The sequence below is a fragment of the Onychostruthus taczanowskii genome, unplaced genomic scaffold, assembly GCF_017590055.1.
Source record: "Onychostruthus taczanowskii isolate IOZ18803 unplaced genomic scaffold, ASM1759005v1 scaffold1, whole genome shotgun sequence".
In the NCBI taxonomy this organism is placed as follows: Eukaryota; Metazoa; Chordata; class Aves; order Passeriformes; family Passeridae; genus Onychostruthus; species Onychostruthus taczanowskii.
In genome coordinates, this window is record NW_024496525.1 from 33,192,194 (window position 1) to 33,336,372 (window position 144,179).

A 144,179-nucleotide genomic window follows, 5' to 3' on the forward strand; every position below is an offset into this window, starting at 1 on the left:
ATGGAGGCAGATGAAAAATGCTACATGTTAATGCATATTCTGGGTTAGCTGTCTTTGTTAAATTAGAATGAATGCTGCTCATTTCCCATCTGGTCCTCTTTGACATTACTTCCAGAATATATTCACAGCTCTTATTTGTACAGTACAAATGGCTGGCTGTAGTACCAACTTTACCTTTTATAGGCTGCTAAAATGTTGGTGCCAGATCGCAAAATAACGTTCTACTTCTAGGAAGCATCTGTGGGCATTGCTTGCTCCAACAGCTTTCTTTTTTTCTTCCTCTTATTTTCTTTAAGTGTAACCATGTATGTGAAGTGAGTTTGTTGTCAAACCAAGTGAAAGTTGACGGCTTGACAGCCCCGGAGCCTGCAATCTTCTTGGAGCAGCGAGGATGCAGCAGGCAGATCAAGCAAAGTGCTATCAGCCCTCTCATCTCTTCTGCACAGCCTTCCCCGAGGGCTGAAAGCACAGATATTTCTCCATCTGCAGCTGCTGGTTGGTGCCTTTGCTGACTGCTGTGGCCAGGGATTTTGTGCTCTGGATCCCTGCATGCTCTGGGTTGCCCTGAAAAATACCAATGCAACGGCAACTGAGCAGCTCTGAGCCAGCGCTGAATCCGGTGCTGCTGACCTGAGCTGGTTTTCTGATTATTCCTAAATCTTCCCATCCATGAGTGTTTGTTTCTGGCAGTTTCCTTAGCAGGCTCCCCATTCCAGCAGCCTCCGCCCCTGCCCTTCTGTGCATTTCAGACCTACCTTGGTAAACAGAGTGTTGTGATCCGAAACGCCCACGTTTTTCTGCCTGGAGTGACCAAGGGCTGCAGCGTCGCGCTGGGAATTCTCACCATAGCAACTACCAGCATTGACAGAATTTGGTACTCATTAAATAGGCTGTTTGTTTACCTCTCGGGCAGCGAGAGTCGACTACAACCAGAGCTGAAACGCCGCCAGCTGAACAATGCTGGGCTGCCATCATAACTTCACGTGTGGCACACATAATTACTGTGTTCTGTAAGTGAAACAGATATGGGAAGCCCGTGTGGGATGGGAGTGTTGAAGATGCAGGGTGACATGGTATTATTATCAGAAGATCAGCAAGCGTGCTTGTCAGACACTGCTACGTGCTCTCGATGGATCCAGCAAAAAGTGAGTCCTGAGTCACATCCCCTTGACAGATGAGCTAAATGATCATTCACAGGGTCAGTACATGGACTTACCAAGCAGCAAATGTACAGGGTGGGGAAATAAATTATTGGAACCCCAGCAGAAAATCCTGAAGCTTGCAGATAGAGGCTCAGTGCTCAGCCTCTGAGGGATCAAATGTGTGGGAGTGGTTTTTTAGATGGTTGTCAATGCCCAAAATGTAGAACCACCTAGCAATGCAAAAGTGACTTTCAGAAAACACACCTCATCATCTGTGCAACCATTTCAGTTCCAGGAATGTGGTATCTGCCAGCCTCTGGGCAACCCAGTGCTTCCAGTGGGACATCACCTGCCGCAGAGCTGCTGTCAGCTCTTCAGCAAGGGACACTGGTGATAAAAACAAGAGGAAGCACCAGAGCTGAACCTCTTCTGCCCACCACAGGGCTGCCCAGCCTCCATGGCAGTGTCTCTGTTGGGTTGATGGCTTTCAACACCTTCACAGGGATGCTGCTGAGCACCCACCACTGTTCAGGCAGGAACAGGCTGATGCTCAGCCTCAGCACAAGATCTCCAAGCTGTGTGCCACATAGGTGCTGCATCCTTTCACAAAACCTTCAGGCAGCCCTGTAAAATCAACAAATGAGTTCTCAGCACAGCCAAATCCATGGAGAAGGAGCACATGCAGGCATGGCCAGAGCATGGACAGGGAGCACTGCACACTGAGCACCCAGCATCCCCTGGCACACAGCTGAAGTTTCTGTCCAGCACATGAATGCATTGACCACTCTTCTACACCCCCTGCATGCCTTCAATCTGGATAGAATTGCTGCTTGCCCCTGCCTGCTGCCAGAGCACCACTGAGGTTTGGGATGTTGCTGGCAGTAAGGACCCAATCCAGGCAGCAGCTGCAGTGTGTGGCTGTAAGATGCTGAAAGAGGAAAGAGAAGTCCTAGTGTGCCCTCCTCATTTGGCATTCCCTTTAAAAGGGGCCAGGACTGCTGCTCGGGTCCCTGCCCCAGGCAGGGAGGGGGCAGGAGGTGCACTGAAGTCACTTTCTGCTGTCACCTAATTAGAACATTTCAGAAGAGGGACAGGTCCAAACACCATCCCCTCTGCCCCTTAGGGAGCACAATAGGTGTCTGGTCACAGCTGGCACGCTCAGGACTTTGTGCAGGCAGGGGCTTGTAGGAAGGGAGGGCAAAGGGGAGAAATACCTCAGAGACAAAGGCGAGCCTGGGAGCCAGCCCCCATAGCTCCGCTGACTGCAAAAGGCTGAGGATTCTGCATGCTGTTATTAACACTTTTCCTCAGGTCATACCTTGAACTAACCTTTCTCCCTTCCTTAGGCAATAATTTTTGCCTTTTTGTGCCCCTAACCTTATCACCTTGTAAACAGTCAAACAGCCCTCCCTTCTGTGCAGGTGCTAACATTTCTTTTCACTTATCTCGAGTAATTAACAAAATTAAACTCCATAAGTTGTGCTCAGATATACCTAGACTGGAACTACTCCTTCTTTTCCAAACCCAAAGAAGGGATTTTAAAACTCTAAACTCACCTGTTTTCTCTAACCATGAGAGTTTGTCTGATGAGGGTCACTGTACACTGTACTTGCTTAATGCAGGCAGAAGAAAGCCCTGTGCTCTTGTCCCTGTCCCCCCAAATCTTTCCACATCTGTTCAATTTTAAATGCAGAGGGCTTTCCTTAGGGGTGCCTCAAGCATGGGGCTGGGGAGTTGTTTCCTCTCCCCACCTCCTGCCACAGTTATTTTTGTTTTGGCATCAGTGGGAGAAGGGATGGGGAACACCACTTTACCCCAGCCCTGTGTGGATGGCCTCCTGGGGACCCTCAGTGAGTTTGGCTCCTCATCTGAGTGTACCAGAGTGGCAGCCAGGGAGTCTGATCCCCACAGCTGTCTCCCCCCTGTCCAAAGCAGTAAGGAGAGATCCAGAAGGCAGTGGGGAATAAATTACCCTGCAACAATGGCTTCAGCTACAAGGCCATTGGGAATGTTCGTGCCACCCAGGGCACAGCTCTGAGCCCTGCTGATCTCACCCAGACCCAGACTTTGATGTTGAGGGTACCACTGCGATTCACTTGGGCATCACAGCCCCTCACAGCTTCAGTATTCCCTGCTTCTGGATGCTCAGCTTTAGCTGGCATAGATCTCATTTTCCAAGGTGCCAGACTCTCCTCACTCCTGCTGCAAGGAGACAACAGCAGAAGCATCAAACCAAAGCCTCCAGTTTGGACAGAGAATGGGGATAGCAGCAGCAGCATGCCCGGAGGGGAGAGGTTATGGCTCTGCTTTGAAAGGACAAGCATGGAGTGCAGTGAAGGCATGAGGATTAAGCAAATGCTAATGTCGAGCAGGTAAATGGGTAAGATCAGATCAGAGGGAGAGTTGCAGGCCCTTGCATGTGGGGACAGGCTGAATTGTGGGGCAGCTGCTGGCCACGGGGCTCTTCCTGGGGCTGCTGCTGTGCCTGGTCTCCAGGCTGCTCATGGCAGGTTGCTGTGCTGCTCCTGTTCCAGCCCTACCACTTATTATGAACAGGCATGTTGCACATTTCAAAGTATTTTTCTACTGACTGCGATATAAGCAAGAGTATGACAAAATGTGGTCATGAATATTTCAGGGTGATCATAGGAAGACCTTCAACAGCTAAAATTTCTTCAGTGTCAGACATTTGGTGGGGCTTGAAGATACAGAGGTGTTGAAAGATGGTTCTCTGTCATTCAGTTCTGCAAGGAGAGGGGTGATGGCATGTATCAGGCTCTGATGGAATGGTAATTTCCCAGTTTCCCAGGAGACCTTTCAGTCATCCTTGTGTGGACCTTCCTCAATACAGAGGAAAATTGCAGTCCTTTAGAAATTCATCCCATGGGCAAAGGAGACTTGGAAATTATATCTTTGGTCAACAAATAGGCAATATGCAAATTTATTAAATAAAACTCAAAAAAAAAAATGTGTCATGGTTTAACCCAGAATAATTAGATTTTGTACATTACTGAGCTAAGAGGGAAGATATTTTTCCACTGGAATATTTCTTTCTGCTTTCCAACATCCATGATTTCTCATGAGCAGCAATTCTTCAACTGCACTTCCAAACATTGAGGGGAGCAATTGAGGACATTGTGGAATTGAACACTGGAAGGAAACCAGAAGACTGTTTTTCTCAATCCATAGGGGTGTCTCAACCTGAGTCTTTGCTGAACTCAAACTGTCCCCAAACACCAGCAGTTGTTTCTGGTTATTGTCTTAGAATAACACCAGTGGCTTTCCTGGGGCCTTGTTCACAGCAGAGACTGCTTTGGATTTCTCCAGGGAGAGGGAATGACTCAACTTGGTGCACATTAACCCTGCTAGACCCTTCCTCCCTGGCCCCTGTTCTGGGCTGCCAGACATCGGGAGCTGAGCCTCTTCCCTCCTGTGCCCCGAGCTGTGGGACTGTGGGCACATCCACCTGCTCACTTGGAATATGCTCCTTCCCACTGTGAAGCTGCATGTCTGTGCTTTGGGGCTAAAATGAAGCTGGGCTTCATAGGCAGCTAAGCACAAACCAGACCTGAACCCCCAAATTTATCCTGGTTCAAATACCTGGTAGTCCACTGCTGTGAATTAGACAATAAGTTGCTTTGTTTCCCATTCCTGACTCATCCTCTTTTACTGCCTCACGTTTTCAGCAATGAATGAGCCCAACTGCCAGTTTGGAGAATTATTTTTGTGGCAGAGCCTGCCTGATGGAAGAGACAACCATTGCTATCCATTTCCATTAGCAGCCTGTCAATAGAAATTAAATTATGTGAATAAGGCACTATCAGTGCCAACATCACTGCAGGAAAACATTAATTAATCCTCATTTACATTAGTCAGTGCTACCATCAAATAGACTCTTCTGTTGCTACCAAAGACATTTCCACAAATGATTGTTGCTGTCTGATAAACAGATTCACAGAACCTCACTGACTCACTTGTTGGGTACTTGCCATCACATTCGGGGTCTGAAGGAAGCAAATGCTTTGTGGGATCCTATTCAAAGCCCAGGTTTGACATTAGGCCTTCCAGTTGCATTCAAACCAGCACAGACACCAGAGAGGTGGAGCTCTGGGCTGTAAAGAAAATAGTTCCCCAGCTAACTTCTAATATTCACAGCAAATTTATTTTTGTGAGGAGTTCAAGATGTGCCCATCACCAGTGTAAATAAACATCCATGAGGGTCTGATGATCTTTCAGAGGGCCTGCACAATAGAGAGAAAATGGAGGGGACTGATCCTTGCCTTCTGGCTCATGGAGGAAGGATGAAAAGATAAACTACTTTCTGAATGAACATTTAAGTCAGACATGCCCTATTTAAACCACAGGATCTTTACTTTTGACTTTTTGAGCTCTGCTGAAATCCAGATTTGCAAACAGGCTCTGCCTTCCCTGCAGGCTGAAGGAACAGACAGCTAAACTCCAGTGCTCTCCGAGGGGCTCCAAGCCTGGCTCTGCAGCCAATCCCCACCTGCCAGCCTTCTGTCCCAGCAAAAGAGAGCAAGGAGCAGTGCTGCACCAGGAGAGCTGTCTTTTGCACACACCTTGTGGGAGATAAAGAAAACATGGTACATGGCGAGATTCACAGCTGGAGCTCACACAGTGCTGGAGAAATAACAGGAGTGTGACCGTAAAGAGTCACCATTACCCCAAAGGCTTCTCCCTAATGCTCTCACCACTCTGTTCATCCATTGAGCTGGCACACCTGACTTCACCACCAAACACTGACATGGGTCTGTAGCATAAGCAATGCAAACCCTTGGCTTCCCTCTGGGGACCTCCTGGGAAGGCTTGGTCTGCAAGCTGGGATGGTTCAGAAAGCACTTTGGAGAGGTACTGTGCCTGATTTGGGACTCTAAACCCTGTTCAGTATTATCTGAATACTGGACACAGCAACAGTTGCACTATTTCCAAGTCCTCCCATGACTGTGGAGGAAGCACTGTGGCCTGATGGAGCAGATTGCTGCTCCAAAAAGCTGTGCAGGTGTCAGCTCAGGCTGAGCCACACACAAAATAGAGCTGGTCATTACAGGTTCCTCTGCCGGTGGTGGAAACCAGAAATTATGACAGCAGTCCTGGTGGCAAAAACCAGAGGGATGAAGAAGGATGAGTGAGGAAAAAGCAAAGAAAATACCAGAACATCTCAAACTAATGGCAATAACTTTCTAAATAAGTTGCACTGCAGGGCTTGCTTGCTGGCTACTGAGATGACTGTGTTCCAGCATCACAAATATGTTATTCTGCTTTGCTGCAGAAGACAAAATGGCTAATAGGAGGTGGGAATGGGTGGAAATGGAAATTACAATCAGCAGCAGCTTTTGCTGAGAGATAAGAAATGCCATTAGCAGCTCTTCTCTGTGGCAGACTGCTGGGTCATGGGTGCTGCTCCTCCTCCCTGAGCATTCAGGAGTGCATTTCCCCCAGCCTCCAGCACTGCCAGGGATCTGCTTGGAAGCACAGACCTGCAAATTCACATCTTCACTGGAGAACTGTACATTCGGGGTCTTTCTTTTAACCCATGTGCAAAAGTAGCACTAGTACAGGCCTATATGCTGAAAAGCACTATTTTGAGCTAATAATGTTGAATAGAGAAATAACAGAAAAAACAGCCTGAAATCTCTGGGTTATGGTAGATTTTGAAATCCTTTTCAGTGCTTTAGCTATATAGTATCTGGCACAAACTGCTGGTTACTGTAATAAGTCTTTAAATCTACTTTAAGTGCCCTTCCTCTTCTTTTCTTCCTTCCATAAGGCTTGTGTTCAGCATCCAAGTAACTATATGGGGATGTATTAAGCAATAAACAGTAGAGTCCAGATAAAAAAGCTTAGCTAGGATAAAGCTAAGGCAGTATCCACACAGCCAGTGGATGCATAGGCAAAAGCAAGAGCAGGAAATGTAGGATGCACCTCAGGAACACAGCACATGAAAGCAAAATATACCCCATAACCCTCCTGAGATTTAGAGTGAGGAAGTGGAGATGTAAACAGCATCTACTTCTTGGTCCTGTTCCAGCATGAGCAGTCGTGGGAGGACAGGGATGGGCAGCAGTTCCCACCCTGGGTAGGAGATGCTGAAATGGAGCTTTGAAGCCCTGCTGGTCCATGGAGGGGCTGCCTCCTGCAGAGCCCAGCCTGGTCCTGCTGGATGTGGGCGTGCAGGCATCGACCTCCTGCTCCATGTCGCTCTCCATCCCTCCTTCCGTTGGGAGGGAGTGTTTTCGTGCATGTTCCCCTGACCCTGATGCCTGAAAAGGTCTCTGTGGGAGATAATGGTGAGCAGCCCTCGAAGAAAGCTGAGTTAAATCTGACTCACAGTGAGTGCTTGAAACGTGCTCCCCAGTCACCTGCTGCCTTGTACTGAGTGCCAGATTAATATAATGAACCCCTGATCCTTCACTTAATAGCTACACTGTGGCTCAAAAGCTGGGGACTCCTACACCATGTAAATTTGCCTAGATTTGATACGCCTACTGGTGACCTCCAGCCCTTTTAAAATGGTTTTGTTCCTTGGAATAGAATGGATTTATTCTTCTTTTTTTTATTTCAGTGAGATAAATGGAACAGGAGTCAGGTCCCTAATGTTATGTTAAACTGCACTGAATTAGCTGAGGCAGAGAAATCTCAACTCAGGTAAAATGTCAGGTATTTAGGATTTTTAAATGCTTATCTTTAGCTTTCCTTACATTGTTTCTTTGTTTGTTTTCTCACAGTAAATAAGTTTTTCTCGCTTTTCCAGATAATTAACCTTTCTGCTTCAAAGCCAAGGGTGAGGATGTGCGTGCTGATACTCCAGGGGGACAGGTAAAATTAGAATCACAGAATAACAGAACACTTTGGGTTGGAAGGGACCTTAAAGTTCATCTTATTCCACCCTCCCTGCTATGGGTAGGGACATCTGATTAGGAGTAATCAGATAAAAATAACGTGTCACCAGGAAAGACTGATAGTGCCAAAATCAGGGAAGAAATTATGGATGTGCTTACCTTGATGTGCTTAAAGAGCAGGGAGTTAAAGAAGTCAACTGCAGTATGTGCTGAGCCATCAAAGCCAAAAATCACCTTCAAATGACTCATCACCTTAGAAAACACACTTTGAATTGAAAACAATCTCCTTAACTTAATTCAAAGACTTGTTTTCATCAAGCCCCTGTTCCATCTGGCCAAGGCTGTATTCAGCAGCTGGGATGTCTCCCACATGGCCAGTATTCCTATGGCATGGTGAACAGCTTGGTGTCCATGTACCATGCACTCCTTGGTTTCTCCCACAGCCTGGGGATGGGCAGCCAAACAGGGGGTTTGGAAGGGGCAAACCCTGCTCTGTGGCAGTGACAGAGGTGACTTCCTTCTGTTTTGCTCCTGGACACAAGGTGAATCCAGCTGTAAGAGGAGGTGAGGCACTCTTCATGTGCCACTTCCCTCCAGCTCTCAGTCTTTGCACTCCGGGAGGGGCTGGGGGCTCGTTGGGAGCACACAGGGCTCTGGGCCCTCTTTCAGTGACTGCTGAAGAAAGCAGGTGGTGGGTTAGATGAGGGAGAACAGATGGTCTGAGGAGGGTGTTCCTACACCAGGCTGCAGAAATCATCTCTTCCCTGCACCTCCCTCATGCAAGCTGCACAAAGCTGTGGCAAACTACTCACATGCACTTTTTTGGTGTATTCCTCTTTTTTTTTCCCTGTGCACAGTATGAGACACTCATTTATTTTACTGTGACACATTGCTACCAGACTTTATATCATTTGAGTGCCTTCCACATGAAGAGCCAGGGTGAAGTCCCTGGACAGGAATCATCATTTTCTTTTTGTTCTCTTGTCTCTTCTGTCCATTCATGGGTCTGCTGAACAGGCGTGTGCAGGTGCACCTCGGGTGGGAAGAGAGAGAGGTGGGAGATATCCACTGATTTGGCTGTGCTTCAGCAGGGATGTAAGGGCACAAGGTCTGCATTAATACTTCAGATATTCTGATGTCTGAATGCTCACAGGCAGGGCAAAATCTTTATGTTCAGACCTTTATGTTCAGCAAAGCCTACTTGGTGCTATGAAACATGGAACATTCAGAAATATCTCAGGCTGAGGACTCTTAGTAACTGGAAAGTACCAATTTTGACCTTAATGCCCTAGTTTCTCATTTTTTCAGCTTTCTAAAAGAGGTAATGTCACCAGGTCTCCTAGGGAGTCATGCAGGTGGGCTCCTCAATGCTGGCAACCTGCTCAGCTACTGCAAAGAGCAATTGGTCTGAACGAGTCATGAAAATTGAGGTGTTGATGTAGTTGAAGACATCCTTAAAGCTGCTGATTTACCTGTGCAGTACTTGGTTTTCCAGTCCTATTTATAGTTTCAAAGATATAAACTGTTCCTTACCAGTCCATGAGAAATAAGAGGGAAAGAAAAAGATCATCCTCAGATTGCAGTTTCATGACTTGATCCTGGCATGGCTGTTCATTGACTCAATTAAATAACTCGAAGGATTTTCTGTCCCTAATGTCAGTACATCTCAATTGATATGGCAGAATGATGGGCTGAAATTTTCTGTAGAAAGGAGATGGACAATGGCCAGGATGGTGAGATATCCAGTCCATTTGGCTACACAGACTTCTTATTTGTAGTGCTGTAATAATTGGAGGCCCAGCTGTGGTCCAGCACCTCAGTTTGGAGAGTTCTTGTTGGTTCTCCTCCTCTGTTGCACATTTGCTTTGAGATAACAGGTCATTGCATGGGAAATAGAAGTTGGGCAAGAAACCAGGACATGCTTTGGTTCTCAAAGGCTACTCAGAAAAAGTGAGACATTTCTACGGATAAGTGCATGCCAGACATCCCATTAGGAACATGTTTAATAAGTCAACAGTGATGACCCCCCTAAAAGTTGCCATTTGCCTTAGATAAGACATATCTCTGTGATAACCTCAGTATTTGCCTTATTCAAGATAATTCCCATAACAAGCAAAATGAACGTGGTGCTATTTGTTTAAGCAAAATTATTTATGAAGGGAATGGCTGGTGCTGTAACCTGCAGGTGTTCTCGGGTAGGTGATGGTCACAGCCACGGCCAGCCCGGGGCAGCCAGCACAGCACCTCAGGGCTCTTCCCATCCACTGTCCCTGGGAAGCTCACCCAGATGTCTGCCACAGCCCAGCTGGCCATGGCGAGACTGAGCAAAGCTACTGATTCAATTTTAGTCTGTGTTTTCAGTGTCCTTTTTCAGTTTTCAGCCAAGGTCCTTCCTGGTTTCCAGGTGCTTTGGTGGCTTTGGCCAGGAGAAGGTGGCAGGCTGGGAAGAGCAGCAGGTTAGGATGTGGCTGGGTCCATTGTCTGAGGGACATAGAAGTGGACTAGGTCTCACGTGGATGGGAAGGACAGCATTGTGTCTCCAGCCAGGGATGGTGTGTTCTTCTTACCTGGTAAAGCAAAATGTTGAATCTAAGAGATAATTCTATGCAAGCCAAGAAAGTGAGAAAATGCTACAGAAGAGAAATGGAAGAAAAAATTCTCCTGAAAGCAAGGCAAGCTTTCACCATCAAGAAAATTTTTTGCAAAAGAAAAGCAGCCTATATATATATGCATGGATGCGTGTGTGTGTCAATGTCAAATCCCCCAGTCCAAGCCTGGTATGCTGACCACTCAATTGAACCTGTGAGGAACATTATACAGACCTACAGACCCAGGAATGACAAGGATTTTACAATGGGCATATACACACACAGGACCCTGACGCCTAATAAGGAAACTCTTTACCATTTGTTTAAAGACTACATAATTTATGTTTTTCATCATCTCACAGGGGAGAGAAGGTTGTTTACTTTGATTTGTTGATGCAGCAATTTTAAACATATGGCGTGGTATGTGGAGTCTATCTGGAACAAAACACACCTTATTGATCATGGTGTAACCAACCTGAAAGCCATGGCAGGTAAAGAAGGAAATTGTGTGAAGCATAGAGAGTCCACCATTTTCACTCATATTATACACCAGAACTCTTTATGTGATGTTTGTGAACAAAAGCACCTTGCATGACAGAAAAATTTAAAAGTAAGGTTTAAAATGCCAGATCTGAGTTGTGCCTTGATGAGGGAGAGGTACCCACAGAGTTGCCCCATGCACAGCTCCCAGAAGCCATGGGTGGAGGTTCGAGCTCTTGGGGGCAGGTAGCTGTGGAACCAGAGGAACAGTGAGGCAACTCCATGGAAAATCTGCAGTGATAAATTGTTTGCTCTTAATATAAGCAGGTTCATAAACCAATCTGATCCCTGAAGCTTGATAGAGACCAGATACCAGAAGGCACATTTTTAGCTGCAGAGCTGGCAGAAACCATACCTGGGATCCTGACCCAGGTGTAGCATTACATGGTGTTTTGGGCAGGTTGGATCACTCGCCATGTCCTCACAAGGTTACCCAGTGCTGTGCTGTACACTGAGGCTCTCAGAGCTAAAACAAGCTTTGATTTTGTCATCACAGGCAGAGTGCTCTGTCTTGGGTCTGTCTGATGGTGCTTTGGTAGCGCAGTCTGTCTGATGGTGCTGCCAAGCAAAGCATCATCAGGCGTGGAGCTGAGCGTGGCCCATCACTGACACCAGCAGCACAGAGCTGGGCAAGCCCCTGGGATGGGGCTCTCCTTGCAGCTGCCCTGGCCACAAGGTCCCCCTTGGTGGCAGAGCAGGTGCAGCAGTGATGCTGACCCCAGTTTGGCCACAGGGACCATGCTGGAGCCCAGGTGGCCTCGTGATTTCCTTCTGTGCAGGTCCCACCAGCCCATCCTCCCCTCAGTCCCTGCAGCTGGGGGCTGACAGCCCCTCCTTTCGCTGCCGTATCCTCACATCTCCTCTTGTTTTCATTCCCAGTACACAAGCGCACTGATGGTCCTAAGTGGGGAGAGCAGACCTTCAATTCTTCAAACTTTTTACAAGAAAAGAGTGCACTTTGCCTAATATGGGCTGCTCCCTGGGCTCTTTGCTTACATCTATAATTTTAAACAGAAGGAGTGGGTTTTGCTTTTATCCCCTCCTTGTTCCCGTTTGTTTTACTGTAAGGAAAGTGTAGCCACATAGTCTTACTTCTTTGTGCAAAGGGTTTGCATTCAGGAAAGAGACGAGAAGTAACAATTTAAGTTTGATAGCACATTTTCATAGACCTGATAATCAAATGGTAGGTGTACACTGAAAAAGCCAGATTCTGCCTTCAGTTCCTGAGCCAGATTGAAGTAGCTGGACTAAACAAATTAGAGATCTAATTCAAACCTCTAGCTTTGTTTACACCAACTACTTTTTTTTTTATTCTGAATGAACTTAACATAAATTGTTACTCTTTTTTTTTTCTTTTTTTTTTTTTCTTTTTTTTTGGTAATGCTTGTCCTTTTTGTTTACATGCTAATGCAGCTGGGAATTTATTGACAGTATCTCTTATCAGGACTTCTTGCATGGTGCCAAACATCTTCTGAAGCATTTTGTAGAGACAGAAAAAAACAATTTCATCATGCAGAGACTCGTCCTGTAGCTTCACTTTTTATTAGAGGTCATGAAATCAAGATATCAAGACTCACAGTGGTTAATGGCTAGAGCAGACTAAGAAAATTCTCTCCTTATCTCCTCCTGCCCTTTTCCCACCGAGACATTTTTTGACAAAATGACGTTTTAGCTGCAGTGAAGTATTTTGGCTTTCCTCAAGAAAACCTAGTTTCTCTTATAGAATATAGAAGCACTTTTTAATAGTAAAAGTTCCAGTTTCTTATAGCAAAAATGTCTCAGCAGAAATGTTTCGACTAAATTGACTAATAGCAGTGTACCTCTGTTCCTATCTATCACTAGAATATATTCCAGATAGAACTTGAAATGAAGTAGACAGCTATTAATACAACTCCTTTCAGCTTCTGAATTCTTATGTTCACATGATTCCCTCTGAATTTTCTTTGTTCATGCAAAAATCCTTCCTTCCCTGTTCAGTACATGCACTTGGTTTACCTTCAATGTTCATTTTGCACTGAAGTTGCCAAATATAAATAGTATGAACATCAAATGCTTTTCAGCATCTCATCCCTCTGCTCCCTTGGTTTGTCAAGGTGCCGAGGTTGTAATTATAAACACAAATTTGTCCTGCTGTTACGACAAACAGCAGCAGCTAAAGGAGCATCAGGCAGTGCAAGGGAGGGGAAGCCTTTGGAGGCCTCAAGGTGATGCCCACATGGATGAGCATGGTGACCCAGGCATCAGCTTGGTACAGGGTGGTGTGACAACCTGCCTCCTGAGCTCATTAGCTCTGGCCATGCTGTGTTTCAGCCAAAAAATCCCCTCTCACTCCTCCCTCCCAGCAACTTGCTCCATCCTCTTGGCCATGCTTCTGGAAGGGTCTGGTGAGGACAATGTCAGAGATCAGAGTGGGTTGTGGGGAAAATGTGGGGCTTTTTTTCTCCTTCCCTGTGTTATTTTCCAGCTGGATCAGTTTCCTAGGCTGGCTCACAGACATGCTGTATGGGCAGGTATGTGTCAGGAGGGATTTTCCCCAGTGCTGGCGCAGGATGAGGTTTGGAGAGATGCAGGAATGTCAAGAACCAGCCATGCTCTTGAACAAGACCCCTCATCCCCACATCTTGGCCCAGGTGGCTGGAGCAGCCTCTGGTGAAATGGAACCCAAATGCTTCCAACAAGCTCTTGATTAAGCCATTATGTTTGTGACTAATTTCTTAAATATCTGCTTTCCTTCTTATGTTCTCTCAAGAGCCTCCCACCGTGCAGTTGACTCACACGTGAGCAGGTGCTGCTGGCAGAGGGAGCAGGTGCTGGTCCCTCCACCCCTGCCCCCATACCAAGCCCCAGCACTGCTCCTTTGGTATTCCCCATCCCCAGCACTGGGGAGGGATTCTGCCCAGACCTGTCCTGATGCTGGTGGGGTTAGGGAAATTACACCGTGATGTAGCTCACAACATCCAAAGACCCATCTAGGTGGGAGAAAAAAGCAATTTTCCTGTTTGCTTTCTCTCTCAGTGAGGAAGAAAATGGTTTACAGTGCACAAGGTGGGTTCTATAAGAAATCAAAGAAACTGTCTCATCATTTTTTTCCATCCAGAAACTGTCTCGTCATTTCTGTGATGCATCCACATTTCAGAAATCATAATTTTCATGCTAAGTACTGTACAGATCAGGCAATGGCATTGGGGCTGACCTGTGAACAAGCTGGTCAGCTGCACAGTGGGAATGAGAACTGTGTTTAACTGCAGCTGTTACACCACTGACAAATGAACCTGCTCTCCTCCTGAGTCAGTCTTTCTTAAGGGAATGACAGGAGGGGCCAACTCACACAATGCTGTAATGAACAAATCACTGGAGCACTTGTTCAAAAATTGCAGTTCAAGCATTGCCTGAGAGTAAAGTAATCCAGCAGCCTCAGCCCTGTGGGTAGAGCTCTCCATGTCTCTAGTCAAGGCATGGACACCAGAGCTGGACCTCACTTTGCATTTATGGGAAGGTCAAGCAGGAAGGAAGCCAAGGTAAAGAGTTGCATTTCCTTGAGTCAGGCATGGGTGAGAGGAGTTTCACTGCTTGGTTGCTACTGAAGGTCTCCTCTGTCTTCTGGCAAAACCCTGCCATGATTCAAGGCATGATCTGGGGAGCTGTGGGCTGCTGGAGGAGGGCAGGCACCTGTGTGTTGAACACCCTTTTCCCACTGGGGTTTGTTTGGTGAGCCATAGGTCACATCCTGGTGCAGCAGCTCCATCCATCCAGAGGAGGCAAAGAAGGATTGTGCAAGCAGCGAATGCTGCTGAAACAGCTTCAGAATCACTCTGTATGGATCTGGGTTTGGTCCACGGGGACCAAAATGGCATAATCTACTTATTTGGGAAACTATAGATCCCGCTTTGTTCCTGCAAGCCATTTGCCAGCCATGCTCTGCTCTCTGCACTGCTAAAGGCCCTGCAGGTTGTCAGGGAGGGCCAAGACAACCAGGCAGCAGCAAGAAATGCCACCACACAGCTCTGCAGTAAGGAGAGAAAGGACAGCAGACACCTGTCTCCAAAAACCTCAAAACATTCTTAAGCTCTGGTGGCAAGAAAGATATCACTGGGAAAGATGTTCCTGTGCAGAGCTGGGGCAGGGCTGATGTCTGCGCTGAGACTGTGCTGAGCCAGCTGGTGGATCTATACAATTGCCAGACCCCTTCCTTCCTCGTCCTCAGCTTGGGAGAGCAGATGCAGCACCACTGAGCTCATTCCTGCTTTTTCTTCCATATTAGGTAGACCCCTAAGTGTCGTACCCTTCGCAGAGCTCACATCATCTCCAGACAGCAGCAGATGGCACTCGACGGCTTGTGTGGTGTCCGCAACTCCTTACGCCTGTCTCACCCTTCTGCAGGCTCCAATTCCCTCCCGCAGCATCGTGCCCCATCGCGTCATCTCTTGGCGGTGCTACCACTGGAGCACACCCTTTTTCTGTTTAAAGATATCCAGGTGCCAACAGTGGCTGTGAGCTCCCCATCAGTGAGTCCCACTTGCATTGCACTTCTGGTGCTGCACAGACAGCAGCGCTGTCCCAAAGAGGCGGCAAAGATGTCTCTGCCTCTGCCAGTGGCCTCCTGAGGCTTTCACAAAACCTGGGGCCTTGTATCAAACCTGGGACCTTTGTCTCAAACTTGGGGCCTTATATCAAATTTGGGTCCCTTGTATCAAACCTGAGGCCCTTATATCAAACTTGGGGCCTTGTATCAAACCTGGGGCCTCATATCAAACTTGGGGCCCTTGTATCAAACCTGAGGCCTTGCATCAAACTTCAGGCCTTGTACTAAAGGTCCAAGAGCACCCTCACAAGCACGGATGTCAGCACTAAGAGAAACAATCCTGTCTCATGACAGGGGATGTGAAGGAGCAAAGCATCCCTGGGTCACATTACACAGTTTTATATATTTGACAAGGTTTCATGGGGGCTTCATCCTGCTTTGAAAGGAAAGCCCTGGGTGCCCAAGCTGGAGTGGTGGGTCTGCATTTGGTGGGTGTCAGGGCTGTGCGTGCTCCAGGCCATTGTGAGGGGCTGAGCTGGGGTAGGACAAAGGGTGGCACTGGCCTGCCCATGGTGTCCCTTGTACCAAGCTGGAGGCTGCGCTGGACGAGAGCCAGAGCACAAATTTGGGCATTGAGAGAGTGCTTCCCTCTTGTACACAATGCCCAGTGCCTCACAGGAGCTTCTTGGGCACAGCTCAGGATGGCTGCTGCTGTGGCTGTGGCAGTGGCTGGGCTTTTCTCTCTGCCAGCTGCCTGGCTCCCTCTCCTTCCTGCCCCCACTTCCCTGAGGCTCCTACCCCCACATCCTCTCCTCCCATATCCCTCAGAGCCTCCCTCATCCCTCATGTCCCTTGTCCTGTAGGCCATGGTGGCCATAATTTCCTGATCTGGCTTGTGCACAGCTCTATCCAGTACCCACAGGTGGTCGGGGAAGGGATGGAGAAGGAGGCATGTCTGCATGGAAGTGTGTGCAAGCTCCAGGAGTGGCAGAGGATTCGGCTGCTGTGGGACCTGGAGCAGAGTATCATGGGCAGTTCATGGGGAGTCATGCTCTGGGCTGCCTTGCAGCAATGGCTGCTCTGGGCCACTGCTACAGTCCTGGTCCTGCTCTTGGTTCTGTGCTTTTGCCTCCAAAAAAGGAACCATGAGCCAGAGAGCAGTGGCCAGATCCATCCAGCAACAATGTGGATGAGACGCAAAAGATGAAGGAAACAATGCTGTGGCAAAGAAAGTCCTGGAGACGAGTCCCAACACACAGAGCTGAGCTTGTGGGGGCTCACACCTGATGAGGGACTTAGTATATATTAGGAGTAGTTCATGTTTAAGTAGTTAATATGTAGATTGTGCATTTATCCCCCACCAATTGATAAGTTGTTATTATGTAGTTAGTGCAGATATGCTCAGTAGGGAGAGTTAGTGTTTTTATCCCTGCTTTCCTGTCTTAATAAAACAGTGTTCCAGAATCTGGATTGTGCAAGTTCTTATTGTAGTCCACCAGCCCTCTTGTGCTGAATTGGTCCTAATCAGAAATTCAGCCTATTTGCACTCTGCCCATCTTATCTCACATGATGAGCTGCAACTCATTAGAGTTTAATTTCTGCTGAATTTCTCTACCTTTATTGCATCAGTCACCCTATGGCCTTGCCAGGAGTCTGGTGCCAAAGTGGGCATGATGGATACAGAGACTGGGCTGCTGTATCAGCAGTGAGATTTGCTGCTGTACCTTTCCTCCAGATGCAGAAGCAGACTATTGATTCAGAGTTGATTTAGCTGAGAAGCCTGTGGAAGGTAACTTCAGTGTGGACACTGTGCAAGGAGAAATAACTTGAAATTTTTTGAGATATTTTATGCTTTCGCTTCCCATCACATAGCAATCTTTGCAGCCAAGGGGAGAAGGTGTGCACCTAGCTGATAAAAATAAACAGCATTCTCAGCTACATTCCTGGATTTAATGTTTGCAGATCTGATATTCACTTGTGTTGCTCCGGCAAGTGTTAGTACGCTCAAATACTAAATATTTACATAGTGTGTGTCACATGTAGATGGGGAGGAGGGAAAATATCATCCCTCCCTCTTACAGGGGAGTTAAGTGACTTTTCCATACTTGATCTGGACCATAACAGGACCGGAAATCCATCAGAGCTCATAGGGCACAGGGCTGCTGTCTTTCCCTGGGGCTTTGGGAGCCATGCTTTTGGGATAGGGTGTCCCCTTGCCAGGGGTAAAGGAGCAATAAGGAATTTGGTATAGACAATTGGATAAAGCTTTGGGTGCCCCATCAAAAAATCAGGCCCTTGTGTGCACTGTGATAGCATCAGTGAGAGCAGGCGGCTGTACCTCATGCACGGCTTAATTTCACCCAGGAAACCATGCCAGGGACTTTAAAGAAGCAGCTGCCCCCTAATTCCAAAAATCACCCAGACTTCTGAGAAAACTCATCTCTTCCATCCTGCACAGCAAACAAATTGTGGCTCTTTCTGCTGACAACAAGCCATAAATTACCCCATTATAAAAGGGAACAGCAGCCAGAGGAGCTGTGCTCAAACCAGCTAGCAGGCATTTTATTTTAGCAGGGAAGGGCAAAACCCTTGTGTTTAAAGGAGATGGGAGATGCCTCCCATTCTACCCAAGGTGCCCAGCAGCCTGCTGGCTTCTATAGGTTCCTACCGTAAAGGTCACATAGACGGCTTGGGAATAATGCATTCCCCTTGCTCATGTCAGGGGGATGGAGCTGAAAGTCTCTCAGGACTGGTTGTCTCCTGCATGTTTATTTTATTCAGTGGTATCATGTCAGTGTGTCTGCCTAAATATAGCTTCTGTGAAGAGCATTTCTAAGTTTCCTGTTACAGTTTCACTCACAGTTACCTTACAGTAAATGGAGGAAAATCAATGTAATCTCAATTACACACTGCCTCTAAATGTGCCTTGCTGGAAATTCTGCCCAGATTGATTCTCCTCTCATGGCAATTGCCCGTCCTCTCTTCCTTTCTCCCTCTCTCTCTCTCTCTCTCTCTCTCTCTCTCTCCTTTTTGTTGTAATAAACCACAATTTTATAATTTAAAACCCCCTCACTCTCCTTTCTCTGACATGCCCTGCAGATAAGGCTTTCACAGGAACTGACAGCGCAGAAACCATAGTCTCTGGCCAGAGCTGCAACAGTGCAGTTGGGATTAATTTACTCTGTGGCATTAGGACATGACAATTTCAGCAGCTTCAACAAAGTAAACTGAGCAGAAGGGTCAAATTCAAGGTAATCTAAGCATAAAGATCCCTTCTTTTGTCTCTTGCAGACAACACAATCCTAGTCAAATTCAAGGTAATCTCTGAACAGCAAATATAAGCATAAAGATCCCTTCTTTTGTCTCTTGCAGACAACACAATCCTACAGTAGCAAGAAAATTATTGATTTAAACATTTATTCCCTTTGCTGTGGTGTTTAAATCCAGCTCATTCACCCGTCCCCACTGCCTTCTAGTAGCACATATCCACAGATAGACAGAAAAACTACTATTATCAAATCCCTGCAGTGTCAGTGGCAGCCGGTCACCAGTAAACAATCACAGCTATAAAATGATCCAACAGATGTTATGCTAGAGATGAGTAGTCCAAAATAGAAAGTCTAAAAATACATCTCCAGGGCCAAATCACACCCTCTTTTTATGCTGTGCTCTGCCATTTTTGGCCCACAATTGGCACTTTGATTCCAAATGGAGGTAGTCTCACAGCCACAGGCACACTCTGGGATGGGACAGGATGGGGGAGATGTTGTCACGTGGGGCCTTGACTGCAGTGACTACCCACAGACTAGTCATGATCCCAAACAAGTTTATTGAAGATGATATTATTATTATTATTATTATTATTATTATTATTATTATTATTATTATTATTGCTATTATTTCCCTTCAAACATCCCCGTAATCCAACACCAGGGGCTTTGCTGATGCAAAGGCTCTCAGAAATTATGCACACTGACACGTATTTTTAAAAACTCAGACCTGAGGTAGCATCTAATACCCAGCATGGTTGTATTGGTATGTGTAAAAATCAAAGCACAAAAGCTTCAGCTGCTGCAGGAAAGTGGAGTGGAGTTATGGCAGAGAGAGATCAAGTCACAAAAGGGGATGACACCAGTGTGCTGCCCAGCCCAAAATGGAGCTGAGGCTGGGTGTCCTGCACTCCCATCATGGGTCCCCAGCTCCTCAGTCCAGCAGGGATGTTTCATCAGGAGATTTTGGTTTTATCTTGCTTCCACATCCTGAGATTGAGCCAAAAGGAGAGCACAGATCCCTCAGGGGCTGAGCAGCTGCTTTGCATTACAATGTCTATTAAAGCCTGGAGATAAATGCAGGGTTATTCTCTGCTCTTTTGAAAGGAGAGACCCCAAAGATGTGTTGGCAACATCCTCTCTGCAGAGAAGGGTGTTGCAGCCAGAGGGACACCAAATAGGGACCTCACAGACCTATCACCATTAGGTCTTAGGGAGTTTGTTCCTACAAGCAAGGAGCAGGTGGCACCAGTCATTTTGGCCTATCTGGGTATTATCTCAGGCTCTGATCCTATCAGACCTTGTGAGCCAAACAAGACAAGGCCGCAGCAGCAGCTGGCTGGGAAATTTCCAGGAAAAAGAAGCAAGCAAGCAGCCTTTTCAAATCTGACCCTCTTCTCAGTTCAGGGCCCCTCCAAGGAGACTGCGACATGAGGCAGGATGGGGCATTAAAGTCTCAAATGCGAGGTCAGTTCAAAGACCTCACTCCCAGCCCAGCTCTGTGACATGGCCTGGACAGGAGGCTGCATTTCCCAGAGTTTCTTTGGTTCTTTAAACATTGTGTGTTTAGCTTGGGTCACCATCAAATAGAGGTGGATGGCCACAACAAAAGCCCTGAGCAGAAATGGAACTTGTCCAGCCAGAAAGGGGGCATGGGATAAGAGGAAGGCTGAAAAGTAGAAAAGCTCCTGGAAGAGTGTCATATGTTCCACTCTCACCCTGAGGGCAAGTCACTGGTTGCTTATATAAGAAACAGACACTTCTGGAGAAGCCCTGGCATCTTCCATCAGTTCCAGGATGGAGCAAGAGGGATGATCCAGAGGACACAGAGAGCTAGCACAGGGTGTATCCCAGTGTCTAGGGATGGCTCTGGCTGCCCTCCACTCTGCTAGGCAGGACTGGTGTTCAGTGAGCCTGACCCTCCAGGCACATTTCTCATCCCAGTGTGGCACAGCCCTCAGCCATGCACCCATTACACTGAGAATGCTAATGGGATGGGCTGAAAGGAGCTCTTCATGCTCATCCTTCCACACCAGGAGCCTGTTTGCTGCCTCTCTTGGCCACTCTGGGACGGAGCCCCTCTCAAGCTGCCAGGTGAACTGTCCTGCAAAGTGCCCTACAAATTGTCCTGCAATCTGCCCTGCAAACTGTCCTACAAGCTGCAGGACCAAGGGCAGGGCGAGCTGCTGGGCCACGTGCCGTGCCCGTTTGCCCATTAGTCCATTCCTTGCCCATTTGCCCATTCCTTGCCCATTAGTCCATTTCTTGCCCATTTTCCCACTGGCCGTTTGCCCATTTTTTGTCCATTTTGGCCTGTTTGCCCATTTGCTGCTCCCTCGGGCCCTTTGACCCTCCCTCGGGTGCTCCCAGCACTGCCCCCTCCTCGCCCGGTTCGCTGCTGGACCTGGTGGGCCCTGGGGCTGTCCCCAGGCTGGGGAGCCCCCGGTACATCTCGGTCTAAGCCTCACCCCCACTTACTTACCTCACACACCGACAGATTGTCACTGCTGCTCCTCCCTCTCTGCAGTGGTGCAAAGACAACTTCCATATCCCAACGAGATGGGGATGAGATGGGAGGAGATGAAGGCCAGGGGTTTAGCAGCTGCATGCAGGCATTGCCCCTGAAAGTGCTGATTTCTCATTTCACAGCGTGATTAGAAAATTTCATGTGATCTCAGCATCCCCCTTCCCCACTGCCCTTTTCTGGTGATGAACATGCTTATGCCAGTTCAGATTCAGTCACTGAACCATGGAACACCACCTCCCTGTGGCACTTACAGAAGCTTCCAAAGACATGGAGGTGGATTTGTAATGGAAACCAAACAAGATATCTCCTAAAACATGCTTTCTGGAAAGCTCCTGGCTCAGTTCCAGGACAGGCAATGGCCCTTTGGTTCTGCCTGGCACAAGCTTTACATGAGCTCTCCCTGCCCAAAGGACAGGGGATAGTAGGCTTTGGCTGCCTGCATCCCTTGTCCAGCTGGAGCACATAGCATTAGCTAGGATGCTCATATTTCTTGGTGAAAGAAAATAATAAAATCAGAGCAAGTGCTAAGGGATGCCCAGCCTGTGTTTATTTTTTCCTGACGTGCTCACACATCTCCAGTTTTTCACAGATTAATTCTTACTCCCTGTGTTGTGGCTTTTTTCATTTTAGAGAGACTTGAAGCTGAACTCATTTACACTAGAAAGAATGTTTCTTGCTTCAGCTTCCCGACATGGGTTAAAATCAATAACATTAAAGTTTATTTTAAACACTTTAGTTTAGCAAAGCAATTTTCTCAGCATTCCAGCCTGCTGTCAGTTTTTTCACTGCTATTTGCAATGCATTAGGTGTAGTAAAGGAGTGTTTCACAATCCCATCTGCTTTCAAAGACCTTTCTAACAAACCCTGCAATGAGGATATAATTCATGTGATGACCTTGGTCAAAAACAAACACAGGCCCCAAGGTGCAGCACGTGCAAGGAGTTGATACACACACAGGTTTCATTATAAAAGAGGTTTTATGTGTCACTGTCTTGCCAAAGCTGGCTGGCCTTGTGTACACCCAGCAGCATCACTGCTGCTGGGCAGGGAGCTATTCCTTTGGCTCATTTGGAATATACATTTCATGGTTTTAAATAGATCCCATAGCCTGGGAAATGCCCATGAGCTGATGTTTGCAAATACATGATGCCATTACCTTGTCAGCAGAGTAAACCTATGTGCCATATTGTTCAACAGCAGAACTTAAAAGGGATGATCAGACATTTCTGTGAGGGAGAAGGGGTTGGAGGAGGCAAAGTGGGTGAATAAATTTGCCACAGATGACACAGCTCTACAGGCAGCTCCCCTAAGGAGAGGGCAGTTGGTTTTTCTGTGCTGCAGACCTGACTGCCACAGACCAGGCTTTAAGCAGCTGATCTGGAGCAGCTGCAGACTCAGCTGCTGTCGTAGAGCATTGAGCCATACATGGACCAGGCTTTGACATTTCCCCCCACTTCTGAAAACCAGGTCACCTCTCAGGTGCTGGCAGTGGCATTAAAAGTCTAATTTTAGGATCCTGGCTGCAGCAAGCATCCCTGTAAATGCTCAGTTTCTCTGCCAAGCTTCTGTAGGCTGGAGTGGAAATTTGCATTGAGAAGGCGTTACTGTCTGCACTCTGAATGGAAATAAGAAAAGAAATACTCAGGAGGATTATCTGGACAGAGTTACCTCTGAGAAGGCAACACAAGCAATAGAGAAAGAATTAGTTATTTTGTTTTTCAGCACAGTTTTAGGGCCTGGCTCGTGACTTTTCCTATCTTCCCACCCTCCCTACATGAGTGCTGGCAGTTGCAGGCTGCCACCACACTGACTGTCCCTTGGAGCCCCTGGAATGGTCCATACTCAGCACCAGGTACATGTAGAAACAAAACTGGACCAGAAGGTAGCTGTGAGCAGCTTGAGATGCTGTTGGCTCTGTTGTCCCATCTCACATCTGCTGCACACAGGAAGGGAGATGGGGACTGCAGAAAACCTGGCATTTTGTGGGAAGGAGGTGGGAGCAGGAAGGGATGGTGGAGACTTTGAGGAAGGAGGGGACTGGATACTTGCCACCCTGTCCCCATGGTTCCACACACTTAACTGATACTCTGGGATGACCCCTGGGTTATCTGAGGATGCAGATGAGCTAAGGACTTGTTTGAAAGGACAGTTATTTTACAGTGGTGTGAGTTATCTGAGATGCAGGCTATATGCATGAAAACACAATACTTGGAGCTCCTCAATTCAAAGCATTGTGATGTGATAGTGAGATACATATTATAGGGCCCTAAATCATGTCTACAGCCCTGATTACAAACTCACACAGTCCTGTCTCAGCATGCACCAGGAGCAGAGTCAGACCTGGAAAAGATTCTTTGGGGATGGACTATTCAAGTGTTCCAAATTCCTGCTCAGTCTCTGGGAGAGGATACTGATTCAGGGCTACCTTTGTTTCCCCAGGGTTTCATCTTGGAGAAAGCCTGCACCACTTGCAGAGAAGGTCCTGCAGATATTTGGGGCACAGCAGTTACATCCAGCCACTGCAACTCTCCTAACACAGGAGTACAGACACAGGCCAGCTGGCAGAGTGTCAAATCCTGGCCCTACAAAAACTTGTGGATTTTCTGGCATAGGCCAGCGTTTCACCAGGCACATTCCTGCTCAACTTCATACCTTTTATCCTTGTTCATTAGAACTTGAAATCCAACTGAACAGACCACCCAGGCACTGGTCAGAGAAATGCATTTTCCAGTGTCTGGAGGAACAAGGAGGTTTGCCATGTCCCTTTGTCCTGGGTCTCTTGTGCCCATTTACCAGGCAGAGTCTGCTGTATTGTTAACTACAGCACTAACTGCCCTCCAGCTGCTTATTCTGCATTTTACAGGATCTGAACCACTCCTGCGTTTGCTCTCAGGGTCTTGTGCCTTTCCAAGGATTCTGGAGGATGAACCTGCAATTGGGCTACCTGGTATAAATGGGTGGGCTGGTTTTCAGGGGATTTTTTGAAAATATTATCTTTATATTTAAATGGCAATATCAAACTTTTGTCATAAGTTCTGGTCCAATGTATCATATCCAGGGATGAAACCTCTGAGGCAACCACTCTGACAGAGGAGCCAGAGACAGCAGGTAAGGAAGGTGCTGCAGGCACATGGAGAGGAGTTAAGCATCCATCCTGACCCCTCCTCTGTGGAAGCCAATACAGACTCTACACAGGGATTGCTTTTGGTAACTGTGTTTTCCAGGCCATATTTCTAAAGGAGAGAAAAACACTCAAATCTGTAACTTAAGGGCAAAAACTCTTCACCTCCTCAAGCCTTTCTGAAAAAACTCTAAACTGTGTGAGGCCCAGTTCTGGTAATGATGCTCTTTTTTAAATGAGCCTTACTTAAAGAAGCCCCAGTTGTGCTGAAGATGACTTCATGTAGGGGAGATCATTACTTTGCAATCCCCAGCTGACAATATGAAACGCTGGAAAAATCTTCTTGTTTTACCGAACTCTGCAATTCTACAGAGGAAATAATGGCCATGCACTGCTGGGGTAGCCTCAAGCCAGGGCTGCTGATAAGCAGCAGTAGGCAGGCAGACAACATCTTGAGCAGCCTCAGGGCAAGACTGCACTGGGAGCAGCCACTGACAGATGCTGGAGACCTTTACCTGACCAGAAAAAGTCCTGTAGGGAGCTCAGAGACAGGTACAGCTCTGGAGGGAGAGAAGAGTGGTTTCTCTTCACATTTCTATTCCTATGTCCTTTTTCTGGTAGGGCCTGTGGTCAGAAGGCCTGGAAATGCAGCAAGTGCTCATTTTACTCAATAGCAAATCTGGATTTTAGTGTTGACAGTTCTTAGTAAGCTGTTGCAGCTGGAGCTGTGCCAAAACAATCAAGGCAAAGAAAAGTCATTCTATCTTTCTGTGTAGGGTAAGTCAACAGAGATCCTTCTCTCGAAACAACAGACCTGTATTTATTTGCATCCAACCTGGTTTGGCCCTGATTTGGCAAATAAAACCATGTAATTTCCATCAGCGAGCAGCTGAAAATTCCCCTCTGCTTTCAGAGACCTTTTGAAGTGGGGATTCCTCATATTTCTTAGAAAAGTGATGAAACCTGAAAGATTAAACCACACTTCTCTATCATTACAGTGTGGGACACCTGGACTTCTTCAGAAGGTGGCACAGAAAGGTTATATGTAGTCTGAGGTGATCAGAAATGCCACTGTGGCTGGTAAGGTCACACACTTGCTGCATCAAAGGTGTGGGGACAAGTCTGCACCTGACTGAGGCTCCTCGGGTTGGTGCCACTGAGCCTGTGGCCCTGTCTGTGCTGGGCTGGGGGGATTCACCAGCCCCACGGCTGCCCCAGCCTGGGCACCTCCATCTTGCAGGAGCCACCCTGGCGTATTCTTCACTGTGAGAGTGGTGAGGCATTGGCACAGGCTGCCAAGAAATCCACGGACGTCACATCCCTGTAAGTGTTGAAGGCCAGGTTGGACAGGGCTGGGAGCAACCTGATCTAGTGGAAGGTGTCCCTGTCCATGGCAGAGGGGTTGGAACTGGATGATCATGAAGGTCCCTTCCCATACAAACCATTCTAGGATGCTATGATGATATGAGGATGGAGGAAAGGTCTTTGTGATGGATACTTCTGGAGTTATGATCCTTTCTGGGGCCTTCAGGGGTGGAGGGTGCTCTGTCTGTGCACAAGTGGCACAAGTTCATCTCCTGGGCACTGCAGAGAGACAATGACAGAGCTGTGTGCCTCTGAGAACTTTCCTCCCATCCTTGCTTGAGCAGAGCTGGCCTCTTGGGATCTTCTTCTGTAATGGCTTTCACCAATGCTGAAAAGAGGCTTTTCAATGAATTAAGTGCAAAAACATCCCCTTAGATGGGTACCAACACACAACTCACTGGGGAAAACACCTTCCTGAGAAAGAGCCTTCATTTAGCTGTGTGGCAGAAAAGCTCCCACTGATGACTGTGAGCAAAATTAAGAGCTTTTGGCTTGTGCATCTATAATTAGACTGAGCAGAAGGCAAAATATTCCATTATGACAACTTCAGAGTTGAAAGAAATAGGTCTGAGCAGATGTTGATTTGCAGGATAAACAAATTAATTCAATTCAATTTAGCCCCTTCTACAGTTACAGTCCTTTGTTCCTAGATTTAAAGTGTCAAAATACAGGGCTCATGCTGTACACATGACAAAAACCACAGGCTGGGACAGGCACATAAATCTGAAAATAGAAAATATATCCAGTATCCTTGAGGTCTGCTGTATTTCTATATCATCCCTTAACCTTCAGGACCTTGGCTGTTACCCAGGGCTGGTGTTCCACAAACACACACTTGATTTACAAAGCCTTCACAGCTTGCCAGTGGAAGGATTGCTTTTGGTGCAGGGACCTCTAAGATTACAGGGCTGCATTAGGTCGCTCATTAGGTTGGAGATTGAGCCTCCCAGTCTCCAAATTTTCTGGTGAAAACAATGTCCTTTGTAAAAAGTTGTTTGGTGGCTTGATGATGGGAGGGAGTCAAATGGACACAAGCATGGGTTGGTGATGGGTTCCTCCCTGCACATCCATCTGTTCTCACCTGGGAGGGCACAATCCTTTGGAATGGGACCTTCCTTGAAGCTCTGGAAAAGCCCAAGCTCATAAAGGGTGTCAATGCAAATTGCTTGAGAATAAGCTTGGTTGGAGACAAACAAGCAAGCAAGCAAACAAACAAACAAGGGATCCCTCCTGGAGTCAAATGCTCTTTCTGAAAAGCTGAGCTGAGGTTTAAAGGGCTTTACTTCCTTCCGAGGTCTTGGAGAAGTCTGTGGCTTCTCTGACTTCCAAGTTTAGACCGAGACATAATTCAGCCCTTTCAATAACTGAAAGGCATTGAGTCTTCCTAGTCCAAAGGAGCAGATAAGCAGCTTTCTGAGTACTCAAACTCAGGTTGGTTTTATAGTATTAGTGCAATATTCTGTCTATGCTTAATAATGTGTTTTGTATCAGTGGAATATCAGTGGAAGTCTTGGCTGGAGATGGGTCCTGAGCCCCCTGAAACATTTAGAGTGGTCCTGCCTAGCTCCAGACTCCCCTGCTCCCAGGGACTCAGCAGTCTCTGCTTTTCTTGAAGAGACAACCCAAACTCTTATTACACATAAAATATCCAAATATAGTACCTGAGGAAAAAATCTTCCTCTTTTTTGTATCAAGTGTAAATGCTATGTGTAAATTCTGCAGTGCTCTCTGCACATCCTGGATGTGCTTTATGAAGTCAGTGAGACAAATCCAGCCCTGAGAGCATCAGCCCTGCAATGCCAAACCACCACTCTCAGCTCTGGCCTTCTCCCATCTTGTCCAGAAACAGGACCTTACAGAACAACATGTTTTGTAAGCAAACAGCTTCATAAAAATGCGTTATTTTGTTAAAAGTTGGCCTAGTTGCATTTCATGTTTCCATCTCCCCTCTCTGCTCACCAGGCAGCCCAGGGTGGGTGCTCAGGTACAGGAGACAGAAGAAACACTGGGAGAAATTCATCGCCCTGTGAGTGTCAGAGCTCATGGTCCAGCTCTGTGGGATGCTTGTGCTGCAGCTCCATGGGCTTGCCGTCTCCAGTAGCGTTGTTGAACTCATCCTGGAGCAACTATCCCATCCAAGAGGTGGAGGTGCTGTGGTGAGCAGTAGCCAGAGCCCCTGCACTCACAGGCAGGTTGCATAAGCCTTGTTTCTCTGGAAAAGCTGCTAAAAATAGCCTGGGGGGATGTGCCACGGGCTGCAGGCTCGCGCTGCCAGGTTTGTTTTATATTGCAGCAGCTCTGGGACTCAGTCCCAGGCCACGCACCGTGCCTGGAGCCAGGGTTTGGGAAAGGGAGGGCTGGAGCTGGGCTGCCGTGAGCCAGCACCACAGCTGGGCTGGGGCCACAGGAGGTGCCCTGTGCTCTTCCTTGGAGCCACAGCCCTCACTGGGAGCCTGCCCAGCTCCTGCGGGACCCCCAGCCCCTGACCCACACCAAGAGCTGCTCGGGAGGATCGTTAACGAGGAGGATGGAGGTGGTTTCAGTTTCTTTATCCCTTGTAAGAGGGTTTGCACTATAAGGTGATACCTTTCTCCAGAGCAGCCTGGTCAAGTGGAAATCAACACTAGCTAAGTAAATGCTGATCATCCTGCTTAGAGACTTGAATTAAAAAGCTTTGCCAATCAGCTTTGATTGATAGAAAAAGGACAGGGAATTAGGATCAGTCATGAAGCTTTAGAAGGCAAGACATTCACTTCAATCTTTTTGTTTCCCCATTTATTAACCAGGAACAGACCTGTATCATTAACAGCAGAATATTTACACATTGCTTTTGCCTGTGAGAAAAAACAAATGGACATGTTAGAGTCCACCTAGGAGCTAAATCCTGTGCTAGAGAGAGCTGTTGCTCTGCTGTGATCAATAAGCCTGTTAGCCTTCACTCAGTGCCTTGGCTCCCAGAGAGCCCCTGCAATCAGATCTGATTATGGTGATGTATTGGTGTGATTTTGACTGTGCTCATCTGAGAGGCTGGGATCAGGTTGTGTGGAAGAGCAATAAAACATAGAAAAAATAGAAGTAAAAAAATTATCCTGAACAAAGAGGTAAAATTAGAGGTAAAATTAGAGGTAAAACAAAGCCATTTGGAAAAATGAAGCTGGCAGCATGACTGGGAAGATGTAGCAGGTGGGAACATTGGGTACAAAGCTGGTATCTGGCTTGGCCATGTCCTGCTCCAGCTCTGGGCAGCCCAAAATGATGCTGCTGCTGCAAATGGGACAGTCTCCACCCTTACAAAATCAGCTGGTCAGGGATGTAAAGGGTTGTGGCTGCCTTGGAGGCCAACCTGAGGCTGTGCAACTTTCATACACTCCCTGCACCAGCCTAACCCTGTTCCCTGTTTTCCTGGCAGCCTGTTGCAAACCCCTCTCCCTGCTCTTTACAGACACTGCATAAATATCAGACAAAAGGTTGCTCACTCCAGCAAATGGGGTTTTCTGAAGCACTTCCATGATTAAGCATAAACCTTGAATGTGATCTTGGCTGCTTTGCCCTGATGCTACCTCAACCATGATAGGAAGAGGTAGGACAGATCCTGATGCCAGTCCCAAAGACCAAGGAGATTTGCTGTGGATGTGGAAGGTCCCAGCTCTGTGGCTGCATTCAGGCTCGGGGCTCCCCTGTGCTGCTGACACCCTGCTGAGCTGCCATAGTAGGAACAACCGGGCTGCAAACCTGCCCTGGGGCTCCCCCATGATTGATAGCAGGGGAGCAGTGGGGCTGGCAAGTGGATGAGCAGCTGATGGATTGCTGTAACTCAAGCCTTTGCATCCCTGCTGCAGCGCCAGCTCCGGGGTCAGCGGCACTCGGGCTGCGGCACAAACCCAGCCAGGCCAGCGAGCTCCACTGAGAGCCTGCTGAGACTGGGAATCTGTAGAGCTGCAAAACCCACGTTCTGCCTCTGGGGAGACCCATGGGGAGTGCTGAAGTCCTCCCAAAGTCTCTTGCTTTAACAGTGACTAGAAAAGGGGAGCTGGAGAAAGTGTAGCATGGATAACTCTGGTTTTGTTTCCCTGATTTTATTGCAAAAGGAGGACTCCAAATGCCAGGGTGGTAGCGGGGGGAGCCTGAAGGACTGAAGGAAGGAGGTTAAGAAGGAGCGTGTGGGTTATCGGAGCGAGCGCATTCCTGCGGGGCCGGGGCCGGGGCCCCTCGCACAAACCCCGCGGAGCTGTTTGCACAGCGCCCGCCGCTCGTCCCAAGAACATTTCTTAAATTGTTTCTAGCACTCTCAAGAGCGTGATTGTGCCTTGAACAGTTATTTTAGCGATTGCTGCACGAGCAAGTGTTTTCCCAACACCCCCTCCCCACTAAACAGGGCAGGACTCTATAGGGACCCACACGCTGGGCAGGAGATGGAGGCGCCTTCTATTCACCAATCATCTCCACGAATGGAAACCCAATTGGTGACCCTGGATCCAAAGCCTGTCCCCATCCCCAGGCCCAGGAGAGCTGGAGGGGACCAGCAGGCTGGAACACAGTGATTCTCTTGGCCTTAGTCCTGCCCACAGCCCCTGGGTGGCTTCGGAGGTGGTGGCTGGGCTGTGCCACAGCACAGAGCGCAGCACCATCCACGCTCACCATCACCTGCTGGGGACTTTGGAAAGGGCTGGCACGGGGCCAGTGCTGTGCCAGACACCCCAAAGCACTGGGGCAAGGCTCATCAGATGTTCCCATGGCACCTAGGGCCAGGTGAGATGTCCTTCTGGGCTTATTGTCAGGGAATTAACAGACTGACCTGTTATTTTTTTTCCTTTCCCAAGCCCCTCTCCAGAAGTCCCAGGAAACAGGGTTAAATCCAGGCTCTGTTCACAGCATGGTGGACATGCATGGGATGGCATCATTTGGAGCGGTCAGTCTCTCACACGTGTGGCTTCAACCCCAGGGGCTTCCCACACACAGCAACATTTTGCTGTCATAAAAGGATCAAATCATGCTTTTCACACTGTTGAATGCTATACCCATCAACTCATACCCTGAGAAGTGAGGCACAGGTGGGCACATGAGGAGCCCAGGGATTTTTCTGTTAACAAGGCTGGGGCATGAGGGCCACTGTTAATGATGGTGGTTGACAGACATTCCCACATTGCCCATTCCCAGCCCATTTTCCTCATAACCAAGGGTGCAAAAGGGATTTCTCTGAACATCACTGCTTTTGAATGTTTTATTAGAGACTGAAGCCAGTACAGGATATTGAGCACTTCAGCAGCAGAGCAATACAGCCCGTGGTTGGCAGGGTTTAATATGGATCTGATTGTATTTCCAATTACCAGAAATGCACTGAAGCCAGTCCTGAGGCAGGCCAGAGAGCTCCAAGCGCCACAAATCTGGGCCATTTAGCTGCTATGAATTCTTCCTCTCTTCCCTCATGATTCATCTCAAGAGCATTTAAGTCCTTGTAAAAATGCATTGCCAATTAAAATATGAGAGTGGCTCTGAAGGATTAGACAAATTGAGAAGTACCTTTTGCAGCAGGATGGGATATGAGCATTTTTTTTTTTTTTTTTTTTTTTTTTTTTTGAATCAAGCAAAATCCTGCATGATCCAGTGGGAATGAAAACTCCTGCTGAAAAGCTAGTTCGAGGTCCATGGCATCCTTCTTTTAATGAAAGTTGAGTCTGGATTGGGGTTGAGGTCTCAGAACTCCACCTTAATGCTGTGCTGTGTAAGATGTAGCATCCCAAAGCAAAGCAAGCAAACCCCTTTTTTGGAGAGACTGAGCCCAAACAGGGGCTCGATTGCAAATCTTTGTTACCTGATGCCAGAGCCACCGGGCAGCACTCCTGGGGCTGCAGAAACAGGAACCTGCTGTATCATAGAATCACTGTCCTGGAACAGCCCTTAAAGACCATCTGATTCCAACCCCCTCCCATCTGAGCAGGCTGCTCTCGTCCCCGGTCCCTGCTCAGGCAGCAGCACTGGGGACACCCCGGCACAGCCACCAAGACAGGAGCTGCAAATCCATCCTGTGTGCACAGGCTTCGCTCTGATCCCCCTGAAGCCTCTACAAGCTTCAGGCGGTGGCTCCCAGCAGCTTCAAACAACCGCATTAATCTGTGACAGCCTCCCCTGCCAGAGCGCGGGGAGCGCAGCAGGGGCGGCCCAGACAGACTTTTATGGCCACAAAGGCCACGTCGCACCTGCTGACGGTTGTGAATAGACTTGCAGACAGCACCAGGTGTGCCATTGCAACAGATTGCACAACTGGGTGTGCCTTTCATCTATGTATAGAGCCCCGGCGAGCGGATGGAGCGCGCTCGGCAATTGTCCTAATTTAGCAAAAATCCTATTTGTCCAGCGGGTCGCCCTGCGCGGTCGGCACGTGTATTTCGGGAGCAATTATCTCGGTTGCCCTTGGCCTGGCCCCGGCCCCGGGGCGCCGCTTTTCTGGCCGGCGGCGAGGGGCGGTGATGGAGCGGGGAAAGGCGAGCGGGCGCCGGCCGGGGAGCGCTTCCAGCGCCGCGGGAGCATCCCCGCATTCCCCGGGGAATGCCGCACCCCGCCAGCCCCACGGGGCAATTCAGCTGGCTTGTTTATAGTGACAGTCTTTTAGAGAAGGCGTTTTAATCGTATCTCTGCTCCTGAGAGCTGGGAGCAGCTCAGGGCTTGCAGCCGCTTTACAAATAGGGTCACAAAGAGCAGTGACAGACGAGGTCCACGGACTTGCAAGGTGCTGGTGCCTTCTCTTCTGCCACCAATAGTGAGCCTGACAGCGACACTGCATTGAAGGTTTTATCATTACAGGCTTCATTAGAAGTCTGAGTCATAACTTGGGGTTCATTAAATTATTTCTGCATCTCAAAGTCACATCGTAAAGACAGCAGAGATTCTAAGACTTGTCTTATAAATGTGGACCACTCAATTGTACTCAATAATAAGATGCTGATCTCGTGGGGATGGTGGGATGAGATCAGATCAGAATTCTGCAGGCTGGAGCCAGTATTCATTAGCAGCAAATGGGGACCCTGCTTTATGCTAACTGTCCACCCTCAATGGATGTATGCGTGGTGGCACGTCCAAAGGATGCATCTAAAACGCAGATGGGATTGTGAGATTCCATTAGAAGAACTTTTTCCCTGCCTGGCTTGGCCAATGTATATTGGATTTGCTCTAATTAGGATCTTTGAAATGAGCCCGGATGAGTGAAATGACATTTGAATTGTCCTGGTTTTATTTTTATAAATATGAATCATCTACTGTGTTCAAAAAAAAACCTCAACAAGGCCAAGCCCTTTGTCCCACATTTTCAAACCTTCATAATGGCTTATAAAATCTCCCACCAAAACTGACATGGAAAAAGTAAGAGGTTGAAGACACATTTATATTTCATATTGCAGATTGAACTCCAGATCCCTCATTGTTTGATGCACAGCTTTCAGTACACTGCTCTTTCTGTGGATAATTCCCAAACTGTGGAAGAAAATGGAAGCAATCCTGTGACTGTTTTGTGCGTTTGGGAATTGCACAATGTGGGGATGGTGAGGCAGAGCACAGGGATGGAGCCCTGCATCCCTTGGGGTGTAAAGGCTTCAGAGCCACTGCAGTCCCCCAGGAGTCTGTAGGTGTGTGCCCAGTAGAGCCCTGGAGGAGCAGACTGGGAAGTGGGGACAAAGCTTGTCTGGCTGCCTACATCATGGAGGGAATGCCCAGCTCATGCCACTGCCCTCCATCACCATTATCCACGAGTATCACCTGCCTAAAAACACTCTGGAGCCTGTAGGCTGTGTTGGTGAGGTCACCTCAGAGCAAGCAGAGCACTGATGCCACCCTGCCACCCCTGTGGCTTCCTCCCCACACCCCTCCATGCTGCCACATGTCCCCCTCTTCCCACAGGGTGACCTCCAGCTCTCACCCCACCCCTGGGAAGCAGCAGGACCTGAGGCCAGATTCTGGCAAGCCTGGCACTGCCCCTGGGGAGGTTTGGTACATTAAGAGGCACAGTCACCGCGCCTTGGAGGGGCAAAATACTTTATTTTTCCCAATTTCTGCATTATACAGAAAAAAGATTTTTGACATGTATGCAAATAAGCTGCTGTGCTACCCGTAATTTTGGTGGAATCAAATAGAAACTTTTGTTACTACAGCCTGGAATAAAAGGCATTATTTATTCTATGGACTGTAGTAGTTCACAAAGGCCTCAGCAGCAATCATGACACAGTGTACTAGACAGAGCAGTGGAGACCCCACCTTGAAACACCTTCCAATGTAAATACATCAGACAGACAGAATTTATTTGCTTCTCACAATAACTCAGCCCTTGACTCACCATGCACCAGGCCCAGCTGTGTCTGAACTTCCACAAATAGCCTGACTCCACAGGCAGAGGCTGCTCCTTCTTCAGTGGCTTTCCAAGGACCTTTCCTCCCTATCAGGAGGAGAACCAGCAAGCAGCAATTCTAAAAGCTCTTTTTTAAAAACACCTTTTTTTAAAATTTATACACCTATTGAGATAAGCAGTGATTTAAAATCAGCCACTGGACACCATCAGACACCTCTGCTGCATTCATTTCAGCTGTTAAGTTCAAGTTTGCATATTTGCAGTTCTCTTCTAAACACACTTAGCACTTCAGTACTCCTGGAGGCATTTATAATGTGGGCATATTGATTAAGTCAGTGAATAACATAACCCAGTGCATAATTAAATTGCCAGACTTCATTCTGTTTCATTCATGCTCTTAACAGTTCCACATGACAAACAGTCCACATCCAAACTACACTGATAGAACAAGTACTATATGTTCTAATTAGACCACTTTATTAAATCAAATTATTAAATCAAGACGTTGATTTTAAAAGCCATTCCTCAGTACGTCTGGGCAGGTTGCACAGGCTTTCATGTAAACTGCACAAATCATGATAAAATCACAATAAAGCACTTCCAATCATTAGATTCCAAGAAGTGTTATCTAAGGGATAAGTTCCATTCCTCCCATTTGGGTGGTAAGGAAATAAGAGACCACATCAAACCTCAGAGAAATCCCTTGTGTTAATCACCTCACAGTCAAATTAAAAGAATTCGGCCTCTCTGGTCCCGCTCTAGAGGACAAAGTTTGATCTAATTTATCAACTATTGCCCATAAAGCAAACAAAGAAGCATGTGTTCCAGCAGAAGCCCCCATCCTTCACCCCTCCATCACCATCACTGCTGCCCAGCATTGTGATGGGAACAACAAGGAGCACATAATCTTACAGCTGCTCCATTGTCAAAGTGACACGTTAGCAGGATTTACAGAGCTGTTTGCTTCTGAAATAAAGGTCTGCATGTTCAGAAATGCAAACCCCTCCTCTGCACAGGAGCCACACACCACAGAGAGAGCTGCTCCCTGAAAGCTGTGCTGAACTCAGGAACGTTGTCAAGGTACCTGTGACTATTAAGGTTTGTTGCTTTCTTAAAAAAAAAAAAAATCAAAACTGACAATGAATACACATTGCCAGTATGTACAGACACGGTGAGAGGCTCCTGAGGCAGCTGGGCTGAGGGCTTGGGCAGCTCCTCAAAACAGTGCTGTGAGAAAGGAGAACTGGACACATTCACTTAACCTTGGCACAAAAATCAACATTTGCCTCTCCAAGGCAAATCTCCAGTGATGCCAGTTAGCGTTTTGCTAATAATGGAAATTGTGTGAAGGTTTAAATTCAGATTTTACTTCCAAATTTATTTAAAGAAATATTTCTCTTGTGAGAAGTTGAGTTGATTGAGGCAGGCAGATTTGCAGCTTTCTGCATGCACAGCACCAGCAGAAAAGCTTTCCTTAAAATCGTGGTGCTTTACTTTTTGGGTAGTTTAGGTGCTATGTTGTTGTGGAACCACATGAAGCTGAAGATGACACCCATTGTCTTCGGGAAAGTCTCATCATAAGCAAACTTCATGGATTCTCCTAAAGGTATTTCCACAACTTCAATCAGCTCTCCTTCTTCAGGCTGGCCACCTCCTCCACTGGTTCTCATCTGGTCATTTACTTCTGCATAAAACAAAGTCTGCCTAGAACCTGTCACACCAACTCCAGACCTGGAAAAAAGCAGAGGAAATTCTGGTTTAGATAGAAAGAAGGCAGAAAGGAGCTAGGAATGGAAACCTGGGTCCTTAATGTGGGAGACAGAAATTGATTGAGACAGAATTGTTGAGACAGGAACTGATTGCAACTTTCATGCAGAAATACCAAGAGTTTTGAATACAGCTCCATATAAAATAGATCCATCTTCAAATGTATTCTTTGGAAAGATGTGATTTTGGGATAAAATAAAAAAAGAAAAAAAATTTTGTATTGGTGAACTGTTGTCCTACACACACTGAAGTCAACAGAAGTTCTTCCAGCTGACCTCAGGGAGAGCAAACTGCAGGATGAGTCACAGAGAAGCACAAACAACAGGAAGAAGCTCCCCAGTCTATCTGTGTGCTGTCGTGCTACATTTGTTTGCTTGTTTTTACACAAATATTTCGATTTTTTACTCTTAAGAGGATTATGTCCATTCACAGCTGGAGTCCTCCACTCATGGACTGGATAGGTAAAGAAGGGAAAGGCAGTCTGAGACTCACTCTCTATCCTTCCTGAACTTTAGCCTTGACCCAAATGGACCACTGTAAGCACGCACATGTCCAAAGTAATTCAGTCTCCCTGCTAAATTTGCTTCAGTGGATTTAGTTGAGGATATTTTAGATTATGTAGTCTTTCTTCAGCTAGACTGCTTGCTGTGTATTATACTTCTTATTTGTTAATCCTCTATTTCCTTAGGACTATTTAATTTAGGTATTATTAAATAAGGGATAAGTAGATAATCCACTCATTTAGTCCTTCCAAGAAAATATTCACATTGTAATTGCAATTTCTTCATTTCACATGATTACAAGTGACTTTTCACATTAAATCTGGATCCAAAGTTCACTGAAACTATGAATGAGGCATTAGGGCAAGATGAAAAATTAGCTTCCATATTATTACACATACAGAGGATTCTCAGATTTGTAGCAGTGTTATGATCTTAAGAGTGTATATCCAGATTTACCCAACCATTAGTCAACTAAATCTTTCAGTTAATCCAGCACACATCACACCCCATAGCAGGAATTAATCATTTGTCTCTCAGTTTTCTAAGAACACTGGCAATTATTTTGTTTGAGGAATTAATAGTGACTAGAGAAGCTGGTTTCTAATAGTGACTATTGAAATTGGTTTCTTAGATCAATATACACTTTTTAAAAATAATTAATAGGAAGTGAATCATTAAATTCTTTTCCTTAAATTACTTCTGATGCATTCTGTGACTTTGTACAAGATGTGTCACTCCTCCAGGATCATTCCTGTACATCTTTGGCATTTTCAGGAACTCTGAAGGTTGATACTGGACCTCTTTATTCCAGTGTTAGGACTGGGCTTTTTGATCCATGTTTTAACCAACTGTAAAATTTGCAAGACAAAGAATGCAGTTTGCTGGTTGCCACAGGTTCCATGAAAAACACAGGACTGTGTATAATATATTTAATGCCCTGTTATTTTTTTTTTATTATGAGTGTCAAGTCTGACACCTTCCTCTGGGGTGCCCCACCTGGAGAATGAAAATGATCCTGAGTATTTCCATGTACACTTGATATTATATACAGGTTATACACAAAACCAGCAAATTTATATAAGAAGTCTTCTTCTACAAGAACATTTCGGCTTGATTATTTACAGCATAATCTCCTTCTATAGCACCTGTGACCATTTCCTTATGAAATAGCTACAGCTGTGAAATCAGTTCACTTTCCACACATCTTTTCTCTAAAGTAAAGGAAAACCAATTTCCAAGGTGCTACACTGTAAGACTCAGGATCTTGCCACCACAGCTCAAATAGCAGGATTGATTTCCCGATGGTGTAATTTCTTTGTACTTATTCACATGATACTCCCTTGTTACGAACTAAATACATCAAGAGTAGCTACTACACTTATATACTTGAAAAGATGAAAGTCCTGGACATCAAGGTCTTTCCTTTGTTATGATGACCAAAGTTATGGTATTTCTTCACATCTACTGGCATATAATTAACCACAGAAACAAACAAAAATTTCTAACAATACATATTCAAAGGAGGACATACCCACATGATCATTCTCTCTTACTTGATTACCTAACCTTCTCTTCTCTGGTGCAACTTTGCCACAAGATATTAGCTAAAAAGTAATAAAAACTTCCAAGTGAGCTATAAATAAAATTTAAAAATGCTGGTATTAATACTCATTACATTCTATTCTACTCTTTCCTCCCCAAACCAGCAAATCTAACATTTCTAAGCCTACCTAGAATCCCTTCACTATTTAGACAGATTCACTATTTGCAGTCTGTTGCAGGGTGTTATTTATAGACATATTCACTGCTCTAACTTGTTGTCTAGTCTCCCTCGAGGGAGTTGACAGTTTCTCCCAATTTGATGATACTAAACTGGGAGGAGCTGTTGACTCCTTCAAGGGCAGACAGACCTCAGCAAATTAAGAGAGGGACAATCACCACCCATGTGGAGTTTAACAAGGGCAAGTGCTGGAGGATTCTGCCTCCAACATCCCGACGAGGTGCAGCAGAGGGACAGACAGCCATCTCTTTGCTCCTGTGGCAGCAACAGGATCTGAGGAACCAGCATGAAGCCGAGTCAGAAGAGGTTTAGGCTGGATGTTAGAAAAAGTTTCTTCACCCAGAGGGTGTTTGGGCAGTGGAACAGGCTCCCCAGGGCAGTGGTCACAGCACTGAGGCTGACAGAGCTCAAGAAGCCTTTGGACAACACTCTCAGGCATGGGGTGTGACCCTTGGAGTGCCCTGTGCAGAGTCAGGAGCTGTACCTGATGATCCTAGGGGGTCCCTTCCAGCTCAGTATATTGGAAGTATATCCCTTCCATTGGTCTCTGACTCTAAAAGACTGTTTCAGTGGTTTCAGAAATAAGTTGAAAGATATAGAAATATACTTTATTTCTTAAAAGAGGCAAATATCTTACCTTTTTTCACTTGCTATTTCATTCTCTAAATGCTTTGGCTTACACTGCCAGTTGATAATTTTTGCATAGATCCCCATGGACTGCCCTTTACTAAATTAAATATTCTCCAGTATTGCTTACTGCTGTCTTTCACGACATTTCCAGACTGCTAATGTATCCTGCTTGTCCGTAGAAAATTGCGCAAAATCAATTCTATTCACATTTTGTCTGTCTTAATACCTTCGGCTTTTATAGAAATCAGAAGTTAGGTTTTGTTGCTTTGAAGCTTTTCAGGTAGAAGTAATAAAGTGATTTTCCATATAACCTTGCAAAACATTGCACATTTCAGTGATTTTGGGCACTGGAAGAGAGCAGAGAGGGAGAAAGTGGGTCTGACTGGTGAATAGGCTACAGGAAATATTATGTTTGCAGTGTGCTTTCAGGTTTATCTGTCACTAGGAATTTTCTGTGCTTTTGCACAATTACCTGCACTTTCTGAGCAACTTTCTGTTGCTTAAGGAATTTTGATGTGCCTTTAATCCTATTTATACTCCTCTTTCTGCTGCCGTCTTCTTCTATCCCACATCTATGGCATACACTTTTTCTTACCCCAGTATTTCCCACTACAAATAAAACACTTTTGCCATGGTCTGAAATGAGTCACCTATTAACAGATTACAGCTATATTCATTAGCTTTGCATCTGTGGAAATCACAGGGGTCAGCACACCCGAACTGCAAGTGATGAGTTTCAGCCTGGGAAAGCCACCTTCCTGATAAAGGTGCCTTCCTGGGACAAGAGAGGCTTGGCTGGGGGAGGGTGAGCAGCTCTGAACTCAGCACCAGCCCATGGGGAGACTTCAGGCTTCGGTGTCAGTCCAGGGCTTAGCACCGTGCTGCCCAAACCCAGCAGGTCGTGGCTCACACTGACCCAGACCTACTAAGCCTGGCTTGACCTCAGCTGTTCCAGCTGTATTCTGATGTGTCTGCACAGGGCTTGACTATTTGCCACTGTGGGACAAAGGCAAATGATCTACACAAAACACAGCTCGGTTTTCCTTGCCTCTTCATCCTGAGGACTGGTTTCCTCTGAGAAGCTGATGGTCGTTCCAATTAACAGCTACAGGGCTCACAAATACTCCTTGCCAAGTCATTAGGGCTTAAGCTCACAAGCCCTGTAATTTCAACAGAGAGATTTTAAACCCCAAAACTCTATTAGCACTAAACTTTCTGCATTGCTTCAGACAGTTAGAAACCTCCATTACCTAGGACAACAGCAAGTCTAGGAATGTAAGCATGTCAAAGTAAGGATACCAAAGTCGTATGGCTTTCATCACAATAGTAACTTATATATAAGTTTAACACATCAAAACAAGATTGTGTGCTGCCTTCCCATATTTCATTTTGAATAAAACACTCAAACAGTGAGATTAAATCATGCTATGGCTTTTAAAGCCCTAGGCAACACACTTTTAGGCAATGCCACACCAGAGAAGGAGTTTCTGCAGGATGACTGCGAAGCACTTCTCACCTCCTGCCCAGGGGAGGGACTGGCTGGCAGCACAAGGCTGCAATTACAGTATTTCCATCTACTTCCTCCTCAGACCAGGGGAAACACAGGAGGCAGATTGTCACTCCAGTCTGTTTTGGAAACACGGCAATATCAGCTACCACAAAGCCTTTGTTTAACTGTTCTCTTTTATCAAATGCACGAGGAAATCCACAGCGCTGGAAATCGAGCTCACCAAATGGGACTTTTCACTTGTCCTAAGTTCAGGAGCATAAAGATACAGTACATACATTTTTTATCAGAAGTGGGAAACAGTATCTTATGGCTTAAAAAAAAAAAAGATTTAGTAGTGTCTGAGGCCACAAGTGAGACTGAGTTTGCCAACAGTCAGAAAGTTTTTTCTTCACAATGAGTATGCTCATTGTTCATGTCCACATACAAACATTTTGGTAATCAGAGCCAAAATTCAAAGCTTTGGTTCAGATTAGCTTTGCCTTTTTCTCATGTCTGGGTGTTTGTCTATGCCAACCAATTATCTCATTCGTAAGTATCATGTTTGTAAATATTATATTTTCAATTTGAAGAAACAAACACGTATGAGAATATAAACAGTATTTTATACTCCTCTGCTGCAATATGGAGAACAAATAAATTGACTTACCCTTGTGAAGACTTATTACTTTAGTACGATTTCTGATAGACAGTAATTAAAAGCTAAATTTCTCGTAATGTGTTAATACTAAACAAATACAGAATCTATACACATCAACATTCTTATCAACACAGAAATATATATTTTTTTTTTGTTTTTAATCTTACTTGGTAATGTCCAAATTCCTGAAAGCAATATATCCTTTGCTAAGACATAAGCCATCTGGATGCAGAATTTGGGTATAGAGTGAATACATAATTCATGTTTACAAATAAATGTGACACAAATCTCTGTTATTTATGCTTAAATCAAGATCCATTTAGGCATGCAACATGTAAACTGATGATCAGTGACATGCAGCTCCTATTGTCACTTCTTAGGACCTTTGTACAGTTCTGACATTATAAGCAGCAGGTGCACGGAAAAAAAGCACAGAAGTAATTAACATAAAATTATATTACATTATGCCATCACCCAACAGGTGTACTAGCAGGTGATCTTTCTAATTATAATGCAGTCTAACATTTTCAGGGCTATTATTCTTTCTACATAAAAACCTGTGAATACAAACCATTTTTACCTCATTGCACAGAGGCTAAAAGCCATGGCACAGTAATTGGAACATCCAATATTAATTCTCTGAATGCTCTTCTTGTACACTTTGGGGAAAAAAACAAATGTAGGAAGATTAAAGTAAGTACCTATTTTAATATAGTCGGTCCTTTAAACTAATCCATCTGATTTCTTTGCAGTGGGGCTGAAAACCCACAGCTCCTATTGTATCCAGGTCAGAGCCAAGATTTTTTTACAGCCTCTGGGAGAAATGAAAGATGTAATGAAGGGAAAAGGAAGCTGAACTAGAAGCTCCAGTTCAACTCTACCTGATGTTCTGAGGTGTTACTGAAGTCCAATTAATTTTATAAATATTCTTCAGGACAACCAATATTTTCAAGAACTAAAAGAAAATACTTTGAAATAGCAACAATAACATCAGCGACGACAACAACAACTTATTTCCCTGCCCCTGTCTTGTAAGGAAACATGTTTCAAGGCAGATAGCTGGAAGCAGTTCAGCCCAAGAAACTAACTCACAGCTGAATTTCAGCACATGGGATTCAATCAGAAAACTGATGGGATACCATGACAGAGAGAAAATTTGTTATATCTGGTACATGAGTAAGTCCAAAGTAAGACATTCACTTAAAAAAATTTGAATTTGTGAAAAAACCCCTAAACATTAAGGGAAGCTCACAGATTTCTTTTAGAGTTTTTAAAAATGTTGAATTTAACTTCAACCTTTATGAATCCACAGTATATAATTATAGTACAATAGGACTAGCTTCATTTTGTTAATTTATTATTGCACCAGCTAATTCCTTTATACCTCTCACATCAACCACCTATGCTGTTTTTCACTGATGCCATACATACAACTGACAAGAATTCAAGACATCAGCAGCCACCAAAACTTCTTGAAGTCTCAAAAAGTGAATTAGCTGCTGCCATAATTCAAACCAACCTTTTTGCCATACCAAAATGAAGTTACTGGATGCCAAGCACAAAAGTAGAAATTTGTGGAGTGATGATACTAAACTCGCCACACAGGCTGCAAACAATACAGATTCTTTTCAGAATGATCCCTCCTCTGTCTACACAGCAACATGAACCATCTGCACTTCAATTCTCCTCCTGTCTGGTATTTTTCTATAATAGGAACAGATATTTCTGATTTTTGAAGTGTGATTCCTCTGTCCTCCTCCAGTCAAGTTCCTCTAAATATGTTTGTGTTTCTTGTTATCTGCCCCCAGCCCAGCCTCCTTCACTCACCCACACCATACTGTCCTCCTGCTGCTGGAACAGTTTGTTCCAAAGACTCTTACTCAAATGGCCTAAATTCCCCAACTCCTGGCTTCTTTCCTCATTCCTCATTGACTTCACAGCTCCTCTGTGGATCATTCAAGGTAATTAAGTCTGAGATGTGCTTAATTCACTGTCTGACTTCCATGTGATGAGAATCATGTCACTGGAGCTTTGACAGAGCTTAATAAGGGGGTCCAGTGCGTGTATGAATTACCTGTGGCAGTACTGGGCTCACGCTTCCCAGTTTAGCTGAGAAGCACTAAAAAAAAAAAATGCCCCAAAACCACTGCTACAGGCCCTGATAATAAATGAGGAAAATCCCTGCTATCTTCAGATTACCTCTAACCTATACAGTTATAGAAAAAAGAACAGAGCAAAGTTTAATGCAGTCTAAGTACTTTCCTCATTTCCTTACAGAGAATTCTTCTCTACCACAGTGAATGTACTTTCCCCAGGTACATTTAGTTCTCGGCCTATGATTTTTCTCTGTATTGTTCCTTCATCTCTTCTTCCTCTTTTTCCACTCAAGGCCTTAATTTTCAATTCTTCCCCATAGTCTAAGTTCTCCCTATGGATTGTCCATGCTCTATCTTTCTTAATCCATTAGGCACAGAAGTGTACTGACCTTCCTAGCCAAAACCATTTCTCCCTTTACATTTGATGCGTCTTTGGCTCTTCATGCCCTTCTGTCAGCTCTAGCTCAACTCCTGCTTTTATTCCAGGTAGGCAATTTCCTTCTGATGACCATGTTTCCAGCAAGGGGTGTCATTAGGAGTATAACTCCCTGCTTTCAAAGGCTGTGATGACACAGAATACGGACAGGAGGTGAATGACAAGGCAGAATCATGGAATATTCTGAATTGGAAAGGACCCACAAGGATCATCAGGTTCAAAACCTAGTTTTGAGACAGGAGAGGCATTGTGGAAGATAAATTATATCAATAATGCAATGCCTCTGCAAAAAAGGCAAACAACAAACTCCAGTATATAAAGAATGATCTGTGAGACTAGGGGAGATAATGCTTCCACCCTATCCAGGAAAGCCCCCACTAAAGAACTGTGCTTCACTTTGGGCACTAAATTTTCAAGAAATATGCAGACCAGCTGGAGAGAAGGCAGAGGACAGCAGAAGGAATGATCAGATATCTAGAAAATATGATCTGAAGAAAAAGACTAAATCAATTAAAATAGTTTTGCACAGGCAAAAATAAAGTAAAGGGAACATGCTTTACCAAGGAGGTGGAAGGGGCAGAAGTACTTCATGTCCACTGGGGACAGAGTACTAAGTGTCAGTGTTGAAGTAAAGAAAGGGAAATTTAGGCAAGACATGAAGGGAAAGTTGCTTGTGGTAGAGACAGATGAGACACTTCAGACAGAATGCCAAAACCCTCTGAAAGAGGCCACGGAATGCTCAGATTTGAGAGAAAGCACAGATGCACATCTGTCACAACTGGTGCCAGTCCAGCAGAGGCTGATCTTTGGAAGAGGAGCCATCTAGAGAGAGCCCCCCAAAACTCTGACCTGAGGCACTGGATCAATAAATAATGCAGAGCAGCTATTACACAGATTGCTGGGATGGGAGACAAGACTAGAAGTGCAGGATGCACTGCAATTGTAATGGCATCCATATGCATTAATGCAATGGTTTATGCCTGTGCTTTGTATTGACAGTCACAGCATGAAACAGCAGCATAAGCCACTTGGAAAAACCTGTTGCACTTAGAAAAAGCCCAGGAATTCTTATATGTAGTGCAGCCATTACAGAAAAAATGTCATAAATGAACTGATTACTTCCTGTCCTGGCATCAAATCCTCAAGGATCAGAAAGATGCCAATCCTTGGCTGAAGGAAATCAGGACACTCCTAATAGGAATACCAAAATATTTGGAATAAAATCCTAGTAATAGAGCATGGGAAATCACACCCTGTGAAATATTATCTTTGAGGTTTTAAACTTTCATATTAATTTAAAAATGTAAAAATTATACAGGCCCTTCTGACTTCAGCATGGATGTCCATGGGCAGAAAGCTGTGTCCACATGGACAAAGGAGGATTATGAGCTCTTTGCAAAGGTCTCAACAAAGAAAATCCCAATTGTATACACTCTTCACAAGTCAGTGCAATTAAAAAAAAAAAAAGGCAACTGAATGAACAACCACCTGTAACATATAAAGACATTTATCAACACCAAAACACAGAGAGTTTATGCAGATATAAATCATTAATATTGGGTCAAGCTTTTGAACTTTTGCACTAAATCTACAACCTTCTACAGGAATTGTATTCTACTTTTCCTCTTTTGCATTTGTATGCACATACATACACATACATATGTATATATCTGCATGCAGCAGCCTGTCAGTGTCACCCAAGCTATGAAATTCTATGGACAGCTTTTGCTCATAAATCTGGAAGACACTTTTTCTTTCAGTAGAACAAACCCTTAATCTGGTTTCAATGAGTTGTAAAAGACAGCTCCTGTGATTCACCCCCTCCCCTCAACAGAAGCACTGCTTGTTAATCCAGCAGGAAATAACATTTGCCAGGATTGACAGCTGTGGATTTGTATTCAATTCCCAAATTAAAAACCAATGACAGTGCCTAGTTCAATGGAGTTGTCAAGTAAAATAAAGAAAGTAAAAAAAACCCGCTGCTTTTTCTGTAAAATACAAACATACATATATTTTGGATAACAATACTAAAAGCTGGGAATGTGATATAATAGGATTAAAGCTGTATGCAAAGTTTCTCTTTGTTTGTGGTTTTTTTACCAACAACTCACGTTTTGTATTTTTCCACTTACAAATTAATTTTTCCCTTTATTCCTAATAAATGCTTTAAAATATGTTAAAAACTATTTTGATAACTCTTTGTAACCCTGCAAAAATACAATGTAATAATTTTCACAGTCAAATCTGCGAAATCTTCATATATAACAATAATTATTGTCCAACTCAAAGAAGCTTTAATTACAGACCAAATATTATGAAGAGATCTAATGCCACAGGTTCTCATGCTTCTGCAAAATCATGTTAAAGGTTAATCAGAGAGCATCTTGGGCAGTTTCTATTGTTAATTTGAGTAATAAGGATCAGAGGTGGAAAACACCCAGTATAGTAAAGATGGGCTGTTTTCTGGTGCTGTGCCAAACTCTGAAGAGCCCAATGCAACTTCTTCCCTTTATAACAGTCTTTGGTATAAGTCACAATGGTATGATTCTTCCTGGGAATTCAACTCCATAATTATCATATAGATTAGATATTTCTAATTGCTTACATTCCTGTAAATACTCCTCTCACTTACTAAAAATTACACCTTTCTTGTACCTTCAGATGCCCAGGTTCCTCCAACACTCTGCTTAAACAAGGCAAGAGGGAACACCCAAGCCACTTCAGCATCTGTGAAATGACAAAATGCTAAGTGTTGTAACTTGCTGCCCTTTACCTGTAAGAAGTGATCCTCCTGAGGTCTGCAATGGAAACACAATAGCCACACTCTTCCAAAACTTCCTCACAAGCAATTTCTTCTAAAGAAAGGCCTGGTTTGTCCACAATGCCAGCACAGAGTTCATAGGTCACTCCAACCACAGCAGGTAAGGGATTTTCCAGGGAAGGGAAGCTCTCCTTATCCTGATTCTCAAAGACTTGAGGATGATGCCTTTCTATTTCACACATGTAAACAGCTTAAAAAAAAAAAAAAAAAAAAAGAAAAAAGAAAAAGAAACAAGGGGCAGTATGTTAGTCTCTTCGTATTAAATATAAAAAAGGGCGGCAGACAAATTTTGCCTGGAATTTAACAACCATGAGAGTACTTGAGAGTAACAAGGAATTCAGCTGTGTTATCTGTTAAAATAATGACACACAAAACTGGAATTTTAAAGAACAAAGGTTCTCTTACCATGTCCGTAAAATTATTCTTTAAACTCTTATTTGTACTTGCATCATCTGAAATGAATTCATGCACACCTTAAAATAAACAAAAATTGAAAAAGGAAGCTAGTTCATTCAAGAAATTGAAATGCCAGAAGCACCACACAGCTCCCATTTTTTGGGCAATGAAGATATTGGGATTTAATTTAAACTATGCAGTTATCTTGCAGGAAAGTTGGGTTGCACATGAAGTACCATGTGCACAATGATGAGTCTTTCAGCCTGTCAACTCAGCTGTTATTTAGAAAGGGTATGAAAAGCATGTATGTTTGTCTGAAAAAAAAAAAAAAATCCTCTTTTGAACATACAGTTCCTTGCACAGATTCCTGTGTGGAGTCTGAAAAAGACTTCTTGAACTAATCTACAAACAGCTGCCACTGTAAGGCACTCCTAAAGAAAGTGCAAATGTCAGATTTTAGTCCTTATTTAAGCAAAACCTCTCACTGATGTCAACAGAAATTTTGCCTGAGTGAGAACTGCAGGACTGGATGTCAACACACAAAGAATCCCTACTGACAGACAACTCCAGATCATTGCAACTTTAATATACAGGCATAATTCCACTTGTTTTTTCCTTGAAATTTCCTCATGTCTATCCCCTTGCTTTTCATGAAAGGTTTCCAAGAGAGTGTTATAAACCACCCTGAAAAAAACTGTTTTAAACTTTGAACCTATTTTTATTCCATTAAAATATTTTTCAAACATATTTCACATACACGTAACATGGTTTTCAGATTAGTTTTTCTTTTATTTCTCATTCTAAATCTTGCAAAATTGATAAAATTTTTGTCCTTCCAGATACTGTAGCTTTGTATTTCTTAAAACAAGGTCTCTGGAGAAATGTTGTTGCATAACAGTGAAGTTCCACAGTGACTTCTTAAGCACTTGGTCTCTGAGGCAGAGTCTAGACCCCAGCAATTTGTGCCTGGGCTCTTTCTGCAGTGCTCATTTTGACCCCTCAGAAGTGCAGAATAGCAAGATCTGCAATTGAAAGGGAGATGTCAAGATCAGTCCAATATCCAAAATCTAATCTTCCTCCAGAAGTTAAAACTTTCAAAGCTGCTAGTCTTACGTATATCCAGGTCTTTGAGATTCAAACAGGTTTGGATTGGAGTTTCCATTTCTTACTTGAGAGACATGATTTAGAGCTCAAGGGGTTTTTTTTAAGTGCAGCATGAAGCCAGAAAAAATATACCCTGCCAGCTCTAAGGGACAGCTCCTTGAAGGGTGTCTATTGTCATTATTCCAAAAACTTTTAAAAGCTAGGAAAATTATCATAAATGACAACCACATCCAAGATTTCTCTGAGACGAGCCAAATCCTCTGAAAGTTTTATTTCTTTTTTAGTACTGACATACCCATATCAGATAATTAAAAAAAGAACAACACATGCATCCTTTAAAGGCTTTGGATACTAAAACAGGATGGAGGTAAGAGTGTGGGGTACAGACATATGAAGCTGTGACTTAAAAGTGTTAAAACTCTTCTGTATCCCTGAAACCTATCCTGTCATTCCATTGGGCACCTGCAATTCTCCTCCCTCAGCACAAGTCACCCCACGTAGATCAAAACCTACATTCCCAGAAGGACCTAATTCAGAGTCCTCTTCAGAGCAAAGTCCTGTGATATGGCCACACTTCAAGCCCAGGAACAGTTTTGCTCTGTAGATAAGGAAGAAAAGAAGCAGTACCAGCCACTTCTGTAAGAGCCCAAATATTAGAGCATTCACCAACGAGTCTGATTATGAATTTAGTATCATCTGGCTTGCAAAAGTTCAAACTCAACTCTCACAGATAAGCAAAGCCTAGAAAGCCAAGCTGCCTTCTAATGTCAGGGAACAGAGAACCTCCCATAACTCTCTTGAAGGTGCAAAACTGACTGCACAAGAGATGCACTGGATGATAAAGAACTGGATGGAAAAGCAGTGTGTGACCTACTGGCTAAGGCATACTCTTCAGAGGGAAACCTGTGACCCTCCTCTTCCTCACCACAGGTTGTCATCTTACTGCAAATCCATAAAGAGTTTGGAAAGCAGAATCCAGAAGCCCCAGCACAGTCACCCACCCACTTATCCCATGTCTGTTGTTCCCTTGTCTTCCAATGCTTCCTTGGCCAGGAACTGCCTCTGCACCATTGCTGGGCAGTCTCCTCCATGGCCAGATGGCCACGAGCGGCAGCACGGTGAGGAACCAACCTGTGCCAGGGCAGCTTCTGGCTGCACATCAGGAAGAATGACAACAGAAAGGGTTGTCAGGCTTTGGAAAAGGCTTCACAAGGAAGTGATGGAATCCACATCTGTACTAATCACCCTGGAGCCACTCGGCTGTAAGAAAGGTTCCACTCAGAGTGGAAACTCCAGTAGAATTGATGTTCTCACCTTCTTTTCTGTAACGTGGGACAAAGGATAGATGGTTCAACCAAAGGGAGCAAAGAAGATCACTGCTGTTATTAAAAGCAGCCTTTGTAGGTGACACATACAGGGACTTGTTTGCTGTCCCTAAACAGAAGAAAACAGTAGGGACTGAGGAGCCAGTGGGAAGGCAGTGTCTGGGAAGGCGCTGGCTCCTCTCTAAACTTCTGACCGCACTGGTGTTTCCTACCTCCTGAAATGGAACATGGCTTATGATTCAAATCTTTGATACTGCTTATTTTAAGTCAGTGGAAAAACAAACATCACAATCCATTGAAACGTCAATATACTTACAGTTAATAAACCAGAGTGCCTTTTCATAGGTCCCAACCCTCGCAACATATAATTTTATTATATTTGAAAATGTGTGGTCAATTGTCTACCAAAATAAGCATTGACCAATACCTTTGCAAATTAGTCATGGGTGAGGTACATATCCAGAGATGCTTATCTTTCTTCTCTCTGCTCCTCCCAAATGTGTGATTTCATGATCATTCAGGATGATCTAACCCCAGAGCACACTGTTTGCCTCACTGGTTGTGTGCTTCTGCCACCCTCAAGTCAGCATGAACTCCTTCAGCTCCCTGCTCCTCAAAACCTCCTGTCTGCAGCCATTCTGCTGTGGCTGCATAAGGGCTGCTGCTGCCAAACAGAATGGGAGGGATGAGTGCCTTTACAAGCAGCACAGACACCAGTGGGAAAAGCTGCTCCTGCCAGCACAGCCTAGGGAAAGGCGAGCACACATGGCACCAGCACACGTGAGGGGACGTGCCTGCAGAGCGAGCGGCAGCTGTTCCCTCCCAGCAACGAGAGATCGCCTTCCTGGTGGGACCCTGGTGGGATCTGGCAAGGAGAAAAGCCTCAGCCTTTGTCTTAGCTTTGTGGAACAGGCACCAGGGTAGACAATTACCATGGAATGGAGATATAATTATAAATATAGGGATGTGAGTAAGGGCAGGGCATGGTTGTGGTCACAGAAGTGCTGTGGGGTATCTGACTGACCACTGGCCAGGTGTCTGAGCAGCTCCAGACTCTGGAATGGTTTAATTCCAGTCTTTTGAGGCTGACTTGACACCTTCATAGAGATAATGCAATGAATGTGTTGCTGCTCAGCACATATATATATATACGTGTGTGAATATATATATATGCATGCACACACATCTCCCTAAGATTGCCTCAAAGAGAGCAAGAGCTGTGGGAGCCATTTATTCGCTGGCAAATAAAAGACAGTGGATTAGTGATGAACAAATAACCAAACACTTTATACAAGTCAATTAGCACTCGACGAGAAGGATGCACTCTCAATGTAACACTGCTGCACAGCACTGGAGAGGCTGTAATCACTGTCAGGAAGAAAGGGCAGTGTGACACTACCCTAGAAAGTTTTCTATAAAGTCTACCATGAGCAGTCTTGAAACTGTCTCTTAGCAACAGCCAGTGAAATACCTTGTCATTTCTTTTAATTAAAATGCAGTGAATACGCATTTCATTTTTAACTTCCAGAAAGTAAATATTGCTTTGAGTGAAAAGAACTGATACAAAAACTCAGAAAAAAAAAAGCGTATTAACCTAAATTCATAATAACTGGTAAAATGAAGTTGTCCACATACTGGTAAAAGAGCATACAGTCCTGAATCTCCCTCATTTCAAATTCCCAACTGCACAATGCACAGTAAGACAGTACAAATAAAAAGAATATTTAAGATGAAACAAAATAAAAAGGAAAATACTGTGCTTCTGTACACATAGGTCAAGAAGGAACTTCAAATTAAAGCAATTTCTTGCACGATCATTGTAGAGTTGTAATTTAATCCAAAAAAGGACAATAACCAGCCCAGAGCAGAATGCAAGACTAACCCGATCATTCATTTAATCTGTAATGGAAATTTCCCTGGTTAGAAATAATGACTGACTGAAAAGGATGGGCTATCATACAAAGAAACAGAATATAGAACAAGGATTTTATCACCACAGATGCACCAATTTTTAACTGCTAAACCCTTAAAAGCCTGCTTCAGTTGAGAGTAAAAGTAAATGTAAAAGAGAGGATTACCTGGGCGGAACTGCTTCACCACAACAAAGCACTGCCGAGAAGTATTAAAGATCAGGATTGACACACTGAGGAGGAAGATAAAAACACCAAAAGATCAATGCTTTATGAAGGATTAATGCAGAACTATTCAACTTACATCTTGTGAATTTAATTTCAACTACATAAATACATGTAAGATTTATTACTAAAGCCGCGACGCAGCAAGGTCCTTGTCCAAAATCCATCTACAGGGATAGATAATGGATCATGTTCCCAAAGCCCATGACAATTTTGCTCAAAATTAAGTCCCTTTTGTCTCCTGGCATGCAAAATAAGCACCAATCAATTCCTTCTTCCTAACAGGAAGACCACCACCACCTCCTCTTCCAGACTAAGAACACTGGTACTAGATAGCAAAAAATCCGTACAAATAAAAACATTTTTTTCCCCTTATATCAGTCTCAAATTAGGATAGTCAAAACCTCAGGCACAGTCTAGTCTCCTTCAGAGACAGTGACTTCTGTATAAGCACAGAGCATCTCCTATCTGCAGCTTCTTGCTGAGTCAGGTTTCTAAACAACACCATCCAAGTCCAATTTTGTATAAATTTAATCCAGCAGCTTCACCTGCTACGTTCAGTGGTTGCCTGCACTATGTGTCACGGGGACACCTGATGGGCTGAGCATCTGGACATGCTCTGGATGTGTAGAGTACTGATGCTCTCTGCTTGCCTAACACACTCCCAGGTTTTACTAAATGAAAGTTTAAGAAAATGCAGACTAAAGTTTTTCTCCTTAGTTGGTTACCCACTGCCACCTGAAAAAACAAGTGTATATTTTGCTCATTACCATGACAGCATTCTCTCATTTGTTCTGCCTCACTGTATGCAATTGAGACGTTAATTCATTATTCTCTGAATTCTACAATGGATTGGACTCACAATGGCATATTTGCAGGGCTGAGTCAAACTTTCAACTTTTCTTGTAAAAGAGCGGTATATTTATTTTCACTGTTTGATTTAATAATGAAGTCTCAAGCTGCCAAAGAAAATGCTATCTGATGATTATTAAAAACAATGTTAATGTTTATTATAATAATATATAAAACCAAAACAGAAGGGAGAAGTCCAGATGTTAGTATTTATATTCATGCTTGCTATTCTCAAAGACCTGTACTGCATATTGATGGTTTCCTGCCCTGGGAGATGCTATTTGCAGGCAATTTTAAAGCAAAAGTTTTAGCCTTCAGAGAGGCTGGAGGAGAACATTCACTCTGTTTCCTGGCACTAGGGTTCTTTCTGGAATATCTGGGAGTTTGTGCTGGAAGAAATGAAGTTAAACCACAGACCATAATAGTTTTAAGGTTATTTAAATATTATTCTTTTATTCTTTGATTTTTTTTTCCTTTTCATGACTGATCCTCTCCCCAAAGCAGTAGTGTCTGAGGGCAGACACTGCTCTAAACAAAAGGGGAAAAGGAATTACTGCCACTGAACCTTTGTTGTTTTGTCCACGGGCACTGCCTGAAAGTGGAGAGAGCAGCAGCCTAAAGCTGCTGATGAAGAGTGGAAGCTTCCTGAAGCAGATGGTTGCCCTTTACCTTTCTTTACATCCACCACCCCAGGCCCAATCTTTCCTTTGGCTTGCCTTCTTCAGCACGTCTCATTAAATAACTCATACCAACTCATTAAAAATGGCTCAGCTATTAGACATTATTTTTTTCCTAGGAGTCAATCACTTGAGATTTTTATGGAACAGATGGGAAAATTAAAAACAATCTGTCAGAATTAAGGAACAAGATCAAATTAGCTGGAAAGGAGTAGCAGCAAGTTATTACAATTGTCTGCTTCTCACACCATCTTGAGATGAGAGGGTACAGAAATGGCACAAATCTGTAGAACTTTCTATTTAATTACTTGTAATTTTCTGAGAGACTGACAAACAATTCTGAACAGAAATGCACATTTTTTAACAAACCACAACACGCAGCTCTAATATTTCCTGTCAGAGTTGGGGAGTCATGGAGGAGAAAGTTCAGAATTTTACTTCTTAGGAGGGGGGGTAACATTGGGAATGCCATTTGCTGTTTCATTGTTCACAAGAAACAACATAACATGAAATATTTCCACAGGTCACCAGGTCTGTAACTTCTGAAAACCCACTGAAGGCTGCATCCACGACAGTTACTTGAGTATTACACCAAGTTAAAGCAAGATAGTTCAACTGAGCTAAGTGGAGGAGCCTCACTCCCATTTTCAATGGGTTTCCTTATAATGACCCAAAATGTGGGTTCACATGATTGGTCTGGCCTATAAGGAAAATATTTATCTTCTGGAGTTTTAAACCATCATACAAAGAATTCACTACAAAAATCAGTTTGGGACTGCTATTTTTACAGATGATATAGGCTACTAAAAAGAACTACTACAAATCCATTAGTAGGTCCAAACACATCTTTCAGTGATGCCATACCATGGGGTATTTCAGAAGTATTTGATGCTTCAAGGCAATTCCCTTCAAAATATTACAACCAGATCTATTTTAGGGTGTTACATGCACAGTTTTAAAGTGAGGAGTAAACACACAAAAAATTAAAACATCCACAAAGACTTTCGTGAGCATCTCCACACCCAAAAGATACAGAAAAGAAATGAAGCCAAAGTTGTACATTTGGGAAAAACACACAGAAGCAATGGAAAAGAAAAGAAAAGAAAAAAAAAAAAAAAAAAAAAAAAAAAAAAAAAAAAAAAAAAAAAAAAAAAAAAGCCCAGCCACACTCCCTGAAAGAAGGCAGTAATACTATACAAGAATTTTATCTGAAATGGCTATCAAAGGTCCTAATGTAGCAATAAGCTTCTTGTCTCAAACAGAAGCACAAGACCACTTTGTTTATTATATTTTACAAAGGAAAACAATACCCAGATATAAAAGGATCATGATAAACCCCAAGCTTCCATCCATGCCTTAAAAAAGCTGTAACACCTCTGCAGTAAGGAAACACTGTCTCAGCTCAGACCTGCTAATCTTTACACTTTATGTGGTAATCTTTACATTTTTACCATATTCCAGAGGTGCGGATCTTTGCTGGCTATTCCTCCAGCAGCTGACTCTGGGGGAAACCAGAGGTGTAAAAGGAGAGCTCAGGAATGCAAACACCACTGCCCAGTGAAGGAGACTCGGTTCCTCCACACCACATCTGTCGTGGCTGCATAAAGGATTACAACCAAAGAGAAAAAGAACTTACTAAGAGATGACAGGGTGTGTGCAGTGACTTCCAGGGTTGGTGAAGACCACAGACCTACTCAGCCTTCAGCTCAACCTCGTCCTCAACTTCCCACTGCAGTAGCTCCCACTCACTTTATACATAAAATAAATCACTACTCTAATTACAGTAGCTCTCCTCAAAGAAAGTTGCATGTAAACAGCTTACTGTGCAATGACGTAGAATAGTGTTCTTTCTATAAATCTGGCAACAATTAGAGTAGCTTTAACATTTTTAAGAAAGATATGTACCTAAAATGTCACATACAAAGAGCATTTAACCTGTACTTGAGCTGTTGTTGTAGTGGTGTGTGTCTGGTCTTGGCACATAACACAATGTTTTCTGAAAGGGATTCCAACTATTCAGCCAAGCTCTCACGCAGCATTTAACCATTTAAACTTCAAAAAAGCCCTGAGTGAAACAGGTATTAGGATTCTCTGATGGATATTTGGCTTCTCTAAACTAAGACAATGTGCAGAAATCAGAAGCTGACCCAAAGACACTGCAACATAAGAGTGCAGAACCTTAATTCCTCCTCCACCTTTAAGACTCTTATGAAAAGAGGTAACACCCACCTGAATACAGCCTTTACAGCTGAAAACACCACTGAGAATAGTTTAGAAAATGACTCCATTGTGTGCCATAGAAAACTACTTCCACAATTTTCCTTCCCTCAACATAGTACAGCTCTGTATTTATTGAAATCACAGTAACTGATGCTTTGTGATATTCCAGCTCAGCAGACATTTAGCTAGAAATACTACAGCTTCACACTCTCAAACTGAGAAAGGAAGGTGGTGGTTCACAGAGCAGCACAAGACATGCAGCATTTGACCACAGCAGCTCTGAGGTAGGGGACAGATGAAAACTGACATCCTGTTAAAATGTGCACACACACATATGGACCATGCAAAGTTAATTCTTTTGAAATACATCCCAGAAACTGAGATCAGCAAATGAACTTTACCACAGCTTCTTAAATGTGTATTTCTAGGGCTATAGTTAATCTACATGCAACTGCTGACACTTACTAATTGCTTTTCATGAGACAAACTTTCAAAATCCTTTAATAAAGATGGATTCAGTCTTTCTTCATTCTTAGATGTGGCCTTACCGCTGACTTTACAAATGTGAATTTGTAAACTAAAAAATAATTTGAGAAAATCCTCAAAGTACAGCAATAGCAAAGACAGGAACAAGACTCCTGTACTTCTGTCAGTGAGCTAAGACTCTCAAGGCTGGAGATGAGGACTTCTAATGACAGTCCTGTACTAATAACTAAAATACTAATACATTAGGTAAATGATGAGGTAACACAGGCAAAGAAATTGACCATTCTTAAATCCTTGTAAGAGCAACTCGGGAGCTGCTTGTGCCAAGCATGGATATGTGTGTGACACACACAAATTGTGATCAGAAATGAAGAGTGGAAGATAAAGCATCTAAAAAAAGTCTGATATTAACATTGAAAGCCAGGACTTCTCAGCTATTAACCTCAGTCACTTTCATCTACTTTTAAAGGTTAAAAAGTATCTCAAAATTAGCTTAAAGCTTGTAATACTGGTAAATGCTGCCTACTAACAATAATCTCAGCTCCACGGGGGAGACTTCAGGAACTAATGATGTATAATTTCTAAAAAACCACAACAAACTAACCAAACCAAACTACCAAAGCCCCTTCAATACTACTAATACAGCGCCTGCAGTATTTCAGTTACCATTCTCAATGAAGACAAAGAAAAAGGAATGGCAGATTCCAAAAGGAGACACAAAAACAGCATGCAGGAATAAAAGCAAGTAAGTGATTTAATCAGCCCCCTTGACTCTCAACAGATACTTGGTTTTAAAAATCCCTTTGATACAATCTGAAGAAAATAATCAAATGTAGTGTGCAACCACAGAGGTATTTAGAGATGCATTCATCTCTGCTGGAGAGCATGTGAATATAAAACATACATTTCATATTTTTGCCCACATAGCTCATAAAGGAGAAAATGTCAAGATTTACAAATCATACTAGATGAAAAGTTAGTAAGAAATAAATAAATAATTCAGAAATCCCATAATTGTTTTAGCTTTAAAGTATAAATTTGTTTTTCTTCTTGAACTTATATGAATTTGGCTTTCTTTGTTCATAAAGGGATGACAAATTAATTATTCATAGTGTTCCATGTCAAGCCTATAATTCCATCTAGTCTTTTTAAAATATTGTGTTTGAGAAACACCCCATATCACAAATAAAGTATGTTTATAAAGTGCTAAAGGGTTGGAATGGACCTTAGAGATCCTCTATTCCCAATCCCCTCTGCCACAGGCAGGGACACCTCCCACCTGACCAGGTTGTTCCAGGTGTTATCCAACCTGGCTTTAAACACTTCCAGGCTTGGAGCATCCACAACTTCCCTGGGCAACCTGTTCCAGTGCCTCACCACCCTCACAGTAAAAAATGTCTTCCTAATATCTAACCTAAACTTTGTCTCTTTGAATCTGTACCTATTGCTCCTGGTCCTGTCACCACAGCTCCTGACAGAGCCTCTCTCTGGCTTCTCTGTGGGTCCCCTTCAGACCCTGCAAGGTCCCCACACAACCACGTTCACATTTGTGGATGTGTCCTCTTCTTGTTTGAATCTGAAATGACTGTGCTTTCAATTTGAAAGTGATAATCAAAAACCACCTAAACTGGTTTGACAGCCAACACTCAAAAGCAATTCTTTGGGAAGAGTCAACCTTCAGGAGGGCCTACTTCATCTTATTTCAAAATTATTTTTGATGTCCGTAAGAAAAAAGTGTATGTAGCCCCTGTGCCACCTCTGTATTCAAATCAGCCATCAATTTCACAGCTGGACATGTCCTGAAAACTTCTAATGTGGTGTCTAAAGTGCTGTCTTCTTCCTTTTATCAGCACAGCACCCAGTACCTTAAGCCAGAGAAAACAGCCCCTTCGTTTTCAGAACAGAGATGTAATAAAGCTGTACCCTTTGATTATTCTCCAGTGCAATTCCTTTAGTTTCCCAGAGCTTTAGCTATAATGCAGATAGTCCTGAGATTAAATGTGTGTGCTTGCACAGTCTTTACTTGTTCATTTACGTTTTCCTTCAAAGCATTTTGCATCTTTCAAAGACCAACACCAATCCAATTGGCTGCTTAAAAATGCAGCCTATTACAAAAGCAAAGCTATAAGCTCCTGACAAAAACATTCACCCTTTCATACTAATCACAGATAAAGTGGATTTGGCAATAGATAATTAGAGACATCTAAAAGACTTCTGTATTCTGATGAAAATTGAATGCTTTCTCCAACACAACATAAATATTTAATACTAAATAAACCCAGAATAAAGTGGTGAGCCACGTATGCTTGAGCAAATAAACATTACTTTGGAAAAAATAAAAAGGAAGACTGGTTTCAGTAAACTGAACTACAGCAGGAAGTTGTTCATGACACCATAAAGCAGGAAGCATATATTTGGTTAATCATCAGACCAGCGTAAAAATGAACTAAGAAGTGGTAACAAACCCCTATATATGCACTTTTAAACCACATTTTGTATCTACTTGTAAAGTAGCAATTTGTATTGCCAACCAGAGAATATCATCAGGACAACTTCTTTGGAATAAACAATTCTCTCAGCAACTTATTTTCATACAACAAAGAAAAATTAGAAAGAAAATCCAACTGCAAAATAAATGAGACATCAAAGCACACTGCTCTCAATAACATTCCTTAAGTGCCATATCTTGGCCAGTATCCCAGGATACCCTTAGAAATGACACATTGCATCTCAATAGGATTCTTTCAACAAAATATTTTAATAAATAAATTCAGGTTTTATGCTAACTTATTTGATTAAATACAGCTTTATGGGAATTATGTGCAACAGATGTCAGAGCCTGATGGGCTTTTGTTCCAATTCCTAATTATTTGTGCACATAGTAAGACCAATAAATAATCCACCTAAAAAGCCTAAGGATGTCTATTCCATTCTGAAATGGCAGAAGTCAAAGATTTAAAATACCATCAGGTTACAAGGACAGCTCACAAAACAAAAAAGTTCAAGTGTTCTGCACTAAGGTAAGGGAATTCAGAACTTTGTTAATTACCTAAAAAAATCCAAGCATGATGTGCATAATACAACCTTTTGCCAGGTATAACTGCACACTCTCAGTACCACCAGTGAGAAACTGATAATTGTTCACATTTTCCTAGAATAAGGATTAAATAATTCCCTCTTTTCCAAGAGATGTTTTCAGCTAAAATTCTAAAATACAGGCACTCCAACTACAGAACATTTCCTAGCTTTCCTAAGATTATTTTTACCCATCGAAATGCAGGCCATGCATGCTACTGTCTCTAGGCCATGTACAAACTCCTGGCATCCTTCACACAGAACAGGTTTATTTCAAAATCAGCTGAAAGCAGAGGGAAGACTCTGTCTGATTTCAGTGACTGTAAGAGAATGAACACATTTATTTACTTTGCATATTATCGGAAACAGAAGAAAATTAAATCCCTAAACTTGTGAAAAACCCAAGATTCTTCTAATCTGGATACCAGAAACCTGTGCTCAGAAATTAATGACTAAGCCAAAATTCTACTGTACTTGCTTAGTTATAAGAATTTTCATGGATTCTATTCTTAAAATTAGGCAAATATTTAACTTCCCAATGAAGCAATGCCCTCTAGAAAGATTTTATGGCTATTTTACCCTGTTTCAGTGATACAGCAGAGATTATATACTATAGGGTGCTTTCATATCACATGCTTAAGAAGCTGAAATGAGAATCTGAAAATTTATGACTTCATGTTTCTCTCTGATAACTTTACAGCATCTCATCTCATGTTTCTCTCACTCCTATGCTTTTATTTGAACTGGATCCTAACGTAACAACATAGTAACTCATTTTAAAAGACAGTAAATACGCCTGCAGAATTCCTGGCACAAAAGTAGAGGATCTGTCAAGTCTTCACTGTAGAAAACCCCCAAAATGAACAACAAAAAACACAGCATTAAGTGCATTTTATTTGCAAATATTGTATGCAAACAAATCATGTAATTACTGGGGTTGAAGGAAACTAATAGGCTACTACATTTTTTCCTTCTAATACTAGGAAAATTATCATTATCCTGATAACATCCTTGATAGATATCAAGCCTAGACCTGAGCATTTTCAATGACAGTGCCTTCCTGGCAAAACATGCCTTCCTGGATTATCTTATTGCTTATTGGTAAAAACAGTTTCTTAGTGCTTAATTTTAAAAATATTTTGCCCACCATACATCATTTCTCATTCTGTCATTGATTACTGATGAAATTAAATTATTCTGGCCTGTTCTGTAATGTTCCTTTACATTTTATGATAAGCGGTAATTTCTCTCCTCAATTGTGGTATCCTTTGCATGAACATGCCCAGCCCTCATTCCCTTCTCTCAGCTATTATTTCCCTAAACTTTTCATTATTTTTGTTTGTTGAACTACCTCCAGTTGATTTTGAACAGTGCATTATCTTCCACACTATCTTTGAAGATAATCAAGAGAATTCCACATCATTGACACCCTGGAGGAGACATTACAAAGACAGACAAGGTTTACAGAATAACAGCACATCATTGAAAGTAAAAGGCATATGCCACCCAAGAAAAACATTTTTCTTTTTTTTTTTTTTTTTACCTGTAATGATGTTAAAAAGCTGCATTTTAAAGCTACTGTGATAATTCTTGCACAAAGGAAGCATCTGAGTTACATTTCATGGTGTCTTATAACACACTAGGACATAAACCAGAAAAATACATACAGGATTCAGTTTCCATAAAGCCCAAATGATCTGGCATATGAAATAGGAGAAGGAATTTAATCCACTCCTATAATGTGGTCGGGGCACATGACTTCCACCCTGTCTCCATAGCTGCCTGCTCCAGCCCTGAGCCAGAATAGCACCCGTGGCTCCTGCAGGCCACTGGCCCGGCTCTGGTGACCCATCCCCGGCTGGTCCCGTGGCCAGGGCTGGGATGCAGCTGCAGCTGCTGGGCTCCATTCCTCGGTACCCCAGGCAGGAGCTCCTGCTCCCTGCCTTGGCCAGGTACCTGCACAGCACACAGCCTCCACACCTGCACCTCCTCCTTTGGAGCTGTGCTCAATTCTAATCCGCCTAGAGAACCTCCTCCCGTTTGCCTGCAGGACTGGGACCTGCAGGAGGGAACAAGCAGAGGTGGAGGTTGCTTTGGCTTCTTCACCCTGTAAACTCACTGCTGATGGAAAACTACACTTTTCAGTCGTCTTTGTAAAAGATAAAGTGTAAAGTCGTTTCTTAAGAGGAAGCAAATTAGATTAGGAATTAATTTGTTTGGAATCGGAAACAAATTAATCTCTTTACTTGAAAAAACAAAAAGGTGAATCTTATAAAGCAGGAATATAAGGATAAACTTTCAGGGTTTTTCATTAAGAATTTTTTAAGTCAGGAACTCCTGCTGAGTCACTGTGATATGTTTTTGCAGGTAAAAATGCAGCATGAATGGGGTACAATGCACATGCAGAGTTGCAAGTTTTTCAGTCCAAATGCTTTTTATTCATCACATGGTATTTTCAGAGTTGAGAGGAACTCACATAACTATCTTGCACACAGTTCGTCTCCTCAAATTTGTCCTCTTTTAAATGCAGTGAACTTTATAGTGAATTCTTCATACTTTCAAATAGAGAGGTAGACATAATTTTGTTTTGTCAACTAGGAAAAGGTACAGTTGTGTCCCTGTTCTCAAGCGTTATTACTCAAAGCACAGAAGGGAGCACATGACTGTACACTGACCTTCATCTGTTCCCAAATTATGCCTTTTAAAAGCCTTGAATCTGTTTAAGGGGAGCTGCTGAAACCTGAAACGAATGTGGTCTATTGCTTTATAAAGTAGATGAATGTGGAACTTAAGTATTACATTTCAGGCTCTTACTGTACTATATATAGCAAAATTAGGATGAGGGAGAATATAACTGTAACCTGAGTCTGGTTTTAGAGAATATTTTTTTGTTACAGGTATCGATGGTCACTGTAAAATTTACTATGTTTCTATTTCTAACAGAAAATCATCACACATTTGCAGAAGAAAAAATGTTCTCCTGATTAAGACTTTCATTTTTAAAAGCTGAGTCCTTAAAAAAATTACCAGCTCTTCAGCCCACAAATCACGCCCCCACAAATTGCTAACCAGCTCTGACAGACCCAAGTCTAAAAAGAACCTTGAAATACACCTTGTATCTAAATTTTCATTGCTTGCACTCTGTCTGATTTTCATCAGGATATGTTTAATAATGACCAATACATCATCTTGAGTATTAAAGGGAAAATTACACTTAATTAGAAAAGTAAGCAGTGTATAACTGCAGAAAGCACCTTCTGCTGCGTGCCTGACACAACAGGCCAAAATGATGTAACTCTTAGGACAACACCTCAATAAACTTGTTCAATAATTACCGTGGAGAAGAGGTAGCCAAGGATTTTTACTTCTCTTCATTCATTTTTAGTAAACTTCATTGTTGTTTCTAATGACATAGTAAAACCTTCTGATGAGCTCTGACAATGTTCATCTGCATGTTTCAAAGAAAGATTAACTCCACAGGAAGTTATAAGCTCACTATTTGCTAATAGAAAAATGGCTTAGAAATTGACAGATTTCCTGACAAGTTTACAAATTTTTTACAGTTTTCAGATGGGAATTGTAACACTCATTACACATTTAATATGCTTGTAAAATAACAGAAACCTTCAGGATGTAAATGACTTTTGGAAATCATCTGATCCAATCTCCTGTTAAACGTCACTATAACTCCTAAGTTAGGCCTGATTTCTCAGAGCCTTGTCCAGTCAAGGTTTGGATTTCTTTAAGGATGGATATTCTGGGCAAAGCATTCCAGGACCAAACTACTGTCCATAGGTATATCCTTGTGTCGTGGATCTTCCTTCTGTTAGAATTTAAACCTAAATATGATAAGAAAGGCTGCTTCTTTTGTCTGTGCTGACACACAGTTGACTTTAGACAGCACAGGTTCTCAAGGTCTGCCTTAACACAATATAGTGTGACCAGTAATAAATTACACATAACTATTTTTGTCTTTAAGTGGCAGGGAGGGATTGGGAATAAGCAATTATTTGTTCAACAAAAATTACAGCAGTGACTTCAGGATTGATGTCTAGTTCTGAATGATCTGGATCTTAAGAAAGCTCATGAACCACACACCGTAGACTCATGCCCAAATGTGCAATAAAAATAAAAAAAAAAGAAATAAAAGGAAAAAAAATAGAAAAGTAATACCAATTCTGCTATTTTTCCTTGTGCTAGAGTTACACCACCAGACTACATACGGTTAAATGATCTTGCCCCACTGCAACATATAGTGAGATTTTAAAAGATGACTCACATCTAAGGCAAATGAAGTGACTACTGCAGCCCTTGTGTTTTTGTCTTTGTATAATTTAATCAGCTGTTCATCTCAACAGTTGGAAAGGATACATTTATACAACAATAACTTCATCTCTCTTGGTAAATACTTTCCTGTATCTTCTGATACAAATCTATTAAATATTGGCTTATATTGGCCTAATTTGAAATGAGACAGAACACTGGGGTCCCAAAGGAACCCAGCACACAAGCTCTCAGTTCACTACCATGCAGCAAGGAAGTCAGTCTTAAGCATGTTTACTTGTGCTGCTGAAAGAGGATGACAAATAAAGACATGGGTTAGGCACAATGTCTGCTTTTATATGATTACACAGTTGTTTTTTTAATTCATCATCACTAAATTCATAATATGTATCAATTCAATGTAAATATGTAATATATACATGTGTTTTTTACAGATCTTTACAGAACATGCTCAGTTCAGGCAAACAGCCCTATTACAGACACTTGGAGCATTTAACAGTCTTACAGCACTTCCCTAAGTAGTAAGCTAGAAATACTTATGAAAAAGTATTATGGGAAAGGGATCTAAATTCTGGAAAGCATCTACAATCTTCTTCAAGCAGACATACACACCAGGAAATCATGACCAACAGAACTGTGTCCCAGAAACCTCTCCCCCCCTTCAATATATTCAATAAATTCAAAATATTCAATACTGTCTTTCATTGACAGTAATGAACCTGTAAGAGCTCTCTCAGCATTAAGTTCTTTATAATCTTCAGGAACTAGTTAACATGACTTTTCTATATAATAAGTATCACAGCTATTAAAATACATCAAAATGTAGGGCTTTAAAGTATTACAAGGGATTTTGAATCTGACTAATGTATTGGGTAATAATTGCCTTCCTATTCACAAAAAAAAAAAAAAAAAAAAGTAAACCCATGGATTTCCTATGCAGGAAGTTCACATTACTACCTTTGGTGTCAGAAGCTGCAATGAATTTCCTTGTGAAAGAGTGTTAGACATTCTGCAGTTCAACAGTAGTCACTAATAAGTTGGGGTGGCAGCTGTTGTGCATCTGAAGCTAACAAATGTTATGTGACCAGAGATGACTGGCATGACATGTGGCTGTAGCCTTTTTATAAAGTTATGTTCTCAACTATTTTAAAAATGCCCGCAAAAGTCCTTCAGAAATACTGTTCCCAAGAAGTTCATGGAAAACTGATCCTTTAATACTTAGCCCACTCAGCTAGTTGCATATATTCACACATTATCACAGAGTGATAAACTAAAGTTTAATCAAAAATAGTCATATAAATTCATCTGGAAGTCATGTTCTCAGCACTGTGACTTGAGGCTGGATTCACTTGCTTGAATGGGAATATATTAAATTTCCAGCAATCAATTATCATTTCAGCCTTTGTATCTGCCATCATAAATTCAGGCACATGCCCATATGGACAGACAAAGTGCAAAGACAGAACTGTCTTCCAGGCAAATTCCAAAAGCAAGTGTGAAGTTCAGTATTGAAATATCACTCCCTTTTCTGTCCTCATTCTCAAGCAGTACAGGCATTTTTAATCCAACTAATACTTTCCAAATTCTCCTGAAAATTTTACCTTCATAATCTTCATACAGATAAAAAGTGTTGCCAGAATTTTATATCCCTCCCAGGCACCCACATGCATGTAAAGACTCATGACACAAAAAGACTCATGTAAGGACTTAGAGAGCTCCAACAGAGAAGAATTTCCTAAAATGCAACTGATTTTAGTTATTTAATGCACACAAAAAACACATCTCTTGATGTGGTTCTGGTTATGTCACAATTTATTTTAGTGTTTTGCTACATTTTTTACATTTAATACACTTAGAAAAGCTTTTTCTCGGAAAAAGTTGTTACCCCTGATTTTTATTTTTTATCTTCTAGTGCCTGAATTTTCAGCAAACACATGAAATATTAATACTTTTTCAAAGACATATAAATATTTTAGTTTTTAATAACACTGAGACTTGGTCTGTTTTATATACGCCTTATTTGTTATAATCTTGTATGAACTGATCTTTGAAGTCAAGAGTTAATTGCTTTTCTCCTCTGATCAGAGAAATACATTTGGAAAGACAGAAGAAACTCCTTCCTCCAGGTAATAAATTCCCACTCAAAAAAGAGGATTTCATACAATCCAAACATTCAGTTCCATTTTCTATGTAACCATTAAAATGTACAATAATGTGTTAATAATGTGTTAATAATTTAATATGTAAATAATGCGTACAATAATGTGTTAATGTACAATGATGTGTTAAAACTCTAATATTGGAACAGTCAAGCACAGACAAAACTTACTGAAAACGTAATAAATCACAAGGAGATTTTAAAATTTCTGCTAATTCAATCTTAAACAGTGGAGAACCACTTGCAAGTACTACACAAGAAGTGAGAACTGAAGAGGTAATTAGAGGAAAGAAAATATCAACATCACTTGACCAATGAAATACAGTATGAAATACAACATCCAGACAATTGGAAATAATGCAATGCCATCATTACCTGTCATGTGTCGAGAATACAGTATGAAATACAACATACAGACAATTGGAAATAATGCAATGCCATCATTACCTGTCATGTGTCCTCATAAAATCCCAGAACTTCTTTGTGCCATTCTGGAGGGAAAAAAATTAAAAATCAATCAAATTAACTCCAACTGAAAAGTTACTATAATGAAATGTAACAAAACTTGAGAGGCATTTCTTTGAAAACTTAGTATAGTTAGTTTCATTTATGAGGCCAGTATTCTGGATTTTGACAGTTATTATTGCAAACACTGAGAACTGTCTTAGGACAGTTCAAAATCTTAGACCTACAATAATATGATGACAGCTAGCAGACATTTATTGCAGCCTTCAGGCCCAGTTTTGGCCACAGCATCAACTTCAGCTGCCCAATTTAACCATTCATGGTGCCAGGAAGCCATAAACAGCTCTGTTTTAACCAGTAAGATAACCCACAGGTATGTTCTTCCATGTCCAGAAATGCTCTTACCTGGAGATCAGCTCAGCACTTACCTCCTAACTAAACCCATGTGGGATCCAGGAACAAGACACCTTCCCTCTAACCCCTTACAAGGACCAAAATAGGAGTTTTATCCACACCTAACATGAAGGGGGTCACACTGCACTCCACACAGCAGCTGCTCCTCTGCACTGCTGGTGGTGCTGAGGGCACTGTGTCACAGCAGGCTTGAAATCACAGCACTCACTCAAGAGCTGGGAGACATAAAACGGCTGATTTTCTCAAGATGGGCCAATTCCTGTCCTCTGCCAGCTCAAAAAGAACAATATCCACTACAGCACAGCTGACAGAGATCTCTGAAAACAAGTGTTCACAATTATAATGAACACATATATCTTGCTTACATTTGTATTATACCATGTATAGTTACCTATAGCAATTCATACACATCAGTTAATGGAGATTTTATTCTGTTTACTGGAAGTGTGATGGTGTTTTTCAGCTCAAATACAACTCAAGAGATTTAATTTCCAGGTCAGTCTGTGTTAGGAATCAGTATGAAGCCAGAGGAAATTCTTGTGGTTGATACCTTTTTCTTATAAGCAACACAAAAACGAGACCTGCTGGAGACCTACATACCTAAAATATGCTTCATGTGAAAAGCAGCACTTGACTTCTATTATAAAGTATGGTTAAATGGATGATCAAACCCTGAGCAACTGGTTAATGATTTAAAGCAGGTAAATGTGAGCAATGAGAGAAGAATCAAGTTCAGTTGGTGAGTAAAGGTGCCAACCAATATAGACAGGCCCTTCAGCTCTATTACAGATGTCATGGCTACCAAGTACACAACAGCTGGTGGGGATTAGATAACAAGCACTCTGGTTCAGAGATTAAGCCCCTGAGCTTTATGAGTTTACCAAGCTTTTTGGAAGAGGGACTGTTTGCTTGCTAGCTGGGTTTTCCTTCATTCCCACAACTCTAATTATAAACAGTTGTTCACCTCAAGAGAAACTCTAATCCGTGCTTCCATTGGTGTGTGCACATACCTTCTGTTAGCACTGACAGGAATCCAACGTGTGCATTACAGGAGAAGCCCTGCCGTTGTTTAAATGCAATATAATGTTGAAATGGAAATAAAGACAGCAAGTTCTTAGTGTGAACTGAAATATTAAAGCCATTGCTTCCAAATATGAGTGTATATCAAATTCATTCCACCTGCTGAGAGACAGAGGAACAACTCTGATAGGACTATGATACAATACACAGCTGCAACATGGGCTGTTGTATGGTAAGATAATTTAAGGTATTAAATGTGCAAGGTCAGCTCAATCTTTCAGGTAGGTTTATTTCTACCTGTAAGCAAGGTATTTGTGGGATTTGTTAGCAGACTGCTGAGCAATTTTCCATTTAACACAAAAGAACTGGAAAACTTTGTACCAAGGGTAATGTCTTCTGCATGTAACTTCATATTGTTTCTCTAGTCTCAACCTTCCCCTGCCCCAAATCATAAGTTGGTGCTATCATCATCCATTCTCCCTTTGTGTGTCCACTTTGGAGAAGTGTGGGTGTCCAGCTGCTGGAGATGCCAAAAAAACCCCGAATTAAGTCTCTCCTTGCATTAATTTAGACTATTAGTCCTGTGATACTGCATTCTAACACGTAATCCCACCAAAAATCTTCCTAGCTCTTTCCTCTTGCCATCATTTTGCAAATTATAGAACCTGATTGCTTTGGAGCACTTATGAGAGGGTTTCAAATAGCTGAGGAAAATTACACCCTAGAGAATCATCCTCATACAGATGGGATCCATCAGAACTGAATGACCTCTTCTCAAGGATGAGCTCTGTTACCATTAACAGAGCCTACCTCACAGACATGCACATGATCTTTAGCAGAAAGTAAAAGAAGGAACTCAGTACCTAAAAATAAATTAATCAGAAAATAAAATCTGTATTTTCAATTTTCTAGGCTCAGGTAAAGCACATTCTCTAGAACATAATTTCATTAGTCTAAGACCCAAATTCAAAACCAGCCACAGGCTAAATTATTTTGAGTCAAGACATCGGTTAGTACCGCATACTCTGACTGGACAATGCTTACTAAGAGATTTTCTGCCTATATTTGAATTTAAAAATATTTTCATATGATTAAGTTGCACCTGTCCAAATAAATAAATCAATAAACAAATGAAACATTCCAACATCTCTTTTGTTTACAGTGGCAGAAACTCAAATGAGCCCCATTCATGCCCTATTGTCGAAGTCAAATGTAATTTGAACCCAACCGAATGGAGTTGAGTTTCTATTGTACCCAATGCTTGGTTCTTTCCTAACAGATTGGTAGGAAGGTTGCTAATTATTAATAGCATGTAAACAGTTACCAATGGTTCTTATGCTGCTTTACATACTTTACAGAACATTAATTCCAGCCAGTTTCTAACCAACTATATCAAGCTGCATGTAGTATCTCTATCTTATCTTTGGGACAAAAGTATTGCTGAACTGATCAAGATTCATGCTTTTAAAAGCCAAGTGGCTATGATTACTTCTTAATCTGTTCCACTCTATATATCCTGGTCTTTGACAAAGCTCTGCTATCACCACAGTTACAGACAGCTGAAATATTAAAGGTATCGGTGGTCAACATCATTCCTGAAAAAGAGAAACACAAAGGCTCTCTCAAACCCTTAACATTTTTCATTTTAATAAGCATATGTAATTGCATTATTACAAGTAGTTCATTCTCCAATGTCTAATAAGGTACAATCACACTATCTCTCAATGCAGTGAGAACTGATTGTAACTGAGATCTAAACACTGATAACAGGCAGGAGAAAGAATTCTTTTATGACATTTGAGAAAAAATTTAAAAATTTATTCTTCAAACAGGAAATGTGTCCTGTGATGTTTATAAAGAAATATTTTACACTAGTTTTAATCTGTTCAGAATAGCAGTTCTGATACTGCAACAACCTTGTGTAACACATAATCGATTTGGTAAATCTTTAATCACAAAGTAATCACACTCTAGTTCTGTGCTCGGTGATCAGGTTCTGTGATGTTGCAACAGTCAACTAGTACATATAGTATGTGTAAATTAATAAAGCTGTATTCCAGGAGAGGCAGCATGTGAGACAACCTCGTTTCACATTACACAGAAGACAGATCACTTACATAAGTACTAATTGCATAAGAAAGCCATACCAGGTCAGACGAGATGTCCATCTTGCCTGGCAACCTGTCTCTAAAATTTAAGAACAGAGAAAGCACACAGCAATGCTTCCCCAGAACACTCTTCCAAGTCTGGCAAAGGCATCAAAGGCTGGCAAAAAACACTGCCTCAAAAAGGCCCCCAAACTAAACACAGTCCTCCCTCAACTCTAGAAAGCAAGCACAAACAGCCATTTCAGTACTACCTGAGTGTGCAAAGTATGTCACAAGACCATATTGTCTGTAAGACTGACTTGGTAATGGCATTGGTAACTTAATCAGAATGAAGAGCAGCTCGCTCCCAGCTTGACAGCCTGCACAAGGACACTCACTGCCTTCTGGTTCAAGTGACTGCAGGACAACCAGGCACTGCCAAGTGCTCTCCACTAGACAAATGTTGACAGTGGCTGCAAGTTTAGCAGATGTGACTCCTTCCTGTGCAGACCTGTTTATATCACCCATCCTTGATCTTCACATTCTCTGTCCTGCTACCATCCTTGAAGTAATTTTCTTCAGACTCTTCCTGCACCAGCTCAGTGCCATAATAACAGGCAGGAGTCTCTTCACACTATCTGTAATGGATAAGTTGGACTTGTCTGCAGCCTATCAAAATACCACTCTTTTTACCATATGCCCTCTAGCTAAAATGCCTTAAGAATCACTGTGCCAGGGATATTGCTGTCCTTTGCTTTTGTCCACCACCTGAGGCGATAAAGTATCTGAACAGCAAGGTCAAATCACTGCCAGAATGCCTAAAGGATAACTCTTGCTTGCTAGAGGAACTCACCTAAGACTTAGCTCAGGCAGGCCAGTAAAGATGAGACAAAGGACTTGCTATGCTAATGATGCAGAAAGAAACATTCACTTGTACTGACTGTAGGGTGATACTGGGTATGCTCCACATGTGACAGAACCTGGACATGCTCTGACACAAGTCACTGGAAGTTTCTACTCTTCACTTGGGGCAGCTTCAATGCCTTCCTCCTCCTTTTCCCTGAGGGCAGTGCCCATGCACAGTCTGCCACCTGAGAAGAACCGGCTCTTGAACCAGCTCTTACATGAGGTAATGTGTCAGCACAGGTACCAGTGCTCATCACTGTTAGCCTGGGCTTTCAAAATACCTCCAACCCAAACAAACCAATTCCCTCAGTCTTGCTGTGGTGTACAGCTCTCCAGAGACTCACAATTTCTCTGCAGATAGAGCTTTTTCAAATGGAAATGTACTTGAAATGAGGTCTGGACAGACAACACACAAGTGAAGGAGAAATGATCTTTACCCCAAACCTACTTAAAGCTTCTCCTATATTATTTGCCCTACACAAGTATCTAAAAATTTTAAAAGTGACCAAATTAAAGGCACTGCCTTATGTCACCTCCCACATTTATCCACAGACTTCTGCTTGGGCAGAGAAACTCTAAGTGGCCAAGAACTGTAAAGTTACATCAAAACTACCTCAGTGAAAAGGATTTGTACCTTGTATTACATATTTTTGAAGAGAAAGGTAACAGGCCATACAAGCAGATTACTTCTAATGCAGGAGACATATGTCCAAAATATGTCCTAAATAAGCAAATTAACATCATATATACCACTAAAAGAGAAAGAAAAGAAATCTGTCCATGACAATGATTAACTTCTTTCTGTTTACATTACAGGAGAGACAACATGAGGTTTGGCGACCCATTGTGAAAGGCACTAAACACATATAGTGGGAACAGTTCCTGTTCAATGATCTTACAATTCAGTTAGAGCCCAGACAAAAGTTGATGTAAACAAACAGAGGCAGTTAAGACAAATACATTATGATTTAGATAAGCTACATGCACTAGCTATGAGAGTTAAAATGACAAACAAGTCATGATCCCCCAGTCTCTACCATTTGGATTGGGTTTAAAGCAGTCACACAAGAAGCAAATGTTCCATATTTGTGAAAAAAAAAATCCAACTGGAGAAGTTGAAGCAATTATAACATAAAAAAACCCCTCTGTCCTCATTGCTCCATTTACTTTGTTTCCACACTCCTAAGACACAAAAGCAGTTAACGCCCTAAATGCAAAGGGATAATGAGCATTCTTCATGTAATAAAATAATTATATTATAGGTGCAGAAAAACAGGTAAAATAATTAATTGGCAAATAACGGTCTTAAACCAGAGTCAGCAAAGTCAAGCAAGAGTGAGGTCCCTGTTTAATGATTTACATGGACCAAAGCAGTAAAACTCCCTAGAGAAATAATTTTTTGCTTTTTTCTGTTCTCAAAAAAAATTTTTGAAGGTTTGAGGGTTATGCTTTTCTTTCAAAAAGTGTAAAACTTGTTTTTCTATTGCACTTATTTTCCCATTCAACCAGTTTTTTCACATTCAACCAGTATTCACACAGTTTAGTATCAATGGACAAAGCAATGCCTCTATCTGGAAATTCACCATGCATTCTCCTGTGAAGATGACTACTTGTTGCCTAGACCTTCATAGCAAGAGAACACTGAACTTTTCATTTTATTAGATGGGTTCTTGTCAGATTAATCCCATGAGCAGTCAAGTAACTGACTCATGAAGACAAAAATCTGCACCAACACAGCCAGCTCCTGCCACCTTTATTTCCTTATGTGTCTCAGCTTAATGCTTTTCAGCCATATTCACCTTTTTATGACCAGTAAAAGCTGCCAAGAGACAAATTTGCAATAAAAGCAACTCAGAAAAAAATTAGACTTTATTGGTTTATAAAAGATATGGTTCTACAACAGGAAAGATGTGTGTTAGCTGCTGCTTCTCAAGTCCCAGATCCTGGGTTAAACAGAGTGGATTTCCCCTATGGTAAAGCCATAAAAGTTATGTCCTCATCCCTCTGCAAATGAACCTTTCCCCTCCTTTCTCCCTTCACTACTGAAAAAGTGCGGCTATCAGTTGAGGCTTCCTTGTTACATTTCTTTTTTCAGCCTAATGGAACCTGATGTCACATCCACAGTGTTTTTCAGTGGCAACATATGAACATTGATAACCTAAGGTAAACAATTGCTTGTCAGCTCAATTATTAATGCTGGAAGTCTCTGTTCTATAGAATCAATACAAAATGTTTTCAGTGCCCACAATGATGTGCCCACAGAAACTGCACTTCCAGGACAAACTCAGGACTTTATTCTTTTCACTTCACTATCAGAGACAATTATTCAACAAATCACCTTGCATTATCTGAACATTTTTCACAGTATTTTCAGCATATACAAAAATTATGTGAATTTAAAAAAAAAAAACACCCTCAAAATACAAGGTCTGGAATTTTTTTTTAAGAAATAAAGCATTGGTAGTCATCACAATGCTGTGAAACCTGTATGAAGAACAGAAATCAAACTGAGATAGATAAAGCAAGTTTGGACTCCTGAAGTTTTCCAAATGACAATAAAATACCTATTCAATACACTTTAAAAGCTTTATTGCTTCCTGTTGAATATTTTCATTGGATTAATGAGTCAGTGGGGTGTATTTTTGTATACACAAGCTAAAGAACTGCCATGCTGTATCTAAAAATCTTCATCCATTAAAAAAAAAAAAGTGCAAATGAACAGTCAAAAATTCAAGGACATTTAGTATTCAACTTTTTCATCTAAACGAAAAAGGCTGTCTTAAATAGACTACTTTGCATCTGAAATATGTTTGAAATAATGACTTATCATAATTTTTTTGTCTACTTGAAAGGTTTGATTTGTAGCAAGCAGGGAGAATGCTGTCTTCTTTTTATGTAATTACAGACTTCATAGAAAGTTCTACATTATCTTTCAAAATTAAAGAAAGCAGTTTCAGCTAGTATAAAACCATGCAACTCAACTACAAAAAAATAAAATCAATAAAATAATTTCAATTTGCATTAGTTGAGTGACCTTTTTTCCCCTTTTGAATGTACACATCAGTATTAGGGAACTGTCTTATGCTGGCCTCTCTTATTACATAACCACTAATTCAAGTGCAAAGCTGAAGTCATTCTCTCCTGGGGTACAGTCCCAAAACAGTGTAAATCAAACAAAAACCAGGCTGTCCCTTTTCCTACTCCACCTGTACATCTTTACTCTACCCTTACCCCACCACTAATATTTATTTGGGCTGGTTCTGGGAACTCATCTAATCAAAAAAATGTTGTTTTGGTTTTTTTTTACCTCTAGGAAAAAAACCTGATGAAAAAATTATTTAGTAGAATGAAAGTGAAAATTAATAAAAACTTTTAGTCAACATGAATGCAATGCCATCATACAGACTGCAAGTCCTCAGCAGAGACTATTAAGCAGAACAGCCTTGGTCCACTTACACCCACTCCAGGAGGACAGAGACGTGTGTGATAGGGAGCATTCTACAGAGAGACACATGCACACAAAAAAGCCTAAATTACCATTTCAGTCCACACCCACTAATCCACTCCATCAGACTGCACACGCTGGAGTAAATGAAGCCTCATCTTCAAAAGCAATTTGCAGAATTACTTGCTGATGTTGAAAAACTACTTCAAAAGAGTTTAAGTGTTATGGAATTTTACTGGGTTTTTTAAACAAGCCACTGTTTAAGCTCAAGAGGAAAGGGGGGAGTGTTTGCTTTTTAAACAAAGCTTGTAATATTTCATTACTAAACTATCCGGAGTGTTTATTTTAAAAGCATCATTATTACAAATAATGGCATTTTTCAGTTTTTAACTTCCCTATTCAAGTATTTCAGTTGGAAGCTACTCAGTTTAGTGCCTTTGTGTATACATTCAAAAGTACATAAACTGATGACATTTTAACAGAATTAAAAGTGAACATTCTACCTGAAGCTAAATACTACTGCTGCTAATTGGATTTAATTGACAACATGAACAGTTTCAGAAGTAAGACTGAGCTAGTGAAGTCCATGCAGACAAAACATCCTTTACACTAAGGGGCATCATGCCAGATGTCCAGCAGTTCGGGGCAGGGCAGGATGAAGTTGCTGGGGTCTCACTCAGCTCATTTTAAGGCTTGAACAAGAGACTGAAGTGCTCAGCTCTGTGTGACAGCCAACTCTTTGATGCATGGGCTTCTTATCTGAAATTAGCTGGAAGACATAAAGGTACTTCTTGAAGAAACCTTAACATCTACCAGTGGAGACCACACCAGGGATACCTCAAGGGACATAAAACCTAAGGTCAGAGACCGCAATTTTTACAACCCATATCAATTTTCTCTTCAAAGAGAAGGTTATTCTGGTAGGAGTATGTAATGAAACTGCAAACAGATGGTTATAGCAATAGAGTTTACTGTTCAAAGGTGCAATTTTTTCACACTTTGGGAGGTAAAATAAACAATGGAGAATGCATAAATTTATTCAACTGTTAATGCAATACTGGGCCAAGCCACTTTGTTCATTTTATGTACATCAACTGCCAGAACAATTACAACTAAGATACCTGATGTGTAAGTAAACTTTCTCCTATAATCCTCTGGAAGTTTACTTTTCGGGTCACAGTTTGTTTTTTTGTGTGTACTTTTCAACAATGGAGTAGTTGCAGTTTACCTTGGCATTCAGCTATCATTAAGATCACTTACCTTTGAATGAAATTTATAAAACATGAGAATTAAGCATATATAAGTACATTAAATACAATCAAATCTCCTCACCTTGTTTTTCTGTTTTTAATATACATAATTATCAGGAACAATTGCATGTACAGATCAAACACACTTTATTCCAAGGCAAATCCAGAGCAGTACACTGAAACCTATACTACAAAGAATAAGGACATTGAGAAACACAATATGCACAAAGGTCAAATGTATGACTTTTCTCACATCATTTTACTACCAAGTCAGCATATAATTTAAGGTTATAAATTGAGATACAGATGGGGATTTCCTAGTATTAAGTTAAATCCAATTCTGTACAAAGGAACCAATTGCTAACAGGTAGAGTCTTCAGATTCCTCTCTCATTGTATGCAACTGATAAAATTTAAAGTCAATAGTCAACTGTTCTTTTACATAAATTCCTTTTATATTATTAAATTTTGCTGCATGTATTTTGCCATTTTCACTAAACTGTGTTTTCCCTTTGAAGTTTGTAACATACTTTCTTATTTTGCAGAAGTAAAAGGAACATGCACCTTCCATATTTCCAAAATTACTTACACTATTTTTTCCTAGAACACTATAGGAAAACATAAAACTTTAAACTTTGACTGCATGTAGATAAGAAAAATATTCTTAATAACAAAAGAAGTTTTAACAGAGATAATATAATTGGGAAACTGCATTCAGCTGATGTGACAGAAAAATACTTCAATGTAAGTAAGTGCTGCACTTTCAAACAAATGTATTACACATCTCACACTTGTATCTATACTTGCTGAAAACCTCCCCACCAAAGGCCTTTTCTCTAATCTTTTACCAATATTTTTCTGTTACTGTTTAAGAAAATATCTCACACAATTTGCAATAACTACAATAGGAGACTGAGAAACATAGGTCCAGGATGCACATCTGCTGGCTCCAGCCCAGAGAATAAAAGCCAGGGAAATACCTGAGCCAAAGGCTGCTGAGAACTCCTGGGTGTTCTCTGCCTCAGTACTTTTTCTGGAGTTTTCCTTATTTGTATAAATTGTTACATATATAAATTGTTGCAGTTGAAAACAAACAAACAAACAAGCACTGCCTTTGTAGTTCAGTAATAAATTAATCTGGGGAACACAGACATGGGTTCACAACCCTACTCCAAATGTGTAATAATTCTTTAATAACTCCAAAAGATGAGATCTATGAAAGCACTTTTCAGCATTCAATAGCCTTCACCTTTAAGTCCTTCACTAGAAACATGGAAGAATTTAATTTAGACTTTACTGTGGACCACTGCAATTTCAGCCAAACACCAGAACCCTCCAGTTGCATCTAAACATCTTTATTGAATAATGTAATTTCTGTAGCAGGTTTTACACTGCAACATTTGTCTATGATTACAGAAGTATTTCTGCTCTACTACCTGATGGAGTGTTTCTGAAATTAAGTGAGACAAATTCCTGAAAATTCCTTTGGAAAATGGCACTTAAACTCCTAAGGTACTAAAGACAACATTTTCCAAACTTCCAAATTTTACTGAGACACATATAACTACAATAAAAAAAAAAAAATAAATTTTACTGAGACACATATAACTATGAGAAAAAAAAAAACTGTTTAATTTTTTTTTAAGAGAGACCAAAAGAATTAAAAACATTTCCATGAAACCTGTTTTCATCTTTTCTTGTCCACTGGCAGCTGCTCCTTTTGACGAGTTACCAAGATAAAGGGCCTGACTGAAATTTCAGACTAGTGATATTTAATGACAGGCAGGGGCAATAATTCTGCACTCATCATAACATACCTAGATCAATCATGTCTGTCTGTAGTAGCTGTTTCAAGACAGAGTGAAATTCAATATAAAGCACCCATTGCAAGTTCGAGACCCCACAGTTGATGAGAATTCTCACTTAATATTCTTGAGCTCCTTCCTCTACTCATCCTGTGCACCCATCAGTCAAAATAACCTTTCAACCCCTTAGAAAGAGGATTCTCCAAATGCTGCACACAGGGCAAACACTGCTTTGGTCCACAACTCATGATTCCCTGGTCAGATACTGGTACAGCACAGCCTCACCTAGGATCTTTGGCTCAGGGAGAGATTCACCCCCCTAGCTTTGCTGGGATTTAGGGCTTTCACCTCATCTCTGCAGGCACAGCAGGGAGAAAAGCAAACACAAGTACAGTAGGTAGAAGGAGTAAATGAATCTTGAAATCATCAGTCCCAAGGCAACCACTACGCCTACAAGCATAATTTCTTCATCTCTGCTACCCTAGGTCATGACCCTCATCCAAGAGAGGAAGGAAAGAAACTGTCCTTTCATCATTAATTTTGCTATGTCATTCAGGAAAACAACACTGACAACACCATAAAACCACAGTTTAAGTTGCCACTGGTACTTCAGCCAAAAGCTAATCACCACCATCAATTGTCTAATATTTCTCATTACCTCTTTAGTCATTCTAACAATCCACAGCAACTTATATAGGATCTGATTAAAATCTTTTCTGGCTGACAAAGAGCCAGCAGGAAAATAAAACTATCCCTCTTCTACCACAACACTGGGCCACTCCACATTGAAACAGATAATAAATCTGCATTCAAAAACAATGCAGTTGATGAACACTGCTCTAATTTAAAAAAACCAAAACCCAACTACTGACTGTGTCACCTGAAGCAGAATGCTGATAAGAAAAACCCTATCCATAGACAGCTGTATGATTAAAACTGGATTTAAAAATCCCCCAAACAACACAGAAAACAATCCATTATGTTTTAATCCCTAACTGCCAAGTTACTTGGTTTTCCTAATGCACCTGAAAAGCAGTATCACAGATCACATGAGTATGATTTTAAAATGGTTCACAAATCTATTCATTTATATATATATATATAACTTACAAAGGACAAAACACTTCTGATGCAGCATTCAAATCAATGCAGAAAATATAGCTCAGTGAACTGTACACCTTGCCTTAACCACCAGGCTGGTACTTGCCAACAAAGATCCAGCATTAACAAGCTTGACCAAGGTTAGTAGGCAGCACTTGGGACATCCTGAGTCTCAGTACAGTTGGGAACAAAGCCAGGAGCAGCACTGCTGTGGTAAAGTAAGAGCAGGAGAGGACATATCCTATGCACCAAATCTCACAGGAACTCAAAGCTACCACTTTCTCTAAATATGTTCACAGACAGGCTCCCAGGATATTGAGCATGTCTCCTCAGCAGTACTGAATACTGTGAGCATGTCAAAACAATTTCTTGGCCACTTCTGTTGTCTCCTTCAGTAGAAAACCAAGAGACTTTAAGCCCTAAGACTTCATTCTGAGCATGCAATGGCACGAACTCAGCATACAGAGAAGAGCCTAAATCTTAGACAAAGAATGAAGGTCACAAGTTCGCCCCACAGGGTCAGCAGGGCTGGTCTGAGAATGAAGATTTAACATTCACAACTACTACAGGCAATCCCAAACCTTCCCTTGCAAGAGCAAGAGACATTTTCCTCACTAAAACATACATAACATACCACTGCAGACAGTTGCTTCTTCTTCCTTTCATCCTCTCCCCAAGGCACAACTGCTGGGTGTGGTTTATCATCCCACTTAGTGCAGGACTGGAAGGCCTGACACTGCTCTATTGTACAAGCTGCAGAAGAGTGTACAGACAGAGGGAGGGAAAACACAATACCAACTGGCACTTATCTAGGTTTTTTTCAGAAATACTTCAAAAGCAAATATCCTGACAATTTTTTTGTTTAATGAAATAGTTTCCCTGACTTTTTTCAGCCCCTGGGTGCGATTAAATCTCTACTCTCCCACCTCCCAACGTAATTCGTACACTTAAATCTTAACATTCATATTACTACTTTAACAAATTCATCTTTCTCTGTGGAGTGTCCCATAATGCTCTAGGGGAGGCTCATATGTTCCCATGAGTCCTGTCACATTTCTGCCAAGAGATCTGAACTCCTGGACAGACCAAAGAGAAAGTAAGGAGATAAAAAGAAACAGGGTTCTCCAGATAGACAGGTCAACCACCTCTCCTTGTCAAGAAATAAGGGTGGTTTACAGAAACAATACGGGAGACATTACTGTTTCAGATTTGGTGGAACTATCCTGTACAATACTATAGCAGTAATTTCCAAACTAATGATTACTGATTGGTTTCACTGAATAGGAGGCCAATATTCACAGAATGATTTAGGCTGGAAGAGATCTTCAAGATCATCAGTTTCCAGACCCTCTGCCATGGGCCAGGACACCTTCCACCAGACCAGGTTGCTCAAAGCACCATCCAATCTGGCCTTTAACACTACAAGGGAGGGGCATCCACCCACAACTTCCCTGGGCAACCTGTGCCAGTGCCTCACCACTCTCACAGCCAAGAGTTTCCTCCTAACAGAAAATCTAAATCTACCTTCTTTCTGTTTAAGGACATTCTCCCTTCTCCTATCACTACATGAAATAATCTCATATTGTTTTTTAATTTATCTGAACACTACAAATCAGATTAGTTACAAATAAAATTTTAGGCTGTACAAACTGCAGTGCTATGGAAATGTCACTCTGAAGAGCAACACAGATTTGCAAAGCAAGCCAGAAATTGCCTGTGTCCAATATTTTTAAGTGTCAGAAATGGTACAATGCTGAAAGCAGAGTGCTAAGTGCAGACACACATGAAATTCTACGGCAGATATGCCAAAAGATTTGATTTCTGAAAGCCAATTTTTCTTCTAATCCTGCTGCTTCAAAAGCTCAACAAGTTTAAGTGGCATAATAATAACCACAATGAAGCCAAAATGAAACTAAACAAATCAACATTGATAGTTTATTTCAGCAGTTCTGGATAAGAATATATACAAGAGCTATATAGCATCACAGCCTAAATTTTTTTTTATTATTATTTATAATGTTATTGTCTATATATAAATTTACTGTTTTCCCTTATTTTGCCCCATATTGACTTCCTGCTCAGTTTGTCAGAATATATCATTTCTGGTTAAAAACCACTGAACTGCTGCTACTCCAATCAGCTTACCTACAAAGTAAAAAAATAAAGTTACTCAAAATGCTTTCAAATTTGCTTAAACCAGGACTGAATAGAAACAATGTATGGGACAACCTGGCCTCATCAATGAGACGAGCTAAAATGCTATTTTATTCAACAAGGCTGGAATTTCACAGTGTTACAAAAATTCATGACGAGGATCTCAGTATCTGGCCAGACCCACTTACTGTCTAGAATCTTTTTATGCAGCAAACCAAAATGCTATATCTATTCTAAATTCACAAATAACCATTACAGCTAATTAAAACATCATCTAAAATGACAAATATAATTGAAAAGAATCCTTAAAACAGTAACATCAAGGGACCAAATTCTACATAGTTGATTGGATACTCAATATTCTTACTCCCTATTTAAATGATCTCATACATCACGAAAATCTTACAGATTTCACTCAAATAATGTCATGCTTTTTGGTGAAACATACCATTGCTAAACCTTATCATTTTCAGAAAATCCAGTAATTGCAGTCATCACATATTAGGCTCTTGGGAAAAACAATTTTCTGCATTTCATAGAATCAGATCTGGAGTCAGAATCATGCATAGATGTAGGTGGTTTACTCCAGAAGGAACCTGTGAGTTAAAATTGGAATTACAACACTGAATATTTTTGAAATCTGAACATGGATATTGTACTTTATCAGCTTGCGGAGGAATTATTCTAGTCTTTAAAAAGAATTGTATTTGCTTACTAAAAGTGCACTTTGATCATATGCAGCATGAGATCAGAAAAAGCATTTGGTTTAAAAAAATGAGGCTCATATTCTCAGTGGAAATGCTGCTTTCAATGTAGACTTTTTTTTCTTTACTTTTTCATATTGGATCCACAACACAACAGTAAAAACCATGCTATTTACTGACTGGGAGGACTGTAGAGGGAATTGTCAGTGGGGAGAGGAAAATAAGAGGGCAGGTTCCAGAAAAAATATGCAATTACTAGATGATAAACAAATGCACTTTGCACACACTGAACACACAGAACAAATATTATGCACTGCAACACAAAGAAAAACAACTATTTCAGAACTAGATAAGAATTTGAAGCACTAGTTAATTAAAAATACCAGAAAAAGGCATCCCTTAAGACACACAGAAAATTAAAAAAGCACAATAACGACCACCTACATATTTTTATGCTTTGGTACTTTCCCATCTATACATGATGAAAAAACCCGCAACACTCATGGAAAAAAACATCTTGCAGATATACAGAGGGTCACAAAAGCTATGAAAGAGATACTTAACACAGGTTCCTGAGCAGATGACAAGCCATTAAACTTTCACCTTTAGGTAGTTATGATGATCTGATGTCTCTTTTATGATATCAGCCATTTTTTTAATTAAATCTACAATGTGTTTAACAAGCAATTCTTCCATCAATCTTTGATGTGTTTTACTTATAAAGCAATGACAGTTTTCAGTTCAGACTCCTTAAAGTTCCAGAGAAACCATTTTCCACTCACTTGCTTTGAAAGCCATTAAAACAACTTGATGAAGAACAGCAGCAGGGGGCTAACAGAAGCCAAGGCTTAGGAACAATCTTTAGATTTTTCTCCTAAGACTTTCTCACAGACCCTCCTCACAAAGATCCTCAGGGCTTTTCATCCTCTCCTTCCTCCCCCCCCCCCCCCAAAAAAATCAGTTCAAAGTGACAGATGCAACTAGCTCCAGATTCTGCTCTTTCCTTAATTTCACTTTTACCTCTCAATTTTGGTAGACTCAACTGAAATCTGATTCCCACAGAGGCAGTCCTCTTATCATCTTCCCATTGGGAAAAAGTAATGCACAGAAAGATTCAAGTGACTTGTGAACGCCTTCTAGTCTGTCATCCATTCTAATAAGAGTGCACTACTAGTGAGACATGTACCTGTTACTTAAATACTACTGGCATTCAGTAAATTGATTGAATTAGTGATTAATTGACTAGTGATTTATCTACAGTTCTATTTGTTACTACAGTTATTTCTGAAACTTGCATGACAGTGACCCTGTAACAGTTTCATTACTGGGATATACAGTAAAGAACTGTGCAAGCCGACTATAAATGATCTTTAAAATGGGAATTGCCAGTAACAAATGGTAAATTCTTTGGTTATAGTTTCATGCACATGCAGAAATCCCAGTTTCATGGAAAAATACACCTATTAGTACAGTACTTATGCTAATTAGAACCAGTAGAGTGGATTTTTTTTGTCTTTGTTTTGCTGTGCTCACCATAATTTTATTTGACTATGGCTGACTGAAGGACAAATTTCATTGCTAATTCTGTGGAACATCTGTGACTCCAAAGCTCTACCAACTCTTCAGTTGCTGTATTCAAGTGATGTCACCGCGGTCAAGATACTGAACATGGAATTTCTCAGATGTGAACAGCTAATTCCACGAAGCAGGGCTATGGGACACATCAATCCCAGATTCTGTTTACAATCCCTTGTTCTTTTACAAATGAGAGCTACAGTTGCAGTACACATGGCTGGAGCAAACAGGGAATGAAGGAGGCCAGCCTCATGTCTCCTCAACCTGAGGACAGGGGCAGCACGTATGAGGGATTTGAGGTCAGGGAGGACAGATGGTGGGCATGCCCATTACAGCTAAGTCACCTCTTGTCCTTACAACATTGAGCTTTGTATTTGCCAGTTGGTGACTCTCACAGTTTGTGTTTCTACATTATTTTACCATGCTTGTATTTGTTACTCAAACTGTGAGAATACATTGTGGAATAAATTTCAAGATGTGTTGTGAAAAAATCTTATTGGTACTTTCTCAGAACATTAACAATTATACTTTTTGCTTGTCCTCCCTTCAGCTAAAGTAACACATTATTAAAAAGTTAGTGTGAGATGTTTTTAATGAGTTTTTCTTTACAGAAATTTGAAAGAAAAAATCTCATAAGAAATTCTACGTCAGAAAACTGACATACAACCCTATAAGAGAACATGCAGAAAGTGTGTTTGCTTTCTGATATCACTATAACATAAATACTGGAAAAGGATCCATCAAGAATATAAACTAAGGAAGTCCAAGAAGTAAAGAAACAATACCCTAAGGAACAGGAGGAGTTATGTATGATATTCTACAAGCATTCAATCACTTTACAGAATTGAAAAAATGTTAAGGCTGGAAGGACCTCACAAGATCACTCGGTACAAGTCTCTTAACAGTGGCAGGATCAAACATATGTTATGTGAGTGCTATGTAATACATGCCAGATACAGAATATGCTTCTAAGCATTATCCAGTCAGAGCCTCCATTCCAGGCTGTTCCATCATTCAAACTATTCCACCATTTGTGCAGTCTCATGACTAAAATAAACACTTTCAATCCTATATATGTAATAGCACTGTAAGATTGTTATGCTGGAAGTACAGGCCTTAAGAGTTTATCATGAACGCTCCTGCAGAATAGTCATGTAATTAAAATTAGCATTAGCATTATTTCTTTCTGTATTAATTTTCAAGAATGTTTACTTCTCCACAGGGCGAAACCTTTCTTTTCCCATATTTTCTATTTTAAGAGAAAGAACATCTCTCACCTTCAGGAGTTTAGCCTCATTTCCCTATAATGTATTCATCACCACTCAGCACATCTGTCCCAGCAAATCCCATTTCCTGTTCTATTCATGAGGCTCAGCAACCTGGAGCTTTAGTGATTGCCGCCACACTTTTCCCATGGCCTTCTCACCTCTCACCCCCCCACGCACCCCGCTCCCATTGTTTATCATCTGTTCTCCCCTGCTGCAAACTGCTGTCAGATGTTCACTTATCCCTAATCTTACTCACTGCCTTTGATATTCTTTCTAATCCAACAACCTGTCAACTGGGGCATCAGCCCATGTCCACACCAGCTGCTCTGTCACAGGCTGTAAGATTCCCTCTCTGCTCCAAGAGGTATTTAAAGGATTTTGACACGGCAACCTCAACGTGAAACAAATAATTAATGCTGTTTTGATCAGTGATCAGGGCTTTAGTGTGACATGAGCTGACCACTAAGAAAAACTGAGCTTTACTTTGTTTAAACTTCAGTAAACTTTAGTGTTACTATATTAACAAGATTTTGATCAATGTCTGAAGGACAGTACCAAAAACCTAAGTTCTTTAACTTTGGTTAAAAATTATGAAGAATAATTAATCTGAGTGCAAGTCAGAGGGGCAGATAACATTATATGCCTGCTGTGAAAAACATGCTCATTTATGCAGTATCAAGTTGTATAGAGTTTTCAAAGCATGGGAGCTGACCTTTTATGTGTTACAGCTGAAAATACAAATGAATTTTAAATACTCCAGCAGTTGAGATAAAATTATTTAAAATACACTTGTTTTCAGAAACAGAGTAGGACAGTTTCATCCCCTATGGAACACAAAACCCTGACATTTTAAAGAATACTGCCATTTACAAAAAGTCTAATTTCCACAATATTCAGATTTGCTATAAACACTTAAAATCTTGCAATGTTCATCTGCTTTAAAACATACCAAATACACATAATGTCATAGCTGAGATTGATTCAGATGACAGATTTTCTGTACGAGGAAAAGTTTCTGCTAGTTAAGCAAACACATGAATTTTCATCCAAACTGAAAAAAAAAAATTCAGCATTTAGTTGTCGGAAGAACATGAGCACTATTTTATTTCTCAGATCTAAATGCAATTACTACAAAAGAGATGGTACCAAAAAAGACAAAAAAGTCTACTTTATACCTGACAGTAGCTGTATTTCACACACAAATGTATAATAAAACTTCAGTAATGAATTTTATAACATGGTTCATTCACTTAGAACTAAACCACTTTTATTCTTAGGGCTTGTCTATACCAGGACATCAAGAAAATGAATCTGAAATAAGTACCTTGACGAACTTGAATTCTGCTACTTAAACTCCATTAAACCCCTGTGTGGACACAGTCATCCAGTTTAGTTTACTGCTCCCTTAGGGCACACACTGGAAAGTTAACATGGATTAAGGTAGGGTATGAATTCAAAGTGCAATCGTACTTTGAAAATGGTTTAACGTAAACAGAACCAGACTCTTTGTTGTAGAATGAGACATGGAGTTAATCAGGAAAGTCCTGTGCAGACAAGTCCTTGCAGATGAGGCTACTGGCGTGGTATTGCCAGAGCTGATGGTTTTACTTCTTCATTTCAGATCTGGAAACATCTTCCAGGGAAGCTGTAGCACATTAAGCCTGCTGAAAATTGATCTGCTTTTCTTAGTTGCCTCATATGGATGACCTACAAGTATTCCAATGGCCCTCAGAGAGCAGCACATCAGAACTTGAGAAGTACAGTTTAAGCTCACTACAACTTCGGTACCTCCTCCTACACTCAGTGTTAACTTCACAGTTACTGTGCAGTAACCCAAGTAGTCTGATGGCATTAAATGAGATTTTACTGATCGTTTATGTAAGTGCAGACACATTTCAGCTACAAAAGGTGCTCAACAAGGCCTTATTCTTCCCATTATGTGACACTTGCTGTCACAAGTGTGTTATATTGTAGTATGACTGACCTAAAAATACGAAGTTTTGTCACTGTCAACTACTTTTCATGCATTTCCTTCAAAGCTTACATTCACTTGTCAAAGCATGCTGGATAAAGAAATTAAGACTAACACAACATAATTTCACTGAAACAAAAACAAGTACTAGTGTTCTTTTCAACTACAGCTCTTATTAACTAATGCTTCTCATTTCCCCTTCAGTAATTAATAAATGTCTTACACAAAAATAACTTGTACAAATTTTCAGAGTTGAATTCAAAGCATATGGCAGAGTCAGAAGCAGATATGCCTAGATTCTGTAGTTCCTTTTCTTAAATCTGTGTTTTAATTGCAGAGAACACCATTTCTCTCAAAGGAAATTATGTTTCCTCAGTGTTCAACTCCCTAATGCTGTCTTTGCAAAAACTTTTCTTTCTTTTCTTTCACCCATATGAAAGAATTATACTGCACCTCAACCACATTCACTGTTAACACAGCAGCAGTCAGATCAAAAATCAGTCTCATCCAGGATCTACCTCTGACAGAAGCCAAGATACCCAAGTAAGAATATACTGTTAAAACACTCTCAGACTCCTGAAATTTGCAGCTCAGGGACTCCCTGAGCTGGAAGCAGTATGTTTCCATTTAAGATTAATACTCAACACTGACATAACAGACTTGACAAGCTGAAGAAAATGAGACAAACTTCACAGGGAAAAAAATGGCATCTCCTTTCACTGCACTACTGCTTTAAAAAAATGAACTGCAAATAAATGTGTTACTTGGTAACATATTTCCTACTACTGGAACCTTTTGAAGATTCAACAGAAGACTTACTTGTTTGAACAGGTAACTTAAAAATCTGTTTACTACCTCAACAGCATAATTTTTAACTGTCAAAACAGAAAAGAATGTTTTATGTTTATAAAAAAGCAGACGGAAGTTCCAGAGAATATTTCAGGCAGCTGGGCACATTCATGTTGCTATTACCATATACAAAAATTCCTAAATGCAAAATAAGATTGTTAATATTATTGTTACACTGCCCTGCTTTGCTTTTTCATCTTCAAAGTTTTCATGGCATTAATGATACAGGCCTCACTTTTTTCTTGATGCATACACATATTCTAATCTTGATGACATCTCCAAGACAGTTAAAATTGTAAGACACAGTGGTTGCTCATGGTCACAAAAGAAAGCAGCAGCAAACTCAGATCAGAAGAAATTCTTTCTTCACTGATGAACTGAACCCTGCTCATGAAGCACATTTTCTACCCATTACGAAGTTCATGAGGTGTAAAAATCTACAGCAGCCTTGAAAATTGCTTTAGAACTACTCAAAACTCAAAGACATAATAATTTAATTCCCTTAACAGTGAATGAAAAACATCATCCATTAAAATGAACTTGAAGGGAACATTTTTCATGTTTAACTTTAAAATAAATTATTCTAAGGATTAAATCAATAGAGGAAATGTGATGCTAAGGCACTGACCTACTCTGACGTGTGGAAGGAATGTGAAACTCAGAAAAGAGCAAATCGTTCCAATTTACCATTACTGACTGCATGGTTCAGTCGATATGCATGGAGTTTTTGAGGTTTATCCCACCCCCATCATTGAAACAGATGCCCATTCACCATTCCACAGATTCAAAACACAAACTCACACACAAACAAACATGCTGGGAAAATTACTGACAGTTGGTTCTAGTCTGGTGGCAAACTTGTAAAAGTTCCAGTGCAGAACGTACATATATGTTTACAGAATTCAAGGAAACAGTGGCAAGAGCTCCCCTGCCAGAACAACTTTCAAAAACAAAGGTATATGAGTCTAGGAGAGATCCACAAAGGCTTTGATATGTGAGCTCTGGACAGAAGTTTCTCTAACAGCTCAAGGTATTATTCCACCAGCTAGATGCTTCGCCCCAGCTGATGGATGCTGTGCCTCCCCTTTGAAGGGTGCTGTCCCTAGCACAGAGGTCACCAAAAAGAATATGCAAAGGCAATTCACTTAGTTCTGCGTAAAGCTCAGTGATTCAGCTTAAAGGGCTGATGGCAGTGGGTTTGAATTGGAACAACAGAGCAAGAGCTGGAGCAAAGCCACCTTCTGCTGATTCCCAGGGGGTAAGAACCATTAGCACAGGGAAAACTTGCATGCAATAACTTCTTAAATTGCTACAGCAAGATCCACCATAGCTCTGTCAAAACCCCGTGTAAGGGTACAAATCCAACACACAGAACCACTGAAATCCCTCCCTGCTCAGGTGCTGATTTTGTTGTATCCAAATCCCATTTGGATACTTAATGCTGCTCAAAATCCTAACTACTCTCCTTAACTGCTGACTACTCAGAGTTGACTTCATGACTTGGAGTCTCAGCAGAGTTCTTAAACTTTTTTTGTTGGTTTTTTGTTTTTTTTTTTTTGGTTTTTTTTTTTTTTTTTTTTTTGGCTAATATATAGGCTAGTGCCTGGCTAGCATACACAAAAGAGAGCTGAAGATTTACACAAAAATGTGTTTCCCAGCAGTGAGCACACTCTCCTGTGATGTGGGAAGCAATATTAATTGAAGTGAGATCTTGCAGCCTGACTCTACCACATCCCAGGGAAATGCCCTAGCCCTTGGGCATTGAGTTAATCTCTCATTAGCCATCCCTCTGGTCTCTTGAATAAATTATTTATGAAAAGCAGAAAAACTTCAATAGGAAAAAGTGAAAAGAGATTTACCATGGAGTTCCTGGTAAAGAAGCCAATTCTTCAGGAGGTGATGTATGTTTAAAAAAAAGCCAATTTAGATAACAAATCAATTTGCACTTTGGGGGCAAGTACACATTAAAGCTAGACAGATGCTATCCTCTATGTGAGAAAAATTACTTTTCTTCTCTCACTACCAAGCAGAACCAAAATATATAGGAACACAGGGTTCCTACTGACAAAACGAAGAGAATATTCCTCAGGACATACATGAGGTTCCTTGTCCATCTCAGCCCCAGGCTACCTCACTTCAGACTTGGCTGATTTGACTAAGGGCCCCACCTGGAGCAGGGCTGACAGCTGAAAATCCCAAATAGAAGCTGAGGTCCCTTTTGAAGTTCTGTCAGACACTCATCTTGAAGAATATAATCTTAATTTGTACTTTACCCCTCCATATCGGCCCTCACCGAAATCTGACTGCAGTTTGCTGAATTCCACAATTCCTTGGCTGCACTTCCATTTCTACCCCTACACTACACAAAGACAGAACTAATAATTTAAATGAGTGATTTGTCCAGCAAGCCAGGCTATTCTCCTTAGCTTGGATGCCCAACACTAAGCTGCAGGGTGCCTCAGTCTTCAAGGTTCAAAACCTGGAAGTCTTTCAGAAAGGTATACACCTACTTTTATGCTCTATGGGAAAAATTCAGCGCTCATTGCTTTCATTTAAAATACAGATGGGTAGAAGGAGAGGATGATGAAACACTTCATATGAAAAGCACTCATGGGAAGAACAGAATCCATCATGGGCAAAAACTGCTGAATGGTTTTCCACCATTCCTTCTTCAGGAACTGCCATGATTTCTTACAGTCCTCACTTCAGTGAAACAGCCAGAAAAGGACATTTCTCTCACAGACTTTTGGGAGAGTATTTCTATATGTAACCAAATACAGTCTAAAGGATGACTCAACCTGTTACAACACAGGGGAACTTGGGACTCAAGCACAACCCTAAAGGACAGTGCTGTGTTTTTTTTCTAACATGACAGTAATTGCCTGGCTGGATTCTATGTAAACACAACTCTCTTCTTGTGTTTGTCCACAGCTCCCAGTCTGAGCATCTGTATGTCCAAGGAAAATACTCAGCTGGCCAAAACATTAATGCAGTCCTTGGGTCTGCAACTGTAAATGTGTAAAATGCCTCTGAGAGCAGGTAGACAATGATCTGACTCTGTGGCTCCACTCTTCACCAGGTGTGACCACAGCCTCCTTCAGATGTGTAACCTGTGTGAGCTTACAAAAGTATTTCCAGAATCACAAAATATTCTGAGTTGGAAAAGACTCACGAGGATCATTGATCCAACTTCTGAGTGAATGGCCCATACAGGGACTGAGCCTGTGACCTTGGCACCATGCCCCGACCAAATGAGATAATTTACTCAGCATTTTGTTTAGATTTCAGCCCCCAAATGAATCCTCTTCTAATGTCTTACAGATTTTTAGTGGTTTGTAAAGCTGCTAGAACGATAGTGGTTTAGAACTCAGGGGGGTACAAGTTGAATGGATAAACCCAAACTAGCAGGGTACACTGAAATGTAAATCACCTATCTAAATTTATCTTAAAATAATAAAATTTATGTTTAAGACCTTGCTATATTAGACACACTAGCAGGACTCAAATTATCTCCACACAAGTAGCATAATTTTGATATGAAATGTCTAGAAATCAATGCTGTTACTTAAGCATTCATGAATGCTTAGAAATAATCTTAAAATCCTACACTGCATATAAAAATTCTTTCAATTTCCTATTTGTACAGAAAAGCAGTACTTGTGAAAGAAAACAAATTAATAAAAAACTCTCTCACTCTCTGTATGTCCCTGGACAGAAGATTTATGTTAAATATCAATGCCTATTTTAGGAATACACCTCTTTGAAAATAGATTTCAAATTCTCAGTCTTCAAGGCCCCAATTATCCTTCATTAATATTACCTGAACACCAAAAAATGCATCAATGTATCTTCTCCAGACTACAATGAATTATAGGGCATGTGTCATAGCTTCACAAAATGTGCCTACAAGACCACCCCAAGCCTTCCAATTACATTATAATTCCACATATTGCATAATTTAAGTATCCAAACTAGTTTCAGTTTTCACAATGCAACAAATCCATTATTCAAGTTTTCTCCATTATATTATGCTGCTACCCAGAAAGACTTTTTTATTAGATTTGGGTCAAGTTCAGCAAGCAAGTGCAGGGAATTCATGGATGGGGAAAATTAATGTTACTTAGGAACAATTAGGAACTGGGAGGAAGAAAAGTTTCTTTTCTCCTTCCAGCTAGTGAATTAAAATAGTTGGACAAGGGAAGACCTACTCAGTATAAAAGCATTAAGATCAAGGGCTAGATTTTGGAAACAATTGTCAGTTTTAGAGGAGTGGTAGAATTTTCAAAATTCTTAAGCAGAACAGGCACCTAACTATCTTGGATTTTAGACACATGACTGTTTAATGGGGTTTTCAGCAGACCTAAATGCTTTTGAAACAATCAGACAAATGAGTGAAAATATTTAGTATTTCCTCTGGTTAGTAAGTCACTTTTTAAATGCAAAATGGATTTCAATAAACCTAGGGCCTGTTTCTCAGGTCAGGTACAGACAGTTGTGCTCACACTGAGCTCATGCTCTCAGTGGGCTGGACCCAAGCCAGCCTCTGCACAGATGCCATAGAAACTACATTTTCAAGTTCTTTTTAAGACAGTGCTGCAGCCAAGAGAAACAATCTCTCACCAGGCCCCAAACACTCATCCCTAACTACCACATTACCACCTCCCCTCTGCCAGCATAACAAACTGAATCACTGATCTTGTCTACCTTCAAAGTGACTTCTTTTTTTGGCTAGATTAGTTTTTACCCTGGTCCAGCTCACTCAGTTGCTGCACAGACACTTGTGCAAGGAGAGGAAGTAGCAAGAAGGGCAAGTATACTTCATTTAGTGGCAATGCTGATCTCCGTCAATTCACAGCACATGACCAAACATATCCTTATTTCTTCTTTACAATACTCATCACATCTAAGGCACATCTATTCAATTAAATGTAATTTTGCAATACTGTTTCAAACATTTTAATTAAATACCATCTTTCATGTAAATAGAGCATGACTCAGAAGTGAAAATTTAATGAAGCAGTAAGACCCATCACTTGTAAGCTAAGCCAGCAAAAATTCAGAACATAAAAGAATGTTTTTCAGGTTTACTTCTGATACCTAAAAAAGACATAACTCAGTATAAAGCTCTCAGCTGTTCATAAATCAAAACTGTTTATTTATCCCAACCAATGAGAAGAGAGCTTTCTTTAGGAAAATCATGTATTAAATGTATTTTTAATAATGCTAAAAATCAGCTCATTTGCTTTGATGAAACCTATTTGAACCCTTGCTTTTCATTTTCTGTAGTGTATCTCACTGTTGGACTCAGGACATTCCTCTTCTGCCTTTCCAACTGTGTTGGAAACAGTGCTGGATGTGTTTAGAAGCAAAGCAAAGAAGGAATGAGAGATGTGTTTTCCACCATCCATTTCTAGGACTGTCCAAACTCTCCTTCGTTTCCCCTTCCACCACTCTGCCCGGGTAAAAGCTCACCCTGGACCAGCCACCAGCCAGGCCCAAGGAAAGCACCCAAGGACCACGCAATGCTTTGCACTGGGAGAAGTGACTTTCCCTTCAAAGCTCGCATTCCTGCCGCTGTTGGAAGCACCAGCTCTCTCTCAGTGATCCTGTGAAAGGTGACTCATGTTGATACAGACATGATAAGGGACAGGATTTCCTTTCCCACTTCCCGCCTGCGGGCACTGAGGCTGTTCACAGAATCACAAAACACTCAGGGTGGAAAGGGACCTCTGGTGATCACCCAGTCCAAATCCCCTCTCATGACAGGGTCACCTGGAGCAGGTAACACAGGAATGAGTCCAGACGGGTTTGGAATGTCTCCAGAGCGGTGACCCCAAACAGCAGCACGGGGTGAAGGTGAAAGTGACAGTGACAGTGACAGCCCCAGCCCCGCGCGGGCGGCAGGCACAGGGAACACCCATGGGGACGCAGGAACCGGTGGCTCCCCAAGGCAGTGACCGACGGTCTGTCGGGCCATCTGCGCTGCCCTCCTCGAACCCCACTTCAGGGCGGGCCGAGGGAGTGCCGGGGACAGCGCGGCCGCCGCCGGAGTGCCATGAGGTGGCACCGGCGCTGCTCCAAAATGGCGCAGGCGGGGGCTGACGGGCCCCGCAGGAACGGGGCACGGCGGGCGGGCGGGCCGGCGGCGCCACTCACCTGCCGGTAAGAGAGGCGGAAAGGCCGCAGGTAGAGGGAGGAGGTGCAGGGCTGGACCGCCAGCTCCTCGATGGCCTCCATCCCTGCCGCGGGGGCAGCGGCCGCGGCAGGAGGAGGAGGAGGAAGGGGAGAGGCGCGCGCAGCCGCCGGCGGACGGGCCGGGAGCGGCACCGGAGCTGACGGACGGGGCTGTGGCGCTCCCCGGCCTCTGCCCTCAGAGGGAGCCGGAATCACGGAATGCTGAGTTTCACACCCCCAAACCGGGACACAGGAGTCTCGCCGCCTTTATTCACTGAATCGGCAAGGTTGCAAGACATCTTTAAGATCATCCGGTTCAAGCGTCCGCCTAGCACTGCCCCTGTAACCCTCACTAAACCACATCGCCCAGTGCCAGATCCAGATACCTCTTAACTCCACCATCTCCTCGGGCAGCCTGTTGCAATGTCTGACCATTATAACAGGGAAAAAATGTTTCTACTGTCTATTCTGAATCTGCCGTCTCTTAGCTTAAAGCCATTTATTCTTTACCTTTCACTGCAGGCACGGGAGACCGTCCTCCACCGACCTCATTACAACTCCCGGTCACGGAGTAGAATTATTTTCCAGAATTATTCACGATCCTGTTTCTCAGGAGATTGGCAGATGTTCTCAGAGGGCCTCCACCGACCTCATTACAACCCCCGGTCGCGGAGTAGAATTATTTTCCAGAAACTCCTATTCACGATCCTGTTTCTCAGGAGATTGGCAGATGTTCTCAGAGGGTCAGTTATTCCCACACTTTACACCAAAATTTATGGGGAATGCCAGCGCTGAACTGAAACCCGCCTCTCTCCATCAAAGCCTTGATTTGATCTGCATGCTCCCAGGTTATCCCAATCCTGGACATAATCGGGCTTTGCAGGATGAGCACCTTGCTGTGAAAACACAGTCCCTTCTGCCTGCCTGCATGTGTGGTGCTTTCCTGCTAAATGGAGATTGTATGAGTGCTGTGGAAAATGCAGGTACAAATACAGATTCATGGATAACGTGCAATCCATTGCTCCATGCATCTCCAGCTTTCCTTTTCAGGGTCAGCTTCTAGTACCAGCCCATGGGGTAGAAGAATAAAAACAACTTGGTCAGACTCCCCTGGCTGTTTTCAAGTTATAAAATAGCAATCCCCTTTCCTTTTATTCATTATTTTTTAGGCAGAACACTATTAGAATTAGCAATTTTCTGGTTTTCATAGCAGTTTGATCACAGTTATGCAACATTAGGTTACATTACTCTGGGTGCTTTAATGCTGCTAATAATTATTTTCTAGGTTCATGAGTAACAGAGCTCACAATTTGTGGTGGTTGTTATCTCTCTGATTTGTGATCACTTTCCATGCAGATGTGCCTCTGTACAGCAATTTAGGCGTCATATAAATCAAAATATTTTGTAACTGTATTGGCTGCACTGAGAAAAATATGAAGTTTCTTGTATCTTTTTCTTTTTTTGTCTTCCTCTGTACTTCCACTGCATCACTAAGAAAGTTTATTGTCTTGTTATGTGGTAGTAAGAATTTCAGCAGTCTATCTAAAAGGAACAGATCCAGCAATTACAAAACTCACTAAGAAGTAAATGAGGCAGCACTTACATTGCAGAATGCTTACCATCAGTTCTGATAACGCAAGTGGCAAAAAAAAATTCTTGGTGGGGCTCAAAAGTGTGGTTTTAAAAGTATGTTTGCAAAGCTATCATAAAAAATAGGCAAGGAAATGTATTTTATTAGCTGACTTCGAAAATATTTGTGTAACTCTGTTTGCATCACTGTATATGTCTACATATTTCTGGTTTTTTCAGAATGATCTCAAGGTCATTCAGAGCTCCTGGGAACTTTAGCTATATTTTTCTAGTAAGTTATTTCAGTCTTCCAAGTCCAATTTAAGTATAAACACAGTTTCCATGCACAGCAGGTTTACAGTATCTCTGTTTGCTTATGTTAAAAGTTACCGGCTACCCAGGTCGGTTCAGCCAGTCAGATTGCCCTCTTCAATAAACATTCTGACACCACTTTCAGGTTTTGAGTGTGTGTGTGTTTTGGGGAACGTGTCACACTGTGTGATGGATTGCTTATTCCATTCCTAGGCTTAGGTGGGAAGCTTTTGGGGTTGTGATGTGTCACAGACCTGATCTCATTAATGTACCTGGAACAGTTGAGCACAGTGTCGCAGGAAAAAGCATTTTGGGATGCTCTGGTGTTGCAGTTGCAATGGAAAGCTGTTGATTCCTTTGTTGGAAATCTTCTTTGTGAGTATGCCAACTGAACAGACTGAGATTGAGGAGCTGCCTTAATGTTCCTGTTTTACAGGTGAAATCTGAGCATGAAAATAAATAGGAAAAATATGTTCTGCATAGTGGGATTGTCATTCAGCACCTGGACCTGAATTTCATTACAGTTCTTTATTAAAGTTTAGATACCCTCTGCAGCAAGTGGCTTTGCATTTACTAGTTCAGGAACAATCCCAAGAAGGAAATTTCTCTCAGCTACCGTTTATTCAAAGGGACAATAACAAAGGGGAACAACTTTTGTATGGGTGAGACACACTCCTGCTTTCCTGCTCCCTTTCACTGCTTTTCTGGCTGACTGGCACAGTGACACCAACCAGGCTGAAGGTGCACTGAGTTCAGAGCAAGGATTAGAGATGATACAATGCCGAGAGGCTGCTCAGCCCCTCAGCTCAGGGGTCAGGAGAGCTCTGTTCCCACCTGGCTTCCAAAGGACGTGGCGAGTTTGCTCAGTAAACTGGCCCAGCTGCTTTGTTGTGTGTTTCTTGACATCCCTGTGTGTTTGCTCCTTTTTAAGGCAGAGATACTAGCAGTGGTATGTGTCCAGAAACTTGGGAAAACAGACATCCATAATTCCAAAGTGTTTAAGGACTGTGTTCATGCCTATTACCTTCAACGAGATATTTCCAATATTTGTGTCCATGTCTAACTTTTGGGTTTGATTAGCATTATTCCAGTATCATTTACATTTCTACAATCTTGTCCCTAGTTCATCAGATCCCAAACTTCTTACACCCTGGATTACTCTTGGCTATCACAGTTTCTTTGCAGGGCACTATCCAGGTTTATCATTGCTCTTCTACTCAAAACAGCTCCCTCTGATGTCCTTCCACAAACCAAATGCCTTATGCCGTCACATCTTCCTTGCCAAGTATGACTGTTGACTTGACTTCCACAAAACTGAGGATGTGTCAGAATGACAGGTTGTCTTTCACTACATTAAAGTGGCTTCTGGATTGTTTTCTTGTTATTAAGAAAAAAACAACAACAACAAAAAAACCCAACACACCAGATACTAGGTTGTAAATGCTGTCATGGATAGTTTGCTCATGGGTTCTTCAGTCTCCTGGAGCTGCTGGTCTCCTGCTGTAAAATACTAAAATCTAGATGTTTGTCCCTAGGCTGTAATAGCTTTGAGAATGGTTTGTGTATCAGTGTGATAGCAGCCCCATGAAGAAAAGCAGAAAGTGTGAATAAAAATTTGTGTCTTTCCTGGAATGGAGAGTATATCAGCAGGGAGAGAGGGGAAGAAAGAGAAGTGTTCTGTCTGGAGTAAAGAGTCTTGAGGGAAGATTCACTGGCATATCTTACAAAAAATGAAATGTCACCATTAGTGTTAAAAAGGAATTCTTTCTGCAGAGTAAAGTTCTTTGTTTAACAGACTTCTCTTTCCTTCAAATCAGTGTTTGCTCTGGGTTACTTCATGAGTAACTTTTATTACCAGCAAAGTATCCAAACATTTTTTTTTTCGGTTGCTCTTTTAAAAAATCCCCTTGAGCTTGGAGATTCTGCCGACACAGTGCTTCCCTTCCCCTTACAGTCCCGCGGTCCTTGGGCATGCACTCTGCAGAGGGTCAGGTTGCATCCTCATTAGCAGTTTGTTTTATTGCTGTTTGCTTTGGGACACAACCGGGAATGTTTCCGTCTGCTCGCCGTGGCCCCGGGAGCCAAGCACACCTCTCACCCCGGCCCAGGCTTACAGTGAGTGGACACCCAGGAATGTCCCTTGCAGTACTTCCCTCTTCCCACTGGAGCTTAGCAAGGTGCCTGAGCTGTTGGGTTCACTCATGCAGAGTTAGGCAGCACATTTTCCATAGTGATTTTTGTGTGTGTACGTGTCTTCGTGTACTTTTAATCTCCATCAATCCCTGCCAGGCTCACTTTGTTCTTTGACATGCCATGGCTCATGAACAAAAAATCATCAGGTCCTGAGCCTTTCATCTCCAGAGGACTACTTAATATATTGCAGAGTACCATTACTTTTGTTATTTGTGAGTACAGTAGTTACTAAGATACTACAAGTACGAAAGCCTCAACAACTAGAGGCATGTTGACTTGCAGTTCTCAAATCCCATTTTTAAAAAATATTTCTAACCCTCATGGTTGCAGGGAAAATTGGGAAATGTAAATGATGGCAAACTCAATGGTTTGTGAGCTGTTAAGTGGAGGTGATGCCACGTATTTGGTAGAAGGGCTTTGCTGTTGGGGTGGCAAATAACCTGAATCCCCAGCTCTGGGCAGAAGAATGCCAGCAGAGGCTGCTGAAGCCAAGAGGCACTGGATCCAGCTGTGTGCTCACATCAGCCCCATCCAGCTGGGATGCCTTCAAAGCCGTTGTCTTCTGCCTAGAAACTGCTCCCAGAACTTCCTCCTCTGCCTCAGCTCCCTGAGCCACGTGCAGTTTTTGTTAAGGTCACATAGGAGTTTTAGGAAAGTTGAACACCTTTGCTGTACAGGCTTAGTGAGAAGGATGGATGAAAGTGTCCCAAATGAAGTCTGTTTTGTAAACTCATGTTGGGAATCCTTATGGTTGACAGCATGAAATCGTATCCTCTTCATGTGGGCCATCCTTGCATCGCCACAGAGATGTTAGTTTTGAGTGCCTTTCTGGGGATCAGATGCATGTTCTTTCTGTAATGAAGTGGCTGTTGTGAAGTTTGCCTTCTAAAGCTTACCCCTTAGGCTCCTGGGGAAAAGCAAGCCTGAAGCTGCCAATATCTAACTTTTAATTATTATTCAGTTCTGGGGCATAACCACCCTGGTTACATTCATGAAAGTCAGGAATTGTGCTTATGCAAGTTTTTTGGCATTGTAAATAGAGCCCTAGAGAAATTTGTTTTGATTTTAGTAGTAACTTTCCTGAGAGACAACTTTTTGTTTTAATAAATTATTTACATTTCAATTACAAAATATAAAATTAAAGGTCCACACTGCAGTACATAATATTATGTTCCAACAATTTTATTCACCATCAATTGGTTCAGGGCTGCTTTAATCCACGAATAGCCACAGTTTGAAGAACTTGGAGCAATTATTCCTGAATTTGGTTTGTAAGGACTAACAGCATGATCAAGACAGGCATGGTGTGTGGTATTCCTGATGTGCACCACAGCGATTTAGAGGAATATGTCAGTTTGTTTCCCTTAGATGTTTTGATTAACTCCACCTTGTTTTCAGAAAAAGTCTATCTCTTTTAATGAGAACAACCATCTTGGTCTTTACTTTGCAAGGTCAAGAACTGTCTCATGGCTGTAGGAGGAAAATTCACCTATGTCTAGTTAGAACAGTGTCATTTCCCAGAAGAGCTGAAATTTATCCATCTGCCTTGTGAAATGAAGGTCTGATAAATATTTTTTTTCTGCCTATCATCAGTAAAAGCCTTGAACTAAATATGGTAAGAAAAAAAAATTAAACATATTCAGTATAAATATAGATACAGATATCATGACATGTAAAATTGGTCTCTCTAAAAATAGTGAAGGAAAAAAAGCTCTGCAACATAAATGTGTAACTAATATGTCAAATAGTTCTTAAGCTATTCACAATATAATGTGACAAGTTGCAATATGGTATAAAGTAGAGGAGGGGAGGTGAGAACATGGGAAGTAAATTCTCATTCTTAACTTTTCAGCTGGGGGAAGAACAAACATGCAGTCTGTGAGAAAAAGAAACAATATGCATGCAAAATTTAGATACTTTTATATTATATTAATTACTATCCAAGAAATGTTGCCTACATCTAACAGAGTGAAAATGATTAGAGGGAAGGCTTTGATTTTTCAATAAACTTCTCTCTAAGGAGGGAAAAAAGAAAATGATAATACTGTGTTGTTTGTATTACAGAACCATGTACAACCAATATCTGGATCTCATTATGCTGGGAACTGTTCAAATGCAGGTAGAAAAGTGGCATCTTTCACCTAAAAACCAGCAAAATATTTTGCACAAAAGAACAAACAAGATGAATGCACGGTAATAAGGAACAGCTGAAGGAGAGCAAAAGATCACGAAGGATCTTTTGTTTGCCACGTGTGTATGCAATAGAGCTGGAAGGAGAAAAGTATTTTGGTTTCTCAAGGAGCCTTGAATCATGTTCTAACAGTTTGAAATTGCCTGTAAAAAAGGACTGGAGCCGGAGCTGTTGGATACTGGAGTGCTGGCCACGGCTGTAGCCATGAGCCTGTTATCTCTGAGCTCCCCTGTCACCATGACACTCTGCTGTGCCTGGTACTCTGCCCTGGACTGGGGGCATTACAAGCCCAAAGGTCCTTAATCTTCAGGCAATTTGTCTAGCAAGATTTCTGGAAACTGTGGGAGCTGGAAGCCCTGGTCCTCAGGAGACTACCAGCTGGGCTGCTCACAAGCTGGGGCTGGCATTGCTCCAGTGGATGCTTGCCTGTTTTTCAAAGGAATTTAATTGAATACTTGTCTGGATGAAATGTTTCTGTTTGGTAAATTGAGACATTCCAAAATAAAAATATAGTCAGGGAGGGTTTTTTTTCCACCAGATGTAGGGAGCAGGTACATGGTTTCTATTTCAACATATTTAAATATAAATATATGTGTTTTCTGTGATAGAAAGGTAGAGAGACACAGCTGGCCATTTTCCTGCCTCCTCTTCATTAGACATATTATATCATTTTTATGTTTATTTCTATTGCACCAGTGATTAGGAACCCAGAGCTTTATTGTGATCATTGGTATCAAATCACAGAACAAAGCAGCCTAAATGCTCTAGTGAGATTCTTGTGCTTGGAAGTGAGTTGGAGAAGAGCTCAGAGGAAGGACAGGGTAAGCATTTCACCTCACAACTTAGTTCAAGGAGTTGTAACTTTTCTTCAAAAAACATGTGGTTGAAGGACAGCACAGACCATGATTCTGGGAGTGCAGTGGCAGCGTGGGATGCGGGCTGGAGATATGGAGCAGCAGGATTTCATTATCAGAGACTTGATGTCAGGAAGCAATATTAGGGTTGGACTGAGTCAGTTGAAATGATTTAGCAAGTAATCTGCAGGTAGTTGAACTGATTTGTTGTTGAGGGCTAGCTGGAAAGTTAGAATATGGGTCTTTAAAAGTTTGGGTCTGGAAGAGATTGGATCTCCATAAAAATCAAAGTTCTGAAAAACAAAATCCTAGGCATTTTATACTGGACTCTCAAAACTGTTGGCACTGACCTTTCCTAACTTGGGAAAGTGCCTTCCTTTGAAACCTTGACAATTTTTTTTTAAAATAAATGTTCTGCATACTTTTCAATTCTTTAGTTGTAGTCCAGAAAAAAAAAATAACCAGAAAAATCAACCCTTCCTCCTCTTTCCTATTTGCGATCTGTCTTGCTGGAATTATTATGTTGCTCTGTGTTCTTGGAGGCTGCAGAGAAGGTTTCCAGAGCATTTCAATTGGAGATGTGGGCATTAGTATGCCCACAGTAAAACTGAGCCCGGGGATATCCTAATCTCTGTCGATCTCCTGGAGCAGCCTATTTTCATTTTACTTTTGCAGTGCTCCCTCTTCCTTGCCTGCAGCCACTTCATTAGAAAGCCTGCAGAGCAGGAGAGGCGGATGTGTTTAATGCTGACAGGTGTCAAGAGCAAAGGAAAGGCGCTGTTTGTTTGGCTCCCTGCTCATGTGTGAGGAGTTTGCAGCTCAGCTGAACACGCTGGACAAGGCATGGGGTGTTAGGGTATGAAGTTGGCTCGTGCTGGGCAGGGGATATCAGTGCTTTTAAACTGGTGGGGATCTATCCACAGCGTTGCCTTTTTGCTGAGACTAGATTTGAGATTCTCATAACTAAGCAACCTGTAGGAAGAAATTGCCCTCCTCCATCAAGATCAGGAATTATATATTGTTTTAACCATAGTTCTCTCCAAACACTACTACAGTTTTCTGTTCATATTTTAAAGATATACAGTCCATGTATGCTAATATATCTGCATGAGAAATTGTGAGGACTTGGAGGCAGTCTTTGGCAGAGACAATAGAACAGGCTCACAAACAGGTGGTTTTCATCACTGGATGCGTAATGCTGTATGTTTTAGCTCCTTGCCTGATGCCCTGATGCTGCAGAGGAGGCAGTTCTCTCTGGACATAAATTGGGATGCATTTGCTAGAAGGGGTAACAAAGTGCTTCCTTCACTGAGGCATCCTGTCTGGTACCTGTACAAATACCTCTAGGCAAACAGGTAAACAAACAGCACATAATCTGTCACTGCTAAGGACAGCATTGCTGCTCTGTGTACACAAGAAAGGAAAATATGTTTAGAATGAATGTGGATATTCTGTTCTTCATTCATGTGTGACTGAATTCTAATCTCTTTTAGTGTGCTGTAAATCCAAAATAACATACTGAAGTCAGTGCAGTTCCTGGGGATTTGTGCTACTGTAAATGAGAACAGAATAAAGAATTTTTTTCTCCTTCTCTCTTGTAATGGTGAGAAGAAAAGCTGGATTGTCAGCCTGGCTATGCTTCTGTGCTTTGCTGACTTTGTCATAAAATGGACATCATTTAAACATTCTTTATTTTTTTATATTTAGAATATAGCAGAAGGAGAACCTTGATGGTTTTTTATTTTACAGAAATATAAACATTAAAGTCATTTTTCTTTTACACGTGACTTAGAAAGCATAATTTACATGAAAGGACCCTATTATATACTCTGTCCTGTATTTGTTTATCTAATTGAATAGAAGAGCATTTACTGCAGTTTCAAAGTTAAGCCAATAAACATTTGTCTTTGTATTGCAGCAGCGATGTTTGACAATTGGGTTGGGTAACACCCGTTTTAACTTGGGTTTATTTTATATTATTGACGGAGCAAAACTCCAAGTACATTTTCACCCCCTTCCTCGCACTGTTGCCATAAGGTAGATATTTGGCAAAAGATCCTGAAAGCTTTTCTTACAAGCTGCCTGTGTTATTTACATCACCCTTATTCCCTTCACCGTATAGGTCATGTCACAACTTTACATTTTATTTCACATATCCCTGGATATCTTGGATGCCTGGTGTGTGAAACACGATGTAGAGATGTGAGCAGAGGGATTGTAAATAGACCTACCTTTATATTTCCAGTTACAATCAAGAGCAAAGCAGCAAAAACCAAACTGAACCTTTTTCTATTATATGCCATGCTCACACCAAAGCATCTGTCCATCCACTCTACCTGCTTAAAATCCAGGAGCCCCATGGTTATAGGGGTGTTAAATGCTTATTTTCACTGTCAGTTAGAAGATGCCATTGGCATACTTAGACATAAAAATACTTAAAGACTGCTGTATTATTTTATTTTTGCTCCATAACTGGCATTCTGGATTGTGCTGCCTGTATCAAATAGCTCCTAGACCATCCCTCCTAATCAGTTCCTTTTGGGAGCAGGATTGTCGGGCTCGTTCTGAAGCTGTGCCAGTGCCAGCAGTGCATGGGGACTACAGATGAGAGCTTTGTTACAGAAGCATGAGATCAATTCACCATTCCAGGCCATGCAGTAAATGCATTCCTGACTGAATGTTACATCGTTTTTATGTTCCTGGGACAGCATTGTACTGTCTCCTCACTGAAAGAGCCATGTTCATTAGATACAGGAAGTCCTGCTAATCATCCATAACCAACATTAACAGCTGCTGGTAGATCTTTGTATGCCCACTGATCAGGGGAGAGCTCACAGGAGATTTGGTGCTTCTTTGCTGTGCTTGTTTTCTCAGCATGCTTCAGAATTTGAAGTTCTGTGGAGAGGAAAAAAAAAAAAAAAAGCAGTTAATCCTTAAGGTTGAGAGGAAAACTTTTAAAACATGCACCAGATGGAAATCAATGCAGTAGTGTCTGCAGGCAGACACATACACTGAGAAGCAGTCTGAAGACTGACACTATTTGGATTAAAGGCAAAAGAGTTGCAAAGCAGTCACACAACTTAAGATATCATCAATACAGTACAGGGGCTCTGCAATTCTACAGTGAGCCCTGTCTTGTTTCACAGGGTTGATAGCTTTGTTTTTGCCAGTGGCTCAAGATAAAACCCAATTTTCTCTCCTGTTGATTTGTGCTCCCTTTCTTTTGTATAGACAACTTCCATTACTTCCTTTAGCAATGTACACAGATAGCTGACTCAGGAATGGAACTGACCGGAAAAAAAGAATTCCAGTCAATGGACAATAAATTTTTATTTCTCCACTTGTTTTCTGCCCGTTTTCTTACAACAAGAAGAAAAAAAAAAAAGAGAGAGAGAAAAGAGCATAACTGATAAATGGTGAGATGTTTGTTTTGAACTGTTTTGATCTATATGAAACCCTTATGCTGGAGTTGATTAGCCTAGTGGCTGCTTTGTGTATAGTGAAGTCTTCAAGAATCTATCCTGGCTGCCAACAGTTATTCCTTAGCCCCAGCTTGGGATCTCTGACACCTCTTTGTGGGTGAGATGTAGCAGGATTTCTGCAGATTATTCTCCAGAACAATCCATTGCTCATGCAGGAGTCCTGTGTGTCCAGCTCCCATCCAGTTTATGGGACAGACTCTCTGCTGACAGTGTAGCTGGTTTTGGTAGAGAAAACATTAATCCAACATCCTCCTGGTAATACTGAAATAAATTATAAAATAAATCCCAAGGTGGTTTACAGAATCTGGGAGGAAAAGTACATAAGTACATAGCAAATCTTGTACCCTGGAATCCAAGTGGTTCCCCAATGTCAGCAGTGAACAGGGGATTGTGGCTTCAGAGAGCTGGATATTCAATGTGACACAGAGGGGATATGGGCCAAAAGCACATGAAAGCACCTTCATTCCTGGTCCTTCCAACACATAAAAATGCCAATAAACCATAAGAACCTGCTCAGGAGTGAAAGCTCTGCCAAATGAATAGTGCAGAGCTGGTAGCAGCAGCTGGCTGAAACAGGATGGCAGCTGGTGTCTGTGGATAGTGCCCATGGGGGGAACTGCCCCAGGAGATGGCAAAGGTAAAGACGAGCAATAATCAAAGAAATGCCCATCCTCTGGATGGAGGTGTTTGCATGCAGCACCTTGCTACACACCTAAGTGCCAGGCAGCTTGATACTCTGCAAGACCATACATGGTACCATTTGCTTTAATAGTAGCAATTAGTGGGCCAGTAGAATAAACAATGATTTCATGAAAATGAGGACTGATCCATTCATGGATGGATCTGGGACAAAGATTGAATCCCATGCTTGTCATCAGTCAATGCTCCCCTCAAGGTGTTCATTGTTCAGCCAGATTTCACTGCAAGATGCATACAACAGACCTTGCATTTTTGTACATTTGCTGCATTGCACAGCACCCTGGGGCTCCAAAGCAGCTCTTTGCTGTCAGTAATGCCTGCTGTATGCTCTAGTGCAGGCAGGCAAAAGAGCAGGTCCCAGAATTTATTCACAAAATTAAAAAACAAAAAAACCCAATATCATGGAGTGTCCCGGTTTTGCCTGAGTCACCCTTGCAGGGAGATGTTCTATGGCATTGCAATAGCCAGAATTTGCAGTAAGAAGCTGCAGGAAGGCAAGTTTAAATGAAAATTAAGAAGAGTGTTTCCAACAGTGGGCATTGCTCACCAGAGGAGCACAAGCTCCAAGAGAAACCACCTCATGGCTGATAATTAGTATGGTATTTTTTGATAATTTATAGACAACTTGATAGATTACAGCAAGTTTCATCTGTTACATACTGTAAGCAAAGCAAGTAGGGATTTGTCTGGGGAGGAGTGCGTGGCAGAAAATGCATTGGTTCCAGTCCTCCACCACCTTCTGTGTCCTCTTACTTGGTGTCCCTCCTGTGTTCCCAGCAGGGAGCCTCAGGAGGTCAAACTGCAGGGCTGGCACCTTCTGTGCCTGCAGCTCAGGGACAGCTGGGCTGCTCACTTGGTATTCAAGGTGATGTAGGTGAAAGAGGACTTAGGTTTCATGTTTCTGCATCTTCACCCATCCTTTTGTACTTCCCTCCCTTGAATTTGGGAGTTCAGCACTGCTGGGAGAAAAGGCTGGGAGATCTGGCTTTGAAGGAGATGAATCCTAGAACAGAACAGGGGTCTTCAGGCTCCAGTTATTTCTACCTGGTCACAGAGAATAAGTTTCTGCTGTTACTGGATGGTACATCCAGACAGGGTGAGATGCTTGAAGCCCACAACCGTTATCTGCTGTCAGCCAACACCATAAAAAATGTAGCACTTGTGTTCCAAATCCTTGAATTGGAACATGAGGAATTGGACGTGAGGATTCACAATAAATAAGCATTTCAATTTCCCTGCTCTAGGAGTCTTTAATGATTTTGCGTTTTTCTTCACAAACGTGGAGGCTTGAAATGAATTATTTAGGTGAAAGATGGCTCTTTCTTGTGATCATGATTTCTTGTCTTTGTCTACTTAGACACCCAGTACTGTAGGTTAAAGAAACACATCAGATTTGCTTTGATATCCTTAAACCTGGAAACAATGGATTCATACCAGAGAATGAGAGTGTTGTGAAACTGAAGATGAAGCCTTGGCTTTAGCTGCAGAAGTAATTTTAACAGGCATCCATATGTGTTTAATAAAATCAGATTTTCACCTTTCCAACTGGAGTTTTAGTCACAGCAGCATATTTTGCAGCTCCCACTCAAGCCAAGCAGTATGTGATAGTAAGGACACTGTTGCTGGAGCAGAGAAAGTGGAATCAAACATGGTTCCATCTCACACTTCCCAGCCAACAAACTGAGCAGGAAAGTGTTAAATCTCCTGCAGCAATGCTGTATGGGAGCCTGCCAGTCATCTTTGCCTTTTTTTGCAACTCAAGCAAAGAAATAGATCCTCCAAATTAGGTCATCTGTTTGCTTAATTCTGAAAGATTTTTATTAAAATTAAAAGTGTTGTCTGTTTCTTCTCTCAGAGAGAAAAGAAACATTGGCATCTGAAGTGGTGGAAGACAAACACTTGGTGCTGGGCAACTTGATTAAAGTGTATTCCTTGTAATGAGCGGTGCCTCCCTTATCCTGCCATTGTGTTCAGACAAGAAAAAAAAAAGAAGGGCCTGCCCTTTCCCATTGTACAGTCACATTTTCCAAGTGCAGTGAAAATGGGCTTTATAAAAAGCTCTAAAAATTTTTTAAAAAAAGAAAGATGAACTCTGTCTTTTAGTAAACCACTGAAGCAACTCTTCTATGAAGGCAACCTTGTGCACCTTGTATATAGGAAAACTGTTGGAGGTGGTGCTCTGTCTAACCTACCAGAGAAGGAAGATAATAGTGATAAAAATGGTCTAGGATTAGTGTTATCTGAGCTTTGCTTAAAAGTTTGCTACTAGAATCAAATCTGATTTTCACTTGGGAAAGGTAATAAAGGAAAGAGTGATTTGCAGCAGAAGACTGTGTTTATACTGTTATATTTTTATCACTGCCATCACCAATACTAACATCAGCATTTATCTACCAGTGTACATTAACCAGCAGTCCCCTAATACATTAACAGGCATTATTAGCTGTAATAGCCCAGTTCAGTCAGAGGTAGTGGGAGAATCACAGAGTCTCTGCATCGTGTTTGCCCTTATCCAGAGAGACTTGCTTGTGGGCATTCACCTGTGTGCAAACTGGGCAGAAAAAATGAAAACTGTGCATTGTATGCTTACATTTTGGAAACATTAAAAAGAAGCTGTAGTCAGTAGAAATACATACCTATCCTCAAAAATAAAAACCCCAACAAAGAAAATTTGAGACTCGGGCTAAGCCATGTCCTCAACTCTGTATTGTGGCACTTCTGTTTGTTTCAAAGATTCAGCATGGATTTTCCTTGGTATCTTTGTGTGCTGAGTTTTACTGTACTGGTTCCACCACCAGCAGACTCAGTAAACAAGGATGTGCCCAGGGAAAAACAGACATGGTTAAAAAGATCTGTGTTGCCAGCCAAAATCTGACGAGGTTAGTTTGGGTTTCTAGCAGCCAAAATAAAACAGTTGTGCAGGGCCAAGAATTTTGAGATAGAGAGGGCTGGAGGAATTCTAAATATGCTACAGAAGTGGAAGCAACAGGACTTGGCAAAATCCTTGGTTGAGATAGAGAAACAACGTTTCTCTCTAGCCAAAAAACAGGGTGGTGTTGAAAGAGAGAGTGAGATGGCAAAACCCTTGGGCAGAGAGAGGATATCCAGGAAGGAGTGTTTGAAACTTGGGTCCAGATGGAGATTAAAAGTTAACTCTAATGAAACACCCATTCGCTCAGGTATTTGGTTCACTGTAAATATAAATTCTTGACCTAAAATTCTTCTTTAGTATAATCAAGGGATCTGAGCTGACCAAATAATTCTGAGATCCAGTAAAAATACAGCACTCATGAAGTATACATAGATAAATATAATATATATACCTTCATCCATACTTACAAATATGTGTGTTAAATGGACATGGTTTTGACATAATAGTTGAAATAATAGAGAGAAATATTTCATACTAGAATAGCATTAAACAATTACAGTAAAGAATCTAATTTCCTTGTGCTTTAGTTCCGTATTGACACATTTGCTTTTAGGTTTTCTTCTTTTCCTTCCTAATTTTACGGATCATCACATTCCCTGTAGCTGCATCACTAATAGAAACAAATTTACCTATGGAGCCTGCATCAGAGACACTTAAGATACAAATGCTTGTACCTGTTTGGTAAGAGAATTAGCAAAGTGATGCTAATTAACACTGAACACCTTGAGGGGGGATATTTTTATAGTCACCAATTACGCACTAATGTGTATTGATTGAGAGGCAAACAGTGCACACATCAATTCCTCAGCACAAAAAAAAAAAAAAAAAAAAAAAAAAGCACTCATCCAGCATAGCATTTTTGCTGTGTGATTTTCTTTGTTTTTAGCACCAAGTCCAATATAAAAGGCAGGTACTTTCAGTTAATTAAACTTACACATTTTATCCAGGAACACATCAATAGATAGGCGTGTAAAGGGTAGAGATGTTATCTCACTCAAAGGGAGCATGGGTTTGGTTCACTCTTACTCTTTGAATTTGTGTTTGTGGCTTATTACCATTGTAATCAACAAAATATAAATCTCCTTCCAAGCGCCTGCTTGAGCCTGACAGCTCCAAGGGAGCATTTTACAGCAGGACCCTTCCATCCAGACCCCCAGACTGCTCAGGGTCTTTTTTTAATTCTCGTGTTGGAGCTGTCAGAGCTCACAGATGTAGTGTTGTGGTTAGTCAGCAAAAACCAGCCCCGTGTTGCTCTGCTGGTGTCTGGCATGCAGAGCTGGGCTGCAGGAGCAGAAGGGATGCACGTGCCCCACAGGGCCTGGAGCCCACCGAGGGCGGAGACACAGCTCGTGCCAAAATATGCAAGGAATTGAAATGAAGATTCTCCTAACCCTATACAACGTGCATTTTCAAAAAATGCCTAGATCTCTCATCAAAGTAAAATGTAATTAGGGATATTATTGCATGCCTTCTTAATTGGAACGGCTTGTGACAGAGAAGTATTTGGGAGGATAACAAAGTGCAGACGTTTGTGTGCATGGCTCTGATGGAAATGATGCCCAGCACATCCATGTCCATGCAAAACAGAGGAATGGTGAGGGTCAGTGGGACTGCCCACGTGCCCGAAGTGGTTCTTGTGCTGAAAGGTTGGCTCAGAGCTTATGCTGTAATGGCAGTAAGACACTTTTAAGGCTCCTCTGGGCTAAGCAGGAATATGTCACTCCCCTGTGAGCAGCAAGGAGTACTTTAACAAGCCAAGTGTAACTGTAAGTGACACCTTTTCTCCAGAAGCATGAAGGAGTTGTCAATCTTCTGCCCTGTCTTGAGGTTACTGTCCCAAATACAAAACCAGACACATCAACGAAAGGACAAAAAATTGTGCAGCCAGTTCAGAAAACTACTCCTGTGAGACCCAGCCATGAGAGTGAGGCAGCAGCAAATGGATGGGAAGAATTCCCACAGACAGGGTAGTGGAGAGAGACCATAGATGGGACTTGGGCACAGTTAGGCAGGGGTTGACACTGGGAGGTGAAAGATGCCTTCATTCTTCTCATGTGGTTGGCTCTGCACTGCCATAGCCAGAGGAATAATACCCCAGGGACTGCTCTCCCAGACAGTTTGGCCATGGGCCAGGTATTAATTTCTCTGGGTTCCTGTGTGGAAGCAGGGAAAGTGAAGAAAAGTGTTAGAAATGAAAATAAGATGAGAATATTAATGATGTTTGCCATGGGTTTCTTCTTAGGCAGTGTGCTGCTTGCACACCCCCAGAGTAAATGTAGAAACAAGTTTGTTATTTTCACATGACTAATAGCGTATTTTTTTTTTGTTTAATACATTTCTTGGTGGACAGGAAGTGTAGCTGGAAAGATTTATTTTAATGTGCATTGAGAAGAGCTGTTGCCTGATATTCAATAGTTAAGTTGAAGTATCGGACACTGGAGTAATAAAAACCTACTTGCTTTGATCTTGTAGTTAAAAAATGATTAAAGTATAGAATTGCATGTGCTGACATTAGACCTCCACCCACAGAGAGATTTAAAACTGTCAGGGGAAAAAGGAAAGTTGAAAGACAGCTTAAATATAATAATTCAGAAATTGAGCTGCTCTGTTATTTCAAAGATGGTCAGAGTAAAGGGGATTTTTCATACCCTATTTGTTACACTTGATCCAAGAACCTTATCCCAGGACATTTCCTCTTGCATACAACTGAAAAGATGAAAATTGCTAAGAAGAGGTAGCATAGGAGAGACCTACATTTCCATTCTTTATGTTGAACTGAACTCAGTGAATTTACAGCCGTGGGGATTCCCTCTTCCTCTCCTGGTACCTCCACCCTGTGCAGGGTGACCTCTGCCCTCCCTTCTGCATGCTGCAAATAGAAAAGACTGCAGAATTCAGTAAAACAGTTTGCAGGGATGAAAAGCTTTCTTCTTTTAATTGTATGCATATTGTCATCTCCCAGGCACATGAAATTACCTTGTGGAATTGCAATTATGAACTTATTACTGGTTTATCTAATTGTTAAAGAATACAGAGTTGGATTTCTGGCCTCTGACATCTAAACTGCTCCAACAAAGGCACACCCTACACCCACACACAATCCTGATTTAAGTCAGTAGGAAGCCTCTGGTTTTGCATAAGCATTTTGCAGCCAGTATAGAGACTTACAAAAATGTATTGGCTGGTGCTTGCATGATTACATCTGCTCAGCCAGGCTTCTTAATTCTTTTGTAGCAACAGCTTTGCTTATGCAAAGTCAATATTTGATCTTGCAGTGTCCTTGATTATACAGATAATTTTGATTCTCTGGCAAATTACAGACCCTTAGCGTTTTGTCAAACATTCTTCAATAAAAGGACTTCTGTGATTAAAAAACCACGGTAGCACTCATTGCAAATGACCCTGGAGATCAGACAGAACATTAGATCAGTGAGCTGGGTTTCACTAAGACTGCTTCATCCCTATTAACATGATGATCCTGATCAGAAATTGCAGTGTGACTGAGGTTAGTGTTTCTGTTCTCTGAGAATAAAGACCCAGCAATCACACCATGTCATCTCTTAGGCATGAGAAATCCTAGGACAAGAAGATTCCAAGACAGCTTTCTGGAATCAGTTTCATTTACACAGGATACAGCATTTTTGCTTTTGAATTGCCTGCCATGTTGGCAATGCCCTGCTGTTCTCCCACTGTATTCTTTACCAGATGTTCATTGCTGAAGCACACACTTCAGAAAACATGTTGGTTTTTGGGATAAGTAGGATTCTTGTGACTCTCTGGTTTGATATGCATTGCCCTTCTCAATATCAAAATTTAAATACTGTGTGTCCAGCTGCTGGGGTGGACAAGAAGTTCATTTTGTTCTTCCAACCAGCAAAGATCCAATTGCCTCTTGAAGAGGTCCAGGACTTCTGCAGGACAAACTCCTGAGGCACCAGAGTTGCCTTTTCAGAAAGCCATTCTCATAATGCCTGTGGACAAGGGAACAAGCATGCAGAGTTTCCCTGTGTTGTTTGCTGATAGGATCATTCCTTTCCTGATCATCTGCAAAGCACGCTGAAATGTGCAATAAGAGCTCTCTTCAGATGTGAAAAATAGTGTTAAACTCTCAGATTCTTCTGTCTGAAGATTGTTTCCTGGTTAATTTTGAATTTTTGTTGCTTCATGATATGGATGGACAACAACCTGGCATGATGAGGCAGGGTTTGCCTCTTGAAGTGCAGGTGTGTTCTCCAGCATCTCAGTCCCTTGGGGGCATTGAGAAACTGGTTTAGGATCTTACTTATCCTTAAGTTAGTCTTAACATTTGGAAGTAGAATTTTAAGATACTGGATGTGTAATAGAGGATGCAGTAGCAGTACATAGCGCATGGATTAGAGATAAATGGGGAAAATAAGAAAGTTCTGCAGAAAATCATAGCAAAGTAGATCTCCATGTTTGGCCAACTTCATCTGCAGTGACTCTGGCTATAAGAGAATATCCACTGGGAAATGGGCTCTCTCAGGCAGAGCTGTCAAAGAGAGGGACCCAGTCAGACTTGCAGAGAACTGAACATCACGTGCCTTTGGGCTCCTCTGAAAATTGAAAGAATGAGGTGTTTACAGATCATTTCAGACAGCAAAGGTTTGTCTTGGGGTTCTACTACAGCATGGCAGAAATGGACATATTTTAAAGGATCTCATCCTCTATGCAAAAAAATAACGCTTTCAAGTTAAAATAGCAAAGAACATCTTGAAGCTTATATCTGTGGAAATAAACCTTCCAAACTAATAGTAAATGACTATTTATAATTGCCTGTTGGGATGTCTGACATCAGATGGTTGTACTACTAACATGAGAACGGTATCTGACAGGTTGGGAAAAACACATGGCAGAAGATGGGAATATTGATTCGTAGGCAAAATTTGGAGGGAGGGGGAGGGAGACAACAGCCAAGAATGTGCTTTACTTTTTAAGAAAGTGACATTCCTACCACCAAAACAAAAACCTGAGAAAGAAAGCACATTCCAAAATGATATCATCACATTCCTTCTATACGGACAAACATGCAGCACTGTAGCTGCTGTTTCCTGCATTTGTGATTTCCCTCAAAGAGTGTTTCAGTGAGAGAGGTTTTCAAATAGGAAAAGAAATTCAGTTTCAATGTCCTTAAAAGGCTCTTAGCAAAGTTAGACTGTCTCTCTGACGCCAAGACTAGCTTAAACAACAACATCTGGGCTGGCTTTACTTCAACTTGTAGATTTGCAATGGAGGTAGGAAGGAGCTTTTCCAGTCTTCAGTGACACTTTTTAGAGAATATCCACATATTCTGGTGGATGTTTTAGTCTGAATAATAGATCAAACATGAGTTTTTAATTTGTATTGTACTGAAACAAAATCTGCAAATTGTCTTGATTTCCAGGTTTGCAAGTGGATAGGAGGCCTGTGAGGCTTGAGAAGATTTGTGTTAAATTGACTCACTGAGTGTAGCAAACCACAATGCCTGACCGGGGATGTGGTGATTCTCCATCATCAGGAGACTGGACCAAGCCATATTTTTTTAAACCACCAGCAACCACAAATTGAGACCACAGGGTTGAGCAGGAGCTTCAGCATGAATTTCTTCACCTTGGGTTGCTCCAAAGGTCAGACTGAATGATCATGAGATCATGAGCTGTGAGTGCATGGGCTGCCACAGCCCAAGATCAGCGTGGGGCTTTGCCTGTGCTGTGCCATTCCAGGTGGGGAGAAAGGGACGAGGAGATTCAGGCTCCTGTAATTTCCAGGCTGTCAAATGTCTTAGAGCAGCACAGCAGGCAGAGTCTCACTGCAGCTGCGTGGCAGGGGACTCTCTGTTGGTCTGCTCTCTTCTGAGGTCCATTCTGGTATAACTCAGTGGCTTCCCACAAAGTAAACATAAATGTAACTGAAGGGAGAACAAATTCATGATCAATTAAAAAATGGAAGTCTGAGATTCCTGTGCTTTTTGGACTACAAACTGCAAAACCATGGCTCTATGTGTGTTACTGTTCAGTGTGTAATTCTGAATTCTGTTATTATGAATAACACAGAGTGTTATTTAGAAACCCTGAATTTCATCATCAACTATGAACACCTGGAGGATTTCTGTAACTCTTTCCCCATAGTTCTACCTTCTATCATTAGCATCCTAAAATCAGCATTCAGGCACAGACACTGTCCTCTTGTGTGATTTATGACAACCTAATCCTTCCCTTTCCATTTTTGTTATCTTTGCTATACAACATCTCTGTCACTGATTTCAAATGCAAGTTTTGAGGGGCAGGGTCTGCCTCTGTAAGTGTGAAGAGGTCTTCTTCTCACTCAGGGTTGCAGTTCAAACCTGCAAAATTATTATAAATATTATTATAAGAAATAATATTTATTTTTGAAAGGACAAACATTTACCCAATCCTTGACTCTGGTCACTAGCTCAGTCCTTATACCAAATAAGTGCATTTTGCACAAGTGATACCAAATTTCTATGTCTTCACAAACACCAGGGCCATTGTAAAATCTCTCTTGGTTTCAAGATTACTTTTTGGGTGATTAACCGTCTATCACAGCAGAAGCCTGGTGGTCCAGCAAAGAGAATTACCATGGCACAATTGTGCCCCTCACAGCCTTTTCCAAACCATTCCCCTGCTGATTACAGTTTCTCTCCAAATGCTATTCTGCTTTTACAGAGTTTGTGAACCTCCTCCATCCTGCTGCCCCCAGACTGGCAGCTGCTCCTTCTGTCCTTGAAGCACTGAGGGAAGCTGTGACTGGCATGCAGCTCTTCCTCCCCTCCAAGCAAATGACGAGGTTATGTGGCAGATCCATGTTTCCTGTGTTATCTTTTTGTTTGAAGAAACAGGGGTTCAGCCTGAGCAGGTCTGCAGAAGCATTCAATTAGGCATTCACATTTTATTTTAGACTCTGTTTAATGAAGAGGAAACCAATAGACAATCTTCTCTTCCTCTGGGTGAGGAAGGCATTGACAAATGCTATATTTAGTTGTGAACTAATGCAACCTGCAAAAGGATTTTACCCAACTTACCAGGAAATTAATCCCCCTTCATTTCTAACAACTTGAACTCCAGGGAATGTGAGCAGCTCACACTACACTGGAAGCACTGGAAGCTCGTGTTCCTAAATGCACTTGAGTTTTAAAACAAAACAAATGAAAATCCAAATCAAAAGTAGGTGAACAAAGCAGCATTTTTAGGCTAGCAATTATTTTCTCTCAGTCATAATTCGGGATACACTTGCTGGCACTGGAAGGCAAGGTTACTTTTTGTTCTTGTTCCTCTCAGTGCTGATAGCCCAGGGGAAAGGATGGCTGAACTGGACTGGACGAGGAGCTGTGGGCATGGCCTGGGCACTGGAGCTCCATCTCCAGGGATAAGCATTGGCCTCAGTTATGCCAGACAACAGTCCTGAGCTACAGGGCTTTGATGTATTTATTGCTGCTGCTGATGATTCATAAGACACTTGAGAAGACAACTAGTTCCTCATATCCCAAAACAAGTTTCCAAGTCTGGGTAGTGTAGCTGTAAGCTGAGCTAATTAAAGATAATTTCTTGTATATGACAGGAAAATGCTGATAACATCAAACCCTAATGGAGGGAGATGGGAGAATTTCCCTGAGCTACGTGATTGCTGCTGAGAAAGTAGAGCTTGGCAGATGGAGGAAGATGGAACTGATTTCCAATTTAGCCTTCTATTAATGTTTTATGAATTTAAATTTAGCATAGTAATTCACTGTTCTGTAATCTTTGCAGGTCTCCTATTTCCTTTCCATGAACTGCTGAAATGAATTCTGTAAAAATATCTGTGTATACACATATCAGAAGTCTCTTCTGTCCAAAGGAGGAACAAGAGAATCTCAGTACAAATTCCACAGCAATTGCCCTTCCTACCACATGAGGCTCAACATCCTCATTCTGTCAAAACTTCCTCTGAGCGCTGTGGCTTAGATCCAGGTTTGTCTGGGTCCAGCTTCTCAGGTAAAGGTGGGTAAGAGTGAGCAGAGGACACACATTGTTTTTATTCTCTTAATCTCTCTGAGCAATTAGGCTTTGGCAGAGAAAGGGTGAGAGATGCAGTCAGAGTCCTTTGCTCCCCACTCTGCATGGGCTTGAGCTACAGGCTGTGTGAATTTATCCAGTGCATTCTTATGGCACTTGGGGAGTGCTCTGGCAGCAGGCCATCAAGGCATACTGATGGCATCCCAGGAAATCTCTTTAGAGAAATGCAGGAAAGTAAAATACATATCCACCCACCCTGGGCACTAGGGACTGTCTGAGAGATGGATGCTGATTCATTCTGCTAAAAAAACCCCAGTAGATGGAATGCCCAGCCTTCTGCCTCTCTTTTTATTGATTATAATTTAATCATCTAGTGAGCTGGCTTGGACTCAGAAACCTGAGATTTAGGCAGATGAACTTGGACAAAAAGCACTCAGCTGCAAGGAACAAGATGGAAACACAAAGTTATTTCTCTCAGGGCATGTTTCATCCCATGATTGATAAATGTGTCAGTGTCCCAGGCTTAACCCCTGGGAGCATCCTCATGGCTTTCACACTGCCAGGCCCTGTACAGGCTGAGGGGCCAGTGGGTGAAGGACCAGCACATGCTGGCAAGTTAAGTGGGGCTTTGGTCATACTGGCATGAATCTAGAGCAGCTCTCCCAAAGCCAACAGCAGCTGCTCTCTGTCTGTGCCACTGACACTTGGAAACCAGAGAGCAAAACGCTGTGGATTTGGGAGCTTCAATTAGCACTTCCAAAAATGATGGAATCCTCTGAGGTAGTGTGTCAGCTGAGAGCAAGCAGAAAGATTCACAAAATATAAGCATGATTCTGTAGAAAATCAGTAAGATAAACAGACTGGGGAAGGAATTTTGCCCAGCAGGGTGTCCCCAGCAGGAAGGGAATCTTTATTTGGAGAAACATGACTTTATTGTGTCAATTGTAGCACTTTTTCTTATCATGTGCTGTTGCACAAAGAGAAAAGAGGTGTCTGCAAAAAGGCCTAATATGCTGATGCTGATTTAGGTGTGACTGGGTGTAAAAACACAGTCATTTCAGAGCTGGGGTAGCTGCTGCTGGCGATTTAGCGCTGCATATCTCAGGGTCTGTCTGCTCTGACCGGCTTCCTGCCGCTATCCACCATTATGTATCAGCAGGAAATTACACTTTTATGAGTGATTTACCTTTAAACAAACACTACTACACAAACAATATGGTATTGAATTTGGTGGTTTGCCTTTTAAGTATTACAGTGAAAGACTGTAACAGCTGTCTAAGCTGATAACTACTACCTAGGGTAAGAATAATGTTGACTGAGTTATTAGTCAATTGTTTAACTAAATCTAGCTGCATCTCTCTCTTTTAACTGTGTGGCATTTACAGTTTCTTTAAACAATATAGTCCCTTGAAACATGTAACTGGTTCCTTGGGTGGGAACTTTATGGATAAAGAATTGTTTTGGAAGTCAGATCATATTTTTAATTTAAATTTCTGTATTTCTGTGTTTATTCCTTTATTTTTCATAGCCAGTGCCTGGAGGGAACAGTCTCCTAGAAGTGAATTTCCATGTGGCTTGCTAAATTTAGCAGATGAGTTGCAACCACAACTTGTGGCTAAAGGTGACTAGACTGCACAGCTGGATGAATTTTGGCAGAGCTGGACTGAGACAATGTAAAGAAGCCACTGCATATCTCCTGCAGTGGCTTTTCTGAGAAGGTTTATCCTAAGAAGGGGGGGTCATTTTATAATGTGCTGAATGCCTGCAGCCTTCAAGAAGACTCTCAAGCCATTGCAAAATAGGACACAGCATGTGTGGAGGAGGTTGACCTAACAAAATTCTTATTCCCTTTTTGAACAATCAGGGTTAATGTCAAGCCCAGTTGAGACTTCCAGACTTTGAGGCTCCACAGTTTGGACCAGATCCAAGGTCCAGTTAAGTCACCTGGAGATTTTCCACTGACTTCACTATGCTTTGGACTAGGCACTTTGAAAGGCTATTCCCGTGAATTCAAATGCCTAAAGTCAAACATGGCTTTATACAATTGAAAATCACCTGCTTTGTATGTTTTCAAAGGCAGCTCCACCACTCAGCAGTAACAATGTAGAATTGGGTTGAAAGGGTGAAAATAGAGGTGGATGTGAAGTGACTCTTCAAAAGGTCTGTGGCAATGGTCCAGCTCTGCCACACTGAAAATGAGAAGTTTTAATGCAGACTTTTTATGGTCATTCCTGAACCAGATTTAAAGGGGAAAAAAATCTTGTTGCTATTGCAGAACAAGCACTCTCCCCGTGTTTTATAGATTTGAACAATCCTCACTGCATTCTTTGAAAAGAGAAACACTTCAATGCTTCAAGGCATTCCTTTTGTTGTATCACTTCTGCTACCATTTTAAAGCCAATTTTTTGATATGAGCTCTGGTGATACTCTGGAGTTGGTCTCTACCAACAGCCCATTTTCATCAAATCACACCTGGAGTCGTTTGCCCATTGCAGGAAGAATCAGTGCTGTGCCTCAGAGACAAACTGTTCTCTGCAGCTTTGCACCTGGCCGCAGCCTAGTTCCAAAGAACCACCTCACCCCTGAATTCATGTACAATCTACAATAAATAAAGGCAATCTCATGTCTTTTGTCCCACCATTAGTTTTTTGAAAGTACAGTTCCCCTTTGCCTATAACTGCTTTTTTGTAACAAAAATCCTGAATTTTTAAGTCGAATTTATATCACTGTCTTAATGGTTTTCTTCTTTCAAACAAGGTCAGTTTTGAAAATTCTTGTACATATGTGCAAATTCTTGTACAATTATGTGGGTTCTGATGTAAATGCCCAAAAGTTTAGAGGACTAGGCCCTTCTTTGTACATGAAAAGGAAGAAAAGAGAGGGGACAGAGGATTTACAAAGCCTCATGATCTACTTTTATAGCTTCTTTTCTGCCCATGTCTAAATTTCTAGAAGGTCCTTTCTTCATTAGAGGGCTAATTATTTTGTCTAGCAAGCCAAGGCATAGATGAATATTGGATTAACAGTGCCCACTGATTCTCCCTCAGCAGGTGGAAGGTTTGATTCTGATCTTCTTGGTGGTGGTGTAAAGGAAGAGTCATGACCTGGAACCAAATGAATATGGAAGGGCACAAAGGAGAATGAGATCAGAAGGAGTTTCTATTACTGTCTGGGCAGCTCCCTGCTGATGTAGCCATCCTTGAAAGAATAATAAACTCTTACACTTGACTTTTCAGGTCCTCATGTAATTTGGGGCACAAGAGCTATTGGTCACAGAGAAAATAAATTCTCTATTTTCCTTTTTTTGTTGTTTCTTTGTTTTTTGTTGTTGCTTTGTTTGGTTTTGGGTCCATACCAAACTGGGAAGAACTGCAGGTGATGATGAGTATGAGATTCTGAAATGCATGGAAATGGCAGAACAGCCTTGAACACAAATAAAAAGGAGCATTTCTCTGTAATACAAGTTGTCAAAAGCACTGCCTCTAGATGCAGAACAAAAAAAAAATCTTTTCAAACAGTTTAATGGCCAGGATGAATGAAAGAATCTGTGTATGCTTTACAAATGACCTGATTACTGCCAGCTCACATGCTTGCTCTGCAGTTGTAGTACATTAGAATTTGAAGTAGGATGTTGTTAGCAACTCTTTGCGTGGGGTGGAATTTGAATCAAAAGCTATAAATGACCTGTGACAGCAAAAATGAAAGTGCAATTGCTTTCTCACATGACCTGTTTCTTTTAGTGTCATTAAACTCAATCAATGATTAACCTTTGGTTTAACAGTGCTTGTCATTTCATAGCAAATCAAGTAGAAAAAATGTTGTCTACCTGAATAATTCCCTAGAAAATGTCTCTGAGGTACATTAATAGTTTGAGAGGTGAGAGGCTGGCCTAAATTTGAAGTGCAAAATCACTGAGTGCAATTGAGGGAATGAGAAACATCTGACTATCCATTTGGCTTGCAGAAATCCTGCATGCAAACCCAGACTATAGGAAGACCTGGTGTCTTCTTGCACAAACAGGACAATGTTTGGCTCACAAGTAACACCCAAGAAACAGCATTGAATGATTTCACAGAGCCTTCATCTCACTAAGATTGTTTTATGCATAATAACTTTATGTAGTAAATATATACAAACAAGGTGTTGTAATCCAAGGTTCTCTGGATATGGTTGTGTTTTTTTGATCTTCATTGAGATCAAATGAGTTACGTTACTTTACACTGAGTTAAGTTCTAGTTGGAATGAATTTCCTTTTGGCAACCAATTAGGATGTTTAAAGAATTTACTTTTATTTCTTGATCTCAAAAGTATTTGTGGACAGTTCACATGGACAATATATTACTGTGCCTAACTGCCTGTATAATTATGTCATTTGCATATGCTAACAAGGTACATTATAGGTATGGTGCTTTCACATGCCTTTTATCCAATTAGCTCATTGTACCCAGCAGTCTTGTGTTCTGTCCCTCTGTCACCAAATTATTAAGAGTTGTGAATTGAAAATGGTTCCATTCATATGGTGTGTCTGTGCAGACAGACCTTCCTCAGAAGAAATGTGGCTTCTGCTCTTTGCAATCCTGATTTATTCATTACACATGAGGGGAGGGTGTGCAGGGCCCCCAGATAAGCTGGGGAGCTTGATGTGGGAGATGAGAATTGATTGAGAATTTCACAGAAAGTTGTGCTCGAAAAAATACAGAATTCCCAGGATGACTTCTTGTGCTCATCAAGCACCTTTCAACTGAAGGCACATGAAATAATTAACCTTTGCTTGCTGTCATTCATTTTGTTCTTAAAATGAAAAGTTGCACACAGCGAGATATCTTTCCTCTTTTTTTTGTATATCCAAGTGTTCCAATGCACTTTGTGTAGCATTTTTAGTTCAATTCCATTGAAGTGGGATTCATTCAGGTGATTCAGCCATGCTCATGCACCTTCATGTGCAGAATCATACCCAGCTATGTTTCTTTTAAAAGAGGATTTGCATGTAGATTTGCACCAGGGGAAATAAAAATTTTCAGAGAATTTCCTTCCTAAAATTTTGGCACAAAATATGTATGATCCTGCGCAAGGATCCTGGTGAAATCATCACCCTGTTAATAGTGTTGCAACACAATAGTACTGTCATCATGGTCAGTGAAGTCAGAGCAGTGTTGGGAAAGTGTAAGGGACAAGAAGGTTAAGTTTATTATTCCCAGTGCTCTTTTCTAGCTTATCCTTTTTAAAATTGTGACTATTCCCAAAGAAAACTGCAGTGTCAGTTCAGGAACAGCTCCTATTTTACTGTCATATGAGTAAAACCTCATTGACTCAATGGCCTAATTAATCACTGGAAAAATGAAAAGGAGAGCAAAATTGGGGGCAACAATTTGCAAGCAGGATGGAGGCAAGAAGGAAATGGGTTAAAAGAAGTGTGGGGAATAAGGTTTTCAGTTACTGTTTCCTCCTTTTCCCTTCTTTCTATCCCATCCATGTCACTCCAAGAAAAGCAGCTGGCATCTGTAGCCTGTTGTGCAGATGGGTTGAGAGGAGCACATATTCCACGATGTGTCTGGCACACTTCAAGAGTGGCTGGTGACTGATTGTGTATTTGCCAGCAGCCAGTGATTAGGGAGGCTTGCTGTAGCCATGGATGTCTGGCAGCACACGGAGTCCAAGAGACTGAGGGCATAAGGAAACATCACATTAATGTCTCTCAAAGCGCTGGCCACATATGCAGCCACTTGGTAGACACAGCCTGCAGGGTGAGCATGTCCCTTATCCAGACTTGTCATTTTCACAGGAGTCCCAAGTTTTCGTTTTTATTCCTAGATGTATGGAATATGCAGTGGAATATGTTGTTGTGTGTGTACACCTTGTGAGAAATGATGCTTGGCCTGAACAACTTGCAGTTTAAATAGGCAGGAGCAACAAAGTGCTGGAGACAGAAGATTTCCCCATTCCACAGAGAAGGAACTGAAATACAGAGAAATAACATTGTTGGGTGACACGTGGGCATTGTGACAGTGGTGAGAGCTAAATCCCATTAATGCAAGACTTTGTTGAGTGTTTTAGCTTCAAAATGATTTTTTGCCTGTATGTACAAGGCACACCTTTGACTTGATGGCACTTAACTCTTTCCTCCAGCAAGGCAGGACTCTGCTAAACTTGAGCACAGGTCAGATGCCAACCTTACCAGGGTTCTGTGCCTCTCCTCAGTTTCCACTGTGGCCTTGCTGTCATCACCCTAGCACAGCTAGGACACAGCTCTTGCTTTTTGGAGGAGGCACAGGAGCCACTAATCCCTTTCACTGTCTGCTCCCTGCCCACACAGCCTCGTGTAGGACCAGGAGAGAAAACAAGGCACAGGCAGGCAGATGGCAAGTCACACTGAGAGGGTGCTGGCATGGCTGGAGAAACATTCCTGCAAAGAGCCAGCCGCTGGCAGGCAGCTTTGCCGCAGACTTTGCCATGCAGGCAGGACATGGCATTGCTCAGGAACTCTCTGGAGCCTCTCCCTTGTTTTTCTGGAATAGTACCAGCACAAAGCTGCAGCAACACGCTGGTGATTGAGGCCCAGCATGAATGGCGGGGCTGGACTGGTAACTTTGCTGCATGCCAAGAGCAACTCTGCCAGAAAATTCACCGCCAGCAGCATACTTGCACCACATTCAGCTTTACAGACACCTTTCCAAAACAAATATATCTGCTCAGAATGAAATTCAGTTCTTTGTGAAGTGGCGTCAGGCTCGGCTGATTGGGGTTGTTTATGGAAAGTCATCAGCTCTCCAGTGGTGAGTTCTCCAGCAGCAAATCCAGTCTCTGCATTCCTCATCACAAAATTAAGAGCCCTCTTCCAACCTACACTCAGGACTCAAACATGTGATGATCTTCAGGAGAGGCCAAGCCTGAATATCTTCCTCCTTTTCCTCCATCATTGGGTGATCTTCCTTATTATAAGACTTATGCACTTCCATTGCTGTGCCCCTGGTGAACTGGTCTGTTCATTGGTCACTAAACCCACCTCCAGCCTCAGTTTCCCATCAGATAATCCCAATGGCACCTCCTGCCCAACCGTTTGGCTGTGATAGACCACCCATGGGCTCTAGCAGGACCTCAGCCAGCATCCAGTCACTGAAAACCAAAAAAACCCCTTTATTCTGACACACTCTCACACCTCTTCTGCATTGATGCTCTTCCAGATGATCCAGAAACTGAAGGAGGATTGGGACACCACTGAAAAATGTGGTGGCTCCTCCTCCTCCAGAACTGTCCAGGTGGCAAGGAATGGCTCTCTGCCTCTGCCCTGGGCACAGACAAGGACGCTGCTGTGGCTGCACCTGAGCAAGACCCAGGACCAGCCTCTTTTGCTAGAGGTTGTATGAACAAAATACTTGCATGAACAGAAATAAAACAGGTGACAGAGAATTGGGAGGATCAGGAGTGCAGATCAGTGTTGACCACCTTTCTCTGCAGTGGGAACACCTGTGCATCAGACATGGAACCTCAGTCCTTGGTCAGTCTTTATACATTATTCATTGTTATAAATTGCTGTTGTACACCCTGATATTGCAGCCCGTTGGCTGACACTGCCATGCCCAGTGATTTCATCAGGTATAATGGCTACCACCAGCCTGAGCCTTAGCCCAGAAGCCTAGGAAAACTAGGATATTCACCAGGTGCTTTTAGGAGAGAAAGCTTCCCACAGACAAAGCCTGAGTTAGTGTATGAGGAAAGAAGAGGAAATGCAAAGCTGGCATAGCCTCAGCTTGGAAAAACTGACAGTCAGACAGCAGTCCCCAGGGAAAACATCCTAATTTGGGAGAGCACGAGGAATAGCTGTGGCTTGTTTGGTGCAGGGTTGGGAATGTAGCCAGGCCAGTCCCAGGGCTATGTTGGGCTAGCTGGGGAAGGACAGGCAGTGCAGGGCCAGGGGCTCCATGTGGACATAGGATGTGGCCTGTGGGGCTTGGCATCCTGGAGGAGCCTCTCTGGTTGATCCAGTCAGTAACACAGAGGGAAGCAGTGCGGGGGCTTTGCCTCACTCTTGCTTTCTCTCTTGCAGAGGTAAACTATTCAACCCTCTGCACTCCAGCCCCTCCGGGGACTTGCCACCCAGCTTGAGAGCAGGCACATTAATAAACCGACAATATCTGCGTCTGCATCTAGATCTAATCTAAGCTGCTAAGTGAGATTTGCTGCTTCCCACCCCCAGAAGCATCTTGTCAGTAGTTCTGGAGCTCAGTTCTCCACCTGCAGTTTGAACATCCCATGCAGTGGTGTTAATTTAGAGCCCATTCCTCCACTGTTCTGCTGACCAGTTTTAGGGAAGCCCAGGTGATGTCCATCCCTTCAGGAAAGTGATGCTTTCCCTGCTTTCAGTGGTTAGTTCAGCACATGATTCTGGCTTGCTGCATAGACAAGCTCTTGCTGGATTTTGTCAGCTCAGGTGCAGCACTTACCTGCTTCACTGGAAGCTCTCCAGTGGCCATTAATTTGGCATTAGTGTTTCCACCTGAGATTGCTGTCAGGTTTGTTATTGTCTCACAGTCTGATCTCTGTGGAATCCTCCAGAAAGATCTTGGTGGCACACACGGCCAAGCAGAGGGCCAAGCAGAGTCTCTGCTTCCCCAAGTTGCCTTCCTGCCACCTCTCTTCCTCTGTTTCGTCTGAGCTGCAGCTTCACACAACAGTGTTTAGTACCTTCAAATTCATTATTTAGCTACATTTTGGGCAAAACACTCCAAATATTAATGCAAACAAGGCCTGTTTCTTTTAACTGTTTCCCTCTGCTTGCTGATAGAAACAAGAGGAGAGCTAATCCTTGGGGACAGCCTGCCCATCTGGAGTATTCAGGCTTTTCGGGTCTGCTTTTCATCTTCTTCCCTGGCACTTGTTTCTTGCAGGGCTGGGCTGCACACTCACAGGTATATGACATTACTGCTAATACTGCAACAAGCTGGCATTCATCAAGCATCTGGGATGAAAGCTGTCTTTAAAAAGGCAGGTAGGGGCCTGTGCCATGGGAAAAATGACCAGGTTTTCTAATCACTCATATGAAGTTATCTGGACACATGGCTACCTTTCATCACTTACACTGACGCCAAAAAAAAGGGATTATAAAGCCAACATGCCTGTTGAAATGTCTGTGTGTACTAGCTGTCATGGACTTGTTTTGGGTCAAAATAACATGTGTAGTTGATTTCTTTGTTTTCGATTTTTCTTTTCTTTCTTTTTTTTTCTGTCCTAATTTTCTTGTAAGAATGTGAATAAAGAAGACAAAACTTATCCACAGAAAATATAAGTAATAGTGCTATTAACCAACATTACTTCTTGAAAGCCATGCATAACCCAAAGCATACTGTAATGGTAGAAGTAAATACAAATATCCAAGTAATTTTTCTCTGAAAAATGAAACACTTCAGTAAATGGATTTGAGCAAGCTGGTCTAGTGGGAGGTGTCCCTGCCCATGGCAGGGTGGTTGGAATGAGATGATCCTTAAGGTCATTTCCAACCCATGACCATTCTCTGATTCCATGAGCTACAGATTCCTTGTCACCAGTGTCTGTACCATATAAACATAAAACCAGGAGAGCAGCTGTACCAGGCCACAAGGTCCATCTTGACTGGCATCCAGCTTTGGACTGAAATCACAAACAGATGTCTTGGGAAGAGGAAGGAAGCAGAAAACCTGTAAGATTCCCTGTCCAGCATCAGCTGTTCTCAGGTCAGGGACTCCCTGAGCAAGGTGTGGTTTTTCTGTTCAGTGACCTCAGTGCATTTCTCTACTGTGAACTTGTCCAGTCACTGGTTAAACCCTTATAAACTTTTATCATCCGCAACATCGTTTGGCAAGCAATTCCATAGATCTACTATCTATTGCATGCAAAACTACCACTTCTTGTTTGGAACCCAGTTCATGCACAGCAAAAAACTGACAGTCCATCCCTATCCAACTTTTTTGTGATAATGTTAAGGAGCCATGCAAATTAGCAGCAATGGCATTATTCAGATTTGGCTTTAGATCATCCATGAAACTATGCTGACATATTGCAGACTAGCAAATGCTCATCTTCTGCAGAACTTGCTTAGAAAAGGCACAGACCCTCTAGCAGCTAATAAAAGAATGCATTCAAAAGATTTTCTGGCCTATACGCATAACTGAACAATTTGAACAATTTGTAGGGCTTGGTTTTCCATTGCATGGCAGCAATGGTGTAATACTTGGAGAAACTGTGTAAAGCTCTATGGGTTGGAAAGGAAGTAATTTCCATTAAAATCCTATGAAGAAAAAAAGGAGCAGCACTGGACAATGTAGTGCTCAAAAATATGCTGCAAGAGACAGAAAAAAAAGAATGTATTAATTTTGAAAATGTCATTGTTCAAAGGTACAACATTAGTCCTTCCAGGTTTTCCTGATGGCAGTGAGTGATAGGGCTCTGCTTTGCTCCCCAGTGAGTCAGTGGTGTGCACCACCCCACAACAGTTATGGCTTTTCATTTATCATTGTGCAGCATTTTGTCCCCATTCTTGTCTGTTTTCCTCTGCTTCTGCCATTTGTGTCATTCCAATGAGGCAGTTTTAACCGGGATGTCAATAAGCAGCAGCAAAGCAGTGAGGCCCTCTGAGGAGGGAGCCAGCATCTTCGGTGTCTCCAAGGAGAGATCTGCAAAGAATGGCAAAGAAGATGCCAAGCCAGGGAGTCACTCCAAGCCAGAGCTGGGAGAGTCACTGTGGCAAGGGAGGAACAAGAAAGGGAGGTGGAGAGGAGGGAGCTTGCCACCTTTCCCTACAGGACTCATGCAAAGTACTGATAATGTGTGTTTTATTCATTCCTTGCCTTTGTTCTCTAACCATCTCTTGAGAGACATTTCAAAGAAAGGGAGGTGAGGAATAGACTAAAAGTCTCCTTTTAGATTGAGGAATGCAGGCTCCACCCTTGCTCCCAGCTCCATCCTTTTTGTGCTGCTGCAGCTGGGGAGTCTCCCTTGAGGCTCTAACATAAACCTGGGCTTGGTCCTAAGCCAAGTGGTCCAAGGATCAGGGGAACCATTTTCTTCTCCAAGCTCAGGGTTGGCCTTTCATTACAGTGCTGGGAGGTCAATGATCCCTTGGGAAAGGACTCCATTCTTTGCACCACAGAGGAGCTGGAAAGATGTAGGGGTGACAGTGAGCAACCAGGTGAATGTCATCTCCTTGTGTGATGCTGCTGTGCAGAATGTCCTGAACATGCACAGGAGGAGCCACGACCTGGATTTATTTTTGTGCACATCAGCACGGGGCAGCCATGGGAACGCTCTGTCCCATTTTCAAGTCCACACTTCAAAAGAGATGTTGACAGGTTGGAAAGGCTTCAGGGAAACGTACATGAGCAGCCTGAGATCTGGAAAACTTTATGGTAGGAGACTGAGAACTCAGTGGAATTCTGTTTGAAGGAAGGCTGAGGAGTGACTTGCTTGTGGTCGACAAGTATGAGCATGGGGAAAATACAACAGATGTTCCAAGCAGAAAATAAACCCATAATAAAATCTAGTGGTTGGTTGTTGATGCTGGATGCATCCAGAGCAGAAGGCAAGTAAAAAAATTGATGGTAATTAGCCAGTACTTACTGGAGTAAAGTTGGATTCTCAGTTTCTCTTTTAAATCTAGAGTGGATGACTTCCTGGAATGTCTTCTGCAACATTAAAGATGGAGAAGAACTCATCGGAAATGACTTTGTATCAGAGTTATACAGCAGTTCAGATGACCATCATGAAAGCTCCCATGGCAAAACTGGATGTACAGCAGAGTTGGCCTTCCGTGCCAAGTGCCTTTAGACCTTACTCTGACAACCCTTTTGTGACCCTGGGTGCACTGGGAAATCCACATGGTCCATAGTCACAGTGTGTTCGTGTACCCCAGAGAGATGAATGGGAGAAATGTTTCCATACTGGCTAATCAGGATTAAATCTCACTGAGATTACAGTATTCAATGTCAGCACCTCTGAAACTGAGATAAAGAACAAGAATAAGTAAAAAAAAATAGCCCCCTTTTATTTTCACACAATAGATCTGCTATCAACAGTAGCCAACCCGCTTTCAAGAGTGGCCAATCTGCTAGCAATGATATTTTAAAAAAATGTATTGCTATGTTCAGAAAATATACCATTTTGGGGTATAGTGGGTGCCTTCACCCAAAACCAGTGTGATCTGGCCAGCTGGGAGAAGTGAATGTTGGAAAAACATTGTGTCTGGTCACTTGAGCTTGGGGAGATCCACTGGGCTGCCTGGAGGCTTTGGTACTGCTTGGATTCAGATTTCCACAAGACTAATTTTTTTTTTTTTTTTAATACCTAATGCGTGTGGATTATCATGTGCATATCTGGGAATAGAGAATCTCGTTTTTAGGTATTTGGCTGGAAATGGGTCCCGGGTGAGCGTTCACACTCCCATTCTGCAGTGACCTCTGCTGGCAAGGGCAGGACCCGGGATCTCCCTCCCTCCCACTCGGCTGCATTCAGGGCATCTGCAAACAGGATTTTTTATTAGAACCTTTATCTAGAGGTGTTCAATTACCCTCCGTGTCAGTGCAGGGCAACACAGGTAAGGTAATGGAGCTGTCATACAAAAGCAAAAAAATGCCATGGGGCCTATGAAGGTGGTAGTTAAACAGAGATAGTAAAATCTGATTAACAACAACGATAGAGGAGTGTCAACATATGCCAGTCTCGATGATTAAAAGAGAAAGTAGCTGGAAATTAGCAATTGTTATAGGTAGCTTAAGGATATTGTTATTTTTTTCACCTTTTGAAATTTCCCTTCGGGCATGTGTCTGCCAGTGAAATCACTGAGATGTTTTTCCAGTGCGTAAGAAGTTGCTGTCATGCAGCAACTCATCAGAGATGCCCCTTGCTCTTCTGGAGGGATCTGTGCTTTTAGTGGCAGAGTCTCTGTTGCTGTAAATCACATTAGTGCAATTTACTTCATTGCTTTCTTACCCTGACAGAGAATCTGGCTCCAAATCTTCACATTACAGTTGTCCAAGAGCACCTACGAACACTGGGTTAGTTCTTGGCCCTTGGACAAGTCCCCAGTGTTCACTGTTGCAACTTGCCTTCTTATAGCTGACTTTTTTTTTCCCTATGTAACTTGTTTTTCTTTCTGTGATCACCATTTGTTTGCCACTTTAGGCACATCGTGTTTGCACCCCTGTGATCAATAAAGTCGTATTGTCCATGCAGAATGCAGAAAGGAGCAGTGTTTCTAGGTAATGTTCTCAGCTCAGAGGAGCTGAGTGCAGGTGGAAATGCTGAAGTCCCGGCTGCCTGCCTGTCCTGAGCTCTGCCCTCCTTACCGTCACTGTCTAAATATGCACGGCTAGTTCTGACTGTGAGCAGCAGCTCTGAGCCAGAGCACGAACAGGGCCAAGAGGGCAAAATTAGCTTACAAATTAACATGCAATGTGTAACCTGAGTTTTGGCTGTGTGCTGGTGCTCTCAGAGAGCAGCCAGGGGCTGGTGTCTGAGGAAGAGGATAACAGCACAGAGCAGATAGCCCCCAGCCTGCTCTGCCAGCCACCAGTGACTAATCTGACCCAGGTGCTGCAAGTGGTAATGTATAAGGGGTTGATGAAAAATTACCCATTTCCCATCAGCTGTCTCTATAATGCAGGTAGCTCCAGCTCTTGGGGACACCTTGGTCTAGAAGCAGGAGGCTACAAGAGTTTTTCTTCAGAGGGCTTCCCCTCCCTAGGCCAGTTTGCCCCCATCTCCTTGGGGTTGCAGTGGCAAATAGAGGTGGGATGTATTCCCTCCCCTTCCCAGAGGAAGAGGCTCATGAATAATGGTGTCCCCTGAGCAAACTGCCCAGGGCCAAGTGCTGGAAGGCAAAGTAAAAGGAAAGAGAAGCTTTATGACTCCAGCATGGCCAGAATGGTTCTAAGCACCAGCAGACAACTAAGTTCATGTCTGCTGAAATTCTTCTCATGGTGAAGCCCTTCAGGAAAACTTTTACCCCTCCATGGCAGAACACCCTGCCACCTCCAAACGGCTGCCAGGAAGAAGTGGCACATCAAAGCCTGAACACCACAATTTCTTCATGTGTGCCCTATAGACAATTCCCTGGACATTCTGGTCAGGGGCAAACCACCACACCCCCTGTACTGGGAACAGACTAGCAGCCCAAGCAGCCTTGCTGCCTTCTACCCCTCCTAGCTGACTCCCAGTATTTTATCTGGATCACTGACAGTCCTGGTTAGATAATGTGGCTCTCCAGGACCTCGCAGAAGACTCACAGCTCTTCAGGTCTCTTCCGGTGAACTCCTGGGATTTGATGAAGCTTGTTGCAGCCAAGGTGCAGGGGAATCTCATAAATCTTCTCCAGCCCTATTGTATGTTGTTTAGTGCATCTTATCATGTTTGACATCTCTAGTAATAGTAATCACTTTCAAAAATGTACTTCTGCAATGTCAGTAATTAATCAAATACCTTTGTTTCATTAGCCATAATAATACCTTTGGTTTCATGTTCTTAGGTGTTCCTCTTTATAAACCCCTCCTGATGAGTCTCTCCTCCTTAGCACCCCGTCACTCCAGATGCTTTAACATTGCTGATAAGGTGTTTAATGGGAAGAGTATGAAAATTTCTTTTCTCGTATCAGGCTGGGATCTAAAAGGGTTGGGATCAGCATCAGGTCTGCTTTGCAGCTGCAAATACTGGCTCTGCCCTTTGATCCCTGCAGCTCCTGACTGACTCCAGAGAGCTTCCCCTGCAGCTCCCAGCCCAGCCCCTGGCCCTGGCCCACCCCTCCTGCAAGGCCTTGTGTTGGTTTGAAAAGAATAGGATCAGTCCCTGGAGGCAAGGTAAACTCCTGGCAGTCTGTAGAGGAAAAGATTACGAGTGAGCAGACTGTGTGGATTTTGGTAGAAGTGGAAGAAAATGAAAAGTATGTCCAAACCCAACGCTGTATCTGTACTGATAAGAGAGCAACAAAGATGAAGTCAATGCATATGTCCCCCACTGAGAGCTGGTGTGTGGGGACCTCACCTGTCACAGCAATGTGCACTGAAGCCATGCACACCAAACTGACTGCTGAAGCCTGGTTATTCAGTATCTCTGACTCTGAAATTTGTGCCACTGCTGTACACTTCAGAGTCAAGCTGTAAAACAAGAACTTTCTTCTCTTCTCTTCTCACTTTCTTTTTTTCCTCTGGAATCATTCTTTTTTTTTCCTTTTACTTTTCAAATCAAGGAAAAAAAAATTAATTCTGGCATACATCTGGGAGTAAAATAATTGTATAAAGTCACTGGCAAACAATCTTTGCCCAAACACGCATGCAGAAAGTGAGTTCTCACAATTATGGTTAATGCAAAATGAAGTCAGATTATAGAGGCCTCCAGCATGATTTCTAGCATGATAATGATGAGAAGATTAGGCTTATCACAGACAAAGCCTGTGTGCTGAGATTTTTAGTAATTCAAAAACAGCCGCCCTGCTACAATGCACTTACACTACTTATCTGCTGCACGGTGTTCACGAACACTGTAGCTTTGCAAAGAGAGGCAAATGAGGGATTTTCTGCACTATTTTATACCCCAAAACTGCAATAGTGCAGGCATCATCTGCAGCACGTGGAGCAGCTCTGTGGGCTCAGCTGGGAAGCTCCATGTGCCTTGAGGTGCACAGGTGCTGCTCATTACCTGGGTGCTCAAGCAGTTTGGTTTTTGGTGGGTTTTTGTGTTTTGGCTTTTTGGTTTTGTTTTTTTTTTTAAATTTTGGAGTGAGGCCTTATCTGAACCTCCTACAGCTCTGTGCATCTGCCATGGGAAGGCTGGGAAGTCTCGGAGAGGCTGGTGTGAGCCTGGAGCAAGGCTCGCCCCCTCTTTCGTTTAGTGAGGAACTCCAGAGCAAAACCCAGAGCTGTGATACCCTGGTGGAACGTGAAGTCAGCAGAAACTGTTTAAGTGCTGGGCATGGCATGGATCCAAAATTCCTTACACGTCCATATTCCCACTCCATATGGCACTGGTTTGTGATGGGGACTGTCTCAGAAGAAATGAGTCTGAGTGTGGTTTCCTACACTCTGATGAGTCCTGCCAGAGTGCTGGTCAGGTCATGACAGCTCTGTTTTAGCTCTTTGTCATTGCTTTTCTTTTGCAGCTCCATCAGGACCCTTGACCCCATAGTACCAAGTTTCTCAGCTCTGATCGTCGTGTTTGAAAATTTGTGTCCCTTTGCCTTCATCCCAGTGAGGGTCTGTCTCGGCTGGCAGAGAAAATCCTGTGTTCTGGATAATCCAAATTACACAAGACAGCAGGACATGAAGAAATACAGCCTCTGAGCAGCCATCATGTGAATGAGTCCAGCTGGAAGGGAGCCAGGCTGCAGGAAGGGCAGTGCTGAGTCAGGCTGAGGGGTCACCTAGACTGCATCCTGTCTCTGACCAGCCTGTAGCCAGTGCTCAGAGGCAAAAGAGCACAGGAGCAGGACAAGTACAGAGATATTTCCTCCACTTCATCCTTCCAGCTTCTGGCAGTCTGGAGTTTAGGGACTTCCTGATCCAGAGCTGTATCTTCATCTCTGCAGTCTAGGGGCCTTTGACTTTTCTCTCAAGAATTTTCTAATTGTATTTGGAACCCATTTATACCTTTAACCTCAACGACATCCTATGGCAATGGGTGTCACAAAGTGCTTATGCATTGGGTGTGTTTGCTTTAATCCTGGCACTTAATAATGTAAAGTCTCTCCTTACAGTATGGGAGACACATTTTTATCCCATTCCCCAGGCCATTCCTGATTTCACACACCGCTCTCATCTGCTGTCCCAGTGGTCTCTTCACTAGCTGAGCAATCCCAGCCCATGTGATCCTTCTTTATTTTGAAGACTTTCCATAGCTTTGATCATCCCTGTTGATCTCCTGTGAACATTTCTGGCCCTGCTCTGTTTTTCCTGGGCACAGTGAGCAGCCCTGCCTGCAGGGGTACACACCATCAATGTACACAGCAGCACAGGGATGAGAACAGCTATCTTTTTTTTTTTTTTTTTTTTCTCTCTGTTTCTTTCCTAGTAGTTCCTGATGCTCAGTTTTGCTTTCTGAGTGCTGCTAGACTCTGAGTTATGTACTTACAAGCACTATCCACACTGATTGCAGTGTCTTTCCTGAGGAAGTAACTAATGTAATGTCCATTACTGTATAGACATTATTAGGCTGTGGTTTTTGCCCTGTAAGAGTCAGTTTGCATTTGTTATCAAGAAACTTTTATTTGCTATTTCATCTTTTGCTAATGTTAGATCACAGTCACTGGTAGAGCAGGATTTTCTGTGAATCTTCACAACCAGCATTTGCTGTTTAACTTTTCAAAGTCAGCCTTCACTTTTTAGCAACTGGGCAAGATTAATACAGGAATAATACTTAGGGTCTCATCCTTAAGGGAAGTACTGGATAAAACCCACCAAGCTTTGGGGTTTGTGCCTATAGGATGCTCTTCACAGGACCAAAGGTGTGTTGGACACCTCAGAAGTAGAGATGACACCAGCACCTCATTTCTTGAATTACAAACACAATCCTTGCCTCATCCTGCTCCAGGGAATAGAGTTGAAATGCCTGATGAGTGAGCTGGGTGTAATGCAGATGCTTTGGGGCTATTCCAGGCACTGGAATTAATCCGGGCTGTGGGGTACACCAATGGGTCCCAAGCTGTGCAGGTTGCAGGTTGGATTCCACTTTGAGATTAAGTGATTGGTTTTCTTTATGAAGCTTTAAATATCTCAGGAGGCTTCTGTTTCAAAGGCATGACTCTTCTGAATCTGGCCTTTGACAATGGCAAAAAATGTGTATTTGTGACCTTGAATCCCTCAGGTCACTTGTTGGTTGTCTCATTCCATGTGCTGGGATCTTCTTTCCTCTATACAATTTGACTCTGTAAATCCTAGGGGTGCTGTGGAGGAGCCATTGATCTACTACTGCCTTGGGAAGCAGGGAAAGAGTGAAGCTGGGTATGATTTTTGAGGCTTACACCTGATCATAGTTGGCTGTTGCAGGGTGGGAAGAAGAAGCTGGCTTTCCCTGTGACAGATGCTGGGGAGGCAGAGCCAGGATAGGTCATCTCCGATGGGAGCTCACGGTATGAAATAAATAAGGGGAAAGTGAAAGACACATTGTATAAGATGTGCAACTGGCAAGGTGCCATCATAAATATTCATTGAGTATGTTAATTAGCAACTATTGCTGTTACTCATTAACTAATTTATTCAACAAATAGCATTCAGGCCACTCTAGAACACTGCATACTGTTACTGCTAAAAGGGGTATCAGTTTCCCTGGCTGTCACCTGGAGACACTGATACTCCCTCATCTTTGCAAGTACTTTGATATGTGGAGATGAAAAATGCTGCAGGGGGCCAGTGGAGCACAGTGTGTAACTTATGGAGTAGAAGTCCAGTCCCATTCCCAGCAACCTGCTAAGAGATTTAATTAATTAATTAATTCAACCTCACCTGGAGAAGAACAGCAAGTCCACGACAAGACTTCTGTTTAGACAACAGCAATAGTGTGTACGTAGGAGAGAGTCTGCAAAGAAATGGATGGGCTCCTCTGTGAATTGATTATTTTTTAAAAGAGAGGAATTAAAGGTGTCTTAAGGAGTCAGCTTTGGTTGTTTCCACCAAATACTGTAAGTCCTGCCTGGCAAAACTACCGCTGGCTGCAAAGAATTGCAGGAAGAGGTTGGTGTTACTGAGTGGCTGGATGATAAAACAGAAATGGAATTTAGTGTTGGAAAGTGCAAAGTAATGCACTGCAGAGAAAAACAATCTGAATATTACATAGGTAATGAGGGCTTCTAATATACCAATTACCAATCAGGAAAGGAAAACTGGGGTCACTGGGGACAGTACTATGAGATTATCACACCACCAGTGAGTGCTCAGTAGTGATCAGGAAGGCAAATGGGATGTTGGTAATTACAGGAAAGAGAATACAGGGAAAAAATAATATATTATTAAGCCATTACTCCAGTCCAAGTACATTCAAATAGCCTGGTCCCCCCATCTCAAAAGCTCAGAGCAGAACTATATTACATCTGTAACTGTGACAGAATATGGTGTGATATTTATGGAGAAATAACTTCTATGCAAAGACTGAACAAGTAGAAAGGAATCTACCTTATGGGAAAAAAAAAAAAGTGATGATGAAAGGCAACATCTGAGAAAAAAATGTTTTCCATCCCAAATGGCACAGAAAAGGTAAATAAAGACAGCTGTTCTTGCAATAGAAGAACTGAGACACATGCAAAGAAATGATCAAGCAGCAAACTCAAATAAGAAGGAATACTGCTTCATACCACATCTAATGGGTTGGTGGAACTCCTTGCCCAGGGTGTTATTGGGGCCAAGAATATAACTGGCTCCAGAAAAGGAACAGAAACATTCATGATGAAAAATTCCTTTAGAGTCTACTAAGGAGGGAAGGGAGTTTTTGGTTGCCACAAGCTGTGAGGAGGCCATGCCCACAGGAGGATTACTGCTTCATGCCCTGCTTTAGATTCTACAAACCTGGTGCAGGTCAGAGAGAAGTTCCTGGGGTACCTGGACTCATGGGCGGCCTTGTGTAAGGGTTTTTGTGTCAATGCTCTGCAGTGAGGACTGAGGTCCCTTTGAGGTCCCTTCCACATCATTTTCACTAATTGGACTTTGGAGAAGAGCCAGAGGATGAAGAATTCTGATCTATCAGTCTAGCTATCTGTATACCTACCTATCAATGCACCCAGATAATATGTTCAATGGCTTACACTTCATGGTGCAACTTACAGTACCTAAGACAAATACACCTTCACAAGCAGCTGAGACACCAGTGGTGTGCTGTAATACCCAGCAGAAGTGGATTGCACCACAATACTACCACTAACTCAGGTAAAGTAGTGAGCTGGTCCTTGTGGGCTTCTCCCACAGCATGGGTTTTGCAGCAAGAGACTCAGACAGCAGCACTTGTAAATTCAGGTGTGGCAGTAGCATCCCCAGATACTGGGCTCTGCCTGTACTAGCAGAATTTTAGAGCATCCTGACAGGAATTTCATAGAATCCTAGTACCCTAGAGTGGTTTGGGTTGGGAGGGACCTTAAAGATCATCTCATTCCACCCCCCTTGCCATGAGCAGGAAGACCTTCCACCAGTTCAGGTTGCTCAGAACCCCATCCAGCCTGGCCTTGAACACTCCCAGGGATGGGGCAGCCACAGCTGCTCTGGGCATTTGCCCATTCTAACTCTGTTCTCAGGCACAGCACTTAGACCAGTCCAGGGTCCATTTCCAGTAAGTGGTTGCCATGTGAACAGCTTTAACCAGGCAGTCCAGGCAGAGGCACTGCCTTTTCCAACTGGCTGCAGTGCCCAGGAGTGCTGCTGCCCATGTTTAATTTAGTGTACATGTAGCTTCTGCGCCTGGATCCAATTACAAGATTAGGTCCACAAGGACAGGAGAGATGAATTTGTGAATCAAAGCAGTGCAAATTTATTTCCTATGAAGGGCAACATTTTCATGTGAGGCCAAAGGTAGACCAGCTCCTCAAAGAAAACCTCAGTGATTCTTATCTCAGCTATAAGGAATGTGTGCATTTTGGAACTATACCATGAATGATAGTAGGATGCTGAGCTGGAAAGTAAAGAAGCTGGAACAGAGGTTTGAGGACTCTGAACCTCAAGAAGGAATGGCCTCGAGGAAAATCCTAACCAAAAGAAGAAGAAGAAAAAAAGGAAATAAAGGAGCAAATGAAAACATAGCTGACATTTATGCAGTACCTGAGACAATGACCTCCTAGTAGAACTTCTTAGAACTGGTGTATTTTAAATGAAATGAAAAGTGAAGTAGCAATTAACTAAAAAGGCAATCCAAGTCCAGCCTCTACAACAAGTTGCAATATGTAGAGAAATATGTATGAAATTCTTTGATGGGGGTTTAAAGTGTGAGATAAAAGTGGTGTTGAGAAAACAGTATTCTCTTTCTCCTATCTGGTCCATCACCACCAGTGACTGTAGGTTGTGGTCATGGTGACTGCCTAGCATTTGGTACTGCTGCTTTTTAGGGTGGTTGAGACTGAAGAAAAAAAAATGTAGATGCACACTGTTCCCAAAGTGTTGGATGCATTTTATTAAAGCATGAAAAATATCAGTGAGCTGACATTACTCATGGTTAAGCTAACAAAAAGATCTGCAAAAAAGTCATTAAATAGCTGGCCCAGTCCCTTCAGTAGCAGCTTGTGATGACACAGACTTTGTGAGGAGTGTGGAGCTGCTCTTCCTAATCTGTGCTATGCTCGAACTTTGGAGCAGGATAAATCCACACCAAGATTTATGTACAGAACCACCACATTCCCTGGAATGGGAGCAATGGGATGGATCTGGCACACCAATTCATGTGGCAAAGGAGTCCCTGTGTGATGGGGAAGAGCCAGGAGATGTGGGAGGACTCAACAGCATGGGAGTAGGAGTGGAGGGGCAGGAGCTGGGCCAGCAATGCTCAAGCTTTGCCCTAAGAGATTCTTGTGGATCCACTTCAGGAAAGCTCTCCCTTGCTTTCCTATTTTAATATGCTCACAGAGTTTTCTCACATCATACAGGCTCTTTATTATTATTATTATTGCCAGTATTTTCCAAGTTTATTTTTAATTTGGTGCAATGGCTCATACCCAGAAGGGCTCTTTTTAATAAGATGAGGAAACTTTTCTCTTTGGATAAAGTCTTCATAGGAGAGGAAGATTTTAAATCAGCCCAGGGAGGGAGGGGGAAAAAAAAAGGCAATTGTTTTCTTTAAGGAAAGAGCAACATGTATCTACGAATCAAAAAGATTTCTGCAGCCTACGCTTAAAAACCCTGGAGAGTCCCTTGCAGGGAGGATATCACCTCAGGGAGAGTCCATCCTCCCTCCTTCCAACCCCACCACGTGCTGCTGTGGGTGCAAATGAAGTTTACCCTTGTGTTGGAATAGCTGCAAGCCCTGGCTCCAAACCCAGCCAGCCTCTCTCCCCTCCTGTGGGAAGCTGGACAGAGCAGTGCACACAGGCTGGGGACCACATGCCTCCTTCTGCTCCCCAGCAGACGTGGGGATGTGCTGAGGCTCCAGTCTTTTCTAGATCAGCTTTGGGAGGCTGTCTGGGGACAGACCCACTTGGCCCATCCAGCCTGACATCCCCCAGGAGCACCAACTGTAGGCAGTGCCTTCACTAAGGTCCAGAAGGAAATAGCTGAGCAGTGTCAGTGTGGGATCACAATTACTCCTCCTCCCTTGGGAATTCAAGGCATTCTTTTGGATGAACCCAGGCCAAAAAATTCTGTAACTGTGTTTGCAGCAGAGGTGAGGGAACAGTCCTGAGGGAAATGTATTTCAAATACTGGCAAATACTGTAATTTCTACGTGATGTCTAACTCTATTGCAAATCCTTTGTCTAGTTACCAAAATAAAGAGTATTCTTTAGTAGCTGGTTATAGAAAGCAGACCAAAAAAAAAAAAGCTGATTTTTCATTCGGAGCAAAGACAGTGCTGTGGGTGTTTTGTCTAGTGCCATGCATAAAGACTTTTTAATGTCCCCCAAGGAACATCTCTTTAAAGCAGCCTGTCAGCTTTACACTTTAATCCATTAGGCTACAAAATACAGATAAATGAACAGAAAAATACCTATCTTTAAGCTAGTGTTGCTTAATCTGCTTCAGTATTTACATATTTAGCAGCAGACAAATAATGGGCTTGCTCATTAGCAAGAGTTTGTTTTGTGCCACTTTTATTTTCTTTGCAGCTTTGTTGGAACCTGATCACCCGACCAACAATACACTGGGAGAGCTAATGTCATTTCATATGATTTAGCTGCAAGGCACATCTTGGATTTCCAAATGCTTGCATGCATTGTTCCATTCACAGTATATGTTGTCCCACTCCCTTTTGAATAAGGACAAATATTTTTACATATGCAGGTCATCAGCCAGCTCAGGCCCATTCTGTTTTGACTGGGTGCTGAAGGACTGCACTCAGAAACCAGTCACATGGATTCCCGCTCCTGCCTCATTGTCCACACTTCCTGACAATCAGTCAGTTGTCCTTCTTGGCTTTTTTTGCCTGGAGCAGCTGAGTAAAGCCACATGCTCTCTGGATAATCAAACAGCTGATCCTCGGGGCGTGCGCTGCCAATCGTGACTCAGTAGATATGGAGACAGTCGCTAGCTGCCCTTATGATTTGCTCCTCGTGGCTCCTCAATAGGCAATAGCACAAAGGGATGAGGACAGACATTCAGGTCACATGCACAACCAAAACCACGGCATGGCAAAGCTTATCTTTGTTTTTAAGCCTCCAGCCAGGCCTTCATTTGCTGCACCTGGATGTCACATCCTTGAATAGAGTAGCTCTGTACCTACCCATTGCACCCACAGATCCAGCTCTTCCCCATCCTCTCTTTCAAATACTTTTCTTTGCAGAGGAAACTTGCTGGGGATCCATTGCCCAGTCTAAGGACAGAGCTCATGCACAGAGACCCCATTCTTCCCTTTAATGAGATGCCATCTCCATTTAACTACTTTCTGGCAGAATTTTCAAGCGTTGCAGATCTCACATTCCAATTACATCAGTCGGTATTTTGCTCCTTGGCAAAGGCCACTGGCTTCAGCAGCTTGCTGCATTCACCACCAGTAGCAGTGATTACCTACAAAACAGGGCCACAGGCCTAAATAAGCAAGTTACACGCAAGGAGCCAGATCCTTGGCCCAGCTGGGGCCGCTTTGCCCAGCTCCGGCAGCACAAAGCTGTCACCAAGCCAGCCCAAACAGCTGTTGGAGGATTCCCTTGGCGCAAAAGAATTCCTGAATGGCAAAGAGCCACTAAAGCAACTCCTACACAATCTCACTCACTGGTCCCCAGAAATCCCTGACAGCTGGGACGGCACAATGGGGCCAGAAGCACCTGTTACCATTCAGAGCGGCCTAAAGGCTGCTCTATAGGGCAATGAATGGCAAAAGGAGCACCCTGGATCTTTGGGAGCCCTTTTGGGAGCACACAGAGACAGGCCTTCATCACCTCGCCGCCACAGCCGGAGGTGCACCGTGGGAATGTTTGCTGGAGGCAGTGCCACGGCAGAGTCAGGAACTCAAGGCACTGCGTGTGTGGCTGTGTTTTCTGACCTTTGTGTGTGTGGAGATGTGGAGAGAGGGAAGAAGGAAGACTGGAGGCCTGCATGGGGAAGGATCCTGGAAGCAGAGCCAGGTTTTTCAGCCCTCTCAGTATGGGCCCACTGGACCCACCTCAGATGTGAGCCTCCTTCTGGAAATTTGTAGCCATCTATTATGAAAGCAAATATTGTAGCTCAGCACCTTATTTAATTTGCCATTTCAGGTCAAACCCAGCGTTTTCTCTCAACCAAGAATTCCAGAACCTTCTCCTTGATCTTGCTTGATCTCACACTCAGTTCACCCTTGCTAATTCCTGTTGTCACTGGCCCCCAAGTGTCACCGTGCCCCCAGCTCATCTCTTAGACCAATGCAACCCTCTCTTATTTAGTGTTTATCTGCCACAGTGTTCCTCCTGGCCACAGATTCATGGAATGGTTTGAGTTGGAAAATCATCTAGTCCCAACCCCACTGCCATGGGCAGGGATGTTGTTTGCCAGGTTGCTATTCACTAGATCACTGATGCTCTTAGATACTCTGTTCTACTCAGGTTTTGGGTCTGATGTCTGAATTTCACTAATCCTTTGGCACATGGGAACTGACGAATCCCTTAGAAACACAGAGCTATCCCCGGAGAGGATGCTTCTTTCTGAAAATGACCATAAAATTCTGTGTGGTGTGTCCTGTGTTTCTAGAGAAGTCAGAAAGCAGAATGAAGCCCCAAATTATGCTCAAGTTCAAGGACTAATGTTTAGGCCAATTTTTCTTTTTTTTTACCCAGGACCAATTTGTGTCTGAATTTCTAAAATCTATATAAATGGTGAATAGTGAAAAAACAAAGAAAGCAGTTGTTATTTTTATTTTATTATACACAGACACACCAAATTCCAAATAAATAAATAAAATATATCCAGCTCTGTTAATAATGCTTTCCTAGTGCTTATCCTGGGATTCTTCCCAGCCCTAGACAGATTTCACTCAAGTGACAGTATCAGCATCAAGATTTCATGCAACATCTGAATGGAGCATTGTCTCTGTGCTGTGCTCTTAACACTCTCTTGTTCTTATTAATTGGGTACTTAATAAGAATTTGTGAGGAATCCACCTTTCATATACTGCCAATGTGAAAGGGATTAATACAGAAGAGATCTAACAAAGGAAACAAAGACAAGCCCTGACCCAGAGACCTCCTAATCAAGGATTTAGACAGTACACAACAGGTGAATACCCTGGTAGGATAAATGGAGACAGGAAGGAGGAATGGAAGACAAGTGCATTTGCCTAAGCTAATAATCGCAGTGATCTCAAGAGTCACAGGTGGTCACTAGCTGAACCCATGACTCAACAGCCAAAAAAGTTTAGTCCAAAAGCTCACAAGATGAATGTGCTCTATGTGAGCACAATTCAAAGCATTTAAAAGCTACTGGAAAGGCTCCCATTAATGAGGCCCGAGGAGCTGAAATATTTACCTCTTGGCTTTAATCATTATTGGATGCAAAATCTGTGGATGCAATAAAGACAGTGGTTTTATGGCATGTTCTAATCCCTCGGTAACTGTTCTCAGCAAATACCTCTGTGTTCCTGAGGTGATGAATTATCTGTCTCTTTCCCTCTGAACCACACAGGCTAATGCCTTTCGGGACTCCCCTTTTAGTAGCAGTCCCTCCTGACACCAGCAAGCCACAGGCACCAGCTACCTTTCATCTTAAGTGATATCTGTTCCTGCTCTATTAAGAGATTTCAAAGCAACACTTTTCAACCTCTACCCGTTTTTGAAGATTGGAACTTTCTGACATTCAGTGGTGTCCTTAAAAACTTGCCTAACCCTTCCAAGCACAGTAGGTGGTCCAGAGAAAAGCTATTCCTACTCCTGAAAAATTTTGACATTCCTAGCTATTCACTGGAAAAGTGTAGATTTTTGCCTTTTCCAAAGGCAAAGCAAGCTTAGCATTTTAGTTCATCAAGTCAATGATTTTCCATTGCAGCTCAGAACAATGCAGGTGAGATCAGGTAAGCATGCAATGAGGGAGAGATTAAAATTGCTGTAAGTTGGTGATGAAAGACTACTCATTCATACAAGGATATATCACCAAGCATCTTTGGTTTGTACAGGTTATATATACTCCCTCAATATATGCCAGATGAGCATTTCTGCCACAGAGTAAAATTCTGAGAACAAAACCTTCAACAGTTTTGTGTAATACTTTACTAGATGTAGCAAAAGTTACCCACAGAAATAGCCAAATTCAAAGCCAGTGGGAACAGACTCTCAGCCCGTCTGTGCTGCAGTGTCACTGGTGTAGCCACATCAGGCAGTGCATAGAGACACCCCTTCCTCAGAGAGGTTTTTACAAACAAAACCCCTTGCTTTACTGTTCTGGGATGACACATTTGGCCCTGGGCTGCGGGTGGAGGTGAAACAAGTCACACTGCCAAAAGTGCAGTTCCCCTGATATGAGCTACATTCACAGAAAGGCATTTTGCTGGTGGAGAATACTGTTAAAGCTGTATTGGCAGAGTAGAGGGATGTGGACCTGATCCGAGAGAAGCTGGCAGGTTTGCACACTGTGTATTATTGCTTTCCAACCTTCTCTTCTGAATAAAAAATGGTGCGGAGTCTAATTTCCTCTCTGAATAAAACATGAATATAGATAAGACAAAGTAAGGACCCAAAGACCACAGCAGCACACTTTCTTGTTCTCCTTACTATTCAACATCATGGCAGCTCATATATAGAGCAGCTCTAGAAACCATCTGTCATTGAGCAGTTCTTTATTCAAATGAAATCAACTGTGAAGTAATCATGGTTCTCATTTTTATTATCTCTCCTTACAGTGAACTTGATTAAAATCCAGCGCACGGTATGCAAACAGGCTGTTGTAAATTTGTACTCTGACAAAAGGGGAAAGTAAGTGATCTGCCCACATGCCTAGAACTTTGTCATTATACATGGGGAAAAAAAAAGGAAGGGGCATACTGGGTTGCATAAACAAGTTTGTCCGGACACAAACTGTCCTAGCCCTATACAAAGGCCACGTCTGCTGCATGACACCATGAGAGGGGCCGAGGAGAAGCTAATTTTACTAGCACATATAAAAGGCTGGGGCATGTTCTGAATAAACCAGATAGCCTGGCTTCAGCAGCACGTGCTTTAAAGTCTTTTGCCCAGGAGGATGATCTGAGCTTCTGAGGAATGAACTCAAAACAGACGTGATTCTCCTTTCACTTCTGGCGGTGTAAATGGGGAGTGATTCCATTGTATGGCTGGTATGAATGAGACTGGGAAAGAGTCCCAATCAGTCAATCATTCCCTGCTTTGTCTATTCATTAAACCCCTCTTCTCCTCTGCACAGATGGCCAATGTACTATTGTACTCTAAGGACTGGCCAAGTTAAAAAAACAACACAAAGGAATATGCCTGACAAGTCAGCAATAAATGTTTGGGTTTTTTTTAAAAAAAGGGGGTATATTATCCTGTTGTACAGATAAGGCTTAACCTGTGCATGTACACATATGTGTAAGTTGATACAGATCCATATATATGTAGATATGCAGAACCTCTATAACATGCATGCACACACTGTGAGTGTATGTGTATATACACCTCACCCCAACACCCACAGATTTCCCACCACAAAGCAAAAGGTGTGATTTTTTAAAATCATAGTAGCTGCTGCTGTGTTAACAAACCTTTCTTTGTGCTTTGGAAGTGGCACGGCCAGAGAGTGGGGCTGCAAGAGACATTATTTTGGTACAGCAGCCTTTTGCAGCCCCCTAAAAGCAGGAGCGTGTCCAGGAGTGCAGCCACAAAGCATGTAGGCTCTGCCCCAGCTCCAGGGAATGCCAGCTGAGGCAGCAAGCACTGGGCTGGGAAGGCAGAGGATGGAGCAGAAGGATGAGGGGAAGGGCAGGCAGGGGATGCCATGTCACCCCTGCTACTCCACTCCTGGGGGATAACCAGAGAAGAGATGGTGCCATTCAGCAGACCCCAGCACATCTTCAGAACCAGTGAGTCAGAGTCTGTGGAAGACTGGACGTTTAGGTCAGCTCTCCTTAGCTCTAGAGTGCTCAAGTATGAAATCTCTGTACCTTCTTCTAGCAAAACCACCTGGGATTAATACATACACGGGTCTCAGTTCCCGCCAGGGTCTAAGGAATTATAGGAAGGATGCCTTTTCCACATGCCATTAAGAGATACTACAAAATTAAATCCCTACTAAGATCTTAGAGTTCTGGTTAGTCACAGGGACCCACAACAAATTTGGTGGCTGTAACATTCACACGGTGCACACTTGTATTTGCCGAAGTGTTTTATGGGGTTTCCATCATAGCATACTGCTGAAAGGGTGATCCAAGTCATCCTGAGTGCCATGGGCTGAGCAAATGCATCCACCACCTGTACCCAGACAGTGGCTTCTCATTAGCTGGCATGCAGAGATTAATCAGCAAACTTCTTCACAGCTTGAGTCATGCCAAAGGTGGCCACAAACCCGTGTGGGGATGGACTATACTGTGGCTGTGCAGGAGGCACTGGCTGTGCAGGAGGCACTGGCCACACTGCTTTAAAAAAATCAGAGGGATCTGATATTTTTAAAGCACTGTCTGGGACTCAACTTGCTTGTCATAAGAAATACCAGGGTTTCTTGTTCAAGTAAATCTCTCCAGTTGATGGTGTTTTGTGTTGAGCCTTATTAAAGTCAGCTTTGGCACCATCCAGGAACAGATTCTCTGTCTGTAATGCCCTCAACTCATTTAATTAGCCATTGCCAGGACTGAGGGGTCTGTGTCTAGGACATGAACAATCTTCCTAGCCTGGGTGTTCCCTGCCTTGGCACCCAAGAACTGATAGTCACAAGCTAGGCACAAGTCACGTGTCAGTTGAGATGCTGCTTCTCATCCCATACTGAAGAGACATGTTCTTAAAGAATTGGAGTCTGTGGAGTGGTCAAAAAGGTGTCCTCCATCAGCTGTTTCTTTGCAGGAAATGTGCTGAAGCTGGTGCATCACTGGAACATGTAGCAGACGTACACAGGGTACGGGGTGGTTTGTGCTGATGACTCTGCTCTGGTGTCACTGCCTAAATCATGACATATAGAGAACTTTAGAGAACTTCCATCCTCCCTACAGGGCCTTTGATACCCTGCAGACATAATTCACTGAGAATGGATTTCGTAGCCTTATACTCAGAGAAATATCAGGCCTGATAAGACAGGACAGCTTTGTGTAAACTACTGAGTTTTCAAGTCATTTTGGTCTGAAAATTGGAATTATTCTCAGTGAAAAAATAAGCATAGGGAGCATTTCTTACATATAACAGGATGTTCATGGTAGCCCTGGTATATGTCATTGTTTCCTGTGCAAAAAATATGTTGCTATATTTCTTCAGTGAAGGAAATTATGCCAATAAAGAGAAAATAAGGGAAAATCTGAGAGAGCACAGGGCACTTCTGAGAATACAGAGTGCAGCTGCAAGAACAAAATGCCTGTTTT

At 42.3% G+C, this 144,179-nt stretch overlaps 1 protein-coding gene across 1 annotated transcript; it reads right to left on the reverse strand.

The window, feature by feature from the left end:
- Positions 1-33,230: 33,230 nt before the first annotated feature.
- On the reverse strand, positions 33,231-92,561 carry NUDT14 (nudix hydrolase 14). Its single transcript, XM_041401954.1, has 5 exons — positions 92,332-92,561; positions 65,609-65,652; positions 51,353-51,417; positions 46,402-46,639; positions 33,231-36,000 (listed from the first exon to the last, which is right to left on the reverse strand). Exons 1-5 carry the CDS (start codon positions 92,410-92,412, stop codon positions 35,760-35,762), a joined length of 669 nt encoding a protein of 222 aa, XP_041257888.1. The 5' UTR covers positions 92,413-92,561; the 3' UTR covers positions 33,231-35,759.
- Between the last annotated feature and the right edge of the window lie 51,618 nt (positions 92,562-144,179).

What these genes read in the sequence shown, in the direction of transcription:
- NUDT14 (XM_041401954.1), bottom strand. Translation starts at nt 92,412, where the DNA reads ATGGAGGCCATCGAGGAGCTGGCGGTCCAGCCCTGCACCTCCTCCCTC. An exon ending in TCCGCCTCTCTTACCGGCAG is followed by an intron (nt 65,653 to 92,331) that starts GTGAGTGGCGCC and finishes TTTTCCCTCCAG; the next exon opens with AATGGCACAAAGAAGTTCTG. An exon ending in TTTATGAGGACACATGACAG is followed by an intron (nt 51,418 to 65,608) that starts GTAATGATGGCA and finishes CTTCCTCCTCAG; the next exon opens with TGTGTCAATCCTGATCTTTA.